Source organism: Salvelinus namaycush, chromosome 4 (genome assembly GCF_016432855.1).
Source record: "Salvelinus namaycush isolate Seneca chromosome 4, SaNama_1.0, whole genome shotgun sequence".
NCBI lineage: Eukaryota > Metazoa > Chordata > Actinopteri > Salmoniformes > Salmonidae > Salvelinus > Salvelinus namaycush.
This window is the reverse complement of record NC_052310.1, coordinates 16,280,061-16,424,239: the sequence shown is the minus strand read 5'-3', so window position 1 is coordinate 16,424,239 and position 144,179 is coordinate 16,280,061. Positions and strand designations below refer to the sequence as shown.

Below are 144,179 nucleotides of genomic sequence, written 5' to 3'. Positions count from 1 at the left end.
GTAGATTGCTGAGGATAATTTTTTATTTAATCCATTTTAGAATAAGGCTGTAAAGTAACAACATTTGGAAAAAGTCAAGGGGTCTGAATACTTTCCAGTCACTGTAGGCTACTAGTAATGTTACCAGGGCCACGTTCAGTTGAAAAACGTTCTTGAACGTTGCAGATAGAAATTCCAAGAATAGAGCCTACGTTATTTCTTATTTAACATGTCAGAGAGGCATGTTTGTTCTACAGAGCATATTTATATCTGAACGTTTCAAAACGTTGCGTCCTGCTGAACATTCCCCCAGGTTGTTAGCTTTAGCTAGCTAATGAGGTAACATGACTGAACAAGGTGTAGCCTAAACAAATAACGGTCCGGTCCGCAAGTAACCTAGTTTTAGAACGGCCTGCGATATCCTTTATGAATGTAAAATGCTGCCCGCCAATGCACGATATAAATATAAAAAACATAGCGCTGGTATTATGGGTAATGTCTTTTAAATGGTACCTTAAGGGCTTAAATCAAGCCGTTTTCTCGGAGGAAAAGAGGGACACTTGACTACAGAACATGTATATGAAATGCAGTGGGAAAAGTGGGAGGGTTGAACGAGACTACAAATTTAAAGACGGCCTACTTTTCTATAGCCTACTCAAGGAAGAGAAAAACATAGCTAGACTGTTGTTTTACTATTAAACACAATGCTGTTATTGTTTTTAATTTGGTAAAGCAGCTTGTATTTCTTAACCAGCAAAGAGTATTCTAGCTAACTAGAAGGCTGGTGGTGTTGACTGGTTAAGGTGAAGCAAGAGAGTCACCTGGGTGATTATTTTATTCACTATTTTTGTTGACGAAATTAACAATGACTCCATGATGGCCCAGTCCTCTACACAAGCCGAACCAGATACTTTACAGTACAATGTCACGTCAGTGACGAAAGTGTTCAATTTAAATAAGATGTACCACTATACAGTATTTCAGGCCCTGAGTTTTCACTAACCGGGAACAACTCTAGGCCCTACCTGTATCACATAAATCCAAACTTTCCTCAAAAACGTAGATTAATCAGCATTGTTCTTTGGACGGACTGAATATGTATGTTCAGAGCTCTATATGAACCCCATGGAGGTGCAAGGGAATAGCAGACATAGCCTGGTTCCAGATCTATTTGTGCTGCCTATAGGTGTTGGCAAGACAGCACTAACAAATCTGGGACCAGGCTGTAGCAGAAGTGCTGTGGGATTAAATGGAATTCTCAATTGTGCAAGTCGCATCCATGTTAGGGTCTTGGTAACGGGAGTTGGACGTAACCTGGACTTGGGAGTAAGGGGGTGAGACTGGGGGCAGTGGCGGATACCAGACAGATGGAAGGTCATCTGACACCACCACTGCTGAGTAGACGGGTGGTATGTCCTCTATCACCGCTCGGTAGGAAGGTGGAACATCCTCTGGGTCCTTTGGGTCAAACTGCAATGGAGAGGAGTCAGGTTCATGTTAGTGCCAAGTTGAAAGGTTATAGTCACTGATACCTCTGTCTGTGTGTAGTTTCTGTTTCTTCAAGAGGAGTAGATCACTTAAAAACTCAATGTGAAGTGATCATATGTTTCTAGTAGTTCGGTCACTAGACTGCTTAGAAGATTGCACTGCCCGTGTTTTTAAAAGCAAGTTCTTTTTTCTAGCCTGATTCAAGTGAAACATAATGAGCACAGCATTCAGTCTGGTTTTGCAAGGCTGATGTTTCCTCCCTAAATTACAAAATGGGGGAAAGTGTTGACAGCCGCTGAAAGTCTTTACAATCAAGATGTCTGTTGACAGTTTGAGGAGGTCAACCTAGCAGTGGAGGGATGTCGTACCGGAGTGTATGGCGGTGCAGGGTTGATGAGATCCACTGAGCTATACGGCGGCAGTTCTCTATAGGGAGGTCTGTAGACAGTCGTGGGTAACGGTGGAGGGGTTGGGGCCCTTGAGGGCCGAGGAGGTCTACTGGGGGGACTTGGCTCCTCTCTTCGTCCTTCTGTCCTCTCTTCTTCATGCATAGGGATGACATAGATAGAGGAGTCATCTGACTCTTCTTCCTGAGTGCATGGCCATTTTCTACAGCAACACAGCAGGTACAGTGCTATGCACATCAAAGGCGTGATTAAGAACCTGGGAATTGTAGTTTGAGGAATGTAAGATTTAGTCAGGAGTCAGTCTACTACAGCCAGAACTACAATATATATTACACTTAGGTTTGATGATGACTGATGACCATGGAAGTGACAAGGATTGCCACTTAGTTTTGCTCTTGGACATCTTCGTAAAACTATTCTCTGTACTGTACAGTTGAAGTCGGAAGTTTAAATACAGTTAGGTTGGAGTCATTAAAAGTCGTTTTTCAACCACTCCACAAATAACTTAGTCGGTTAGGACATCTACTTTGTGCATGACACAACTAATTTTTCCAACAATTGTTTAAAGACAGATTATTTCACTTATAATTCACTGTATCACAATTCCAGTGGTTCAGAAGTTTACATACACTAAGTTGACTGTGCCTTTAAACAGCTTGGAAAATTCCAGAAAATTATGTCATGGCTTTAGAAGCTTCTGATAGGCTAATTGACATAATTTGAGTCAATTGGAGGTGTACCTGTGGATGTATTTCAAGGTCTACCTTCAAACTCAGTGCCTCTTTGCTTGACATCATGGGAAAATCAAAAGAAATCAGCCAAGACCTCAGAAAGAAAACTGTAGACCACCACAAGTCTGGTTCATCCTTGGGAGCAATTTTCAAATGCCTGAAGGTACCACGTTCATCTGTACAAACAATAGTACACAAGTTTAAACACCATGGGACTACGCAGCCGTCATACCGCTCAGGAAGGAGACGCGTTCTGTCTCCTAGAGATGAACTTAATTTGGTGAGAAAAGTGCAAATCAATCCCAGAACAACAGCAAAGGACCTTGTGAAGATGCTGCAGGAAACAGGTACAAAAGTATCTATACCCACAGTAAAACGAGTCGTATATCAACATAACCTGAAAGGCCGCTCAGCAAGGAAGAAGCCACTGCTCCAAAACCACCATAAAAAAGCCAGACTACAGTTGCAACTGCACATGAGGACAAAGATCGTACTTTTTGGAGAAATGTCCTCTGGTCTGATGAAACAAATATAGAACTGTTTGGCCATAATGCCCATCGTTATGTTTGGAGGAAAAAGGGGGATGCTTGCAAGCCGAAGAACACCATCCCAACCGTGAATTACAGGGGTGGCAGCATCATGTTGTCGGGGTGCTTTGCTGCACCAGTCCGGTGCACTTCAGAAAATAGATGGCATCATGAGGAGGACAATTTGGTGGATATATTGAAGCAACATCTCAAGACATCAATCAGGAAGTTAAAGCTTGGTCGCAAATGGGTCTTCCAATTGGACAATGATCCCAAACATACTTCCAAAGTTGTGGCAAAATGGCTTAAGGACAACAAAGTCAAGGTATTGGAGTGGCCATCACAAAGCCCTGACCTCAATCCTATAGAAAATTTGTGGGCAGAACTGAAAAAGCGTGTGCGAGCAAGGAGGCCTACAAACCTGACTCAAGGTACACCAGCTCTGTCAGGAGGAATGGGCCAACATTCACCCAACTTATTGTGGGAAGCTTGTGGAAGGCTACCTGAAACGTTTGACCCAAATTAAGCAATTTAAAGGCAATGCTACCAAATACTAATTGAGTGTATGTAAACTTCTGACCCACTGGGAATGTGATGAAAGAAATAAAAACTGAAATAAATCATTCTCTCTACTGTTATTCTGACATTTCACATTCTTAAAATAAAGTGGTGATCCTAACTGATCTAAGACAGGGAATTTATACTAGGATTAAATGTCAGGAATTGTGAAAAACTTTTAAAAATTATTAACTGGTTTGAGACCTGAATGCTGATTTGCTGAAAGCTTTGGTATATCAGACCGTGGGTAGTACCATGGGTAGGACAAAACATTTGTAATACGTTTATATTTATTTTTTAAAATAAATTTTATCCCCTTTTCTCCCCAATTTTCGTGGTATCCAATCGCTAGTAATTACTATCTTGTCTCATCGCTACAACTCCCGTACGGGCTCGGGAGAGACGAAGGTCGAAAGCCATGCGTCCTCCGAAGCACAACCCAACCAAGCCGCACTGCTTCTTAACACAGCGCGCCTCCAACCCGGAAGCCAGCCGCACCAATGCGTCGGAGGAAACACCGTGCACCTGGCCCCCTTGGTTAGCGCGCACTGCGCCCGGCCCGCCACAGGAGTCGCTGGAGCGCGATGAGACAAGGATATCCTTACCAAACCCTCCCTAACCCGGACGACGCTAGGCCAATTGTGCGTCGCCCCACGGACCCCCCGGTCGCGGGGACCCCCGGTCGCGACAGAGCCTGGGCGCGAACCCAGAGACTCTGGTGGCGCAGCTAGCACTGCGATGCAGTGCCCTAGACCACTGCGCCACCCGGGAGGCCCTTGTAATCAGTTTATAATAGCAAAAAGGCACCTCTGGGGTTTGTGGTATATGGCCACTAAGAACAGCCCTTAGCCGTGGTATATTGGCCATATACCACACCCCCTCGTGCCTTATTGCTTAATATAACCTCATGTTATTGCACACATACTGTTGTAATGTGTAGTATATAGTACATCCACATCTGTGTGTTAATTGGAACATCAGTATGTTTGTTTCCATTTGGTAGAGGTGGAGATCACAAAAAAATATGAAAAAGAGAAAGACTTACTTTATCATATCAAGTAACCAACTTTCATTCTGCATGATGCGCAGTCTGTTGTTGTGACAGGCCTCTGTCTCCATGTGGAGAACACACAAAAGAGAATTCTAAGGTACAGTTCATGGAAATTCCTTACATTTCTATTCAGCAGCCTCATCATTATTAGAACTTTCAAAAGCTCTATGTGAATCAACAGTAAGCGCTAGTCAATCGATCATGTTCAGTTCCTATTCAATGTCAGACTCAGCTTCATGACCCAGAAATAACCCATCTCAACCCCTTTTTGTGACCGGTTCAGAACCACTTACATAGTACGTTCTCAGAAGTAATTTTATTTTCTAGGTGCCCCAGATTACATAAAATGTAGGTAAGAATTACACAAGTCTATCTAAAGTCTGCATCCTTTACATTTGTTCTAAAGGCCAAACGGAGCAGACTTTGAGCAGGCCACTGACCACTGATCAGCAGAGAGATGTGATCAGGGGTGTATTTATTACGGAAACTTTTTACCGTTTAAGAATCAATCGGAAGCAAACAGAGCAAACAAAACGTTTTGCAGCAGAATCGGAGTAGTGATTTATACCCCTGAAGTCACAGACAACCGAATAAGCTACATTTAATTGTACAAGTTTGACCTCTTTTACAAATTAAAACAAGTAAACTGGAGCATAAACCTTTGACCCTTTTGTCCATAAATGCCCAATGACAAGAGTGATCATTACAAAGCCCCTGTCAACAACCATTTAATACCATGCTACAATCCAATAGGAAAGTGGTGCTAAAAAGCACGCTTTATACACTGTTAGAAAGAGGGAGAGGCGTAGTTGTTATGGTGCCTCCCTCTACCCAACCATGACCATGTTAAAATAATTGAACTGGGTTGAATGAATTTGGACCTTGTATGATGTACTTATGTTTCATTCAGACTTGAAAGTCTAAATGAAAATCAGTTGGATTTGGAGTAAGACAACAGTCATACAATATCCTGTCACCAATGATTATTACATTATTACTGCATTTTGTATTAATAGATGTATTCAAAATGCACCTTACCTTAACAACCAAGACCTCTGAATGTACAGCAACCTGTATGTCGACATGTGAGTTTCTTTCATACTCTGTCACAGGAAGTACGCAAAGACGAAAACTTTTACAGCCTTATTGACCTGTTCAAAGACCCTAAGCATGTTTACTGTCAGGTACTATCAGGTACTATCAGTGACGCACAACACTTTGAAGCTACGCCAACGTCCCAAATAGCACCCTATTCTCTATTTAGTGCACACTATATATAGGGAATAGGGTGCTATTTGTGACACAGCCTACATCAGCCAATTGCTTTGAGGCACATGGAATGGAGACTCAAATGGAGATATTAATAAACATACTGTATAAGAGATATGATATAGATGTGTAAGACTATTAGAGGGAGGGAAATGAAGAATATAAGGCTAATGAGAAAAACAAGGGGTCCACGTTAAGGCATGTCACTGAGGAATGCAGTCTGGGCATTGTTGGGACACGTCGGGGTAGTTTGGATGAGTGAGACCCACAGCTGCTTTACATTGGTAGGAATGTGCACTTTTGGAGGGATTTTGTGAGAGAGATGTAGGCTATAGTAGCCTGGTCCCAGATCTGTTTGTGTTGTATGGTCTTCGTAGTGGTGTGGCGTTGTCAAATGCATAACAGAGTGGTGTGGCGTTGTCAAATACATAACAGAGTAAGTATATAACTGTAAAACGGAATAACTGTATAACTGTATAACCGAATGGAGAACCATAACATAACACTGGTGGACATAGAGGTAGTTTCTGCAAAACACAACAAAGCAAAATATAGATTTAAAAACTTCCTTTAATGCAGAATCCTGTCATCAATATACTTTCAAATTGAAATAAATCACATTTGTTTAACACATATTCATAAAAACTCAATCATGATCACACACTGTATTCATGCTACATACCATATTCAGTTCAATTCATTGCTGTGCCATGTAATCCCTACATAGCAGAAGGTAGATAGGGAAGACACGTAACAATATAAGTTATGGAAGAGGAGGAGGTGGGGGTGGTGGAGGAGGTGGGGGCACCTTAGTGGAGGTACCAGGGAGCGGAGGAGGAGGTGGTGGAGGAGGAGCATTACCCATTGAACCAGGTGGAGGAGGAGGAGGAGGAGGAGGGGGGAAGCTATTTGATGAGCTGGGAGGAGGTGGAGGAGGAGGAGGGGGGAAGCTATTTGATGAGCTGGGAGGAGGTGGAGGTGGCGGAGGAGGTGGAACATTACCCATTGAACCAGGTGTAGGAGGAGGAGGGAGGAAGCTATTTGATGAGCTGGGAGGAGGATGAGGAGAAGTATTACCCATTGAACCATGTGGAGGTGGAGGAGGGAGTAAGCTATTTGATGAGCTGGGGAGAGGTGGAGGTGGCGGAGGAGGTGGAGCATTACCCATTGAACCAGGTGGAGGAGGAGGAGGAGGAGGGGGGAAGCTATTTGATGAGCTGGCAGGAGGTGGAGGAGGGGGTGGCGGAGAGGGAACATTAGGGGATGCATTCGGTGTAGGAGGAGGGAGGTTATTTGATGAGGTCATGGAGGGTGTAGGAGGAGGAGGACCAGTGCCCATGGAGCCAGGTGGTGGAGGAGGAGGAGGTGGGATGTTGGAGTCAAACGTGGATCCAGGAGGGGGTTGTGGGCAGTTTTGGGTGAGGTTTGAGGAGACTGGCAAGGTGGGCACCGATGGTAGGGCCACATTAATGCCAAGATTGGACCTGGGAGGGTAGAATGAGAAGGTTCCATTCAATGAATATATCACTTTATCTTTGAGACAGTTAAAGCCATGTAATACTAACAGATGGTACTGGTTTTAAGGGCATGATTTCATGATGAGCTTAACTACAGTATGCTAATTGGTCCTATCCCATCACCACTCACCACCCTAACTAGCGCTGTGCTTACCTATAGAAATCCTTATTGACACTGGCTGAGGAGGGTTCCCCAGGCTGGGTAGCAGGAGCAACGGGACACTCCACAGGGCCACAGCTCCCTGTACTCCGCACGCTCTCTGTGGTCACTGTTCTTTTCCGAGGCTGCAACTCATTGAGCTGGGGAAGACAATAAATTGAGAAAAACACCACAACCATATTACTGCTCTAAAGTCTAGATGGCCCAATAACATTGCTCTGGCGGGATTGAATTACAAAGTAGGTGCTAATAAGTAACTAAGTGCTAGTAATTGTAATTACAATAATGTTGACTGCTATTTACTAGCTATGGAGGGTCAATAAATATCATATTACAGAAAGACATAAAAACAATGCTAAGTCTAATGGGATAAATGTATCCATAAGGGAAACATTCTCCCAGCTGTCCTCACGTTAAAGCTGTGGCCCAGTGTGTCCAGTTCGGTGAAGGATATGGGTCTTCTGATGTAGCAACCCTCGGGCTCACGGCCAGCTTTGGGAGGGCTCATTAATTTGGCGCAAGCCAACTTCGTTACTGTGGTGAAAATTCCCATCTCTCTCCGAGACACCTTCTCCTGATGGATAGCTACAGCCTGGGAGATATCACAGGTATTACAACACTGAGTTTAGGTCCCAAATGGCACCCTGTTACCTATATAGTGAGGTAGTGCACTATATATGGAATAGGGTGCCATGTGGGACGCAATACTGTACTGTACTTCATCTATTGAGCAAAAGCCCCATACTGTAGTGTAGCCTCATGAGCTAACTGACCCATAAAGTGGCAGTGTTTCTCACCAGAGAGAGGAGGTTGAGGGAGTTCTCCATGTCCTTCAGCTGCATGGCCTGGGTGTCCAGCAGTCTCAGGACAGAAGTGGCTAGGCTGTTGATCTGGTAGGCCACACTGGCCAAAGCCTGAGTGGTCAAAGCCTTGGTCTCCTCCAAACCCCTCCATGTGTCCTCATCCTTAATCATGTTTCAAGCATTATTTTCTTGGCAAAGGTATGGTATATCAAAACTTACAGTGTTCCTATACTTTTCGACACAATCAGAATACTATGATAAACAGAAAAGTGCACAACTTGCCCTTTCATATGCCTCAATGTTCCCTCAAAATGGGTAGGCCTAAGGCTTTAAATTAAAATGTTTTATAACTACGTTATAAAGAAGGCATCGTACCGTTTTTGTTTCAAAGACAGAAAGAGAAAGATCACAGCAAGCAAGTAAAAGTAATTCACAATTTCCCAAAAATATATTCAATAAACAAATAAATGGACTAAGCCTATTAGAATAATTCAGTTAGTTAATTCTGTTATCATTGTCAAAAAATACTCACCTGTAGGCCTAAATAATTGTTTTCACAGTAATCGGCCACTTTGTGAAGGTTGTTATAGTTGTCAATAAGCGCTTTTCTCGACGCGGGAGCATCTTTTAATATTTGCGTAGCAAGTTCTGAACAATTCTTTTGCTCCGTCATTTTAGACTTAGTTCGGTCCGGAAAGAATGTGCAATAGTTAACTACAAAGTAAAGGTGTGTCAAACTCTGTGGGTGTGTTCTTATATCAATAGTCGAGGAGGACGAACGAAAGCGTCCCGCCAGCGAGCTAGACTAAAAGGGTGCATTCATTACTCCGATTCCGTTGAAAAAAGTTTGAAGTTTTGCAAAACTTTTTCTAACGGAAACCGTTTAATCCAAACGGAAAACGTTTTGCTACGAAAACGATCGTTTCTATTAGACAAATAAAGGTAGGTCCCTCCCTGGTTCGTTCAGTTTGCTCTGTTTGGTTCACTTTGATTCCTAGAGTAAACTCTAAACGGGTTCTGTTGCAAAACGTTTTGCAATAGACCACACGTTTTGCAACGGAATCCGACTATGAATACACTCCAGGTGAAGTGACAGGCGAGGCATGCTGCTGCAAGGAGTTGCTGCTGAATGCGGAACAACCGCAAGGTATGAGTTTTGACTCCAACTAGGCTACGGTGTTAATATTACAGGCTAAACTTAAAAACCAGCCATACGATTTAGCACGGTTGATAATCATATAATAAGGTAGCCTAAAGCTAGGCTACTTGAATAATCACGATTTTATACATTGAAATTATTTAATTTATAGGCCTACGTTTTAAATGTCAGCACCCAAATATCGATTTAATTTATTTAAATAACAACATTGCTTAGACTCGCCTTTTTGGTTATTTTTCTAACATAGTCTTTATTTCAAAGACCCCAATGAAAGGAAAGGTGCAAGGTCCATAAATACATTAACAGGATAAAGCTTCTCTACTGAACCTCCACTAGAGGTCAGTCTTATAATGCATTTTCTACAATGGCCTCAGCAGTTCAAATAGGTCCCTTCTCATTAGCTACCTACCTACCTACCTGCCTGCCTATCTGTCTGGGCTATGTGGCTACCTCTATCTATATATCCATCGAAATCAATACCCTACTCTATCTCCATAATGGCATAAAATTATGATAATATGTCAAATCATGCATCCATCCGTATATTTGCTGCATTGTAAGTTACTTTACTTCTTGCCATGATCCATTGATAGGCTCCTAACAAAAGAGCCTGCCGCGAAGATTGTAAAGACTATACAGCCTTTGATCCACATTGAATGAAGTTAATCAATAAGTGAAGTGCTGCCATGTATCAATGTTTAGGGGCGGACTGGCCATCTGGCATTTTGGGTATATGCCAGATGAGCGGGCCCATTTTAAGCCCAGTCCGCCCCTGTACAATGTCCCTGATAATGTTCTGACGCTGCTATGATTGCTTATCAATAAGCCAATAAAAAAATACCTGATAATGTGTCGAAAGCCATTTTGAACAAACGTGCGGTGCGTCAGGTATCTTGTCCACATCACATTGTTTATGGCTCATATAGAGGGCTGACCATATTATTGCCACACAGGCGGTCACGAGTCATGAAGGCAGTCAAATTCCATGTGACCGTTTAGTTATGGTGATGCTGCTGATGGTCATTAGTAGCCTACCAAAATTGCTAACTGCCTGGTATTCAGCACTATTGTCCCTCTAATCACTCTGACATCAATGCAAATGTGATCGAAACTCTAATCAAACACTTAATGAGAGCCCATGAGCTCATGTTGCGCAACATTTCTGTAGGCTATACAACTGAGCGAGAAAACAGAATGATGGCCTCTATTAAAAATAGGAGGAGCCCATCAGCTTTCTATAGGCTAGGCCTACTATATTTATTTATCAACTTTCCTAATATTAAGCACATTGCTTATCTTTACCACAAGAGTATAGCCTATCTGGCTGGCATGAAAATGAACCAAGGGAAAAGCGGTCCTCCATTCGCTATTGAGATAGGTGCATGATAATGGTCCAATCTCAATCAAAACAAATTTCACACATATATTATTTAGTATATGTAAAGACAAGATTAAATCAAGAATTAGTCTGATGGGTGACAATATTAGCCTATCACTTGTGAATTATATATTATCACTTGTGAATGATGCCCAGCGTAAGGCAAGAGACAATGTTTTTTTTTTTGGGCAACTCGAATCATAGTCGCACACCTATAGGCTAGCCCATAGGCCTATATGTTTTGATAAGGTTTGTATCTAACTAAAGTGGCCAAATAATTTCTTAAAATTAAGCACATTACTCCGCTTTACAAGGGGGGTAGAACCTGACATACATAAGCAGAGTTTCTGTGCCACTAGAGGTCCTGGTTCGAGTCCAGGCTCTGTCGCAGCTGGCCGTGACCGGGAGACCCATGGGGCGGCGCACAATTGGCCCAGTGTCGTCCGGGTTAGGGGAGGGTTTGGCCGGCAGGGATGTCCTTGTCCCATCGCTCTAGCGACTCCTGTGGCGGGCCCGGGCGCAGTGCACGCTGACACGGTAGCCAGGTGTACAGCATTTCCTCTGACACATTGGTGTGGCTGGCTTCTGGGTTAAGCGGGCATTGTGTCAAGAAGCAGTGTGTCTTGGTTGGGTTGTGTTTCGGAGGACGCACGGCTCTTGAGCTTCGCCTCTCCTGAGTCTGGAGTTGCAGCGATGAGAGAAGACTAACTACCAATTGGATACCATGAAATTGGGGAGAAAAAAGGGTTAATTTTTTTTATTTTTAAATCCATGTTTTTTTTATGCTGGTGGTTGTATTAATTTGGGATCTATTGCATCCCACAACTGTCCCAGACTATGTTAGGAATATTTATTTCTCGCACAGAATAGGTCAACTTTTGTACTATGGGGGATAGTAGATTGACATAGGCTAGTGCTTTTGCTGTTCGTTAGGCATACTCATCTTGTTGGCTGACGAAAAATACATGTGGACAGTTCTTCTAATATCTCCAATATGCACCACGGAATTGAATAAGGACGAGCGTAGTTGCGTCCTCAATTTGTCTGTCTTCACTTGTAGCCTGTTAGAAAGACCCGATCATGTGATGGAGAGCCATGTGACTGAGAGGCGCTCGCCATGTGAGTGAGAGGTGTACTCAGGTAGAAGGGCACAACGCAGCACTCTGCAAAAGGCATGCATTTTTTTAGGGTGTATTGCAGCCACACAAATTCGAGGCAATATCAAGTGCTTGTCAAATTGTGAATGAGAGACTGATGAAATGTGTACAGCCCTCGCAAAAAAGATGTTCCAAAGGTCTGCATCAGTGGCTTGTAGGCTATGTTTGGAAGCGAGGAGATGCTAAATGTGTTTATGTTCATTAACGGTCAAATACCATGAGACCGACAGTTATTTGCTTGACAATAAACCGGCTAACAAAATTTAGTGACCGCCACAGCCCTACTCATATACACTGAGTATACAAAAATGTAACTATTTCCATGCCATAGACTGATCAGGTGAATCCAGGTGAAAGCTAGGATCCCTTATTGATGTCACTTGTTAAATCCATTTCAATCAGTGTAGGTGAAGGGGAGGAGACAGGTTAAAGAATGATTTTTAAGCCTTGAGACATGGATTGTGTATGTGTGCCAGCTTTCGACACCTTGTAGAGTCCATGCCCTGACGAATTGAGACTGTTCTGAGGGCGAAAGGAGGGGGCGGGTGCAACTTAATATTAGGAAGGTGTTCCTAATGTTTGGTATACTCAGTGTACATCTTTGGCGATGAAATGAACTATAGATTGTTTACCTCATTGAATGGGGTTTTAGCTGAGAAATTGTGAACAATAATAATAATGAAGTCTCCGATCATTGTTCAAAGAGAATTACAATTGATTTGCAGACAAATATTATACGTTTCATATTCTGTAGTTCCACTCTGACAGACTATTGAGAGGTAGATACAAAGAAAAGTGTCAGGGTCCTTTCCTTGTTCAACATTAAGCAGTAAAACTATACTTTGCTGCATACTGTGCAGTATCTCCCTGAGGATGCATTCATTTGTATAAGAATACTCCCGTTTCTTCCTAATGGAGTGTTTTGTGCAGCACTAAGCGTTCCCCACAGTCTGACATTGACTAATGTCTGTTATTTCATAGCAAGTGTTTGTTCTTCTGCTTCGTTTAACAAGCCTTGCAATGGATACCCACAGAGAGCTTGTTACAATACGATAACACTGACTACATTTAGAATAAATTAAGCAATTATTAATATTGTGAATGATGAATTGTGATGAAATATGAATGCTTAAACACTCATTATAATACCAAGCCCTTGTTGTTATGCCTGGGACAGTCTATAGAGAGACCACACTGATGTACCATGGAGAATGAAGTGAGACCTCAAGGTTGCTCTCTTCAATGTTCCCCTCATTGTGTTCCCATTGACCTCCAGTCATTACATTAGTAGCTCTCTGAGCTTGATGAGTGCAGAGCGGGCCTTTTGGAACCATTTAATGCCCTGTTTTATGATTACGCTGAACACTGATTGCTTTGCTATGACGAAGCACTTTCTAGCTGCCATGTTACGAAAGATTGCTTTTAAGATCGCATACAGTAGTTCTGTGTGTTACTGAAGGTTCCACGTGTTATGGTAAGATCATCTCTTGGCTTGTGAATAAGGTGCAGTTTCACATTTGATTTGACAAAAATTGTTAGGCTTATATCGAGGCCAGAGTGAAGTTAAATAGTACCGAGACATTGCTATGTTGAGTAACGCCATAGCCACCACAAGGCAACCAATTATTTTTCTCCAGAATCTGTTTCACAGCAGTGTCCCATGCATGTGTTTTTTCTACAGCCAAGAGGCTAGGATATAATATTACTCATTGGGTATAGTCATTATAGAACCTATACGCCATGTACATTCCATCTAAATTCAGCCATCCATGGACATTTATTTGGGTTAAACCTTAAATGCAAACAAAGTGCATCACAAAATATCCCCAAGAGATTAAACTTCCTCAACACATTTGATAATTATTTTATGACGAGGGCCAGGGAGCCTGAAACTTCTGTTAAGGAATTGATCACAGTATCCTTACTGAAGTGAGTTGCACTTCTATTTTCTATCATCTATGGTACTACTATACTATAACCATACCAAAAGACACCGATGGTATTTGGATGTTTTCTAAGATGACACTGTCAGAAAAGAATTTCAACGTTGTGTGCACGCACCATTGTGTGATCACAATCCACCGGAACAATGAAGATAGCGAATTGATTGAAAAAAATGTAGGGGACCATGACAAACACAGTGACAACATCTCTGTTTACTCCAATCCCTGCTATAGCCTCACAATATGGGCAGAGAAACGAGACACAATCCACAACAGAGTCGATGAGTGAACCATGTACACTGGGTTCTCGGACCCCCCCCCCACACACACAGTCCATATCCAATAACCTTATGCCTCTTTTATTTGTAGTGATTGGATGCCCAGGGCTATCACGGCTTCGCCACGCTTCACAGAGTTCCATTACAGCTTCTCAATTCAATTATAGTCCTGAGTCTGGAGGAAGGATTGACTGGGGTTGCCTTGCATGGACGGTAGTAAACAGACACTATCATTACAGCCAGCTTGCTGTCTGACACTATTGGCCCAGGACAGTTTTTTTGTCCCCAGTAACATTGACCTTAGATCCAATTCTGATGGATTATCCAGAATTAGACGTTCATCCATGTTTTTCAAATGTCAAATTTCTAAATTATTGCAAACATAACATTTTAAAGTGTTTAAGGTTAAGTTTAGGTATGAACTCCCCTATCCCCTACCCCACGTTGAAACCTACTTAAAGATAACGCTCACTGTTGCCCCTAGTGGCCGGTTTCCACATCATCTCCCGACGTCCTCAGACATGGATGGACGCCCAATACTGGCTTGTATCAGGGGTGAACTGGCTGGGATTATCAGCTTCAAATTTACAGTACTGATTTCTCAAGACCTCAAAGCTTCTTTTTCTCCACTCAGTTTAGTAAAAAATAACTGTTGTTGATCAGCTTGGGGTGTGTACCCTTATAACAACAAAAAAATAGCTGTTTTCCCATGTTGAGTTTAAAGGTGCTACACATAGGATTTCAAAAAATTATTTTGGAATTGGAATTTCAGAAAATGTCCAGTAATAGTGGAGTAAGTGTTTACTATCTCTTTTTTATTTTTTTATTTTACCCCCTTTTTCTCCCCAATTTCATGGTATCCAATTGTTAGTAGTTACTATCTTGTCTCATCGCTACAACTCCCGTACGGGCTCGGGAGAGACGAAGGTCAAAAGCCATGGGTCCTCCGAAACACAACCCAACCTAGCTGCACTGCTTCTTAACACAGCGCGCATCCAACCTGGAAGCCAGCCGCACCAATGTGTTGGAGGAAACACCGTGCACCTGGCGACCTTGGTTAGCGTGCACTGCGCCCGGCTCGCCACAGGAGTCGCTGGTGCGCGATGAGACAAAGATATCCCTACCGGCCAAACCCTCCCTAACCCAGACGACGCTAGGCCAATTGTGCGTCGCCCCAAGGACCTCCCGGTCGCGACCGGCTGCGACAGAGCCTGGGCGCGAACCCAGAGTCTCTGGTGGCACAGCTAGCGCTGCGATGCAGTGCCCTAGACCACTGCGCCACCCGGGAGGCTCTATCTGCAGTAATAGTAAATGAAAGTTTCACAGTATTACTTACCCACCAGTGTTGTGATTGGCTGTGATATTCGCCTATTGATATCTCCTGATGGAGCGGCATCTGTTGTCAAAGTTGTTCTGACTGTGGCTGTGCTGTCATGTGAATATCGCTCTGTCATTATGACTGAAAATAACTTTTGGACAACAGAACAGCGATTACTCACCACGAACTGGCAGAAGCTTTTTTTTCCTTTAACGAGTCCGACGAGCCCGATGTGAAGGACATACTGCTTTCCCGGGAACAGGCCCAAATCCTTGTCATGAAGAGAAGACAGGGAAAAAGAGGGCGGAGGTTGGGCTGCCTTCTGAGAATTCGTAGGCAATTGAATAAACCCCCACTGCCTTCCGTTCTACTAGCTAACATGCAATCATTGGAAAATAAAATTGACGACCTACGAGGAAGATTAAACTACCAACGGGACATTAAAAACTAATATCTTATGCTTCACGGAGTCGTGGCTGAACGACATTATCAACATACAGCTGGCTGGTTATACGCTGTATCGGCAGGATAGAACAGCAGCGTCTGGTAAGACATGGGGTGGCGGACTATGTATATTTGTAAACAATAGCTGGTGCACGATATCTAAGGAAGTCTCAACGTTTTGCTTGCCTGAGGTAGAGTATCTCATGATAAGCTGTAGACCACACTATCTACCTAGTGAGATTTCACCTGTATTTTTCGTAGCTGTCTACATACCACCACAGACCGATGCTGGCACTAAGACCGCACTCAATGAGCTATATTCCACCATAAGCAAACAGGAAAACGCTCATCCAGAGGCGGCGCTCCTAGTGGCCGGGGACTTTAATGCAGGGAAACTTAAATCTGTTTTACCAAATTTCTATCAGCATGTTAAATGTGCAACCAGAGGGGAAAAAAACTCTAGATCACCTTTACTCCACACACAGAGACGCGTACAAAGCTCTCCCTTGCCCAAATCTGACCATAATTCTATCCTCCTGATTCCCGCTTACAAGCAAAAATTAAAGCGCCAGTGACTCGGTCAATAAAAAAGTGGTCAGATGAAGCAGAAGCTAAGCTACAGGACTGTTTTGCTATAAAAGACTGTCACGGCCGTCAAAGGAAGTAGACCAAAGCGCAGCGTGGTGAGCGTACATATTCCTTTTATTAAAAATGACGCCGACAAAAACAATAAACAATACAAAACAACCGTGAAGCTTAAGGGCTATGTGCCACAAACAAAGTTAACTTCCCACACAGAAAGGAGGGAAAAGGGCTACCTAAGTATGGTTCCCAATCAGCGACAACGATAGACAGCTGTCCCTGATTGAGAACCATACCCGGCCAAAACATAGAAATACAAAATCATAGAAATAATCATAGAAATCATAGAAATTCCGATGGCATTGAGGAGTACACCACATCAGTCATTGGCTTCATCAATAAGTGCATCGATGACGTTGTCCCCACAGTGACCGTATGTACATACCCCAACCAGAAGCCATGGATTACAGGCAACATCCGCACTGAGCTAAAGGCTAGGGCTGCCGCTTTCAAGGAGCGGGACTCTAACCCGGAATCTTATAAGAAATCTCACTATGCCCTCCGACGAACCATCAAACAGGTAAAGCATCAATACAGGACTAAGATCGAATTGTACTACACCGGCTCCGTCGCTCGTCAAATGTGTCAGGGCTTGCAAACCATTACAGACTACAAAAGGAAAGTAGCACATCCGAGAGCTGCCCAGTGACACGAGCCTACCAGACGAGCTAAACAACTTCTATGCTCGCTCGAGGCAAATAACACGGAAACATGTATGAGAGCACCAGCTGTTCTGGACGACTGTGTGATCACGCTCTCAGCAGCCGATGCGAGTAAGACTTTTAACTTCTCTAGGATAGGGGGCAGCATTTTCACGTTTGGATGAAAAGCATACCCAAATTCAACTGCCAGCTACTCATCCCCAGAAGATAAGATATGCATATTAGAATATAGATTTGGATAGAAAACACTCTGAAGTTTCCAAAACTGTTTGAATCATGTCTGTGAGTATAACAGAACTTATTTAGCAGGCGAAACCCCGAGGACAAACCATTCAGATTTTTTTATTTTGAGGTCACTCTCTTTTCAATGAGTTTTCATTGGGAATCCAGAATTTTAATTGACCTTCTTGCAGTTCCTCCCGCTTCCACTGGATGTCAACAGTCTTTAGAAATTGGTTGAGGGTTTTTCCTTTATGTAATGAAGAAAGTAGCCCTGTTCAGAACGAGGGTCGAGTGAAGTGTACTGTTTGTTAGAGGCGCGTAACCAGAAAGAATGCTACAGTTTGTTTTAATCCTGTATTGAACACAGATCATCCCGTCTTCAATTTTATCGATTATTTACGTAAAAAAATACCTAAAGTTGTATTACAAAAGTAGTTTGAAATGTTTTGGCAAAGTTTACAGGTAACCTTTGAGATATTTTGTAGCCACGTTGAGCAAGTCGGAACCGGTGTTTTTCTGGATCAAACGCGCCAAATAAATTGACATTTTGGATATATATAGACGGAATTAATCGAACAAAGGACCATTTGTGATGTTTATGGGACATATTGGAGTGCCAACAACAGAAGCTCGTCAAAGGCAATAATTTTATTTTTATTTCTGCGTTTGTGTCGCGCCTGCAGGGTTGAAATATGCTTCTCTTTCTTTGTTTACTCTGTTGCTATCCTCAGATAATAGCATCTTTTGCTTTCACCGAAAAGCCTATTTGAATTCTGACATGTTGGCTGGATTCACAACCAGTGTAGCTTTAATTTGGTATCTTTCATGTGTGATTTAATGAAAGTTAGATTTTTATAGTAATTTATGCATTTTCTCTGGCTTTTGGCCAAGTGAGACAGTAACGTCCCGCCTAAACTCATATTTTTGGATATAAATATGAACTTTACCGAACAAAACATACATGTATTGTGTAACATGAAGTCCTATGAGTGTCATCTGATGAAGATCATCAAAGGTTAGTGATTAATTTTAACTCTATTTCTGCTTTTTGTTACTCCTCTCTTTGGCTGGAAAAATGGCTGTGTTTTTCTGTGGCTATGTACTGACCTAACATAATCGCAAGGTGTGCTTTCTCCGTAAATCCTTTTTGAAATCAGACACTGTGGCTGGATTAACGAGAAGTTTATCTTTAAAATGGTGTATAATACTTGTATGTTTGAGGAATTTTTATTATGAGATTTCTGTTTTGAATTTGGCGCTCTGCAATTTCACTGGCTGTTGGGTTGGTGGGACTCTACCGTCCCACATATCCCAGAGAAGTTAAACAGGTCAACATTCACAAGGCCGCAGGGCCAGACGGATTACCAGGACGTGTACTGCGAGCATGCGCTGACCAACTGGCAAGTGTCTTCACTGACATTTTCAACCTCTCCCTTTCCGAGTCTGTAATACCAACATGTTTTAAGCAGACCACCATAGTCCTTGTGCCCAAGAACACTAAGGTAACCTGCCTAAATGACTACTAACCCGTAGCACTCCCGTATGTAGCCATGAAGTGCTTTGAAAGGTTGGTCATGGCTCACATCAACACCATTATCCCAGCGGTCCAAGAGGCTTCTAAACAGCTTCTACCACCAAGCCATAAGACTCCTGAACATCTAATCAAATGGCTACTCAGAGTATTTGCATTGCCGCTGCTACTCTGTTATTATCTATGCATAGTCACTTTAATAACTATACCTACATGTACATATTACCTCAATTACCTCGATTAACTGGTGACTCTGTACCGGTACCCCCTGTATATAGTCTCACTATTGTTATTTTACTGCTGCTCATTAATTACTTGTTCATTTTATTTCTTATTCGTATTTTTTAAACTGCGTTGTTGGTTAGGGGCTTGTAAGTAAGCATTTCACTGTAAGGTCTACTACACCTGTTGTAATCGGCGCATGTGACTAATACAATTTTATTTGGTTGCTAAAATTCTACACTGCTCGCTCAATTTCAGTTAATGTGACAAAAAAAGCACTGAAAAGTGTAGGGAGTCATTGTAACATCTAAAATCGAGGTGAAATATCTTTTCACTAACAAAAAGCTGGTGGACCAAAACCGAAAGGCTCAAGCACGAGTCTCCCCATGTTACGGGAAAGGGTGTGCAAGGGAGGGGGAGATTTGTTTTGAACGCAGCCTATAATGCTGTTGCAATTCACCTAGCACTAGGCTGCATTAAAAACAAATCTCCCTGTGAAACAAAATCATTCCACTATTACAGCAGATATATTTCTGAAATTACAATGCAAAAATCAAAAATATATCCTGTGTGTAGCACCTTTAAATTTGACAAGTGAAACAATATTTTCACATGTATTACATTTATTGCCTTTTCACATGTAAGGAGAATAACATGTTTTAGCCTCACATGTGAATTGCAGTTTCACGTGTATAAATCGGATATGCAGTTTTACATGTGAAAAACATTCACATGAAAATCTCACTTTCACATGTGGAATAATTGTTATTCTCCTCACATGTGAAAAGATGGTGTTGACATGTTGCAGTAGCAATGTTTTCACCAGCGGAATTAGGGTGACCACATCTAAAAAGCCCAATGATTTCGTGGGACATTCGCAGAACAGTGGACAGAATCATTTTTGGGTGGCGGCAGGCTAATGGATCACGTTCAAATGTTGACATAGTTATTCTGCTGAAACAGGTCGCTGCCTGTTAAAGGGGCAATCCTTAGTTGCTACATCAATTTTTTAACTTATAAATGAATGTACCCATTGATTCTTGAAGAATATAACGTAAATGCCTCATGAGCTTAGTTCAACTGTCGTACCCCATCAGAACCCCAAATATAAGCTTGGTTTACTCCAATGTTAGTAAACAAAGTAAATGTAAACAAACACTGTATAGTCTCAAAACATGGTAAAAACTATAATTTGATATCATGGCTAGTCAGTTCTTGCATCCATAGTGAAGTCTATGGATTTGAGAGTGGATGCATTTCTCCAGTCCTATCCCTCAGCTTTTTACTGAAACTGTGGCCCGGAGGTCACTTTGTTAATGTTTCAATTAAGGATTGCTGCTTTAACACATATAGTGCCATAATCTAGTGAGTGAGTTACTGTTGTGCCATTAATATCAAACAAAACTTCTGAAGTCGAGAACACAATTCTTAGTATTGTAAACAAAAAGAATGATGTTGAAAGCAAAACATAAACACAAAAGTATTGATAGAAAAACAAAATAATTGCAAGGAAATCATTTCAAAATGCGCGGAACAAATTAATTGCAAATGGATGAAAAAAAATAGTTTGTGAAAAATGTTTTATGATAATGCGATTAAATAAAATGCCTCTTTCCTGCAATTTTCCCTATCTTTGGTTATGGTACTCTCATCATGTGGGCTATACGTACAGAGAGCGCTGTTGGCTAGAGCGCACGTGCCAGTACACGAGAGGCACACTCGCTATATAATGCACATTACTGATGGTTTTCACACAAAACAGAGTTGAAAATACAATGGAAACCCATTTAACTTGTATTTTTTTTCAGGTACATGGGAATTTAACCGCAAAAGGAATTTTTATGTGCACTACGTCATCACGCACAACATTTGCTGGCAAGCAAAGTTAGCTAACTAGCTAGCTACCAAACGTTAGTTGGCTAACGTTAGCTACCCAACGTTGGTGGAAGAATAGATAGTTTGGTAGCTAGCTACCTAATGTTAGCTACCTAAAGTTAGCTAACCAAGCCTGGTAAAATACAACAAAGGAGACAAGCGGCAATATTGACTGTTTATTTTTTTTATTGATACAATAGGTTTGTGGAACCCGAGGGCCTGCCATGATTATTTTAGTGCGAGGGAACGATGCATCACCAAACGAGGGCATGGATTTCCAACAACTCATGGCCAGTCTGATTTAGATGCCGGACTACAACACAGTGGCTGATATGAACGGAAGGCTGATGACACAAGTAGCTCAACTTTTCCAACAACAATAGCAGCAGCTACAGCAGAGCACTCCTCCAGCGACTGCACCAGAAAGGGGCGTTCGTCGAGCAAGACAGAATGAGCTATCCATAAGTTTAATGTTTACTTTTACAACTTGCACATTGGTGGTAGCTAACGTTGAATATTTGAGTCCTGTTAATTTGGTAATGTAATGATGGTCTTTTCTGTTTTAATAGTGGGCAGCTGCACGAAAAGTGAGTCCAAATTTGTTTTGGGGGGGAAAAGTCCAACCAAGCAATCAGGGTTGTTTGTTGTTGTAAGATGGTTCTTAGCATTCTGAAATATGTTACATGAAATAGTTGTGCGAATATCATGCATAAATGTAATTTAATGTTTGTTCTTCGTCATGTCTCAGGAAGAAGAGACTGCACAACACCCGTGTACTGGGTCTACTGGTCAGTCGGCTGAGATTAAGGTACACAGACAGATGGAGAGTGAAGCATGGCAGATTTTGAAGGTGAATTGTTTCATAAAGACATGGACTGACTTTGCTACAGATTGTAACACCAGATAATGTAATTTAACCCCCCCGAAATGGTATCCATTATACTGGTAGTTACAGGTTAGGTACTGTTAGGTGTAGTACAGATAAACAGGAGTCTCATAAAATGTCCTTACAGGGGTCAGTTTGAATGTAGAAAATGCTTTGTTATTAAAATAAAATATTTTTTGCTCCATGAAGTAATCCAACAATGTGTACACCACCATCTTGTCTATTTCTTCTCTCATTGATTGGGGCTGTGAGAAAGGGAGAGGTGAGGGGGGCGGGATGTAACAATTGTGAGGTGTGAGTGTCAGGATAACTTAATGGCATGTCTCAGGCTGGACACACTGGCAGTCAGGATCTCTAGTCTCCACCGAGTGTTGTTAACACCCCATGGTTTCCCTTATCCAACAGGTGGAGAAACCAACTTTTGAGGGTTCAGAGATGAAACACCTAAGTTCTTCCGACTGGCATGGAAGTGGTTAGAGTCTTCAGAGGTGTAAGGATAATTAGGAGTTATTTGGTGCAGTGAAAGTCATGCAGGGGGTTAAGTATCCCAAGTGCAGGGGGTTTGCAAATGTTCATGCTATAACAATACATTTTTCAGAGTCACGCCACCTTCAAGAAAAATCTAAAGGTGGTTGAGGCTGACTAGTTGCAGACACTTGTCATCTTACAATAATTCAGAAAGGAAACACCACGTAGAAATGTTTAACCATTTATTAACAAATGAATAATTCAAGTCTTGTGATATAGGCTCTGCTCCTTCAGGGTAGCTCACTGTCCAAGCAAAGCATCAATACATACAATTGCATACAAGCAGTGAGAGCGGTAAGCTACATATATGTATACCAATCCCTCAAACAGAACCTGTTTGGATTAACCCTGGATTGTAAACTATCATGGTCGAAACAAATTGATGCAACAGTAGCTAAGATGGGATGACGTCTGTCCACAATAAAGCGCTGCTCTACCTTCTTAAGAACGCTATGAACAAGGCAGATCCTACAGGCAGGTCCTTAGTTTTGTCGCACTTGGACTACTGTCAAGTCGTGTGATCAGGTGTCACAAAGAGGGATTTAGGAATATTACAATTGTCTCAGAACAGGGCAGCACAGCTGGCCCTTAAATGTACACAGAGTTAATATTCATAATATACATGTCTATCTATCCTGGCTCAAAGTAGAGGAGAAATTGACTTCCTCCCTACTTGTATTTGTGGGAAGTATTGCCATGTTGAATGCACCAAGCTGTCTGCTTAAACTACTAGCACACAGCCCAGACACCCATGCATACTCCACAAGACATGCCACCAGAGGTCTCTCCACAGTATGCCAAATCCAGAACAGACTATGGGAGGTACACAGTACTTCATAGAGCAATGACTACATGGAACTCTATTCCACATCAAGTAACTCATGCCAGCAGTAAAATTAAATACATTTAAAAATCAGATAAATACACCTTATCAAACAGCTGGGACTGTGAAGAATCACACACACACACACGATAACATCCGAGTAGTAGCCTGAGGGAACACACTTAATTTGTTGTGAAATGTAATATGTTTTTAATTGTAAATAACTGCCTTCATTTTGCTAGACCCCAGGAAGAGTAGCTGGTTTCAGAAAGGAAACACCACATAGAAATAGGTTTAACCATTTATTAAGAAATTAATAATAAATCTTGGTGATATACAGTGCATTTGGAAAGTATTCAGACCCTTTGCTATGTGACTTGAAATTGAACTCAGGTGCATCCTGTTTCCATGAGGTCGAAGGAATTGTCTGTAGAGCTCCGAGACAGAATTATGTTGAGGAACAGACCCTGGGAAGGGTAGCAAAACATTTCTGCAGCTTTGAAGGTCCCCAAGAACACAGTGGCCTCCATCATTCTTAAATGGAAGAGTCTTCCTAGAGCTGGCCGCCTGGCCAAACTGAGCAATCGGGGGAGATTGGCCTTGATCAGGGAGGTGACCAAGAACCCGATAGTCACTCTGATAGAGCTCTAGAGTTCCTCTGTGGAGATGGGAGAACCATCCAGAAGGACAACCATCGCTGCAGCACTCCACCAATCAGGCCTTTATAGTAGAGTGGCCAGACGGAATCCACTTGTCAGTAAAAGGCACCACAGCCCGTTCGGAGTTTGCCTAAAGAACTCTCAGACCATGAGAAACAAGATTCTCTGGTCTGATGAAACCAAGATTGAACTCTTTGGCCTGAATGCCAAGCGTCACGTCTGGAAGAAACCTGGCAACATACCAACGGTGAAGCATTGTGGTGAAAGCATCATGCTGTGGGGATGTTTTTCAGCAGCAGGGACACGAGCGTGCACAGTGAGAGTGACATGATAATCTCAAACCTAGGCCTACAATATAGAGTCTACCTATACTATATGATGGTAAGCCATGAGAGAAGATAGATGATGACCTGCTATCAAGAAGAAATAGACCCCATAGATACTGAAATATGCCTGCATATTAGTGTCTGAAATCAGCTCACAAGAGGTTTCCATTAAGGGCGATTAACTCTTGATCGCCATTGCCATGTGGGTGTGTAACAAGCCCATGGCATGCTAGGTAAATGGTAGTATCAACAGCCAATCCAACACAGCTGGAAGCAATAGTGAGCCTTGATTGGTCATCACACTGCGATACAGCGCCAGCTTTCCAAGGTGATAATCAAAATCGGAGAAAAAAAGATGGGGTTGGTAGTAGTAATCATTTTAAAATGAGATGTACTTCTGGGAAATATGTGCTAAAACGATGAAAGACCAGGGAATGTTTAGCCGGCAACAGACTAACACACTCCCGAGTATCACAAAATATCATGCTGCTCGACTGCTGGACAGAGCATGTAGCAGCCCACATCATTTGGGCCAGCACGATGGTGGTAGATATGAGGCACGCTCAGCTACAGAAATGACTGTAGCAGAGTGAGCTGCATCAGGGTATAAGATGTCTGCATACGGACGATGAACAAGCATGCACGATGACTCGCATGAGTGGCTACGACTATCCTAAAAATAGTATACTCCTAAAATATGCCTAACTTGTTGCTTCATGAGCACTACAGCGAGAATGAAGATGACAGAAGTAATTAATTGACAACTGAAAGAAAGCCTGTTGATCCTGTAAGGGGGCAATATGGGATCAACCAGACAATAAAATTGATTGCACCAACCAATGCATAAATCACAATGATGCACCATAAATACACAATACATTAACTCTTAAAGCAGAATATATATACTAGTGAATGTGCATGTATCACCACAGCATTAAGAGTTGCAGTATAACATGATAGAACCAGTGTGACAGACATAACACAATGCAACAGAAGATGAATTAATAACAGGTGCCAAAACATGATACTTGAATGAAGCGATCACTACAATTAGCATACAGTACAATAGCACATAGTAGAATAGTTGTCACTATGCTGTCACTGAAAACTACAAGACGGACCGACATGGAGGGACTACCTATGTGTAATACATGACATATGATTTAACATGGCTAATAAATACAGGGCCTAAACCTACTGCAGCAGATGAGATGACTAGTGACTGAACGATAACATTAACATGTATGCCAATAGTCTGACTCCTTGCAACAGCATGCACTAATGAGCTTGCAATACTCTGGTTAGGTCAGAGCAGAACAGCAAGTGTAGCTATACAAGCGCACTACTCCAGACCAGTCTGTACGTTAAATTGAATGCGTTCCTAGCTAAACGTGTAATGGAAGGTTCCAGAATCTTGTGAACTGCATGACACACAATAGCTACTATCAATATTGATTGCTCCACTAAACGAATTAGAGGCCGCATCAGACCAAATGCTATCAAATCGCAGTGATAAGCACCATCTCCTTGCTCATGTCATGAAGAAAACATCAGTACTCACTGTATATCGATGCATAGAGGTTTGCCTAGCTACTTCCTCCTATATGGGGAGGGATGATTTTCTGTGAAAAGCTTATTTCTCTCAAATGTTGTGCACAAATTTGTTTACATCCATGTTAGTGAGCATTTCTCCTTTGCCAAGATAATACATCCACCTGACAGGTGTGGCATATCAAGAAGCTGATTAAACAGCATGATCATTACACAGGTAATGATCATGCTTGTGCTGGGGACAATAAGACCACTCTAAAATGTGCAGTTTTGTCACACAACACAATGCCACAGATGTCAAGTTTTGAGGGCGTGAGTAATTGGCATGCTGACTGCAGGAATGTCCACCACAGCTGTTGCCAGAGAATGTAATGTAAATTTTTCTACCATAAGCCGCCTCCAACAACATTTTAGAGAATCTGGCAGTATGTCCAACCGGCTTCACAACCGCAGACCACGTGTAACCACGCCAGCCCAGGACCTCCACACCTGGCTTCTTCACCTGCGGGATTGTCTGAAACCAGCCACCCGGACAGCTGATGAAACTGTGGGTTTGCACAACCAAAGAATGTTTCTGACAGTTTGTGCAGACAGTCTCAGGGAAGCTCATCTGCGTGCTCGTCGACCTCGCCAGGGTCTTGACCTGACTACAGTTAAGCGTCGTAACAGTCTTCAGTGGGAAATGCTCACCTTCAATGGCCACTGGCACGCTGGAGAAGTGTGCTCTTCACAGATGAATCCTGGTTTCAACTGTACCGAGCAGATGGCAGACATTGTGTGGGCGAGCGGTTTGCTGATGTCAACGTTGTGAACAGAGTGCCCCATGGTGGCGATGGGGTTATGGTATGGGCAGGCAGGCATAAGCTACGGACAACAAACACAATCCATTTTATCGATGGATATTTGAATGCACAGAGATACCGTGACGAGATCCTGAGGACCATTGTCGTGTCATTCATCCGCTGCCATCACGTCAAGTTTCATTCAGCATAATAATGCACATCCCCGTGTCGCAAGGATCTGTACATAATTCCTGGAAGCTGAAAATGTCCCAGTTCTTCCATGGCCTGCATACTCACCAGACATTGAGCATCTCTGGATTGACTTGTACGACAGCTTCCTGCCAATTCCTGCCAATATCCAGCAGCTTCGCACAGCCATTGAAGCGGAATGGGACAACATTCCACTACAGGCCACAATCAACAGCCGGATCAAGAAGGAGATGTGTTGCATTACATGAGGCAAATGGTGGTCACACCAGATACTGACTGGTTTTCTGATCCACGCCCCTACCTTTTTATTAAGGTACCCGGGACCAACAGAGGCATACCTGTATTTCCAGTCATGTGAAATCCATAGATTAAGGCCTAATGAATTGATTTAAATTGACTGATTTCCTTATATGAACTGTAACTCAGTAAAATCTTTGGAATTGTTGCATGTTGTGTGTATATTTTTGTTCAGTGTACGTTCAACAATATATTGAACATTTAGCCAAATCAAAAATTTTATATTTTCATAATTATTTAAGATATGCAGTAAAGCTTTACATGACACCATTGTTTGCTTTGTAGCACCTACAGATGAAACATTAAGTAGTCTTAAAGGAGGCCTGGGTAAGGTCAAAATGTCATAAATATGCCAACTTTGATAAATTATTTCTCAATGATATTTTAAGATACAAATGTGAAATATACAGTGTCAACAATCCTTCCTCCAAAGGACCATTCTATGGATGACATTTCGTGAAAATCCCCCAAATCGTGGTATATTTTTGTCTGGGTTTCTCTCGTCTGGGTTTCCCCCTTCTCTCTTCCAGTGGAGGTCGGTGCCGTTTAAAATAATGGAGGACGATTCTTTTTTTATGAGCATGGCCTTATTTCTATTACAGCATATTGGATGACTGTCATTCATATTCCATTCACCCAGCTCAATGTAATATCGATAGGTTTAGGCTACTACATGATACTCTAATGTTCCCTATACCCATCATGAGGTTGCTACAACCTAGCCTATGAATGAAAGTTTACAACATAGGTGCACAGGTTGAGAGAAATTTGAGTAATCAAGGTGACATACATTGATACATTCAATACTGCCTTGCACACTCTTGCCTGCATTTAGTTGATATAGGGTTTAATCATTAGTCCAACAGTTGCAAACGAGAGTTTCTATTTGACAAATTCAGGTATGTTTATCCCTGTTCCGTTTGCTTCCATTTAAGAAATGTTTTTCAACAGAAACGGCGGAATGAAACACAGTTTGCTTTCATATAGCGTGTGCCGAGTAGTCGAACAAAACGAGTATCGTAACGGATATTGGCAATTCTCTGGATATGATCGGAGTATTTTTTGTAATTATCCGTGATTGGGGGAAAAAGTTTTTTTGGGAGTCAGCAAGCATCTTTCTCATGTCAGTCAGTCACAGAGTTGTTAAAGCATACTGTACTGTCTTTGAGTCAGTCATGTGCGGTATAAATAACTCAACTGTACATTGATCCTGTTGTTTTGATTGGATAGAGTGAAGCTGTATTTATCTGTCCACTCGCTTCATAATTTCACCTGATCCCTTTTCTTCGCATGTTTTTGGTCTGATCACTTAGATTGCTGCTGCCTGCTTCTATGATAAATCACATGGCAAGGACATTGCTATCAATGTCGCAATTCAACGGCTCAGGCACGAGACGTATGTGGCAGGGTCTACAGGCAATCACAGACTACAAAAAGAAAACCAGCCACGTCATGGACACCGACGTCTTGCTTCCAGACAAATTAAACACCTTCTTTGCCTGCTTTGAGGATAATACACTGCCACCGACGCGGCCCGCTACCAAGGACTGCGGGCTCTCCCACTCCTTCTCCGTGGCCGATGTGAGTAAGACATTTAAACGTGTTAAGCCTCGCAAGGGTGCCGGCCCAGACGCCATCCCTAGCCACGTCCTCAGAGCATGCGCAGACCAGCTGGCTGGTGTCTTTACGGACATATTCAATCTCTCCCTATCCCAGTCTGCTGTCCCCACATGCTTCAAGATGGCCACCATTGTTCATCTGGACAAGAGGAATACCTATGTAAGAATGCTGTTCATTGACTACAGCTCAGCATTCAACACCATAGTACCCTCCAAGCTCATCATTAAGCTTGAGGCCCTGGGTCTCAACCCCGCCCTGTGCAATTGGGACCTGGACTTCCTGACGTTGCCGCCCCCAGGTGGTGAAGGTAGGAAACATAATCTCCACTTCGCTGATCCTCAACACTGGGGCCCCACAAGGGTGCATGCTCAGCCCCCTCCTGTACTCCCTGTTCACCCATGACTGCATGGCCATGCACACCTCCAACTTAATCATCAAGTTTGCAGATGACACAACAGTAGTAGGCTTGATCACCAACAACGACAAGACAGCCTATAGGGAGGAGATGAGGGCACTCGGAGTGTGGTGTCAGGAAAACAATTTCTCACTTAATGTCAACAAAACAAAGGAGATGATCGTGGACTTCAGGGAACAGCAGAGGGAGCACCCCCCTATCCACATAGATGGGACAGCAGTGGAGAAGGTGGAAAGTTTTAAGTTCCTCGGCTTACACATCACGGGCAAACTGAAATGGTCCACCCACATAGACAGTGTGGTGAAGGCGCAACTTTTACAGATGCACAATTAAGAGCATCCTGTCGGGCTGTATCACTGCCTGGTACAGCAACTGCACCGCCCACAACCGCAGGGCTCTCCAGAGGGTGTTGCGATCTGCACAACGCATCACAAAGGGCAAACTACCTGCCCTCCAGGACATCTACAGCACCCGTTGTCACAGGAAGGCCAAAAAGATCATCAAGGACAACATCCACCCGAGCCACTGCCTGTTCACCCCGATACCATCCAGAAGTCCAGGTCACATGCATCAAAGCTGGGACCGAGAGACTGAAAAATAGCTTCTATCTCAAGGCCATCAGACTGTTAAACAGTCGTAACTAATACAGAGAGGCTGCTGCCTACATAGACTTGAAATCATTGGCCACTTGAAAAAATAGGTCACTAGTTACTTTAATAATGTTTACATATCTTGCATTACTCATCTCATATGTATATACTGTATTTTTATACCATCTATTGCATCTTGCCTATGCCACTCGGTCATCGCTCATCCATATATTTATACATTATTATTCCATCCCTTTACTTAGATTTTTGTGTATTAGGTAGTTGTTGTGGAATTGTTAGATTACTTGTTAGATATTACTGCACTGTTCGAACTAGAAGCACAAGCGTTTCGCTACACTCGCAATACCATCTGCGAACCATGTGTATGTGACCAATACAATTTGATTTGATGTATCAAGCTAACAATGTGCATAATATCTAACAAGTGAAGCAAGGGTAGGGAAAGTTGAGGAAACACAGACACAGAGCAGCGCACACACACCCCCACCCCTTGGCACTTCTCCTAATCTGCATCTTTTTTTGCAGTGAGAACATGCAGGGAGGTATTTTGCCAACATCTATTTAAGTCTGTTAAAACGCTTCAGTTTTTTCTGATCATGAGTATCATCCGATCCGACTATCAACTGCCAATTTATGGATACGAGTATGAATAGGAGTATGGCCATATCTCCACACTCCTACTTTCCTAGCAGCCACATACAAACAGCAGGACCCCTTTGATCGGATCGTTGGATAATTCCGTCTTGCATCTATGCTCTCTCTTCCTCTCACCTTTTCCCTTCACTTGTGGAGTTCAGTGCACAACATCAGCTGTCTGAGACCAGGCGAAAAAACCTTTCAAAGCCAAATCTTCATATCATAACCACTACACAAAGCCTACAAGTTTGTCACCGTATTAGCTAATGTCAAGTCAATATAGCTACTAGAACTAACACGTTAGTAAACCCACTACAATCATGCAGTGCACTGTACAGTTAGGAAGCAGTTTAGCAGTTACACCGACGGGCCTTGTTGGCAATGAATTAATCAAACCAAAAGCTCCAGTGTTGGATAGCCATAGGCAGCTAGGTAATATACCATCCCTCTCTGTTTTGAGTAGGCTAAACTAGCTAGATGCATTTGCTAGCTAAGTAAGTGAAAGTGAAATACAAAATATAGCTCTCTTGCTTCTCCTTAATTTTTGAAGAAATTAATTTGTTCAAAACTGTTAAACTATTGTCTTTCTCTCACTTTGAGTCAACTACTCACCACAATTTATGCACTGCAGTGCTAGCTAGCTGTAGCTTATGCTTTCAGTACTAGATTCATTCTCTGATTCTTTGTTTGGGTGGATAACATGTCAGTCATGCTGCAAGAGCTCTGCTAGGTTAGAGGACGTCCTCCGGAAGTTGTCATAATTACTGTGTAAGTCTATGGAAGAGGGTGAGAACCATGAGCCTCCTAAGTTTTGTATTGAAGTCAATGTACCCAGAGGAGGACGGAAACTAGCTGTCCTCCGGCTACACCATGGTGCTTCCTTACACCGTGCTGTTGAGGCTACTGTAGACCCCTTCCTCCTCTCAAGAGCCTCCACTGCTTTCTTTCCCCCTCCTCTGCCCCCTCTCTTCTCTCTTTCCCCATCCCCAGCTTACTGTAGAGAGAAAGAGGAAGCAGAAGAGAGAGAGAAAAAGAGAGAGAGAAGTGTGTGGAGTGCCTTACAGACCCCAAGCTCGCTGTGCAGTGGGTTATTGAGCTATCTGCAACAGCAGTGGTGCAGGTTTTGGCAAAGGAGCGAGTGCTTGCCATTCCAATCATTACTATTGCTGTCCAACCAGGAAGCATTGAAGAAAGAAAGAGAGAGACAGAAAGAAGGTTGGGAGGGAGAGAAGAAGAGGGGGGTGGAAAGGGATAGATAAACCTAAAAAGAGATGGGGAGAGTGGGGTATGTTGAGCCATTATTTTACATTCAGCAACACTACGTCAAGGGAGATATAGTATTCGTTTTAACAGTGTTGAGGAGTAGTGAACTTCATGTAGTTTAACTAGTAATTTAATTACATTTTGCTGTAGCTTGGTGGAAGTTTAAAGTCAAATCTTGGTTGTGTTTTCAGTAGTGAACAACGTTTTTGCCATGTAGTGGTATAGCTAACTACTGGAATTACACACTATTTTTGCAAAATGAAACTAAAATATGGGTAAAGTAGGCAAGAATTTCCTTTATTTTTTGGTATCAGGCCTGTCTAATTCTCACTTGAAACATACAGTGCATTCGGAAAGTATTCAGACCCCTTGACTTTTTACACATTTTGTTACGTTTTATTCTAAAATGGATTAAATCGTTTTTTTCTCCTCGATCTACACACAATACCCCATAATGACAAAGCAAAAACAGGTTTTTAGAATTCTTTGCAAATGTATTGTAACGACCCGGTATTGTGTTCTGTGTTTGTGGGTGTGTTATGGTTCTCATGGCTACTAGCAGGGGTTAAATATGTCAGGACAGATGGAAAGGTTGGGGGGGGTATGATGGGTAATCCCGCGGGGTTTGGAAATGCATAAATAGGGATTACTGTCTCATCTCTCTCTCTTCTGTTCGGGGCCTTGATCTGTTCCTATGAGAGTGACCCTTAACTCGACATGGTATAATTGTGTACGTTCGGCATTTAGCGGCGTGGGCTGTGGCCTGAACAATAGCCCAGTTTAGGAATAAACCTGTGTTCTGACCTGCACACCTAGAGTCCGTCTCTTTTCCTTTTATGACCCAGCCGGGTCATTACATTGGCGTCAGAAGTGCTTTCGAACTACGGGATCGAGACTAGGCGAGTTAGCTGTTCAGTATAGGCCGGGTTGGCTTTAGCGTGACTCGCATCTACGGTCATGATGCCTGGGGCGAGGCGGAAAATTAAGGAAGAGTCGGACAAAGTGTCCGTGGTGGGCTCGGGGGTACCCGTTCGGGAGGGTCAGGCGGCGACTGCCGTAGAAGAGCTGGAGAGCCACATGGCGGAAGTTAAATTGTCAGTCAGCAAGATGGCAGAACTGGCGGGTTTTCCTTCACACCGCTCGAGAGCAGACGTCACGGCGACGGGGATATCGACGTCACCGGGTGCGGAAATGGCTGGGCCCGCTTATGTAAACAGAGATGGCAGCGGCCTATTGCCATTAGCCACGGTAGCGGCTAAACTACCAAAGTTCAATGGACAAGGTAAATGGGAAGTTTTTTTCACTCAATTCGAGTTGTTGGCTAGAGCCGGGAGGTGGTCTGACGAGACGAAAGCGTTACAGCTTGCCCTGAGCCTGGCAGAGGAGGCGTCGGAATGCCTGTTAACGCTAGCCCCGGACGAGAGGGGCGACTACGGTGCGCTAGTGGAGGCATTGGGGGGCCGTTTCGGCAGCGACGCGCAGCCCAACATGCTGCGGATTGAACTGAGTAACAAAAAGAGACTTCAGGGGGAATCATTAAAGGCGTTGGCAAGTGGTATTCTGAGCCTGACCAGGCGGGCTTATGCAACTATACCGATTGGGGTGCAAGACGAGCTGGCACGGGACAGTTTTATTAGAGCGCTCTCTTCCACCGAACTGGGTAAGCATGTTCAGATGGCGGACCCACCATCTCTGCGGGCTGCAGTGGAGATAGCCAGGAAGAGGGAGCTGATCTGGGGTGAGGGAGTGAGAGTGGAAGTCGCCAGTCAACCAGAGGTGAGAGCAGCGGTGGCTGGGGTGCCAGGGGTCACAAAACCAGAGTGGGTTGACGAGTTGGGCGGGCTAGTCAAGACTGCTTCGCTTGTCATGGAGAGGGGCTCCAGGCAACGTCGCAGTGTCAGCTCGACTCCTATTGTCTGCTGGGGTTGTGGCCAGCCTGGCCACATTCAGCGGGAGTGTGGCAGATTCTCCCGTCACCAGGGAAACGACAGCGGGTTCTCGCGCAGGGGGGCAGCGCGGGCCCACCCCCCCGCCCCCGAACCCACTGTGAGCAAAAGAGGTACCCAGCAGCGCAGACAAGAGGGTGGGGACCTGCTCCCCCAGGGTGTAGCTGCCGCCGTGTTTCCTAGTCCGGTAGTTGTGGTGGGACGTACCACCGTTGGGGACTTCTGCAATGTCATCGTCAAGGTAGAGGGGGTGGAATGTTTGGCCCTGGTCGACACAGGCTCTACAGTAACCCTGGTGAGACCAGACATACTACCTGTTGGGGTGCGGGTGGAGCCGACCCTTGTCCAGCTACGGACTGTCACGGGGGAGCTAGCCCCCATGTTAGGGAAGTGTCAGCTATCTGTGACTGTGGGGGGGAGAACTGTGGGGTGTCCGGTGTGGGTAGCAGCGGTGCAGGACCCCTGTATACTGGGAATGGACTTTTTGAAAAACTGTGGGGCTCAGTTGGACTTAGCGTCGGGCACTTTGAGGCTGTCGGGGGGGCCCACAGTGGGAATGTCGCCTTCGGGAGGGCCAGCAGGGGGCAGGGCTGTCCCTCCGTCTTCCTCCAAGCTTGCAGAAACTCCACCGGTCATCCCGGCTGCTCCCTTGGTCGTTGTGCCATCCCAGCAGCTGTTTCCGGCGGCGACGGCCTTCACTCCCCATCATGGTGCAAGCACAGGCAGCCCAGTAGGCCAAAACACACTGGCTCCTTCACCCCATCAGCCCGACGGGGGGAAGGAGGAAGCTATCGACGCTGAGGAACTGTCAGGGTCTGGATGAGAGACAACAGAGACAGTTAAAGCAGCTGCTGTTGGACTTTAAAGATAGCTTCGCTTGGGGGGAAGATGAGGTAGGACAAACGCACCTAGTTCAGCACGAAATAGACACTGGGGACGCCCGACCCATTAAAATTCGGCCCCGTCGTAATCCCCTTGCCAGGAGGGAAGCAGCAGACACAGCTATTGTTGACATGTTGCGGGCTGATTTCATTGAGCCATCAGATAGCCCATGGTCCGCGCCGGTCGTCATGGTGCCTAAGAAAGGGGGTAAACTTAGGTTTTGTGTTGACTACAGGGGCCTAAATTCTGTCACCACTAAAGACTCTTATCCCCTACCGAGGATTGATGAGTCGCTAGACCACGTGAGAGGGTCCTCGTGGTTCTCCTCCCTTGATCTGCGCAGTGGCTACTGGCAGGTGCCCCTCTCGCCAGGGGCACGTGAAAAAACGGCCTTCTCCACAGATAGGGGCCATTGGCAGTTCAAGGTGCTGTGCTTCGGGCTCTGTAATGCTCCTGCCACCTTTGAGAGGCTCATGGACAGAGTGCTGGCGGGGGTTCCGAGAGACGAGTGTGTTGTGTACCTAGACGACATATTGGTGCACGGCACATCGTTTGAGGGGGCACTGGGGGCAATTAGGCGAGTGTTGGAGAGGATCTCGGGGGCGGGGCTAAAATTACATCCGGGAAAGTGCCATTTCATGCAAAGGGAGGTGGCGTTCCTGGGGCATCAGCTGGGTGGTGAGGGCATCAGCACGATGCCAGACAAAGTAGAGGCTGTGAGGGGGTGGCCAGTTCCAGGGGGGGAAAACGAGGTTAAGAGCTTCCTGGGGCTGGCATCCTACTATCGTAGGTTTGTGAAGGGGTTTGCGGGGGTAGCGGCTCCTTTGAACCACCTTCTCAAGGAGGACACTGTTTTTCAGTGGACCGAAGAGCACCAGCGGGCGTTTGAGGCCCTCAAACGTGCCCTGATGGAGGCCCCTGTCCTGGCCTCACCAGACCCGAACCGTCCGTTCATCCTGGACACCGACGCAAGCAATGAGGGTTTGGGGGCTGTGCTGGCTCAGCGTGGTCCTGATTGGGAACACGTAGTAGCTTATTACAGCAGAACTTTTGATAAGGCTGAAAAACGCTACTGCGTGACAAGGAGAGAGCTTTTGGCTGTCGTGGCAGCAGTACGCCATTTCAAGTACTACCTGGGGGGCCTGCCGTTTGTGGTCCGGACGGATCACTCCGCCCTGCAGTGGCTTCTCTCCTTCAAGGAGCCAGAGGGTCAGATTGCCCGCTGGCTGGAGGAGCTGCAACCCTACGACTTCCAGGTGGAGCACAGAGCCGGCCTTCGCCACAGCAATGCAGACGCCTTGTCCCGCCGCCCGTGTGCTGAGGATGGCTGTGGGTACTGCGCCAAACGGGTGGAGCGAGAGAGAGAACTGTGCAGGGAGGAGGGAGTCACCGCCACAGTGAGTCAGCTGAGTGTGACAGAGTGCCGGGAGCTTGAGGCTGTGGACGTTGGGGAGTGGAGGCGTCGCCAGGAGGAGGACGCAGAGCTGCGTCCTGTGCTGCGGTGGGTGGAAGAGAGAAGACGACCGCCGTGGGGGGAAGTAGCCCCTCTATCACCAGTCACCAAAGGACTGTGGGCTAAATTCACAGTCCTTAGAGTGGCTGAGGGAGTGCTCCAGAGGGGGTGGAAAAAGCCAGCGACTGGAGAAATTACGTGGCAGGTAGTGGTGCCCAAAAGGCTGCAGGGGAGCGTGTTACAGCAGTTTCATGGGGGAGTAGGCGCAGGGCATTTTGGGGTCTCCAAAACGTTAAAGCGCGTGCGTAAAGGCTTCTATTGGGCCAGGCACAGGAGGGATGTTGAGGACTTTTGTAGGCAGTGCGACGAGTGTGCTGCTAAAAAAGGACCTCCAGGTCAGTCACACGCCCTCCTACAACAATTCCCAGTAGGGGAGCCCATGGAGAGACTGGGGGTAGACATAGTAGGGCCGTTTCCAACCACAGACAGCGGTAACAGGTGGATTCTAACCGCTATGGACTACTTCACCAAGTGGCCGGAGGCTTACGCTCTCCCAGACCAGGAGGCAGAGACAGTAGCTGATGCGTTGGTGGGGGGAATAATCAGTCGGTTTGGGGTGCCACAGTCTATTCACAGCGACCAGGGGAGAAACTTCGAGTCACGGGTGTTCTCAGAGTTGTGTAGACGGTTAGGCGCGGAGAAGACGCGCACTACTCTGCTTCACCCCCAGAGTGATGGGCTGGTGGAAAGATTTAACAGAACATTAGCACAGCAGCTGGCCATCGTTACCTCAAAACACCAGAGAGATTGGGACACCCACTTACCGTTTATTCTTATGGCGTGTAGGTCGGCTGTTCAAGAATCGACTGCGTGCTCCCCAGCACTACTAATGTTAGGTCGTGAGTTGCGCACCCCAGCCGAACTGACGTTTGGCCACCCTCCTGATAATGACGACGGGGTTTTGCCTGGCCCGAACTATGTGTGTCGTCTGCAGAACCGGTTAGAAGCGGCTCACACCTTCGCAAGAGAGCAACTCGAGAACGCAGGGGTGCGCCAAAAGCGCCACTACGACTCGCGCACTAGGGGGAGGCACTTTGGAGCGGGAGAATGTGTGTGGCTTCACAACCCCACGCGCAAGAAGGGGCGGTGCCCAAAGCTGGACAGTGCATGGGTGGGGCCGTGTCTGGTGATAGAGAGAGTGGGGGAGGTGACGTACCGGGTGGAGGTCCCCCCACGGAGCAGGAAGGTGGTGGTCCACCGGGATCGATTGGCACCCTACAGAGGGAGGAAAACGGTAGGGAATGGGAGTGAGGTCTCTGATGTGAGCCCACGGGAACAGTCTAACGAGGAGACTCTAGCGCAACCTGAGCCTGGGGAGGGGCTGCTTCTTCGGAGGGCGCTGGAAATGACATTGGGGCAGAGGAGTGTTCTGGGGGTTCACCGGTGAGAGTCACGGGGAGGCCCAAGAGACTGATGCGACCTCCGGGTCGTTTTAGGGATTTTGTTGTGTAACCCTAGGGGCTAGGGTTTAGAAAGGGGGGGGCTATGTAACGACCCGGTATTGTGTTCTGTGTTTGTGGGTGTGTTATGGTTCTCATGGCTACTAGCAGGGGTTAAATATGTCAGGACCGATGGAAAGGTTGGGGGGGTATGATGGGTAATCCCGCGGGGTTTGGAAATGCATAAATAGGGATTACTGTCTCATCTCTCTCTCTTCTGTTCGGGGCCTTGATCTGTTCCTATGAGAGTGACCCTTAACTCGACATGGTATAATTGTGTACGTTCGGCATTTAGCGGCGTGGGCTGTGGCCTGAACAATAGCCCAGTTTAGGAATAAACCTGTGTTCTGACCTGCACACCTAGAGTCCGTCTCTTTTCCTTTTATGACCCAGCCGGGTCATTACAGTATAAACAATTTAAACTGAGATATCACATTTGCATACAGTAAGTATTTAGACTCTTTGCTCAGTACTTTGTTGAAGCACCTTGGCAGCGATTACAGCCTTGAGTCTTGTTGGGTATGACGCTACAAGCTTGGCACACCTGTATTTGGGGAGTTTCTCCTATTCTTCTCTGCAGATACTTTCAAGCTCTGTCAGGTTGGATGGGGAGCGTTGCTACACAGTTATTTTCAGGTCTCCAGAGATGTTCAAGTCTGGGCCCTGGCTGGGCCACTCAAGAATAGTCAGAGACTTGTCCCGAAGCCACTCCTGCGTTGTCTTGGTTGTGTGCTTAGGGTCATTGTCCTGTTGGAAGGTGAACATTCGCCCCAGTCTGAGGTCTTGAGCAGATTTTAATCAAGGATCTCTCTATGCTCTGTTCATCTTTCCCTCAATCCTGACTAGTCTTCCAGTCCCTGCCGCTGAAAAACATCCCCACAGCATCATGCTGCCATCACCATGCTTCACTGTAGGGATGGTGCCAGGTTTCCTCCAGACGTGACGCTTGGCATTTAGACCAAAGAGTTCAATCTTGTTTTCATCAGACCAGATAATCATGTTTCTCATGGTCTGAGAGTCCTTTAGGTGCCTTTTGGCAAACTCCAAGCGGGCTGTCATTTACCTTTTACTGAGGAGTGGCTTCTACCATAAAGGCCTGATTGGTGGAGTGCTACAGAGATGGTTTTCCTTCTGGATGGTTCTCCAATCTCCACAGAGAAACTCTGGAGCTCTGTCAGAGTGACCATCGGGTTCTTGGTCACCTCCCTATACACCTTCAGTGTATTTCATGCTATTGTGTATCCCTGGAAATAAATCAGTAAAATCTGAAAACATTGCCCACCGGGTATGGAGTAAATTGAGCATAGGGACAGAGTAAGTTAGCTTGCCTGGCTACCCAGATTCCTTGCTCTGGCCAAACGCTACGCCACGCCCACAGACGTTAGTTTCTTCTCCATAATAAGTCTGGATCTGAGTATCTCTGGAACATGAATACATTCGGGCCGTCTGATTGGTCCAGAAACCAATGTTTTGGGCCAGAGTGGGAACACACATGGGTAAATTGGCAGTTCAAAAATGAATCATTGGCTTTGATTCTTCGATTGCTTAGAGATGATCCAATTACTGATGACTTTCTTTTTTACAACACCCCTAGTGACCACAAACTAGTTCAATTATGGCACTCTCAGACTTCAGTATGGAGCAAATGAAAGAGCAGCGGAAGAATTTACTGGGAGTCGTCAGGCTAAAGTTACGCCACCTTGGGGTAAGTGGGTGATGGTGCTGGTAGGTCAAAGTTGAATTCATGGAATGGGGATGTGGTATATTGTACATCTTAAATGTATGCTTACCTTCAGATATAGAGCTCTCTGTTCAATTTCCATTTCTTGACCAGTTGTCTGGGACAGGGATGTTGTTTCCATGTGCCAATTCGTAAGTTCTCAGCATTTGAGGCTACGCAAGATACTGGTTTGCAAGATTCTTGATATGTTCAGCAAGCTCAGACTCCCATGTCATCAGATAAGACCTTGTGTGCCTCTGCTACTCTATCATAGCTTCTTTCACACAGGCACATTGGTTCTTTTTTTGTCAATGTACCTCTTCAGTGTCATTCAGTCAAATTTTTTCATCCCTTGCTGCTGCTCAAATGGACTGCTTCCTCTCAAGAAGCTAAAGGGGGGCTAGATCCCTGCTTGTTTGACTTTTCTATAGAAGGGGCATGATGTAACAAAAAAAAGTACTACATTGAGTTCATATGCAGAAATCTAAAAATACTATGCATAAAACTGACAAAATGTACTCATCATTTGTATGGGGTATGGTGGCCATTGGCTCAACCCCAATGCAAACATTGACTATATTAGCCCACACAGCCACAAGGATACACTTTCACCCTAGGTTTAGGACCTCATATTGTAGCTTATAGAGACCCCCAACATGTATAAAACAATCTATATACTTTGGTTTAGATACAAGCATCATGAAACCTATAACAACATTTTCCATGTGGTTTCTTCCTTCACAGACTCCATGACATGACCTCTTCCTAAATATCACATGAAAACATTGTGTATGGCATCCGCTCTCCTTATCAAAACCCATTGGGTGAGAGCACCAGAGGTCCCTTCCCTCTGACCTTCTCCTCCAATGGGTTTTGAGAAGGAGATGAGGCGAGAGCATGCGAGGAGTATGTGATTGAGATCTTCCCAAGGGGTGGCTCAACTAACCCTTTGGCCTAACTTACCCCACTCTCCCCTACTGTTCGTAAGTGTGCAGGCAAGCAGTGCTGGAAAGTGGAAAGGGGAAGGCTGCAGAAAAGTGTGGGCTGGGTTAGACTGCTAGCCACTTAAAAAGGAGCCGACTGTGGCGGCTCAGCATTTGAGGAACCGACAGAGGCAGTAGGAGAAGAGAAGCAGGAGGGAGACTTGGATGAGAAAAACCCAGGGAAGGTGTTAGTTACTCTACTCTCACAGCAACAAGTGTATTTTTAGCCTTCTCCACTTATCTCTAGGGCCAGAATGGCCAGAATGCTTTGGGGAGCGGTGGTGGTGCTATTGCCACTCTTGGGACTCTGTCAATTTGTCCTGCCACCCGAGTGGGTGCCAGGGACCTTCCCTGCCACAGAGGCCGGGGCCAAAGACTTTGTCACTGCCTACAATACCGCCGCTGAGCTGGTCATCTACCAAAACCAAGAGGCCAGCTGGACATACCAGACCAACATTACGCCCCACAATGCCGAGAAAAAGGTAGGACCCCTCCTCCACTCAGCACACAGAGGTGTTTGAATTAAATGTTGACAGTTGTTTAATTACTTAGTTGTTGGCCTCTTCAGTCCAAAGCTAACCACTATGGACACGTTTGTTGTGAGTAACTGTGAGAAAGCTAACTGTGCTTCCTCACTAGTCACATTACACAGTATACATGTTGTTCTAATTGCTTGGTCACCTCACCAAACATTCATTTTGGTTGAGTAGGTTATACCTATGTAATCTAAACTAAATCGTTCCTGAACATTGAAGATAAATAACAGTAGGGGAGAGTGGGGTAAGTTGAGCCATTTTTTTGCATTCAGCATTTCTCAGTCAAGGGAAATATTATTATTTCTAACGAAGATATCTACATATTTTAGGATGTTTGTATCCCTGGAAATAATCAGAATTAATGTAAACATTAGTTTTGAAAACATAGCTTGTCCAAAAAGTGGTCTCTTGGCACAATTTTCCCCGGGTTTGGGGTAAGTCAAGCCGCCTACAAAATGTCTGTACTAAAATAAATACTACCACTACCTTTTTAAAACCATGTACACTCATAACCGCGTTTGTATTTGAATCATGTTTTAAGACAGGCTTAACACAACACTTTGTACTTTTTAAAACACTTTTAACATAGACCAGGCACTGTTACCTCATATCCCAGTAATAATGCCTTGCATTATGCCTAGGAAGAAAACACTTTAATTTGCTTAACTTACCCCATGGCTCAACCCTAGTCAAAAAATCCTATAGAAAATGCTATCAGATTTATATCAGATTATAATTATTGGAATCCTATAAAATACAATTCTATAGGTTAGAATCCCATAGGAGTCCAATAGGACTGGATCCAAAATCTGATAGGATTTCTTGGTGGGTCACACTGCAAATGAACTTGCAGCCTTGAATCACTCCAATATTATATTACGATGGTGTGTGAGAACCTCAGGGAACTATCACTGGAGTGAGTAGGCAAATATATGGAGATTGTGCTCTGGATACACAGGAGAGAGGCTGTTCTTCAGTTTGCTGCTCTTTAATCTTGATTACAGTTGACCATAAATGTGCAGGTGTCTGTGCAATATTTAGCTGTGAGATTGTCCAATAAAGCTGTATTTATCCAATTGTGGTCTGAAATAACAATGAATAGAATACTATCGATGCTATGGCTTGATGGGTTCTAATAAAGTAGGCAGGGCGAATGAACAGACTTGCTGCACGGTCACTATGGTTAAAATTGTGCATAAGAGTATGTTTTAACTCTGGTTAAACTAGTGAGAAATGTGTGTACACAATCAGCCTAAATTGAAATGTTGATTTATTTGGACAGTACGTGTTACGTTACAGAACCTCATGTTTTGACCACATCCTTTTAACCTCTGGTTAGTGACGTTAGTATGAACGTTTATAGTGATCACAATGACACAAAATCGATTGCTTAAAACAGATCAACATCATTGGGTTTGTACCTTTGATTTTGTCATACATGCTGGTGGTCTTACGGCGTTGTAGAATGCTGGTTGTCTTCAGCATGTTGTCCTCTAACGAGTGATACACAATATTTCCACTTCCATGTCGTTTTTGAATTGTTAGATTCAACAGCGCATACAACTTGATTTCTGCCCTAATCAATATGAGCGGCGCATATGCAGATTAAGGTGCTCGTAAAAATAAATGATATGATTACTATTGTGGCACATGTATGTAGTACATTTTATGTTTTCAAGATATCACAAACGGATTATTGATTTGGACACTTCACAACGGTGTTTTGACACTGGGCTATTTATTAAAAGTTATTGTCAATGGGAAGCAGCAACAGCATCATTTAACTTACAGTATGTTTTAGGAATAGAAATAGAACTTTCAACATTCATTTCCAATAGTATTCTACTTAGTTAAAAAAAAGATGAAAAGAAACTGCTTAAAACTGCTGAATGAGTCCAAAAACATGTGATTTATTTTGATGAGCTACCAGAAATCATGAAAACGGGGTTGACTTGCCTATAATAACAAGGCACATCTACTTTATTTAGCAATAACAAGAAAACATTTATCCTCTGCGATAACAATCCAGTGACTCAAAAAATACATACACATGGCTACAACTAGTCTGATGACAGGCAAAATGTGGCTAACAGTAGTTTCTTAGTTAGCATAAAATTCTGTACAATGATGAAAATATGACTAAAACATTGACAACTTCGTCTTAGGAAACAAATGATGTACTCACAGTTCTTGCATTCACACACAGTAAAGGATAAAACTGGTAGAATAATAATGTTAGCAAACCACATATTCTCTGCATAGCCACAGGTGGCAAACTGAATTTGGGAGTAAGGCTAATTAACACTGCTAGCTGTGACATCAGCCACTCTTAAAGGGACAGGCTTTCTTTCAAGTGAATAAAATAGAAAGGAATATAACTTAAAAAAAATGTTTTATTATTATTATTAACCCATCCACCACTGGATGGGTTAAACTATTGTTTCCAGTGGCTGGAGAGTATAAATGCTCAGGTGTAGAGCTTTATGAGAGATTGAATTCAAAATGTCCCTCTGTCTCTGCTGTGAGTCCTAGGGCTAGTCACGACTGATCGATTTTCAGTCTTTATCTTCTTTTGACTAGTTTCTATCAGTTTCATTACTTTACTTTGAGCCTGGTCCAGCATCTTGTTGGATGAGTACCTTTTGTAAATACCTGCACTTGCTCCAAGAGCCTTAAAGAGATAGTTCACCCAAATTACATATTGGCTTCCTTACCCTGTAAGCAGTCTATGGACAAGGTATGACCGAAAACCATGATTTGGTCTAGTTTCCCTGGCATTGTTTCCAAATGCTAACGTTTTAGCATTTGTGGCACAAATCCCATTCAAGTAATCAGACTGATATTTAAATTTTCCGTGCATCATGTCCAAATCATCCGAAATTATCTCCAATATATTGTGAAGCTTACCAATGTCACTTATAGATTATTTGAACATTATGCGTGAAAAATCCTAATATCAGTCCCATGGCTTGAATGGGATTTGTGCCACAGTTCCAGCCACTGCCAGGGAAACTAAACCAATGGATGGATTGCTGTCATACCTTGTACATAGACTGCTTACAGGGTAAGGAAACCAACGAGTCATTTTGTAATTTGGGTGAATTATCCCCTTAAAATAAAAACCATGCACTGGATATTCTACTTCCTGCCTCTCCTTGCTAACCAACACCAGCCAGACAGCCTGAACCATTCAGGGCAAGTAAGGAGCCTACCATCCACCCTTACAGTAACACTTTACTGTATCGTCCCTTATGTAGGCATTCATAAAAGGCTTTGTGAATGTTGTATAGCTGGTAAAAAAAAGGCTTTATGGGGGTACTGTAAAGTGTTACTGAGTTGTGTTTGCCAGGGCCGGACTGGTTCCTTGTATGACAACAGCACCCATAGAGGGATGTTTGTTGGGTTGAGCCCCGCACGGCTTTACAACCAACACTATTCATCCTCATCCAAAATTATATGCTCAGTTCCTCCCATTTCTGCCAACTCGGCTTGTGTTTCTTCTGAAATCATCAAAAGGACCTAAACACATGTGGTTCGAGCGTCTCCGAGTCTTGAATGAAGCCCGAGGGGGGTGTGGAGAGGGGAGAATTGGCCAACTTATTTTTATTAAGTTCAGAAGCCTGCTTCTTTTCCAAGCATTGTACAAAATGCAATTTCACAGGTTGATGCACTTGACATTTTATAACATGGATTTCCTAAGATAAACAATAAAAGACTAGTGCGGTTTAAATGGGACTTTTCAGAGTGGAGTAATGAGACATTTGCATGCTACTGCCACCAGCTTATTTTTTACTGCTCCTCCCGTCTCACCATATGCTAGCAGGAGAACATTTGCATAATCGTATGGGCTGGTTATGTTCGCTGGAGACTGAAAAATGAGAAAAAGTAGAGCCACCCAGGCATTTTGAAGGGATCAATGAAACTGCAGAGGTGTGAGGCAGTATTCTGTAGCTCTGAGAGATAAAAGCACACACAAAACACCAGGCATTGAGCGTCTATGCCTCAAGAGTTATTCTCCCTAGCCAGACGGCTGTCTCAACAGGGTTTTCCTCTACTAGCCAGGCTTAGAATGGAACGATGGCTCCACCACATGTTGGTCACAACAGGTGTAACCTCTCCGGAACCCAGCCCGTGTCACCGGGGTCAACTTACACAATGCCCGCTGCTTTCCTCTATCCAACAGTGAGCCGAGGATGTGAGGTGAAAGAAAAGCAAGCTCTGGCCTGACTGGTAGGTTGCCAGTTATGAGCGCTATTATTCCTTACACATCAAAGATGGGATCAAAGGGAATCAGGGGCTTTGCATTCTATAAGATCTGGCAGGCAGAGGGGAGCCTGCCAGGTCTCTCTCCGAGTCTCCTCCCCACAGGCCCCGACACTGAATTGGCATGACCGTCACATTGACTGGCGGGGGATGTACTGAAGAGTTAACCCCAACATTCCATTCAACTTGGGCTGGGATTACCACGTCACTGAGTTCATCTTTGTCTCAGTCCTTGTCTCAGACATGAGCTTTGTCCTCGTGGATTAGGCTGATGTGCAGAATCTGAGGCGAAATGTACTCTTATAGTGTTCCATAGTAAAGCATGGTAGGTAGTTGAATTAGGTTAGATATATCCCGCCCCCCACCCCCCCACCCCCCGCATCTCTATGTAGACACACGTAGGGACGCACGCATGCACACACACCTATGATAACCTCGCGGTCTCAGAACACATTATTTCATCTCAGTGCAAATTAGCCCATGCCGAGGAGAGCAAAGGATCAAACAGCAGATATATTAACCCTCCGGACAAATCTCAATTAGGCTCTGAAAATTAAACTCTCAAAGAGCACCGCTGGTTTTGGGCAACCATCAGTTACTTTGAAACGCCGATGGAATATCAACTACCCCAAAAAGTACATGAAACGTGTGCGCCCACGGCTGTCAAAGCAGGTCCAAATCCATGGTGTTCTGCTTTCAAAAGAGGCTTCTTTAACGTTCATAGAGCACGTTTGAATGCAGCATTCGTTCTCCTCAGAAAATCTGAAATCATACAGAGTGAGGATGCAGATTTTCTGAGAAAAATGAATACTTAATTTAGCCAAACACTGAGAGTGCCACTTGAAATTGACTGCGGTTCCTAGTTTTTCTGAATCCCGATCTAAAATTGGATGGGAACATTTGACTGACGCGTGAAAGGAAATAGTTCCCTCCCCATATACCGCTTTACAAATGAACTTTATATTGACGAGAGGCTAAACAAGAGTGAACCCTTGGGCCCTTTGTGCAACGACACTACCCTGCAAACAATAATGAGTAGTTAGGATGTCCCCGGGACGTCACAAAATGGTTTTGTCTAGTTCCCTGTCTGTTCTGGCGACGTCCCCGAGGACATTTTTTAGGACGATCTTGGGTTGTGTCAAGGTCCCAAACAGTGCTTTTCCCCCCCAAAAAAATTAAACTTACATATTTGACCAAATTGACATAAATTACATTGTTTATTCCTACAGTAGTTATTATTTAACATGTCCTCACAACCTCTTGGCTGCTACGCCACCATGTCTGTATCAATGACTGATTTCACCTATAGGCCAATTCCTACACTTTGCACTTCAAAGTAAATCTCAACTCTGTTAAAAATACATGGAATACAAAACTATTATATTTACATAGTGATTCAGGAGTAACATTAAAACAGAATAATATGGCCCACCATCATTAGACAAGTATACTAAAACTCAAATTGTTGAAATAAGTAAATTAAATCAACGAGAGAATAGTCAGATTCACTGATCATTTAAATAGCAGTGCAGAAGGCATTATTTTGTTAAGTGCAGATATTTATTATAGGTAGGACTTTGTGGCGCAGCAGAAAGATCAGCATACCCTAAATCATATTGGGGTACATGGTCAGTACTAAGTGATTATTTCAAATGTAATCATATTGTCATTGATTCAATATCTTTACACTATTTTAGCTGAACAGCGTAATACCTTACAACCCTGATACCATTTCATTTCATTACTTTACTTATAATGGTTTGGTAAACTCCGGGACAATCAATGGGGGGGTTCACGGGACAATAACACAACGTAACAAGAATGTCCTAAAAACATCCTTGTGGACGTCCAAGGGACCAACAGGGAACTAGACAAAACCTCCAGAGGACCATGATACAATGTCCCAAGAACGTCCTAAAAACGTCTTTGGGGATGTCCCCGGGACAAACCGGGAACTAGAAAAAGGTCCCCCAGAGAACGTTCCCAACTTCACGCGACGTCCTAAGGACTAGTAAAATGTAAACTTCCTGAAAATGTCCTACAAAAAGGTCCTGACACAGTCCTCTATGACGTCCTGGGAACTTACAGGGAACTAGACAAAGATCCCTTTCATAACGTTTCCTTGGAACCATTATGCAATGCTCTTAAAACGTTCTCAGAATGTCAGAGGGATAACGTAGTGCCAAAACCGTTAAGGTACCTGGTGGAAACGTCGCCGAATGGCCTCAGGACATCCCCTCGGGCCTTCGAATTAGAGGCAAACTTTCATAAGCGAGTGAACACATTCAACGGCCTTGAGAGAGAGAGGAGGGCAGTCAACAGTTTTTCACCTTGTCTTTATTATCCTTTCGAAAAAATAGAAATATAGTTGGGTGTGGGACAGCAAAACCGAGGTTAAGAGAGAAAGAGGGAGGAGAAAGGTCAGAGTTAAGGCCTCAACACTGTTACCAGTTTTCCGTTCAGCCCATTGTTAATCAGTGGTGTTAGATACACATCAGATAAGCTGGACCTCAATGAAAACATCACTGTAACAGAAGCTACTTTCCTGACAGGATGTCTATGTCCTGTGCTGTGACTCCAGACAGCCCCAGTGTAGTCAGTGTCCTGACAGTGACTCTTTGCTCTGTGGCTAAGATAACACAATTACTGGACTGGAGCTTCTTCAACCTCTAACACAGTGGATGTAGACGGATTCCCTGTAGGAAAACACAACGTGAGAAAGGCAGCTTGGGCACTAGTAGGTTTTCAATAGGTGATTTATTTTTTAATAGCACAAAAAAGGGTACTCAAATGGGTTAAATTTAACAATGCATTGAGAGCGCCCAAAAGTACACAAAGGCCAGTCTACTCAGTTTAGGAACAAACACTCAGGAGGGAAAGGAGTTGCTTTGTGTTCTCCCCAAATGTGATAATAGAGTATTCAGAAACCACAAACTACTGTAGCTGGTGGCTTGAGGTTAGCATACAGCTGGTGAGAAGTTCACTATACTGTAAAAACACCCTAAACTGATAATAAAAACAACTCTATCTAATATGTTTGTGACAGTCTAGTTTTTGGCAGTATTGGTATAACATCAGCTGTCAGAAGCAGGAAGATAAGGTGAACTGAGGCGGCTTAGCTAGAGCTTCTCAACCCTTTGATGCATCTTCAATGTGCTTCGGTCAGTGTCAGAACTGAAAGGATAACATGTTATGTACTGTGTGTGATGTTCTGAGCGGCCTTGCCTTCCAGTGTCACCCATGTATCACCGTTATAATACAGTAGTAAGAGCAAAAGAACAATATAATGTCTGTATGCCATCCTTGAACTGTGAGCGACGGTGCTTTCCCAGTTCAGTAGTCGTCGTCTCCACTTCTTATGTATTAGGCACTGTTTTTTTTTATCCGGCAGTCAGAGTTCTCTAGCTTTGTACTCCCACTCAACCCCTGTGCTTTAACTGTTGCCACAAAGAGGGCCTTCTGGCCCCACAGCTAATTGTCATGATCCCCATTAGCATTCAATATGCTGTGGGCCTTTGCCTGTGATTGGTGCAATCAGTCTAACAACACTAGACCAGAAGTAGGGAATAAGAAAAAAATACAGTAGGAAAATGATTGTGTGAGTGGCCATTATATGAAAAGGGTAACTACAGTTAAATGGGTTCCTTAGTAGGGTTGTGTGTGTAAAATGTAGATCAGTCACACAAAGTCTCAATTGAATCCATGTAGGGTTATTAATCATTTTCTGAACAAAATATATCAATGTTCCAAATGATTGGATGTCAATGGTACCTGTGTGTACTATTTTCACCTTGGACTGTGACTACTAGTTACGTGTGCTACTTTGCCCAAAATACGGGATGCTGTGAAGCGAGGGCTGTTGGGCAGCTAGATTATATAACCTGATCACCGGTCTGTGTCTACAGGTGGAATCTGATGGGATGAAGCAGGACTTCACAGAAGCCTGGGGGAAGAAGGCCAAAGATAACTTCTCTCCTACTGTGTTGGCCACCTTCAACACTACTCTGCAGAGGCGTCTCAAGAAGATCAACATCCTGGGAGCGGCTAACCTACCTGCAAGAGAAAGAAATGAGGTCAGTCTCCTATTGTCTACATATTATCAGATGAGTCAGACTCAAATGTGGTGTATAATGTGATACTGAAATGTCAGAATATCTGTAGCAGATGTTATAAAACATAATACGTTTATTTCAGCTGTTGAAGGACGGCATCAGCAAGGTCTGAATGAAGTCACAGAGGAATTGAGTCTTTTCACAATCTCCTTATTTCCCCAGTACAACGTCATACTAAGCAAGATGTCTGAAATATACTCTACCGCCAAAGTGTGTCCAAAGACTAATGAATGCTGGTCTATTGAGCCAGGTGAGTGGCTGTCTTCATGTAATTACAGTTAAAGACATGCTCTGATACTTTGGCGACTAAAAAACCTCCCGCTTTGGGCTGAATGTGTCCATGTGTAGTTCTTACATGCATAATCTATCAGCAGAATTACTGTCTTACCTCAATTAGCAATGACTTGCATGAGACATCATAGAACAGACAGACACAGAGCGACAGAGACAGACTATACTTTTGGCTAGTGAGTGCTGCTTTCAGAACTACAAAAGTACCAGAGAATCTCTAAGACAAAAAGTAAAACTTTTTTTTTTAAAGTAGGGGAACATTTTAACAAGTATTAACAAAGAGGGGTATAGTTGTCCAAAAAAAGAAAGACAAGAGAAGCGGTAAATATTATATAAAGTTATATAAAGATGAGGGCAATTACTTTGAAGAGGTCTCTGGAGGAAGTGGTTCAATTTCAGCTCTTTAGGAACGTTGAAACGTCCTGCTACTGGTCATCAGACTACAGTCCAGAGCACGTCGACTTCATCAGTCATTCCCAATGATCTACGTGTTGGTTTAAACCCTGGCCTGTGCTTTGTGTGCTGTGCCCGCCCAAAAACTAATTGTGAACTATCATGATTGCCAAAAGACAGTAGATGTGTGAGAAGATTGTGTGAGAGCAATTTCCAATGCAAAATTCCGTAATGCACCCAAACAATCACTTTTGTACTTATTGTAAGTCATTTACCAATGTTATACAGTGTAATGGACGTAAATCAAACGTCAACAAAAACGCTCTTACAGGCCTGCTACACTGTGTACATTTTGACGCCCTAATATACATTTCAAACCAGTTCATGGAAATGGTTTCTGCTAATGTGTTTACACTCCAAAATGAGAATCCACTTCCGCCCCAGATGATTCCTCATTTCACAATCTACTAAAGTAAACATTGGGTGGTCCAGGGTAACTAAAGAATCTGACCGGTGTTGCGTGTCGCAAAACAACACTTTGGGTTGTATTATAATAACAAACAGGGACCCCAGCCATTGGATCATTGCTTTTTCCCCCCACCAAACTCACTTTGTTCAGTGGCCTTCAACTTTCCTCACCTTCACTTCCTATGCTCAGCCTGTAAAATACAGTGCCTTCAGAAAGTATTCACACCCTTTGACTTCTTCCACATTTTGTGCTACAAAGTGGGATGAAAATGGATTTAATTGTATCTTTTGGTCAACGATCTACAGTACACAAAATATTTTAATGTCAAAGCGGAAGAAAACGTCTAACATTTATAAAAAAGTAAAACACTAATATATGATTAGATAAGTATTCACCCCCTGAGACAATACATGTTAGAAACACCTTTTGGGTAAGTCACTAAGAGCTTTGCACACCTGGATTGTACAATATTTGCCCATTTATTCATTTTACAATTCTTCAAGCTCTGTCAAGTTTGTTGTTGATCATTGCTAGAAAGCCATTTTCAAGCCTTGCCATAGATTTTCAAGAAGATTTCAAGTCAAAACTGTAACTTGGCCACTCCGAAACATGCAATGTCATCTTGGTAAGCAACTCCAGTGTAGATTTGGCCTTGAGATTTTAGATTATTGTCCTGCTGAAAGGTGAATTTGTTTCCCAGTGTCTGTTGGAAAGCAGACTGAACCAGGTTTTCCTCTAGGATTTAGTCTGTGCTTAGCTGTATTCAGTTTATTTTGATCCTAAAAATCTCCCTTGCCGAGGACAAGCATACCCATAACATGATGCAGCCACCACCATGCTTGAAAATATGAAAAGTGGTACTCAGTGATTTGCCCCAAACATAACGCTTTGAATTCAGGACAAAAAGTTAATTTCTTTGCCACATTACTTAAGTGCCTTGTTGCAAAACAGATGCATGTTATGGAATATTTTCTATTCTGTACAGGCTTCCTTCTTTCCACTTTGTCATTTAGGTTAGTATTGTGGAGTAATTACAATGTCGTTGATCCATCCTCAGTTCTCATATCAGAATCATTAAACTCTTTAACTGTTTTAAAATCACCATTGGCCTCATGGTGAAATCCCTGAGCAGTTTCCTTCCTCTCCGGCAACTGAGTTAGAAAGGATGCCTGTATCTTTGTAGTGACTGGGTGTATTGATACACAATCCAAAACCTACTTAATATCTTCACAATGCTCAAAGGGATATTCAATGTCTACTTTTTAAAATATATTTTTTTACCCATCTACCAATCGTTGCCCTTCTTTGGAAGGCATTGAAAAACCTCCCTGGTCGATTGAGAGACCTTACAGATAATTGTATGTGTGGGGTACAGAGATGGGGCATTCAAAAAGTATGTTAACCACTATTATTGAACACAGAGTGAGTCCATGCAACTTATGTGAATTGTTAAGCACATTTTTACTACTGAACAAAGGGGTTGAATACTTAATTTTTGAAATACTTATGAATACTTCCACATTGACATTATGGGGTTGTGTGTGTAAAATGTAGATCAGTCACACAAAGTCTCAATTGAATCCATGTTTAACTTCAGGCTGTAACACAATAAAATGTGCAAAAAGTGTGTGAATACTTTCTGAAGGCATATGTGTTGTTTTTTGGCCACTCCGCCGCTGTTGCATCATCATAACTCAAGGCTAATCTCTTAGAAGATGTATCTGTAACGCACCTGTCACACGGAGAGGAGATCAGGAAGTCATCTGAACACTTAAATGCCTCATTGTTTTAGGAAAGTTAAAACTATTGTTCTCTTTCGTTGGCAACGTTTGGAAAACCAGTAGTCCCCTATGTGCTCTAGCAGTTTCTGTATTCTGTAACTGAGGGTGTCTGACTTTGGCTCCACAGAGCTGACAGAGATCATGGCCAACTCACGGAGCTACAAGACACTGCTGTATGCTTGGGAGGGTTGGCACAATGCATCGGGTGTGCCACTCAAGGCAGAGTATCCAAAGTTTGTGGAGCTTAGCAACAAGGCCTATAAAACTGATGGTAAGAATGTTACGTTCACCTTACGTGTGTGTCACTGTGAATGTCACTATTTCTAACATACAGTATTTCGCAGGTATTGTAAGTTATGACCATAGCTGTAGTGAAAGAGAGAGGAGAGGTGGACGAGTGAAATGTCATTGTTGATAAACATTATGGTTTTGTCCTCTATAGGTTTCGATGACACGGGAGCATACTGGCGTTCGTGGTACGAGTCAAAGACTTTTGAGAATGACCTGGAGGCTATTTACAAACAGGTGCAGCCGCTCTACCAGAATCTTCACGCCTTTGTGCGCCGCAAGCTCTACGACCATTACGGACCGAAATACATCAATCTTAAAGGACCTATCCCTGCTCACCTGCTAGGTGAGTTTACCTTTACATGTCTGTGTTAACTTATAGCCAATGCACGATGTCCAGTCACTGATTTCTCAGCCATATTTCAAACTTTAACTCAGTCCATCGTAGCTTAGTATTAGCTTTAGCTAGGGCCCTGAGTTTTTCATTATTACTTGACCCTGACCTGGGCCCTATAATAGACGTTACTGTCAGCCACTCAGTAGGTTAGAATGGGCTCCGAGGTTTCCTGATCAAGTGACGGTGTCAGGAAAGCAGGTTGGCATTTATTGTCATGAATCTTGCCCTGGAGGCAGCTCTGCAGAGTGGTCACTAGCTGGCACAGCCACAAAGTCATAAAATCTGATTTTAAACCTAACCTTAACCACACTGCTAGTGCTAACCCTAACCTAAAATGAAGACCAAAAAGCATTTTTTTTCATGAATTTTTACGATATTGACAATTTTTACTTTGCAGCTGGCCCATCTAGCGGAAATCTCTCAGTTCTGCCTCCAGGGCAAGATTCATGACAATAAACATAAACATGCGCCAGGAACCCCCCCGCTGCTAGCTATAATGCAATAGCGGTATTTGCTCAGTGTCTGTGAATAGGAAGGCTCAACCTGTAGATTTATCAAGCCTCTGGCTAATGCTAAGTGCCTGGGCTTCATTTCCTCAGGAAACATGTGGTCGCAAACCTGGAACAACATCTATGACATGATGATCCCCTTCCCCGGCAAACCCAATGTGGACGTGACCGATGAAATGGTGGCCAAAGTAAGCTGGTGAAATTTGAGATTTTGTTATTACTGTAGATCAGTTTACATGTAGAACAGTGAGAAATTGTGAGTTGAAAGTTAAGGAATTACATTACTGTATATCAAAAAACTACATCCAAAAACTCAGTGTTTGTTAAAAATAAAAGCCCAAACTTATCTCGCCTAGTTGAAATCACTTTTACCAAATTATTCCTAATCACTTTTTAACTCAGGTAAAAGTCAAAGTTCGTCCATTGGAAGTCTGTTAACATTAGCTTGGCCGTATATACCTGAAATACAACGATTTTCCTCATAGAACTGGAATGCTACTCACATGTTCCGGGTGGCTGAGGAGTTCTTCACCTCCCTCGGCCTCATCAAAATGCCCCAAGAGTTCTGGGACAAGTCTATGTTGGAGAAGCCAGAAGGTCGCGAGGTGGTGTGTCATGCATCTGCCTGGGACTTCTACAATAGAAAGGACTTCAGGTGAGCAAGTGGAAATGTAGTTATGGAAATGAACTCAAGGAGTGGAGAAAAGAGAGGGAGGGGATGCGAAAGAAGGTTCCGGTGTCTTCATATGTGATGTTTCCTCACATTCAGGATCAAACAGTGCACAGCAGTCAACATGCAGCAGCTTTTCACAGTGCACCACGAGATGGGCCATGTTGAATATTACCTGCAGTACAAGGAACAACCGATAAGCTTCCGCCGCGGTGCTAACCCAGGCTTCCACGAGGCCATTGGTGATGTCATGTCCCTCTCTGTGTCCACACCTAAGCATCTGGCCAGCATCGGCCTACTGTCTAACGCGACCAACGACAACGGTATGCTCCAATTTATTTCCTACCTTGTTTGCTAAGTATATACAATTCATAAAACAATTTCTTTTTGTGGTTCGTAAGTACAGTGTTTCCAAGTAAGTAAGTAAATTTGTCACAAATTCTAATTAATAATGAGGAGCGACAAGGGCAATCACCTATCAGGATATTACTTCATTCAAAACGTATTAATAAGAAGCAGGTCACACGTGAATGAAGTGAATGCTCTGCAATAATGAGGCTGGTCGACCCAACAGAGGAATCCTGACAGAGGAGCCTGACCTTACAGAGGAATCCTGGTTCTTATACACCCAGATTAGCTGCAGGGAGCTAGAGTGGAGACCATAAAAACACAGCATTAGTAGAACAGAAATGTCTTACTATCCGTTAACTATTAATATCAAACAAATCAGGTAAATACGTAATTTCTCTCACATTAGGAGAGTAAGAAAGTTCATGAGTAAGAAAGTAAGTAGTCTAAGTAAGTTATTACGTAACTGAGTAAGTTAGTTACTTACTTACATGCTGACCACACCGCTCGTGTTGCAAAATAAATGTACACATACATGTTATTCAATCATTGCACCCACACTGCTAGCGAGCGTCTGGATGGTCAGGCGGTAAAATAGAAATTGGTTCTATTTGTGACGCTCAATGCGCTGCAAGTCCGGCCTCTCCCATCTCCTCATTGGTTTTTAGGAGCATATACCCACGTGGGTGATTGGAAGAGGAATTTAGGTCCACACTCCGGTCGGTTGTAATGCGGTGAAGTTGGTTGCCAACCGCCATATAAAGTCCAAAGAAAAAAAAGCCTGAAGGAAGGAGAGATGACGAGAAACTAATTCGGTTTACTGTTTTATCTGTGGATTAATTGTCAGAGGAAAAAAAAACAAGTGTCAACCTTGTGCATTTCAGGTAAAATATCAACCCAATGTTTATATACCGGGACAAATTAGCTAGCTAAATTGCCATACATGTTTAATGGTTTTTGACCTGTCCCCAAATGAATATAATTGGTTCAGAGTTTGTTTTGATATTTCAACCTGAGTGTCCTGAATGCTTCTGGTGTGGGTGAACAAAATCAACGTGCACGCACATCCGGTTTTGTCAGCGTGTTAGTGACTAAGGTACTTAGTTACTTATTGTTGTGCTTATTCTTTTGTGTGTGATTTTAATTGGCTTGTTTATTGTAGAGAGTGACATCAACTACCTGCTGAAGATGGCTCTGGAGAAGATGGCCTTCCTTCCCTTTGGTTATCTCATTGACCAGTGGAGATGGAGTGTGTTTAGTGGGCACACCCCCCCAGAGCGATACAACGCAGACTGGTGGCACCTCAGGTGAGTGGCACGAAAATATTTAACACAAGGAAAGTTTGTGGAGGGAAATTGTTTATATCCAAAATAATAGTTTCATTATATAAAATGCACTGTTTCAGAAAACTGTCAGTTTGCCTTCCCTTGTTCACTTTTCAAGGACAAAATACCAGGGTATATGTCCTCCCACCAAACGCACAGAGGAGCACATGGACGCTGGAGCGAAATATCACATTCCAGGAAACACCCCATACATCAGGTAGAATTCTCTTTCCAACCATCTCACTTTTTTCCTCAGATCCATATACAGCAGTATTATTATGGACGATGGATAGTCATTTCTCAACATACACTTTAAGAATAAAGACCACTGAGGGAATATTAATATTACAAATACACATTAATACAAAATCGATCCTCAAACGCCATCAAAATCTGTTTGACAACATGTTTGATTAACTGTGTCGTTTTCTCTCCGGCAGGTACTTTGTGAGCTTCATTCTGCAGTTCCAGTTCCACAAGAAGCTGTGTCAGGCAGCCAATCAGACAGGACCCCTGCACACATGTGACATCTACCAGTCCAAGGAGGCGGGAAAACTTTTAGAGTATGTATACTGTTACAGCCACATACACTATGGTGTTACCTGATCAAGTGAGGAGATGAGACGCAAAAGATGGCCATTGAATCTCTTAATGACCCTAAGAAATAGGTTCATCGTTTTTCACATTTTAGACTGTAATTTCAACTGTGTGATATTTTCCCCCTACTTGAATCAATCATAAAGCATTGTCCATAGACCTGCTAATGCTAAACCATACAAAGTTATAGTAAATTAAGCATGACACATTTCCCTTGGTGCCTCTGTTGACTTTTACAGGGCAGTCCTTAAATCTGGAGAATCCAAGCCCTGGGAACAGGTGCTCCAGGAAGCCGTCGGGACAAACAAGATTGACGCCAGCTCCCTGATGGAATACTTTGGTCCCATCATCACATGGTTGAAGGAACAGAATGCAGCAATGAATGAGACCTTGGGCTGGCCTGACTTTAACTGGGTTCCACCCATACCAGAGGGCTACCCCGAGGATATTGGTGAGCCAGTAAACAGGTTTAACCGAAGGAGGATGATATTTCAATAAAATAATGGATATTTCAATAATAATTTTCAACATGGTAATTTTGCATTGAAAGTCTGTCCCCCTACTTTTGGCAAATGGATAAAAATTTTTTTATCCACTTTAAACAAGAAAATATCCAATTCAGCTTAGGACAAATTCAGTAAAACCCGTCTTAAATCTAATGAATTTTTGTTCTGTTTGTACATTAATCTTTAGTTTATTTATACTTATTTATGAATTAATTTTGTTGAATTTTTCATTAAATGTTCCTTTTGTGACTAATTATGGTGTTACAAAAATCTATATCATGATATGAACACTTAATTGTTGGTCATGAATGTCTTTGTTGATTGAATCCACTTAAATTTGATGAAATTGTAAACTGCAATTCTTATTGTGATTGTTGTAATCGTTATTATTAATGATCATGATGATTATTGATGGGTATTTTTTCCCTTGTTTGGACATTACATTTAGAACTCTCATTGTTACAATGTGCATTGAAACATGGGAAAATCAATACAAATATATGTACTTCTCTCTTAAATTGTGTATGGTGACATTGAAAGATGAACTTGCATACAAATTCAAGCTATACTCGCTTAAGTTAGAATCGGGCCACGGTCACATAGCCATGTAGCTTGAGCTACGAAAGCCATTCTACTTTACTTGTACCCTTCTCTCTATACCCAGACATGATTACAGATGAGGTGCAGGCAAAGAATTTCCTGGAGGAGTACAACAGCACTACGGAAGTGGTCTGGAATGCCTACACTGAGGCATCGTGGGCCTACAACACTGATATCAATGAGAAGAACAGGCAGAACATGGTAACAGTTGTCTGTGGTGTCTGAATGGAGCATCTCTCTCATTTATACTGTACACATAGGCAACTAACCCACAAATTGCTCTCAGTATTTCTGAAACATGGTTCGGAGGAGCTACAGGGTGAGCAGGCTTTTGTTCTAGCCCACCACTAACACACTTGATTCAACCTGCATCTTTTCTGGCACATTTCTTGCACTTGGACAAACCAATTTTGACGAGTGTGTTGTTTACTCTGTCTCCAGCTGCAGAAGAATTTGGACATGTCTAACCACACACTGACCTACGGAAAGGAGGCCCGCAAGTATGACACCACAGACTTCCAGGATGCGGCCGTGAAGCGTATCTTGAATAAACTCGGTGACATTGAAAGGGCCGGACTTCCCAACGAGGAACTGAAAGAGGTAAGAATTAGCTGAATGCTTTTATTGACCCAAGACCTTCAAATGATCCCCTATTCACACACTAAATCAAGAGCAAAAATCACACATTATATTGACCTTTTAATTAAATTATTCTAAAGCGATTTCATAAGTAGGCCTATAAGTAGGCCTTGAATCCGCATTGGGCAGGTGCAAGTTCTTATGCCGTTGGTCATTGTTTTTCGCTTAGTACAACAATTTGCTGGCCAACATGGAGACCAAGTACAGTGTGGCTGAGGTGTGCAGAGCCAATGGGACCTGCCATCCACTGGACCCAGGTAAGATCCCACAATATATTTGCCCAATCCCATGCCTGGTTCAGGGCCCTAAAGCACTTACCTAATTGAAAGGTCCATCTGTTGTCGATTTCTATAACTGGTTTGTATTATTAGTCCATGTGATATATATATATATTTTTTTTACATCCAATATAAAAAAAATACTATCTGGAGAATTTTTTTTACAAAAGAGGTGACATGACTAACTCATAAGGAATTCCACTTTCCCAGGGGATTTGAATCAGAGATGGAGTCTTGATCTTGCGGTCTTGGTCTGGGTCCCAATACACTGGGTCTTGGTCTCAGACAAAACCATAGATTCTATAGTCTTATAACTCATGTAGTCGAGATACATACCAATCATTAGGAACGCCTTCCTAATATTGAGTTGCAGCCCCCTCTTTTGCCCGTCAGAACAGCCTCAATTTGTCGGTGCATGGACTCTACAAGGGGTCGAAAGCATTCCACAGGGATGCTGGCCCATATTGACTCCAATGCTTCTAACAGTTGTGTGAAGTTGGCTGGATGTCCTTTGGGTGGTGGACCATTCTTGATACACACAGGAAACTGTTGTGCGTGAAAAACCAAGCAGCGTTTCAGTACTTGACACAAACCGGTGCACCTGTCACCTACTACCATACCCCGTTCAAAGTCACATGTTTTGCCTTGCCCATTCACCCTCTGAATGGCACACATACACAATCCATGTCTCAATTGTCTCAAGACTTAGAAATCCTTCTTTAACCTGTCTCCTCCCCTTCATCTACACTGATTTGAAGTGGATTTAACAAGTGACATCAATAAGGGATAATGGCTTTCCCCTGGTCAGTCATGTTCTTAATGTTTTGTATACACAGTGTATAATGCAGTCATCTGTTTTTATTTGAAGCATAATTGTATTCTTCACTTGTTTGTAACAATCGCAAAGACATTGGCAACTTTGTATTTGTAGTCAACTTCGTTCTGAAGTTATCGGCGGTCACAGAGACAGAAAAACAACTTGATTTTATTTTTAATGGAGATCTTCTGTATCTAATGTATCTAATGACGCTGTTCTACAAGTGTTTAAGTGCAAGTGTAATAACGAGGGTTTTGGGAAACAGCTCTGAGATTTAATGATGCTCCTATGAAGGTTCTTACGATAAACTTAGTCTTAAGATGCTTTTGGGAAACCGGGCCCTGGTCTTGACTCCATCTCTGGTTTCTCTCGTTTCAGACCTCCAGAAGATCATGGCTGAGTCCAGAGACTACAATGAGCTGTTGTTCGCCTGGCAGGGCTGGAGAAATGCCTCTGGCAGAGAACTGCGACAGGACTACAAGAGATATGTGCAACTGGCCAACAAAGCTGCCGCTCTTAACGGTAAGGTCTTCAAAAATAACAGACCCATTCCTAAAGACATTTCAACTTCCCAACTGCCAGCATCTGTCTTCTAATTGGTGCAGGCAGGTTAAGTGCTAACACAAATAAAATAGGTGATGGGGGAAGCCTTGTCAGTTTCCGCAAATTACTTGTGTGCTATTCTGGCACTGAATTCCCCTCACCCTAATGCTGTCTGTTCACACTGTAGGACATTCTGACAATGGGGCGTTCTGGCGCTCCCTGTACGAGACCCACTCCTTTGAAGAGGATCTGGAGCATCTGTGGAAGGAGCTGGAGCCCCTCTATCTCAATGTGCACGCCTACGTGCGCAGGTCTCTCTACAGGAAGTATGGAGGCAAACACATCAACCTGAAGGGACCCATCCCTGCCCATCTTCTAGGTGAGACTGTCAGAATCCAGCATGGATTTCAGCACCAAAGGCAAAAACTCATTTTACGTTATGCATGACCACTGCACATTGATGTTCTGCTGTTTTGTGGATGTTTTTTGGGGAATCAGCTGGATTTCGTTTACTTTCGGAAGCATTGCACGGGACAGTGACAGGCTAGGGATTGACCTGGCTTTGAATCTAAATCCACTGGTTTGAGCTCCGTCGGTGGTGCAAGGCTGGAATATACAGTAGCTTATCTCTTTAACATTTCGTTTAGTCATGGATAAAACAGCTCAGCCATGTTTCTCTTGTCCTATCAGGCAACATGTGGGCGCAGACCTGGTCTGGCATCATGGACTTGGCCATTCCGTACCCCGATGCCACTCAAGTAGATGCGACACCAGCCATGATAGCCAAGGTAAGAAGACAGTCACCACTGCAGGTTTTTTTGTTTAAGAGCTGTATGTTATTGAGTTTCCATGTGACCGGACCAGGAAAACCTTTTGGGGTTTTTCTCCACAGGGCTGGAATGCCACCAGGATGTTCCAAGAGTCAGACAACTTCTTCACTTCTCTGGGGCTATTGCCCATGCCTCCAGAGTTCTGGGTCAAGTCCATGCTAGAGAAACCCAATGATGGACGCAACGTGGTATGCCATGCCTCCGCCTGGGACTTCTACAACCGCAAAGACGTCAGGTACTTTGGAGGGACGTAGGTTCTGTAGCTTCCTTAGAACATTACAACGCCAGAAACTTTGTCAAGGGCTTTGGAACTATTGGTCTAATAACTTGGCTATTGGAACTGACATGTACTTGGTTGCAGGTTTGAGTCCCAACCAAGCTACCCCCCCACCCATAGTCTTTGTTTTTTACCTTTCAAGATGTGTTTGCATTCCCCATGAAAAACAAAGATGACAGCCCCTTTTGGCCATTAAAATTATGAATTCTTATCCTTCATTTCCAGGATCAAACAGTGCACCGTGATAACCATGGATGACCTCATCACCGTGCACCATGAGATGGGTCATGTGCAGTACTTCCTGCAGTACAAGGACCAACCTACTTCCTTCCGCGACGGCGCCAACCCAGGCTTCCACGAGGCCATTGGGGATGTGCTGGCCCTGTCCGTCGCCACTCCCAAGCATCTAAAGGAGATTGGTTTACTGGATGTGGTGGAGGACAACCCAGGTGAGTGCATACTAATTAATCGTTTTGACTCTGGACGGATTTTTTCCGCTCTCATAAATGAGGAAAATAACTAAACATTTTTTGACAATTTTCAATTCACTACTAAGACCTTCTGCCAAACAGAAAAAAAGGGTTATGTGGTGACAGTGCAGCTTCAGCCATAGCATTAACAAAACATTTTTATTTTAAAGCAAGCTGTGTGGTGAACATAAATAAACTAGCTATATGCTGTGATTGCACTATACCACTCTAAACATGAATGTATCTGTTCATTTCCAGAGAGTATGATCAATTACCTCATGAGCATCGCCCTGGACAAAATTGCCTTCCTGCCCTTCGGCTACTTGATGGACCAGTGGAGGTGGAAAGTGTTTGATGGACGCATCTCTCAGGAGGAGTACAACAAGGAATGGTGGAACATGAGGTAAAGTACATTTAGGTAAAACATTTAGAAAAATACTTTTAGGGGAGGATGGAGAAGGGGGTTATTCACCATCTATGTAAAACAAAAATACAATTTCTTTATACTGTCTGTCCCTTCCAGAATGAAGTACCAGGGCTTGTGTCCACCTGTGGCCCGCACTGAGCAGGACTTTGACCCAGGTGCAAAGTTCCACATCCCTGCTAATGTGCCCTATGTCAGGTGCGTTGTCTGACGTTTATTACTCTTTAACTAGGATAAATCTCTTAGCTTCCTCCCTAAAGGAACGTTTGATGAAGTCAGTGACGCAACGCACTTGCAGAAAACAGTGAACCAAACATTCAACTGTAAACCACCTAACTTTCATTTGATCACTTTTCTGTCTTGTTCATAAAAACACAAGTGGGCCTACATTGCGTTTACTGATACTCTTACCGTGTCGATCAATAGATTTAGTTGGCATTCATAAAAACAGAGCGTTTTGTATGTGGGATGCAGTGGGCACGTCATGTGACGGAGTGTCTTCCTATCAGGTACTTCGTGAGCTTCATCATCCAGTTCCAGTTTCATCAGGCTCTGTGTAACGCCGCCGGGCATGTAGGCCCTCTCCACCAATGTGATATCTACCGCTCCAAAGAGGCAGGGAAGCTTCTAGGGTCAGTAATGTACACCCTCAAAACAAGTAGCATTCTATCACCATGACAAGCACTGTCAATCTTTTCATGTGATAATGTCGTTGACGTAAATGTGTTCGAAGTTGTCGTTCAGATATGTGGAAGTGTATATAAACTGTTGCATCTGAAGCATTTGTTTGACTGTAGAAAAATAGGCGGTCTTTCTGATAAACTTTTGGAATGACCGTTTCATCCATTTCCTGTGTTTTGCAGTGACGTGATGAAGCTGGGTTTTAGTAAGCCCTGGCCTGAAGCGATGGCTATGGTCACTGGAGAGCCTACCATGTCCGCCAAGCCACTGGTACAGTACTTCAAACCTCTCACTGATTGGCTGGAGGCAGAAAACAACAAGAATGGCGAGGTCAGAGGCTGGCCTGAATATGACTGGAAACCAGCAAGTAAGTCTGATAACCAGGCCCAGTGTTTTGGGCGGGCTTAGGGGGCCGTGCCCTCCCTACCGTACCTCCTTTATCCAAATAAAATGGTTAAATAAAATTTGGCATGACTGAATTTGTTGTTACTATGACACTTAAGCTATGTATTTTTAGCCCATTTAAAAACAAGTTTAAATTACCCCCCAAAAATATGAAATACAGCTCGTAATTATGACGAACGGTTTTAGACCTATCATGAAGTGCACGTCTCGTTTTACCCACCCTCAGCGGGGCCGGGCCAAAACGGATGCATCACGTTTTCTGGGGAAATGGAAAGAGCTTGTAATGTGACTTCTGCTTTTGGACTTTAACAAGGCGACACTCCATCTTAACTCCTCCTCCACATTTACTGGATTGGTTGAACAGTGCAGAAAAGAATCTCTCTCAAAAAAAATCCCCCAACACTTTCAGGTGTTTCCTTCGTACCTGCTACGTTAGGTCACTTTTTACTGATTCAAATGAATAGTGAGTGGAGCGTTAGGTAAAGTGTGCGATTGTTTGGAATGTCAAGTTCGTCGTAATTTGTCTCACACAATCAATTGTGTTAAGGACCATCCACAGCAAGGACGATAAACTATACACGTTGGCGAGCATTCACACTAGAGAAAGGTTCTACAGTACACCTGCCAATCAGCTGATCAACGCATCAGTAAAAATATTAATTGGGGGGGTGTACTAAGCTAACACATGGAATTGTTTTAAGATGGTCATGCCTTGAATCATTTGGTATTTGATTTACAATTTTAGGTATCCCCCCCAAAAAATGTATATGGCCAGATAAGAAAGTTCAGGAAATATTTTGATTTGACACATTTCACCCCTTATTTTTGTTGGCACAACTACCTCCATACTTCCATTAATGTGTATGGGTTACCCTCAGAGGAGTCCCGTGACGTGTTGGAGTCATCGTTCCATGGAGTGGTCATATTAGTTTGTAGGCCAAACCATTTGGACGCTGCAGACGTTTTCGTGAGAAGACCGATTTTCAGGATGTCTCATGGTCTGACAACCACTGCTATAGCTATGTCACCTTCCACCACAGATGCAGAAGGCTGACAGAGATTATTTTTTTCATGGTGCATCCGCCTATTTTAAACTGACAGATTGAGGGGGGTTGTTTTATGTTACTTAGATTGACAGACGAGTGAATCAGACTCTTAAGGATTACATTTAGTGTTGATAGGCACGTTAAGGAGTGCACACACCGTGGGTGTTGAAGTTCAGTCACCTGCCGACATGGCAGTCACGTTTGCAATCTAGCAAATCACCTAAATTTACCCTGTTGCTTCCTCGTTATTGGATTGTACTTTCATGTCACGTACAGAATACTGGCAACGAAGTGGATACGGACTAGAATTGAAGAAGATTCATGCGTAAAATGCCAAAGTGGAGTTTCCTCTTTCATCGCGATCATGGCGGAGTTTGTTGATGAAAAGGATAGCTCCTGGGAGGAGTACATTGAAAGGCTGGAATGTTTTGACGCTAATGAAATTGATAATGGTGAAAATAAATGAGCTGTGCTGCTGAGTGCAGACCTACCTACTGCAAAGAGTTATGATGATGCCCACCTGTGTGACAGAGCTGGTCATATCCCGTGCACATCAAGATGTTAAAATAATAACTGGACTGATGAAGATTGTCAGAATTGAATAAATATTTTAAGGGTTATAAAACAGATGGGTTTAAAGAGGTTAAAACACAGGCCATGCTAAAAGCTGAATTAAAATAACAAAAACCTTTCCTGCAGAGTATATAGCATGTCTACCTCTTCCAAGCATTTATTTTCCCACTGTTCAAACAGACCACCTTTCAAGACATCAACTAATTAAGATCAGGTATGGCCAATTACTAGCAATTGCCAACACACCTGAACACTCTGAAATTGACAAGACAAACTACTGACTGTTGAGGATGAAGTTGATGGTAATGTATACATCACAGGAGGCTGCTGAGGAGAGGAAAGCTCACAATAATGGCTGGAATGGAGTAAATGGAATGGTATCAAACATGGAAACCATGTGTTTGAGTTCAAAACCATTCAATTTACTCTGTTCCAGCCGTTACTATGAGCCCATCCTCCCCAATTAAGCTGCCACCAACCTCCTGTGGTATACATATATGGAATGGTTTGAATAATGACACTGTTTTGGACCCAAATAAAATACAAGTAACAATCACATTTGAAAAAGGTATAAGCAAAGACGCATTGAATGCAATAAAATGCCACCTTCACAGTCTACTTCACCCTGAAGGCCCGGTCCTTCTCCAACTGTGTCTGGAGCATGTAATGGAGGACTGACCCAGGCTCTAGATGTTCACTGATTAGTGAGGAAACATACCATGCATTGTGGCCTGATGAGCCACACGAGCTTTTGCAAGACAATGAAGTGTTACGGCAATGATCACAGGTCCAGTTAGAGGTGGGGGGTAGGATTTTTGTTGTTGTGAGCTATCGAGGCAACCACTGAAGGCTACTCCTGTTCGTCATCCATGTCTCAGGTGCCAGTTTACTGGACCCTGACTGGTTTGAGCCTTTGGCCATCGAGGTCACAGGGGTTTATCACGTGCAAAACACTTTGGATTTGATTAGAAAGGAGAAATAAGAAGCTTTCCAGGGGCATGGGGTTTGCAGGGGGCCCCTGTGTCCATAGCCATCGACCCTAAGGTGCCACCTAAGTTTTTTTTTAAATATACCCAGTACCCTTCACTCTCCAGCTGAAGATCGATGGGGCTCTGGATAAACTGGTGGCTCAGGGGGTTTACCAACCAGTGGAGTACTCTAAGGCTGCGTTTAGACAGGCAGCCCAATTCTCATCTTTTTTCACTAAAAATCTAGATTGGGCTGCCTGTGTGAACACAGCCTTGGTGGCCTATACAAATTGTGCCTGTGGCCAAGAAGGATGGTAGCCTTAAGATATGTGCGGACTTTCGAGGCACAGTGAATTCCACAGTATTCTTAACTCTTGGCTGATGCGCAGCTGGGTAAAGAGGCCCATGCAAAAAAGAAAAATCTGTCCAGAAGTTCCATAAGTGTTTGGCAGGTCGCCATTCTGTGGTCTGTACTGACCATAACCCTTGAATGAGTAGGGTTTTTCTTTATTTTGACTATTTTCTACATTGTAGAATAATAGTGAAAACATCAAAACTATGAAAATAACACATATGGAATCATGTAGTAAACAAAAAAGTTTTAAACAAATCAAAATATATTTTAGATTGTTCAAAGTAGCCACCCTTTGCCTTGATGACAGCTTTGCAAACTCTTGGCATTCTCTTAATCAGCTTCATGAGGAATGCTTTTCCAACAGTCTTGAAGGAGTTCCCACATATGCTGAGCACTTGTTGGCTGCTTTTCCTTCACTCTGCGGTCCAACTCACCCAAACCATCTCAGTGGGGTTGAGGTCAGGTGATTGTGGAGGCCAGGTATTCTGATGCAGCACTCCATCACTCTCCTTGGTCAAATGGCCCTTACACAGCCTGAAGGTGTGTTTTGGGTCATTGTCCTGTTGAAAAACAAATGATAGTCCCACTAAGCACAAACCAGATGGGATGGCGTTTCGCTGCAGAATGCTGTGGTAGCCATGCTGGTTAAGTGTGCCTTGAATTCTAAATACATCACTGACAGTGTCATGAGCACCATCACACCTCCTCCTCCATGCTTCACGGTGGGAACCACACGTGGAAATCATCCGTTCACCTACTTTGCGTCTCACAAAGACACGGCGATTGTAACCAAGAAAATGGTTTCTTTGCAGCAAGTCGACCATGAAGGCCTGATTCACACAGTCTCCTCTGAACAGTTGATGTTGAGATGGGTCTGTTACTTGAACTCTGTGAAGCATTTATTTGGGCTGCAATCTGAGGTGCAGTTAACTCTAATGAACTTATCCTCTGCAGCAGAGGTAACTCTGGGTCTTCCTTTCCTGTGGGGGTCCTCATGAGAGCCAGTTCCACCTGGCCGTGCTGCTGCTCCAGTTTCAACTGTTCTGCCTGCGGCTATGGAACCCTGACCTGTTCACCGGACGTGCTACCTGTCCCAGACCTGCTGTTTTCAACTCTCTAGAGACCGCAGGAGCGGTAGAGATACTCTTAATGATCGGCTATGAAAAGCCAACTGACATTTACTCCTGAGGTGCTGACTTGCTGCACCCTCGACAACTACTGTGATTATTATTATTTGACCATGCTTTGACCATGGTCATTTATGAACATTTGAACATCTTGGCCATGTTCTGTTATAATCTCCACCCGGCATAGCCAGAAGAGGACTGGCCACCCCTCATAGCCTGGTTCCTCTCTAGGTTTCTGCCTTTCTAGGGAGTTTTTCCTAGCCACCGTGCTTCTACACCTGCATTGCTTGCTGTTTGGGGTTTTAGGCTGGGTTTCTGTACAGCACTTTGAGATATCAGCTGATGTACGAAGGGCTATATAAATAAATACATTTGATTTGATCATAATGCTTGATGGCGACTGCACTTGAAGAAACTTTCAAAGTTCAAGAAATGTTCCGTATTGACTGACCTTCATTTCTTAAAATAATGGACTGTCATTTAACAAGGCACGCTGGTTAATAGAAATGCATTCCAGGTGACTACCTCATGAAGCTGGTTGAGAAAATGCCAAGAGAGTGCAAAGCTGTCAAGGCAAAGGGTGGCTACTTTGAAGAAACCGGGCCTTCAGGGTGAAGTTTAACACTTTTTTTGGTATTTCATAGTTTTGATGTCTTCACTATTATTCTACAATGTAGAAAATAGTAAAAATAAAGAAAAACCCTGGAATGAGTGTAAGGTTCTGTATTTATTTTCCTAGTCAACCTTGTGTTCTGTTTCGTTGTGTTCTTGAACATAGCCCTGTTTCTTTGTGTTCTTGAACATAGCCCCATCTTTCATTTTTTGTTCATTGATTTCACCTGTGTTAGTTACTCACCTGGTCTCATCAGCTCCTTATATAGTTCAGTTCATTCTGTTTGTGTCTTTGTGAAGTATTGTTAGTTTTGACTCTACTAAGCCTTTGCCTAGCTCGTTTGTGAAACCAGTTATAAATGTGAATCTACACATTTTTCTCCCTGAGTATTGATTTCAATGAACAAAAATGAAAGACAGGGCTACGTTCGATAACACAAGGTTGACTAAGAAAATAAATACAGAACCTTACAATGAGTAGGTGTGTCCAAACTTTTGACTGGTACTGTATACACACATATGCATACTGTACATACATACAGTACATATATAAATATACATACAGGAGTGTTGTGTAATAGGTATAGTGGTGATGGGCATGTTAAGCGCACTCCCTTATATAGCATGCGCACACTGTGGGTGTTGAAGTTCAAAGTCACCTACTGATATGTTTTCTACCTACACAATCTAGTAAATAGCCTAAACTTACCATGCTGCCTCCTCGTGTTCTTGTTATTGGAAAATACTTTCATCATGTCATAATACTGCCCACCGGAAATTAACTGCTCGGTAACACAGACCATTCAGTGCTTTCAGGGTGAGTGCATTTTCATAGTGATAAGTGAAAATAATAGGCTACTTCCATGTGGCCTAGATGTACTGAAAAATAATATACATAGAAACGTATATTTAAATGCAACAATTCAACAACAAACGCCTGCAGTTTAGCATGCGCATATTTTACAGCATGCCACTGCTTGCCTCATTGCTCAAGTGGTTTGCAAGTGATTACCATTTTTCTTATGGTTGTGAATTCATTTGGATCTTCTTTTTCACTGTGCTCATCTCTATGGCTGTCCGGGGCAACCATTTGTAATGCGTCAGTGCCACAATGTTATCATCACCGCCAAACGCCGAAGTGATCAAACAAACGCGCTCTCTATCCTCAACTTTCCCCGACAGTTCATTTGGCCTATGCTTACGTGGCCTATAGCCTATTGAACACAGGAACAGCTGGAAGAGAGAGGATAGAGATGTGTGGCCAAAATATCAAGATAAATATTAGCTAGATATTAGGCCATTCATTAGCTAAATATTAGGGCTATCAATATTTCACCTGTCAAAGAGCAAGAAACAAAAGTTAACAGATTATGAAATCTGCATTCCTCCATGGTGATCTCTGCTGTCCCCGGGCACGCAAAGCTCTTCTATTGATTTAGTCCTACATTTTTAGACAATAACATTTATTGTACTTAGGCTACAACATTGTTGTCAAGTGAGTACATTTATTGTCTAGACTGTAAACTGCCGTGATGTACTAGGCTAATTTGAATAACCGCTCGAACGCCCTCTTTTTGAATGCATGTTTCGTGCGGAGACGGCATACAGCCTAGGTCTGATTATGCAACCATTTGGATCAGTTGCGTGTCTATTCTCGACAGTTCACGAGATCATCAGTCTCCCAAGTCGTCCTATAGTAAATGCTGCCACCAATATGCTCACATGTGGCATGTCCAGTTATTCAGGAAAGCTCACTGTGCGTTCTGCCTACTCATCACTCCCACACTACTGGAATCTCTCCTGGATAGGCTAGTAGTAGTAAATAAAATGCTTGAAGTGTACAACAAGCTATTGTAGTCTAGCTTTTCCTGAGGTTCCAATAGCTAACAGGAATATCTGTAGCTGAGAGGCAAACTTTTGTTCTTATAGTGGCTGCCACGCCCCCCCAAGGGCCATAACTGGGGTTGGTCCATATCTATATATTTTCAGGGTACATACATCTATAGTTGAAGTCTGAAGTTTACATTCACCTTAGCCAAATACATTTAAACTCCTGACATTTAATGCTAGTAAAAATTCCCTGTCTTAGGTCAGTTAAGATCACCACTTTATTTTAAGAATGTGAAATGTCAGAATAATAGAAGAGAAAAGTATTTACTTCAGCTTTTATTTATTTAATCACATTCCCAGTGGGTCAGAAGTTTACATACACTCAATTAGTATTTGGTAGCATTGCCTTTAAATTGTTTTACTTGGGTCAAACGTTTCGGGTAGCCTTCCACAAGCTTCCCACAATAAGTTGGGTTAATTTTGGCCCATTCCTCCTGACAGAGCTGGTGTAACTGAGTCAGGTTTGTAGGCCTCCTTGCGCGCACACGCTTTTTCAGTTCTGCCCACAAATTTTCTATAGGATTGAGGTCAGGGCTTTGTGATGGCCACTCCAATACCTTGACTTTGTTGTCCTTAAGCCATTTTGCCACAACTTTGGAAGTATGCTTGGGAGTCATTGTCCACTTGGAAGACCCATTTGCGACCAAGCTTTAACTTCCTGACTGATGTCTTGAGATGTTGCTTCAATATATCCACATAATTTTCCTCATGAGGCCATCTATTTTGTGAAGTGCACCAGTCCCTCCTGCAGCAAAGCACCCCCACAACATGATGCTGCCACCCATGTGCTTCACGGTTGGGATGGTGTTCTTCGGCTTGCAAGCCTCCCCCTTTTCCCTCCAAACATAACGATGGTCATTATGGCCAAACAGTTCTATTTTTATTTCATTAGACCAGAGGACATTTCTCCAAAAAGTATGATCTTTGTACCTTCAGGAGTTTGGAAATTGCTCCCAAGGATAAACCAGACTTGTGGAGGTCTACATTTTTTTCTGAGGTCTTGGCTGATTTCTTTTGATTTTCCCATGATATCAAGCAAAGAGTCACTGAGTTTGAAGGCAGGCCTTGAAATACATCCACAGGTACACCTCCAATTGACTCAAATGATGTCAATTAGCCTATCAGAAGCTTCTAAAGCCATGACAGAATTTTCTGTAATTTTCCAAGCTGTTTAAAGGCACAGTCAACTTAGTGTATGTAAACTTCTGACCCACTGGAATTGTGATACAGTGAAATAATCTGACTGTAAACAATTGTTGGAAAAATGACTCGTGTCATGACTTGCCAAAACTATAGTTTGTTAACAAGACATTTGTGGAGTTGTTGAAAAACAACTTTTAATGATTCCAACCTAAGTGTATGTAAACTTCCGACTTCAACTGTACCTTGTGCCAAATTTTGTACAGTTGACTATTGATTCCACATTTTCAGCACATTTTCATACTAGCGTGCACCAATAGTATACTAAAGAGAGATTATACAGTGCATCAATCTACACACAATAACCCATTATGACAAAGCAAAAACAGGTTTTTAGAAATGTTTGGAAATGTATTAAAAATACAAAACTGAAATATATTTATGTAAGTATTCAGACCCTTTTCTCAGTACTTTGTTGACGCACCTTTGGCAGCAATTACAAACTTGAGTCTTCTTGGGAATGATAATGATATTTTACTCATAGCCGAAGATATTAACATTTTATATTCAACTGATGTGTCACGACTTCCGCCGAAGTCGGTCCCCATGATGTCTGCCGTGTTTTTGGAAAATGTGATGACATCATCGCTGCTCATGCTAACCTCCAGTGCACACTAAGTGCTAGTGCGCAAGCGTTATGGGCTCTGTAAAGCAGATGGCGGCCACCACGAAACGGTGTATGCGAATTTGAGTAGATTACGTTGAAAACAACAGTCAGCCATCTTTGACGCTGTCTCCAGTTCTTTTATAGGTCAATGATTAGAGCCACTAAAATTCCAATGTACTTAAGCTGAAACCAATCCCTCTGCAGAGAAACAACTGTTGTCAGGGCTGAAGCATTGTTTTTAGTGGGTTTAGAGGCTCCTAGCAATGAAATCAATACCTCCAATCCTTCATGATGAGTTCCTGCTGAAAGGAGGAGTTTGAGATTAGATAGAGCGAGGAGACAGGACTTCGAAGGAGAGAAATCCTGTAAGTGGAGAAAACAATGGAGAGAGATGGACTGGGAGGTCGAAAAGACAGGGGGAAAGAACACGATAGAGGGGAAAATGGAATGTCGGAGAAGAGGGGGAGCGCAGAAGAGGCCTCTGTTCTCTGACCACACTGACTGAACAAAGATGAAATGGCGGAAAAGACAAGAAACTCTTTCCTTTCTAATTATGCATTAAACACCCTTTTCTGAGATTAAGACCTGGTCTCAATGTTCTCAGTTTTGACACAAGCAATCTTGAAAAGTAATGCACACTGAACAAAAATATAACGTGTTGGCCCCATGTTTTATGAGCTGAAATAAAACATCCCAGAATTTTCCATATGTACAAAAAGCTTATTTCTCTCAAATTTTGTGCACAAATTTGTTTACATCCCTGTTAGTAAGCATTTGTCCTTTGCCAAGATAATCCATACACCTGACAGGTGTGAAATATCAAGAAGCTTAAACGGCATGATCATTACACAGGTGCACCTTGTGCTGGGGCCAATAAAAGGCCACTCTAAAATGTGCAGTTTTGTTACACAACACAATGCCACAGATGTCTCAAGTTTTGAGGGAGTGTGCAATTTGCATGCTGCCTGCAGGTATATCCACCAGAGCTGTTGCCAGAGAATTGAATGTTCATTTCTCTACCATAAGCCGCCTCCGATGTCCAACCGGCCTCACAACTGCAAACCACGTGTATGGCGTCATGTGGGCGAGCGGTTTGCTGATGTTAACGTTGTGAATCGAGTGCCCCATGGTGGAGGTGGGGTTATGGTATAGGCAGGCATAAGCTACAAACAAAGACCATAATTGCATTTTATTGGTGGCAGTTTGAATGCACAGAGATACCGTGACGAGATCCTGAGGCCCATTGTTGTGCCATTCATCCGCCACTATCACCTCGTTTCAGTATGATGCCCCATGTCGCAAGGATCTGTACACAATTCCTGGACTCCTTCTCCCAGACGGCTACCTGTCATCAGTAAACTATTTAATAAAATGTCATATTGCATTCCGTCTCTTGTTCGCTCATTTAAGCCTAGTACTATATTGAAACAGGATAAGAGTACGTCTTCTGATTCGCATCACTCACCTCTGTGTGTGTTTCCAGGTGACGGCTCAGAAACATCCCCCACAGCCGCAACCCCAACCCCAACCCCAGTTCGAGATAATGGTAAAGTGAACTTTCTGGGCATGAGTCTGGATGGTGCAGCGGCTGCAGCAGGCCAGTGGGTCCTACTGGTCCTGGGCCTGGTGCTCCTAGTGGCCACCATCCTCCTGGGCTACAAGCACAAGAAATCAAAACGAAGAGATCTGTCCTCATCTGAGCTGGAGCTGAAGTAAGGCTGCACGTACTACTCTAATGGGAAGATCATCTTCCCCCGGTAACAGCAGTGTCATCATCAGTGTTTGTTTGTACCATGCATCCTGATTGGTTTTGTTTATTATTTTGGTCTGCTTCTCCCCTATGTTGGATGTCTTGTATATTTATTGTATAAATTTGGAATCAAAATAATTTTTACTATGCAAAGAACAAAGAATCTAACAGTTTTGTAATTTATTTGTAATAGTTGAAACACTGAGCCTGGGGAACAAATGTTTCAACTGATTGTTTGTAAAGTCATTAATTGTGTATGCATTGTTTTTGGAAATATTCGATTTTATCATTCAATACTTTGCCTTTCGAGAATAAAGAGAGAGAAATGTCCATTTGCTCTGTATTCATTGGTCAATGAGGGTCTGTGTGGCAAGATAAGATGGATAAAACAATTAATAACAATGTGTTTAATCGTGCAGGTAATAACAAGTGATATATTCAATCAAATAATGGCTATTAATAACGGGTAAAAACTGTTTAATTACAGTACATTGACACAGCATGGTATAAAATAACACCACTATACAGTGGCGACCCATCTTTCAGGCAGAGCCCCATCTGTTTTTAGCCCAACATTTTAAGCAAAAAATAATAATATATATATATATATATATATATATAATTTGTTTTGGACTTGCCTGTTTTGCATGTTATTTTGGCATTAATACGTATCACATATCAGTTTGCAAACACTGTAAAAATATATCATTGTTTTAATAAAGCTGCATGCAAACATGGTCTCTTTTGTTTTCTTGAGTAAGGCAGCTCCAAAATGCAGGTGTTTCAGCCTAGCCCAGTGCTTTCTGTGGTGGTGGGGCAAGCCAGCAGAAAATACGGCGCGCTGCGCCGTGAATGGCTCAGTGTTCTGTCACTCATGGGGACACTACGTCACCTCCAAGTCTAAGGGTAGAGCAAGAAAAATCAAGCTATTTATTGCATTACTTTTGACCAGGGCCCATAAGCAGTGATGGAAAAAGTACCTAATTGTCATTCTTGATTAAAGGTAAAGATACCTTAATAAAATGACTTAAGTAAAAGTGAAAGTCATCCAGTAAAGTAGTACTTGAGTAAAAGTCTAAAAGTGTTTGGTTTTCAATATAATTTAGTATCAAAAGTAACTGTAATCGCAAAAATGTACCTAAGTATCAAAAGTAAAAGTATAAATCATTTCAAATTCCTTATATTAAGCAAACCAGACGGCACCATTTTCTTGTTTTTAAAATCTACGGATAGCCAGGGGCACACTCCAACATTTAGACATAATTTACAAACGAAGCATGTGTGCTTAATGAGTCTGCCAGATCAGAGGCAGTAGGGAACACCAGGGATGTTCTGTTGATAAGTGCGGGAATTGGACCATTATCCTGTGCTGCTAAGCATTCAAAATGTAACAAGTAATTTTGGGTGTCAGGGAAAATGTATAGAGTAAAAAGTAAAATATTTTCTTTAGGAATGTAGAGAAGTAAAAGTAGTCAAAAAATATAAAAAGTAAAGTAAAGTAAGGATACCCCAAAAATATACTTAAGTAGTACTTTAAAGTATTTTTACTTTAGTACTTTACACCACTGCCCATAAGGTCTGCTCAAAATTCAGTGATGGAAAAAGTACCCAAATGTCATACTTGAGTAAAAGTCACCCAGTAAAATACTACTTGAGTAAAAGTCTAAAAGTATTTGGTTTTAAACATACTTAAGTATCAAAAGTAAATGTAATTGCTAAAATATACTTAAGTATCAACAGTAAAAGTATGAATTATTAAAAAATTCCTTATATTAAGCAAACCAGACGGCACAGTTTTTTAAATTTTTGTTTTATTTACTGATAGCCAGGGGGACACTCAAACACTCAGACATCATTTACAAATGAAGCATTTTTGTTTAGTGAGTCCACCAGATCAGAGGCAGTAGGGATGACCAGGGATGTTCTCTTGATAAGTGAGTGAATTGGACCATATTCCTGTCCTGCTAAGCATTCAAAATGTAACGAGTACTTTTGGGTGTCAGGGAAAATTTATGGAATAAAAAGTACATTATTTTCATTATGAATGTAGTGAAATAAAAGTAAAAGTTGTAAAAAAAAATATAAACAGTAAAGTACAGATACCCCCAAAAAAGACTTAAGTAATACTTTAAAGTATTTTTAATTAAGTACTTTCCACCACTGTCAAAAGTAGTGCACTACGTAGGGAATAGGGTGCCATTTGGTGTGCTGACAGACAGTTGTGTAACCACTCCAGTAGCTGTCTACTCTCTGTTGACTGAGAAATGCTCTGTGGGCATTAGTTATGCAGGTTGACCACAACAAGAAATGCTCTGCCGCCTACCAAACATTCCACATAACTTCACAATATGAAGCACAGTAATGAACGATGGAAGAAACTACACAAGTAAAATGTTACAATGTAAATGATTCAGGAGAACTGCAGTCATTCAAACAGTCAGTCATTCCATTTGAGCAGTCATAGGGTAATTTACTACGAGAATATGAATACATCAAATCCCGTTGTTCACGCTCACAATCTACAGTACACTGTGTGGTACAGCGTTTACCGTGAATGCAGTCTCCGCTAACGCGGGAGCGTTGCCTTTAAATTCAAATCACGCTGTAACGCTGAATTTCCACAATACGGATTGAATATGGCCCTAAGTGTAGTGTCTGTAGCCCGCTGACATTGCTGTCATGTACAGTAATCAGGCCAAAGACCTATACATTAAGTTCAGTGTTACGACTCCCTCTATATGATTACAACAAGAACAACCGCACTGGCGCTCTACTGTCGTAAACCACACAGTTCAGTGAAATAAATCCTCATTTAGAGAAGTGTTCATCTCTCGTCGGCCATTCACAATTCAAGTGCACTACAACCATTCCATCCCACCACCGAATATTGGCTTGTTTCAAAGATGGAGCATAAAAACAAACAAGGCACTAGGCTATTCTATGTCTTGCTGGAGTGCTTAGGGGCCATTGTGAGAAGCAGATATGCAGGGGATGGATGGGGCTAGTAGGATCACATACAGTATGTACTGCCATTTCATACCGCAGGTAAACGTTTACTGTCCTGAGTCTTATCCTGGAGGCAGCTACAAAGTCGAAATTTGCTATATTGTAAAAAATAATGAAAACAAAAATTAGCTTTTTGGTCTTAATTTAAGGTTAGGGTTAGGCATTATGGTTAACAGTGTGGTTAAGGTTTGGGTTAAGGTTAAGTTTAAATTCCGATTTTATGACTTTGTGGCTGTGCCAGCTAGTGACCACTCTGCAGAGCAGCCTCCAGAACAAGATTCATGACGAAAAACACTAATCTGCTTTCATACAACTTATTTTTATTGTTTCCCTTCTGTAATGTGCTTTCCGTCCATCCAAGATCTACTGGAAACAACGGGGACTTTAAACTCTAACTTTAAACCCTGAAAATATGCTCTGTCTAAAGCTGTGCAGATACAATTTTCCTGTGTGCAATGCACCAATATTATACTGCTTGATCTTGCACTGGAGAGTACTGCATGCAATCCACAGACATACAGCGCCTTCAGAAAGTATTCACACCCCTTGACTTTTTCCACATTTTGTTGTGTTACAGCTTGAATTTAAAATTGACTAAATGTAGATTTTGTGTCACTGTCCTACACACAATACCACATCATGTAAAAGTGGAATTATGTTTTAAGACATGTAAAGCGGACATTTCTTGAGTCAATAAGTATTCAACCCCTTTGTTATGGCACTCTAAATAAGTTGAGGAGTAAACATTTGCTTAACAAGTCACATAATAAGTTGCATGGACTCACTCCGTGTGCCATAATAGTGTTTAATGTGAAGATTTTTGAATGACTACCTCATCTCTGTACCCCACACATACAATTATCTGTAAGGTCCCTCAGTCGAGCAGTGAATTTCAAACACAGATTCAACCACAAAGATCAGGGAGGTTTTCCAATGCCTAGCAAAGGGCACCTATTAGTAGATGGGTAAACATTTAAAGAAGCAGACATTGAATATCCCTTTGAGCATGGTGAAGGTAATTATTTACACATTGAATGGTGTACCAATACACCCAGTCACTACAAAGATACAGGCGTACTTCATAACTCAGTTTGCCCGGAGAGGAAGAAAACTGCTCAGAGATTTCACCATGACGCCAATGGTGACTTTAAAACAGTTACAGAGTTAAATGGCTGTGATAGGAGAAAACTGAGGATGGATCAACAACATTGTGGTTACTCCACAATACTAACCTAAATGACAGAGTGAAAAAGAAGGAAGCCTGTACAGAATAAAAAAATATTCCAAAACATGCATTGTGCTTGCAACAAGGCACTAAAGTAAAACTGCAGAAAAATTGCCAAAGAAATGAAATGTATGTCCCGAATACAAAGCGTTATGTTTCGGGCAAACGAACACAACACATCACTGAGTACCACATACTATTCAAGCATGGTGGTTGCTGCATCATGTTATGGGTATGCTTGTCATCGGCAAGGACTAGGGAGTTTTTTTTAGGATTAAAAGAAACGGAATAGAGCTAAGCACATGACCTAAGACACAATACACTGGAGTTGCTTACCAAGATGACATTGAATGTTCCTGAGTGGCCTAGTTACAGTTTTGACTTAAATCGGCTTGAAAATCTATGGCAATACTAGAAAATGGCTGTCCAGCAGTGATCAACAACCAACTTGACAGAGCTTGAAGAATTAAACAAATAATTATGTGCAAATATTGTAAAATCCAAGTGTGCAAAGCTCTTAGAGACTTACCCAGAAAGACGTACAGCTGTGATCGCTGCCAAAGTTGATTCCAACATGTATTGACCCAGGGGTGGGAATACTTATGTAAATGAGATATTTCTGTATTTAATTTTCAATATATTAGCAAACATTTCTAAAAACATGTTTCCCCATTGTCATAATGGGGTTTTGTGAGTCGATGGGTGAGACTTTTTATTTATTTAATCCATTTTGATTTCAAGCATGTAACACAACAACATTTGGAATCAGTCAAGGGGTATGAATACTTCCTGAAGGCACTGTAAAGTGTCATCACTGAATCCATCTCTTTTAAGGCACTGTTATTGTTCTGTCATAACAAAGTCATCCTGATGATTAATAAAGCTCTGCACAGTTCAAAATAATCTCCCAAACTACTGTTGTAGTGATGTCATCGCTAAACCACTGACAATCAGTGACATTCTAAAACAAAGAGACATGAAAGGAACAGTACATTCACTAAGAATTTTTACAGACTCTCTACAGACTCATTCACCTGATTAAAAAAAAGAAACAGTGACGACAAAAAAACGACTTTGCTCAGGAACTTGCAGATAGATCGTATGGACGAAAAATATACATGCAAAGTTTTTTTTTTTCTTCAGTACTTAAATATGCAGTGGTAGGAAAATAAATGAAATTTACAACCAAACTGGGATTTTTAAACACTCTTTCAATGTACAACACTGATTTCATCAAAATACTTTAAACATTGCAATTTCTGAAACAGAATATTTGGCATATTGCACAAAAAAAGAACAAAAAAATATTTTGATGAAATCTACAGAGACTTATACACAGTGGAGAAAGGTTCCAGAATCAATGTGGTCAGTATTCACAATTGGTCTGTGTGCTGTGCCCTCCAAGTTGTGTGACATCCCAAAAACCCTTGTGTCCTTCCGTCACAATGCTCCTGAACACGGGCAGAGGTCAAGAGTTCAGAGTTCAGGGTCATAGGTCAGGGTTTCAGTAGTAGTAACGTTGCATCTCTGTCCAGTTGGTGATCCAGTACTTCTTGTCTGGATCCTCTGGCTGGAAGCCCATGTTAAACTGGTAGCGTTCTTCCTTACGGATTTTCACTCCATGGTACTTTGGCATAATCCGGTAGTAGATGGCCCGCTTGAAGAAGCCAAGCTGTTGAGAAGACAGACAGGTAGACAACACAGCATTAGGGAAAGCCATATTCAAATAGTGTTGAACTGTTTATTTTATGTAAGAATTGGAATATCTGGAGGCTAAACTCAGGAATTAGACAAAGTTAGACAATTTATGTTGGAAATGTATTTTCCCATAGAGTAAAAAAGCGATTGAAGAAGAAAGAGAGTAAAGTCATTCATCAGAAGAGTGAGAGATGCTGCAGAATAGATACTTAGTAAATACGGTAGAAAAGACAAGTAGAAAATGTTAGGTACAGTACACTATCAGCCTGAAAAAGAAGGGAGACACAAACGCTAGTTAGAATTGACAATGAAGAAGTGTTAGCATGGAAGAAATCCAAATTCCCCTTCGACACATTACTAGCCAACAACCAACTTCATCCCACAATCTACAAGGCGTTACATCTAGTGTGCTAGACGCTGCCCGCGGCGGAGGCCGGAGGACTGCATTACCCAGGCGCCCTAGTGGAGTGTAGCATGGCCCCTCATTGGGGGCCTCTCCTGTCTCAGTAGTCCTCAGTCAGCCTCTCCGTCTCTGAGGGCTGGCTCTTCATCTCAGCCTTCTGGCCTTTGGCCTCGTACATCTCCCTCCTGCTGGCCCTCCTGAAGAAGCCACACTGGGGGACCACGCGGTACAGTTAGACTGGAGCTACATGGAGAAGCTAACGGCTACAGTAGCTAGCGGTTGCGAGCTAGTGCTATTGGGTTTAATGGGGCAGGACTTATACATACTGTAGGCTAGTCGCTAGCAGTAGCATGCTAAAACTAGCGCAGTGGAGTATTACTGATAGGTACAGTATAACATACTTGATACAAACACAGTCAATATAAAAAGGCAGTCACAAATGTAGGCTACATAGAATAATTTATTTTATTGGTGCATTGGAGTAAATGGGATACTATTGCAAGCAAGCAGTGTACAACAGGCATGTCATAACAGGTTTACATTCAAACATGATAGCCACAAATATAGTTATTAATCAGAAAGTCCTTAGGGTTCTCACCTTCCATAGTATGATGCTGATGACTCCTAACAGCAGGATTCCTGCTACCACGGCAACGATGATGATCCACAGGGGAACCTCATAAGGTGTTTCCACCCCAAGGACTGGGTCAATGTCCACTATGAACTGGAGGATGGAAAAGAAAGAAAGAGAGAAAGAAAGAAAGAAAGAGAGGAATATCATAATCAATATCCATATCATCCATAACATACTAAGAATACCATTTGTCTAAATCATCATCACCATCATCATTATGACACTAACCTCTCTGGTCTCATTTTCCATCTTGATGGTGGGGTTGTCCGTCACAAGTTTCAGTGTGGCCTGACCTCTAACCTTAATCCTCAAAGCATTTTTATAGTCCTGCCAAACACACACAACCCAAAAAGGTATGGTCATGACCCTATTCGGATTTGGCAATTTGACCCTTTTGGTCCAAGAGTCTTGCTGTATCGTCTGACCTCTCACCTCTAGCATAGTGCTGTTCCACACCCGTGACCTCACAATGATCTTGGCAGAGGTAGACATGTTGATCAAGGGACAGGTGAACGTCACACAGCGGGCCGTCCACTTCGAACAATCCTTCACAACAAAAACATGGCCAGAATTAGGACCGGACACGAGACACTAGGCTCATCAATGGTGCTTCTAGAGCCCTTAAATTACAGTAAGTGTCTGGATGAGCTTTCAGGATCACAGCATCAGAATTGGTAGATCATGGACATAATTAAATTGTCTAATGGCCTGTCCTCACCAGTAGGTAGGTCTCTTTACGAGGAGTCAGCACGGTAAGGACCGCCTGCGGCTCGATGATGCGAGGGTGTTCGCCCTCCACCGCTCGCTTGGGACGTTTGCTCCTGTTCTTGGACAACTGGGGAGAGAGAGACGGACAGGAGAGGAGGAGGAGGAGGAGAAAGAGAGAAAAGGTAGAAGAGGAAGAGACAAAGAAGGAGAGGCGACAGACAAAGAGGCACATTACGTCACGTTACAACAGTAATTACTGGAATGGAAATAAAGACAACTCCTGCTGACTTCTCAAAATATCATTGGCCTTTTCAGTCTATCTTTGTGCAGACATAGGGCTCTCTTCAATCTGTATTGCTGAAGCGTTACAGATTCCAAGACAGAAATGTAAAGGTCATTTCCAATTGAGCCGACATATGCGGCGTTTACCGTGAATGCAGTCTCCGCTAAAGTGGGAACATTGCCTCTACATTTCAATCATGGTGTAAAGCTGAACTTCCGCGGTGCGGATGGGCTCAATTCAATCAGATCTGCTTTACCCGACATCTGCATAGCGATTGTTTTGGTGGTGTCGGAGGTCAAATCCAAAAGCATCTCCTGGCATTATACCGAAAGCAGACATTGGCTGCTTCGGAGTCGAATTAAGAGAAACCCAATGCAGCCTTGTTTAGAAGTAGGAACACTGGAATGTGAGATGTAATCTTCATCTCTATTAGGATGATAGAAACCCTCATTATTTTGTTTATGACAACTTTAACCTCATTATTTCTATATAGCCTACACTTCACTTTCTTGTTCTGAACTTTTAACGCAAGTGGGACAGGTGTGGCACGGGTGTGGCTTCGTGACAATGATCAAGACCCAGCTAACAATTTTAGGGAGTGAGAACATGTTTGTTATGTTACCCGTAATGTTCTCTTGATGTTTGAGTGTCCAGTTTTCTGTTAGTTTATGTTAGCGAAGACCTTCTGAGAACCTTTTTAGCACGTTTTTTGTGTGTTAAAGTTAGGAGAACATTCCCTTAATGTCACACAGAACTTATCTAGAACGTGATTACAAAGTTCTCAGAACACACACCACTAATGTTCTAGACACGTTTCATGAGAATGTTGCAAAAACATTACGAGAATATTCCATCAATGATCCACTAAACACACACAGCACATTCTCCGAATGTAAGATATTGACGTTCTAAACAAGTTTCATGGGAACGTTGCAAGAACATTTATTTGCTTCAGTTGTCAGGACGTGGTCCCAAAGAAATATTCTCCCCCTCAAAAAAAAAAGTCAATTAACATCACACCTTGTTACTGTTGAAACATAGATCTATTCACAGTTATTTTTGTCAGTTGGCAAGGGATACCTACACACACACACACACAGCGCTACTAACATAGTGTTCTCAACATACATATTTAGAACACATGATTACATTGTGCATGTTCATTTACACAGTAATTATTATTCAACATGTCCTCACCTGGGATTTGTACTCACAACCTCTTGGTTCACGTCTTTCAGCTCTTCCTGTTACGCCACCATTTCTGTCTCAGTTATCAATTCATTTGACTGTTCTCTTATCATTGATTTGATTGCCTTATTACAACATGTTCTGCATTTCTGCTTAGTTGTCTCATGTTGGTGGGGCATATTAACCTGTTTTAACGCCTGTGATCAATACACTTCTTTCTTCAGTGTACTTTTAACAGAGCTGAGATTTACTTCAAAGTGCATTCGCCCTTTTGCCTACGCCTATCAAGTTGTTTCAGATCCACACAATTGCCTAAGGAGGAGGGCTTAGGGTTTCTTCTGGACGGGCCCTAACTATCCCGGCACAATAAGCACATGCTATTGAGATATCTCTTATTGGGACAGTGACTTGGTTGTTCGTCATTGATGGTGGCCTGGATTTTAGACCCGCTAGTGGAGTCACCCGACTCGAACTTCCTGAGCAATAGATGTTCACGTATTCATTTGGCAACAGTTACAACACAGCTATCTGATCTAATTCAAATGAGTTTGTCTTTGAAAGATGGGAACTGGTAGAATTCTAGAGAACTCTAGACTGTATTTGTTAAATCCACACAACATATATACTGTGTAGAACAACATGCATCTCTGATAAGGAATCCCATCAGCCTCTCGTCACTGGATTTCGATCTGTAACACCCCTAGTTGGCTGCTGTAAGGTGGCTCAGGAGGTAGTGTTGCTTCTGAGACAAACATACCTAGAACATGGTTGCCATGTTGTCAGAATATCAGAAATGTGTATATTTACAGTAGCATGTCTGTACTTTCTCACATTTGAAATTCAAGCAATGACAAATTCAAGCAAATACCAACAACAATACACAACACAGAGTTCCATCTCCAAGTTTTAATGTGGAAAACAATAGACAAATTGCAACAGAATCACTTGAGACCAATGTTGGGGGTAATATATTACTTACAGTTGTATTACTTTTATTTGTAGGACTGATATAACGACTTCATGTCTTCAAATACTGTATTGTTATTACAGTTACTTTTTCAAGTAAGCCATATATTACTTTCAGAAACATATCTCTACCGGCGTGTTATATATATTTTTAAAGCTTTGTCTCATACTAACAGAATTCATGCTGTAGGCTAACACGTTTCCGATAGGCTATCGTAAAGCTGAAAATCAAAGAAAGATGGCAGCTGTGTTCTTACCCCGCTTAACCTTTTCCTTGTTGAAATGCTCCCATTATTTTGAGTTAATCGAGGTGAAAGAGAACAACATTTAAGTAAAATGCAAACTCTGTGGCCTCCTGAGTGGTGCAGTGGTCTAAGGCACTGCATTGCTAGCTGTGCCACTAGAGGTCCTGGGTTAGAGTCCGGGAGACCCATGGGGCGGCGCACAATTGGCCCAGTATTGTCCAGGTTAGGGGAGGGTTTGGCCGGCAGGGATGTCCTTGTCCCATTGCGCACTAGCGACTCCTGTGGCGGGCCGGGCTCAGTGCACGCTGACACGGTCGCCAGGTGTATGGTGTTTCCTCCGACACATTGGTGCGGCTGGCTTCCAGGTTAAGTAGGCGTTGTTTCAAGAAGCAGTGCGACCTTCGCCTCTCCCGAGTCCGTACGGGAGTTGCAGCGATGAGACAAGACTGTAACTACCAATTGAGTACCATGAAATTGGGGTGAAAAAAGAGGATGCAAACTCTGAAGGCAGCATTGATCTCTTCGTCCAGAAACATTAAACCTGAAAACACATCAGGAGGTCGTGCACAGAGACACAAAACTGGTAGCCAAAGTTCCAGAAATGTGTGAAAGAGGAGATATCTATGCACATTATAGTAATAAACAAAGACACATGAATAATATTTCCATATAAACAATCCAAACGTCTGATAAATGCAAATCAAAATGCCAATAATGACATTAATGGCTAGAATGTGAGAGTAGGGTGACTCCTCTAGTAGGTCTCAAGCCCAGGCAACCAGCACCAATGACGAACGCCCTAACCACGGTCCCAATAAGGGATATCTGTCACGGGTCCCCCCCGGTACTGCTGCTCATTCCGTTCACACTGAACTGGATTCATTACCACTGTCTTGTCTCATTACGCACACCTGGTTCCCATTTCCCCCTGATTAGTATGTGTATATATGTTCCCCATTGTCCTTGTCGATTATTGTCCCAAGTCTGTTGGTCTTGTGAGTACGTGTGCTCTGTTGTATTGGCTTTCATGCTGCGTGTTATTGTGCACTTGTGTTGACGGGTCTCGTCCCCTGTATTGACGGGTCTCGTCCCCCGAGGTTTACACCTCGCTCTTTTGTTTTGGTGTCATCCCTGTGTTATATAAATACGTGTTTGTTTGGTTACATCCCTGTGTTATATAAATACCTGTTTGTTTTGGTTACATCCCTGTGTTATATAAATATGTCTTTGTTTTGGTTACATCCCTGTGTTATATAAATATGTCTTTGTTTTGGTTACATCCCTGTGTTATATAAATATGTCTTTGTTTTGGTTACATCCCTGTGTTATATAAATATATCTTTGTTTTGGTTACATCCCTGTGTTATATAAATATGTCTTTGTTTTGGTTACATCCCTGTGTTATATAAATATATCTTTGTTTTGGTTACATCCCTGTGTTATATAAATATATCTTTGTTTTGGTTACATCCCTGTGTTATATAAATATATCTTTGTTTTGGTTACATCCCTGTGTTATATAAATATGTCTTTGTTTTGGTTACATCCCTGTGTTATATATATACACGTGTTTGTTGTTGGGCTTCGTCCCCGTCATTTTCATGACGTACCTTATTTTGGGTGGAGAAATAAAACCCCCTATTACGTATTCCTGCGCCTGTCTCCTATCATTATACAGCATGACAATATCTATAGGGAATGTGCTTATTGGGCCAGTATAGTTCGGCCCTGATCAGAAGAAACCATAACCCCTCCTCCCTAGGCAATTGTGATCTGATTGGCTCAACAACAGTAACAAGATGTGATGTGTAATGACATTTTTGGGGGAAACATGAATGTTCTTGCAACGCTCCCATGAAACGTGTCTCGAACATTAATATCTTATATTCTGAGAACATGGCAATCACGTTCTGGGTAACTTCTATTTGACATTAAGGCAATGGTCTCTTGGAAACATTCCTTGCACATCATGGAAACGTTCTCATGAAAATGTTAGTTCATGACCTAATGAGACTATTTCTGGAACGTTCTCTAAAGTTGTAGAAACCTTTGTTGTTAGCTGGGGAGCAGCTGCTCACCGATTTGACAGCTCCAACATAGTTACACCTGCGACACCGCCAAAACATCAGCTATGCGGGTGTCGGCTATCACTGGTTAACGGTTGAACTGATTGAATCTAGGCCATAATGAATATTTAGCCTCTTTTAGACTTGTGAGTCAGGTTCAAGTCTGGTTTAATTGGGTGTTTTGTTCCAAACAGTACTCCCTATTGCAAATATTACTGATTAACTGTGGGTGTAAACAGAGATTGAGGAGTCCTACTTTAATCATATTTTTGTAACACACTGGTCCCAGTTGGCCATAGAGATACAATATAATTCGGTGGCCTGTATAGAGCCTCAGAAAGACTCTGGTAACTCACTGTGAGGTTGAGAAGATTGACGATGTCCCCTGGAGGGACACAGTGGGTCTCAGTTGTCCCCTTGGTGACGATCTCAGTCAGGTAGAGAAGCCACTTCCCACTGGTCACCTCGAAGGGCCACTCAAACTCTACGGCCAGGGTCCCCAGCGCCCCCAGAGGCTCTCCTTCTACTGACACCTGGTGGTAGCAGGGTGGTATCAAAGTCACCACAGGACAGACACATGGCAACAGGGCAGATATCGATATAGAAATACAATGTATACAGAGCTGACAGGATTCCTCATTCTGTGACAGCCAAGCATGTCTGTTCTACGTAAAGAATTGGCAAAGTCTTTCCATCCACATATTACCTCACAAAACTGTTACGCCTACAAGTACAGGTCAGAATGTAAGGGAAACATTACTCACTAGCCCACAACATGGCTGGCGTTAGCTAAGTGTTGGTGTCTCACCTTGAAGGTGTATTCCACAAGACTGCCCACGTCACTGGTGGTGTTCATAGCTGATTCTCCCATCACCTCCCCGCTGAAGTAGGTCTGGACCAGGGGATTGTCTCTGTTTAGAGAGGGGGAGGAGAGGAAGAAGAAGAGGAGAGAAGAAGAAGGATAAGGGAAGGGGCCAACAGAAGTTAGTTGGCTACAGTGTTATACCTCCTTATCCATTTTGAATGCCTCCAGGCACACCACATGGCATCAGGACAACATGGAACATGTGTCTAAAGTTCCACTTACATGGAGAAGGAGGTCTGGATGGAGGTCTCTATCAACAGGACCACAGACACAGGGTACAGGTCATTCTGCTCACTCAACCTGGGGAAACAACACCGACACAAGTGTTTATTCAGCTAGCTTATCCACTTAACCCTATTCATATTTCAACCTTGGACATAAAGACTGACCGTTGCCAATCTGATAATGAGTTCACGATATAGAGCGACGACAAATGTCTCCCGTTACTTACGTGGACAACAGCAACTGAGACTCAATCTCCCTGGTTTGGAGGTTGATCCCGGTTGTTTCAAAGATGAGCTGCAGAGAGACCTGCGAAACCCCGGGATGGTCATAAGATTTTAACTACCGCCAATCAATATTCCAATAGGTTCAAATCAATGATGTAATACACTGTATACATTATACGTGGAATAACACTGTGGCCTTACCTTCTCATTGCTCCTCAGTGGATTCCCCAGCTCACACATAACATTCTCTCCAGCACGGCATTCTACACCAGTATCCTGCACATAATATAGGTATGGTACTACTATCTGCATGTACAGGACATACTGCAGTTAACGGAGCAATTTCAAGTCAACAGCCAGAGTTCCCCTAACCCTCTGTCACCCTCTGGTGGACTTACATGGGAGCGCACGCCAGAGTAACGGAGCGTGGAGGGGGTGGAGATGTTGAGCATGGCCTGGTGGGCGTCCTCAGCTACCTTCCCAGGACCTGGCACGTTAGTTATCTCCACAAGTAGCACCACCTTTTTCACGTTATTGCTGTACTGCAGCAATTGGCGGTTCCCCTGACTGCGTACAAACAGAGAGCAAGCATCACAGTTCATGCATTATTTATTTAGCCTTTATTTAACTAGGCAAGTCAGTTAAGAACAAATTCTTATTTACAATGACGGCCTGCCCCGGCCGACACTGGGCCAGTTGTGTGCCGCCCTATGGGGGCTCCCGATCACGGCCGTTGTGATACAGCCCGGGATTGAACCCGGGTCTGTAGTGACGCCTGCGCTACTCGGTCCCTTAAATTGTTAGGGGCCATGTACAAAATATTGCACCAGAGAGAGATCATGTTGAATCTGAAGCACTGTGGTCCACGCCGTTTTTCTTGGAGGTCTACCGGGGATCACACTATATTTGGATAGTCCATCTGTAGACGCTCTACAGATGGTCATACTATCAACAAACTATCTGTTGATGAGCAACTGACTATCTGTTGATAAGCAACTGCTTCCTGAAGTTAGGTTAGGGTTATAGGGTAAGTTTTAGAATACGGGTAGGGTTTAGGTTAGAGTTAGGGTTAGGATAATGGTTAAGGTTAGTAGATAGATAGTCTGTAGAGTGTCTACACGTGGACTATGCAAAGAAATTGTCATCATCTATTCTACATGATTGGGGCTTGATCAAGTCTCGATTAATTCAATTCCAACTTACAGTTATTAGAGTAAACTTACTTTTCAACGTATTCAGATTTTCACCCCATGTTTTACATATCTTCCTCTGTGTTTTCCACATACCTGGGGTAAGGCTTCAGTAACTCGTTAGCAAACGTAGCTGTTAGCTGCAGGTTACTGGTGCACCTGTTGTCTGAGCCACACTCCTTCTGGAAGTTGATCTGCAAAGGAGGAGAAAGAGTTCCAAAACGTACTCATCACTACATACTCAATGGAATTATTCCTAAGTCAGTAACCATACCTCTTTCCTCTCAGTCACTTTCTGTTTGTGGCTCAGTACAGGGTAGGAGTCCAGGTTCTGCAGGGCCTTTCTAACTTTGGGTTTCTGCTCATCCAGGGACACGTTGAGGGAGAAAACCACCGGCTCCAGTTTGTCCCTCACAGGATCCTGGAGAGGATGATACAGATGAGTGTGTGTGTGTGTGGTCATATATATGTGTGTGTGCCTGTGTGAGCAGTCATATACAGTGCACTTGGAAAGTATTCCGTTTTGGTACCCTTTCCCAGATCTGTGCCTCGGCACAATCCTGTCTCGTAGCTTTACAGACAATTCCTTCGACCTCATGGCTTGGTTTTCGCTCTGACATGCACTGTCAACAAATTTACCACAGGTGGACTCCAATCAAGTTGTAGAAACATCTCAAGGATGATCAATGGAAACAGGATGCACCTGAGCTCAATTTCGAGTCTCATAGCAAAGGGTCTGAATACTTATGTAAATAAGTAAATCTGCTAAAATTCAAGAAAACTGTTTTTCGCTTTGTCATTATGGGGTATTGTGTGTAGATTGATGAGGGGGAAAAAAGATTTAATACATTTTAGAACAAGGCTGTAACGTAACAAAATCTGTAAAAAGTCAAGGGGTCTGAATACTTCGCGAATGCACAGTATGTATGTGTGTGTGTGTGTGTGTGTGTGTGTGTGTGTGTGTGTGTGTGTGTGTGTGTGTGTGTGTGTGTGTGTGTGTGTGTGTGTGTGTGTGTGTGTGCAGTATTTACCTCTAGTCTGAGCTCCAGCACCTGACACTCGGTCTTGGGAGATGGCATGGTAAGGAGGCCTGTGTAGGTGGCAAGCTTATTGACAAGGAAGAGAACTCGCGGGCTCCGGCGATGCATGTCGGCTTCCACTGTGTACTTCACCACTGCAAAGGGAGGAAAAACACAAGTAGTTAGATGTACAGCCATACATACAGTACATACAGTACATTCCCCTCCATACTGTATGTATTTAGATAGTGTAGCTTTTTTTTTTTTTTTCGGCTCTATACTCCAGTTTCATATTAGGGGACATTATAGCATGTCAGCTTTTAGTTGAGGGTATTTTCATACATAAAGTGTATCTGTTTTACAGTTTAGAAATGAAAGCACTTCGTGTTTCAAGTCCTCCCCATTTAAAGAAGTCATAAGTACATTTTTATATTTTAGCAGATCTTATCCAGAGCAACTAGGGTTAAGTGCCTTGCTCAAGGGCACATCGACAGACTTTTCACCTACCCGGCTCAGGGATTCAAACAAGCAACCTTTCAGTTACTGAACCAACGTTCTGAACCGCTAGGTTAAATTCACTTCTAATGTATTCAAAAGCATATTATTGGGTCCCATATTGCTTGCATGCAATGAATAAATCAAGCTTGTGACTCTACAAACTTGTTGGATACATTTGCCCAGTAGGAACACAATGGTGAATACTGTCTTGTGCCATTTTCAAGTCACCTTTATTTTAAGTAAGAACAGAATATTTTTTGGGACACTTTATTTACAGAGTAGAGTGGGAGATGAAGTTGGAAGGGAGCACACTGGGATTGTACTCTGGTCTCCAGCTGGGAGTCACATAACTGCATGAAGTTGGGACCACAGCTCCACACTAGTAGAGGGTTCTGAACATTTCTACATTCATGTGAATGCTACCATGATTATGGATAATCCTAAATGAATCGTGAATAATGATATGTGAGAAAGTTAGATCGTACCCCAAAATGCTAACCTCCCCTTTGTTGGTAACGGTGAGGGTGAAGTAATGTTATTTTGAAGCCTCTGAACAGCATCTGACTAATCATTATTATTAATGACTTTTTAAAATCATGGCATTACCAGTTTCAAATTTTTACCCCTTTTTTAAAAAGTTACAGTCTTGTCTCATCACTGCAACTCCGGTACGGACTCCAGAGAGACAAAGGTTGAGAGCCATGCATCACACAACCAAGCCACACTGCCCACTTAACCCAGAAGCCAGCCACAACAATGTTTCAGAGGAAACACCAAACACCTGGCGACCAAGTCAGCGTGCATGCGCCCGGCCTGCCACAGGAGTCGCTAGAGCGCAATTGGACAAGGACATCCCTGCCGGCCAAACCTTCCCCCAATCCAGACGAATTGTGCACCAGACGCGGCCGGCTGCGACAGAGCCTGGACTCGAACCAGGATCGAGTCCAGTAAGATGCAGTGCCTTAGACCACTGCACCACTCAGGAGGCCCCAATTTCAATTTAAGAGTTCAGAAACATCTTATCTAAACACTTAGAAAGAAAATTACTCCAGTCATCATTCACCATTCAGTTACTATTGGGCAAATTATAACCAAAAACCCAACCAAAACCCAACCAAAACAAACAATAAATGCATCCAAAGAGTTTGTAGAGTCACAAGCGTGATGTAGTCATGGGACCAAATGCTACTTTATTACACTGTAAGTGAATTTGTCCAAGTACTCATGACTTATTCACACGGGGAGACTAGAAACATAAAGTGAGTTCATTTTTTTTTTTTAAATGTACACCCCTTTTTTCTCAATTGATAGTAGTTACAGTCTTGTCTCATCGCTGCAACTCCCATACAGACTCGGGAGAGGCGAAGGTCGAGAGCCATGCGTCCTCCGAAACACAACCCAACCAAGTCGCACTGCTTCTTGACACAACGCACATCCAACCCAGAAGCCAGCCGCACCAATGTGTCGGAGGAAACGCCATACACCTGGCGACCTGGTCAGCGTGCACTGCACCCAGCCTGACACAGGAGTCGCTAGTGCGCGATGAGACAAGGATATCCCTGCCAACCAAACCCTCCCCAACCCGGACGAGGCTGGGCCAAATGTGCGCCGTCCCATGGGCCTCCCGGTCACGGACGGCTGGAACAGAGCCTGGGCTCAAACCTAGAATCTCTGGTGGCTCAACTAGCACTGTGATGCAGTGCCTTAGACCACTGCGCCACCCGGGAGGCAGGTCTTTCATTTTTAAACGGTAAAACAGATAAGTATGAAAATACCCTCAAATAAAAAGTAACATTCTGTACTGTCACCTCATATGAAACGTTTGATCTCAAATCCAAAATGCTGGGGTATAGAGCCAACTTTAAAACATTAGCTTCACTATCCAACACAGGAGGTTGGTGGCAACTTAATTGGGGAGGACGGGCTCGTGGTAATGGCTGGAGCAGAATAGGTGGAATGTGGTTTCCATGTGTTTGATGCCATTTCATTCGCTCTGTTCCGGCCCTTATTATGAGCCGACCTCCCCTCACCAGCCTCCTGTGCTGTCCAAATACATATAAAGGCGAGTGCATTTGTCCGTATTAGAAAGGGAATGCCACTCACTGATGTTTTTCTTGAAATCTTTGTTTCCATTGCTGAGTGTGTAGGAGAAACACACTGTCACAGTCACACTGTAGAAGACAGAAGAGACATTAGTCAAATAACAACTGACATGAATTTACTTCATACAGTGTGATCTGAGAGGAACCTTTCTCACCAGGATTTGTTTCCACGGGGACAAAGGTTAGGGTCCACAATCTTTGGCAGCACGGTGAAGTTCTTAGAGAGATGGATAACTGGACGAGCCCTGGAAATGAACCGTGTCAAAAGATTACTCAAAGAATGAGAATACATAGACAACAATAAAGATATTACTACCAAGAGAAGACGTGCTGGAGAGACAGATGAAATAAAGTGAGACACAAACAAGATCCTGGATGAATATATCCAAGTTTGTAATGGCAGTTTTAGCTGATTCAATTCAATTCAATACATACTTTATTCATTGTCCACAACTTACCTGAGCAGAGCGATGCGGTCATCCAGAGAACCAACCAGGAGGTCAGGGTAACTGTTCTCATCCATGTCCATACCTCCACTGATGGAATAGCCAAAGGTCTGGAACCCACCACTACCCACTGACTTCCCCTCAATAACCTATAGGGGGCAACACGGACACGTTACAAAACTACATAGATCACGATACAGTATCTTTCCCCCATTTCCCTGCATTCAACTCTGTTCTCCCCGTCCTTTTGGCTTCATAGCAGATAATGTATTGTGCATTACTGGGGGAATATTAATGAACTATGAACTATTCATCTATAAAATGAATCAAACCAGTCTAATGTACCTGTTTTCATCTGATTGTCAAACAAATCACTTCAAAAAGTAGGTTACCTTCGCACGTTCATTCAAAATAATTCCAGCATCCGAACAGTGCACTGTGCACCCGCCAACTTTCCTTCAATTTACAAATGGCTGAAACTATCTCATTGGAGAAAGCATTGGAGCGAGCGAAACAGCGCCCCTCTGTCTTACTATACGTAGCCCATGTATCTGATGCTGTCTGGCCAAAAAGAGTATGACATGCCATACTCTTTTTGTCTAGAGTGCATCAGATACATGGCCTACACATACATGTCCTCTGCCTCAACGATGAGGGCAGTATTATCAGCAGCACCTGTGTTTTTACTAAATAAATGCATATCGTATCCTCCTAGAGAGTCTAAGGGCCCGAGGCTAGGTTTCTACTAAGCTATATGGAATTGCTTTAAGATGGTCATAGCAAGGATCATTTAGCTATTTGATTTAGAATTTTAGGAGCCCTGCAGGTATCCCAAAAAAGATCTAAAAACATTATTTGACCTTGTTGCTATTAGCCCATAGAAACGCAGTGAATAACAGATTCATCCATGGAAAAAAAGATAGTCAAAAATGTAATCAAAAGGAAGTATGTTTTGTAATGTCTGTCCTATAATGTCTGTCCTATAGATATATAGGACGGCCAAAATAAATCAGGAAAATAAATGAATCAGGAAAATAAATAAATCATTTTTACCCGTATACTTTTTAAGTGGAAATGCCCTATTCACTTCCATTCAACTTCCGTGACACTTGTGGGGGTCATAGAGCAAAACGGACACCACCAACGTGTTCGTGAGAATCTCATATTTCCATAGAGGGGTAGCCCAAACCGCGTGTAGCCCAAACCATTCGGACTCTACCAATGTTTTTGTAAGAAGACCGATTTTTAAGGATGTCGCCTGGTCTGACAAACACCGCTGTAGCTCTGCCACCTTCGGAAGGCCGACATTGAGACGCGGACCATGCAAAAAAACAGATATCTCTAGTTTAAAAAGGCGGATTATTTATTATATATACAGTTATATACCTTTTTTTTAATGCCCAGCTCACGAGGCCCCATGATGATGTGAGGCCTGAGGCAATTGCCTCTTCTGCCTGATGCTAAGTATGCCAGTGTGTACCTGACTAGGCTCCTCAGAGATTCCCTTCTTGCTTCCCATCCAGATGTAGACATTCCCAGTCTCATGGAATGGGGCTCCTACTGCAAAGTCTATAGAGGAAATATAGGCATTGGAAATACATGACCATACATTTTGATAATGACCAATTAAGTTTGCTCAAACAATTAATAATCTGCATATTTGATGCATGTAATACATGAAGTAAGTAGTGTGTAGAATACCATCTCTGATAGGCAGAGAGCAGAGCGAGAGCAGAGAGGAAGAGGCAAAGCGTTTCTATGGGCTTATTTTGGACCTAAGCTTGTCGCCTGCCTTCCGCCTTTTGGAAAACGACTCCCATTGTTAGGGCTGAGACATGAGCATCTCATCATTATTTACAGATCTCTGCCTATAGTTCCAGTGTAAGCCCTTGTGCTGGCTGTATTTCGCCACTAGGTGACAGCATCATGACAGTAGAAATGATTTTAATGGCCTGCAAAGCCATTTGTGACGTTCCTTGCTATCTGGAATCCTTGGGATGTCCAACTCTGACGTCACCCCATTGAAGTTGACATTTAAAATGGTTTAGGTAAGGGTTAAGGTTAGGGTTAGGTAAGGGTTACGGTTAAGGTTAGGGTTAAGATAGGGACATCCCAAGGATCCCGGATAACCCATTTGTGACCTGTCTGATTACACCAATGCTATTTCCCTCTATGATATCGGTGAGACTGTAACATTTAACAATGCACATCCAACAATAACAGTCTGAGCTTGGATCAGGAAGTTAACCATGATCCTCTTCCTCTTCTACGTCCTCATTGCGGTACCGTTCAAATTCTTTAAAAGTGCATCTTTCCTCCTCCCCTCTTTGTAGAAATCACTGATTAGAATTGACCGGACAGGTGAAAACCACGTGGTGGAGCCCTTATGTTCACCTGTCCAATCATGTGAAATCAGTGATTACTTCAAGTAAAGGAGGAAGGAATTATGCCCTTTTAAGGAATTTGAACAAGGCCCAAAAGGTTACCCGTTATGGTAGGCCTACCTTGGAATCCATCTTGGTTGACGTCGCCAATGGCTGCCACGGCGAATCCAAAACCAGATGCCGTAGGACCCTTCAGTACCATGCTAGGTGTCTTCTGGAAAGAGCCGTTCTCATTCATGAAGACGTACACCGCTCCTCCCTCCTCCTTCTGACGGTCAAAGTAGAAAGGGGCACCTATGATCAGGTCATTCCAGCTAGGATGGTGAAAATAAAAAATTGCCCAGACAAATATTAACACACAACCGTACACATTCTGTATCATTGTAGCATATAGCACATGGATCATAGTCATTATATGGTATACCAACCATTTAACCCACCTAATTCTTCATTCTTATTGGCTTTTAGAGAGGGCAACATAGCCTATGACATGCTTTATATCTTTTGACTTGTCTTTTGTACAGCCCAAATATTTTTGTGTTATTCTGTGTTATTGTGTTATTCAGTATAATCTTTTTCTCGGACACGCTGACAGACCATGAACACAAATGCTCAAGGTTTTATTCATGTATTATGAGAAAGAGAGAGCACACATGCCTCAGCCATAATGTCATGTCAGATACCGTATCAGAGGTGGTGAAACGACGAGGACAGCCTCTCCAATTCAACCACTACAGTACAGTATTCTCTGCATCACTGGTCAGGTAGAGCGTGTATTCCAAATAGTAGAGGGAAAAGCTACAGATGACGGGCTATCGGTAAATTTGCATTTTATTGAGTGATATAATTCAAACTCAATCAGTCCTGTATCAAAAGAATAACAAACTGTTCTCAATACTATTCTCAAAAGATTAGCATATGCTATTCTTTTGCCTCCGAGTTTGCTATTGTTTTGTTCTAGATAATCAAGCTTTTGGCATATGGCACACTGAGAGACGCACTAAAGCTGGGGATTTCCTATGGACAGTGATGACATACTTGTCATTGTTGAGGTCGGCGACAGCTAGGCTGTTCCCAAAGTACGAGCCCACTTGTTCTCCTGGGATGATGAACTCGGTCACCAGCGCTGTGTTGCCCTTCTTAGCCAGCATCACTGAGCCCTTGGATTCATCTCTGGGAGACCCCGTCACTACCGTGAAGTAGTCTTGACTCAGCAGCTTCTTGTCCTCATTGACAGAGTAACCTGTGGTGTTAAAACAACATTAAAACAATGTTGTAACAATGTTACAGTACCATTTATGGTAGGTAGGGCTAATCATTGCCATTAAATCATTCTACACAAAGGTCAAAGGTAACTTCCTGTGATACAGTTGCCACTATGCTAAACGGAGCGCCGCCATCTAGATAGCATCGGTAATGCCTCTTTCTAGTTCTCTTTCAATTCATACGTTCAAAGAGATGTTTATCTTTCTGAATGGGGGAGCGGCTATGTTTGAGAGCGTTTTGAAATGGAAGAGCACGAGACACTCCCTTACAGTAGGCTTCCTAGTCTACCCTGTTGATCCAGAAATGGCTCTACTAGCCAGGTCACTGATATACCCATGTAGCTGTATCGTCTGTTCAGTTGCCCAAAGTCTTTGTCACTTGAGTCCCACGAGTTTCCTGGATCAGGGTCTCTCCACGTTACATGAACGTTGCCTAGGTAACAAAGACAAAAGAGAACAGAGAATAAAGAGAATACAGTTTCACATGAACGTTTAAGCCATGACCTTCCAGAAAAGCTTCCAGAAGAAGCCTTGTTTACTATGTTACGTCTAGTCCATGAGACCAGGCTGTACAGAAGAAGTCTTGAGGCTGTGACTCCTTTTGGTGCCCACCTTGCCACACGTAGCTGCCCACAGAGCCGATGTAGACGTCCGTGTCGGTCATGCCCCCCGAGATGCCCATGTTGCACAAGCCCTCCAGCTCCATGTCGAAGTTGGGGTTGCACACCTCGTAGCTGTAGGCCTGCCACTCGTCGTTGGGGTCGAAGGTCAGGTCATTGCCCCTGACGTAGCACTTCCCCACCATCCGCCGCTGCTCCTCCGCGCCCCCCTGCACCACCTTCACGTAGCGGTGCCCGCAAGCCTGGACACGAATTAGACATTACAACACAGGAGTGCTATTTTGATCTAGTAAGTGGTATAATTGAGTAAATTTGTACATTTTTTACAGTAGCAGGTATAATAAGATGAGTTTGCTGTAAAACCTTAGTGCCTATGTCAAATGTAGGGTAGGGCTGCTCATTTGAATTTCCTGTCTTTATATGTCAATTAAAACATCGTTTTTGTATTTAATATTATGTCTTTATTGACTAAACAACAACCTTTTCTTCCCATACTGTTGCATTGTGGCCATATCACTGCAGTGAATCCTGAACTGTTAGTGCAGCTGAACACTGGGACACAGAACATATGCAAACCAAATACATGGTCAAACAGCAGGCCAGAGACTCTGAATATGTGACCTACAGTATGTACTAACTTACCCGTGTTTTTCATACTGCATGTATATAGTGTATTGTGTTTGTGTATTTGTATGTAGATTTCACAATGGACAATAAAATATATCGTATCGTATATTGTATCGTATCTAGTGTCTAAGCCTATGCTTTATCTATGGTCTTAAATTGACCTTATCTTACCCTCACATGGCTAGCCTTATCAGGAACAAACTTGATGTCCATAACTCAAACTTTGGCATAAATCATGAACTGATGTCACTGTCAAAGACAGATCTGTGCGAAATGTTTTGTTAGAAGCATCTAGTATCTCAAGATAGGAGACGGTCCACTTTCAGTGAGGAAAGAGAACCAGAGGGTGTTGTCCCACTCTCACCAGCACTCGACCCCCTGGCAGGTCTCTCTGGCTGGCCACAGTCACTCCCAGCCACATCCCCTCCACCATCTCAGACGAGTCCGCTGTGGGAGACACACATCACACTCATTGCTTTAAAGGGCATGCTTTATCTTAAATAGAAACATAAAGCTGTGAACTGTTGTCTTCTGCGACTGTTAATTGTCATGACCGTATAGTCACATCAGAAGTGATCAATACAAAGTTACTGGTTACCTCAATGACAAAGAATGAATAATGTATTTGATGTAATTAAAAGATTATAAAGCTTCCATATTTACTTTTTTACACTTCCATGAAAAGTGGCAACAGAGCAGACATGTACATACGACAATGTCTGACTCTTATTTGATACTTAACGTTTCCAACTGAACAAACCCCAAAATATAACAACAGGATGTTCATCATGAAAGTAAGACACCTAGCAACAAAAACAGCAGCAGTCTCATCCAATGTGGATCAAGCCTGAACAAGTGTAAACCACAAAATTTTTACAGAGACTGACTAACATCAAAAGTGCATTATCATTCTTACTTTCAGCCTCTGAGGCTATAATTGCCTCCTAGGTGAGTCAGTCTACCATAACCTTTAATTAAGACTAATTCAATATGTTCCTACTTGGAGCATGTCTTTCAGAGATGTCAGAGGTTCATACTTGCTGGCTGGGCTTAGCAAATCAGGGCAGGTAGGGTAAGGGTTTGGGAAGCGGGGGAATTTGTCTCATTTGATAGTTTGATGAGTCTACCTTTGGGAGCAGGAGGTATTCTGCTTGGTCTGGAATAAGTATGAGATAGCTAGACCTTGATATCAAATACAGGCTATCCTACAGTGTTTTTTGTATTTATTATTTTAGATACAGAGCAGTGTCAGAAAATGTCAGTAAATGCTTTGGCAAGTTTGTATGGATTGTTTTTGCAATTTTGAAAATTCCACATTGAAAATTCCACTCAAGGGTGAATCCCCACTCAGGTGAGTGAACCCAGTCTCCACAGTAACAAATGACATACAAAGCATAATTCAGTGGTTCTAACAAACACATCCTTATCTAACCACCTAAAGAACCTCCCAACCAAGCCCCATGTCACCCATTCACTCAGGAGAACCCTTTCATATAGAGAGGACAGTGCAATGACAGTGAGAGTGCCAGTACTTACTGGAGCTGACCAAGTCCATCCTTTCACAGTCGTTAAGCTCTGTGGTGACAGGACAGGAGTAGATGGCGCCCGTCTCATTGACGTTCCTCAGAGCCAGGGCTTTCTCCTTGGGTGCTCCTGACAGGAGACTGAGTACAGACAGACAGACAGACAGACAGACAGACAGACAGACAGACAGACAGACAGACAGACAGACAGACAGACAGACAGACAGACAGACAGACAGACAGACAGACAGACAGACAGACAGACAGACAGACAGACAGACAGACAGACAGACAGACAGACAGACAGACAGACAGACAGACATAACAGAGCCATAAAGTCTGTCAGGTTTATAACATAGCCTACTGTATATCAACATAGGGAACATAGGCATTCATGACAGGAACTATAATTCATGGATATTCACGATTAGGAACTATCACTCTAGGAAGTCGGAACTATTTGATTCAGAAACTATTTGATACAGCAAAACTGTTATTGTTCATCTTGTACAACAACTTGGAACACGTAGCTAGAGATGTTTGACTTCTCTTAATGATTTGGTCAGCCTTCTCTAGCCCACCCCGACCATGTCTTCCCCACAACCACCCACAAAGCCTCTGGGCTGGGAGAGAGCAACCACATGATATTTAACATTTCTCAGAGGGAGGAGATCAGAGTGTGGGGGAGCCAAAGCGTCAACCATGGTACAAGTCTGGACGCAACAGACAGCAGCTTAGGGAGCCAACCTTGTCTCTTTCTCCACTCACCCGGACAGCCACAACATTAGCACCAGGGTAAAAAAGCTGTGAAGCAGCCAGCGTTATCTACAAGGGAACTGACCCTGTGGCTAGCCGCAGCATTCACAGTCAGCACACGATTTATCAAACCTAATTTGTATAAATTAAGTAAGTATGTAAGCATGAGATACATTTGTATGAAATATGGTTAGCGATTAGCTAAGATGCTAACAATGAATCAATGTTGTCAATGAGGAAATAAAGCACTGAGGGGGACTATGGTCTGTTGTGAACAGTCCCAGCTCAATGGTCAAAATACTACTCCATTGCTCAATTTTATTTTAAATTGTTCATTTTCCAAAATCAACCTTCACAAAGTGTTTACCGTATGACTGTGACATTGGGTCGTGTTATTGGCACAACTCGCTGACGTCAACAGGAAGTGGGTTGAGTGTTTTTGGTGTCTTGAGTTAAAACTCAAGTCTCACACCCATGTAAATATCAGGGTTCATACCTCACTGGGAAGTAAAAGTAAACACATTGCACTGAGTGGAGAGATAGGAGCCGTCCAAGAAGAAACACAGCCTACATTCAAGGAGAGTGCTCTATGTTGAGAAATACAAAGAGAGTTTCAAAGTAAATGTCTTAAGCTTTTGAGGGGAGTGGCAGGATTTAATTTGAGGTATAGGCATTTGAAGGGAGGATGAGATAGTCCAGGTGAATATTTCAAAGATGTCCAGACGTGATAAAAATGACTCAGATAACATACAGTTCACCTTGTGAGTCACACTGTGCGTCTTACTGGTGAAAACATTAAGGGGTGGTTTGTGTGTATAAAGTGGAGATTGTGGACCGTGTGCCTGGCACCACCAGTCCTACAAAGGCCTCAGTGTTTATTCACTTAACACGACACAGGATGGCTAGCCGACCTTCTCACACACCCATATCAGGCACCCTTACTGTTTATCAATAATAACATATGCCATTTCCCAGATGCTTTTATCCAAAGTAACTTACAGTCATGTGTGCACACATTTTACCTGTGGGTGGCCCTGGGAATTGAACCCAGACATTACAAGCACCATGCTTTACCAACTGAGCCATATAGGACCCCTTTAGAAAGGTGAACACTAACAGCAGTCTACACATAACAGAACTATACTATGTCATACACCGGCCAAGGTGTTTTTCCTGGTCATGTGACCTGAGCAGGGGAAACCTCCTGTCTCATGTCATACAGTGACAATGAACAGAAGTCTCCCACTACTAATTGGACCAAGGTAATTCAGCCCACATAAGACTATACAATAAACATGGCCCTGAAAGAGATATAAAGACAGATTACTGGTGCAAGGGTATCCTACGCCCAACCATTACAGGAAGTACTGGCATCCCCTCTCCCAAGAACATGGCTCTGACATACTCCAGCTACAACAGCAATCACTGCCTCATCTGAAACAGCGACGGGAGCCAATTATCCCTCCTTTCTCCCAATGTGCATTATCAGCCATTAATGAATTACCTTGCCTGGGTGATGACAACCAGGGCCAATGTGACCCAGGTCTGCACACTCTGCCTCTTACTGGGACTTACGACAAGTGTTCCCACACACTGTAGGCTCCTTAGGGAGGCAGAGAGACTTTGGCTCTGGGGGTCACTCAGTAGCCAGGCTGTATCTGAGATTCCAGTGACAGTCGCAGGACCGGGACCGGGACCAGACAGATATGCTGTAGTAGGACCCAGCACTAGGTTTAAAGGAAGGAGAGGAGAGGCCCACTATGCAGCAACAGGGTTGTGTGTGTGTCTGTGTGTGTGTGTGTGTGTGTGTGTGTGTGTGTGTGTGTGTGTGTGTGTGTGTGTGTGTGTGTGTGTGTGTGTGTGTGTGTGTGTGTGGGTGCGTGCGTGCGTGCGTGCGTGCGTGCGTGCGTGCGTGCGTGCGTGCGTGCGTGCGTGCGTGCGTGCGTGAAGAGTCAGACACCTGTGTGTGCCTTTGTGTGTGTGTCCACACACTGGAATGTGCAGTAGCTTGTTTGAATATATGTCTGGCTGCTAAATCTTGAGACAAGGCCACCCAAGGAGATATTCAATTGAAAAGTCACACCAAGGGTGAATACAAGGACTTATGGATAAAGTCTAAGTCCTTTATAAATGTCAAATATGGGGCTTGCTATTCCTGTGGGAAAACTCAACACCATTTACATGGATTAGCCGACCTCGACAATACCCGGGTGACAATAGAGTTATAAAACAGTAGGCAAAGTAGGAACCAGGCTGACCTTTGCTCATTGTGAGAAAGTAAACAAAGCAATACACAAAACATTGGATTCATTATTGTTGTCCAAAGCTGTGAGGAATTGGGGCACAGAGTTCACTAACCGCTAATCTGGGCAATGGGAAGCTAGGGCCAGTGAACTGCTGGAATAGCACACTACCGAACAAAACTGGATCAGTTTGACCTCATTCACAGACACGTCCCCACAAAACGGAATGTCCTCACTAGCCCTCATCTCCAGTACTGCAGCACGTGGGTCACCTTTTGTTTATTTTGGCAATTCAAACCTGCTGCTAGACAGACTTCTCACCCATAACAATTCTCACATGTAGACCACGAGAGGTTGGTGGCACCTTACTTGGGGAGGACAGGCTCGTGGTAACGGCTGGAGCGGATAGGCGAAATGGTATCAAACACATGGTTTCTATGTGTTTGATGCCATTCCAATCGCTCAGTTCCAGTCATTATTATGAGCCGTCCTCCCCTCAGTAGCCTCCACTGATGTAGTCATGTTTTTGAAAGTCCCCTTAGGCAACATAGAGAACATGTAAATAGAGTTACTAATCGGTTGCATTGAATTCAAGTTGCTTTGCAGATTAAAGCTGAAATCCATAGCGGGGAAACAGCCACGTCCTTTTAGCGATACTACAACAACAAAAACATTAGTTCAAACAACGAACACTGTTCCCCCCCCTCGGACATCATTGCACATGCGATAGAACAGCAGAGTTTGTATTACGATCCTTTTTTACTACGATGATGGATGCTCCTCTCATCTCCTCTGTTTCATAACCACTGGGCGACCGATGGCCCGGTTTCCCCTTCCATCTTTAAGGAATAGGCTACATTAAAGAAATGTGACACCCAGAAAAAATTGTTTGTAAAGAAAGTATAAAAATAGTCTCCTTATGAGCAGGTTGTGATATTATTGTAGCTATCCTTATCGATGATAGATTACACACAACCCTCAAAGTATCTCAATATAAAACACCCACTGTATTCTGTAAGCAGCTGAGCTCAAAAACAATGGCATGTTGTCTATTCTTGACCTTCACTCACTGATATTCTCTCGCTTATTCAAAATGAAACAATATGGCCACCCATATTTCCCACTCTGCTCATCACCTTTTAATAAACAGTCTCAACTCTCTCTCTGGATCAGGAACAAGGAGGTTGGAGCTGCATTCCAACTCAAGGAACATGTTGAAATGTGCCTCTCTGGCCTTCCTTAACCAAACATTTGCTGTAGATCACAAGGTGCGTCGCCCTCTGCATTCTTGAAATGTAGGGCTCTATTCAATCTGTGTTGCTGAAGTGTTACAGATTCTGTGATAGAAATGGTCATTTCAGATTGAGCCGACGTATGCAGCGTTTACCGTGATAGTCTCTGCTAAAGCGGGAACGCTGTCTTTACATGTCAATCACGCTGCGAAGCCGAACCTCCACGATGCAGATTGAACCCTTTAGAGTAAAAGAAGTTGGAAAGAGGAGGAGCGTCTGAATGAACCATATTCTTATCAAAACGGTTGAAATAATGCGATAACTTTTTCCACAAAGAGTTGCCGAGTCACAAATGACCATTCTATGCCAGACTTGCATGAGACAAGGTGTCATCTTAGAACAGAGGAGGGAGGAGGGAGAAAGGAGAGAGGGGTAGAGAAGAGAGGGGAGAGACAGAGAGAAAGAGAGAGGAGAAAGGTGAGAGAGAGAGAGGAGAGAGGGGGCGGGGGGAAAGGAGAGGAGGGGATGGGGGAAAATGAGAGGAGAGAGGAAGAGGAGAATAGAGGGGAAAGAGAACTGCATAGCCAGACAAAGGAGAAAGTGACACTACAAGCAAGGTGGAGGGTGTCTTGTTTTGGTAAACAGTCCTCTGTCTTCCAGACACCTAAGCCAACACACTTCCAGTCCCCCTACAACATGTTGGAATGGGGCAATATAATCTCATTCACTGCCGATTCTCTCCCAACTCAGCTTCAAATCAAACTTCTTATGGCCTTTGAATACCTGGGAGAAGACATCGTTCTGTGGAAGAAGATCCTACTACAACCACAAAAATAGTTTGAATTGCTGGGTCATTTCTCCTGTTCATCTGAATGCTGCAAAATACTTCAATGACAAGTCCAGGCTCCACACAGTGCCAAGGAGACAGGTCTACAAAGGAGCATAGTTCCTGTCAGGGTGCATCCATCTCTCTCCAGTCTAAACAGCGGCGTGATAAGGTATGACACAGGTCTGGTGGAGATAGACGATAGCCATCGGCCCAGCTGGACTGGCACCCTGCCCGAAGAGCCTGGAAGTGTGAGTGGGTGTGTGTGTGTGTACGCATGATTGCATACGTGTGTGCTAATGCCTGTGCCTGTGCCTGTGCCTGTGTGTGTGTGTGTGTGTGTGTGTTTGCACACAGCGCATTGGAAGAATTGTAAATCCATTGTGAAAGGCTAGAGTTTGAGTTACGAATTATTCGGATGAAACGTGTCCATATATTAGTATTTTAGTGGCAGCTATCAGTTGTAACTGTGGACGCTACATTGGTCTATAGCTGAGCTGTTAAGCAGTGTGTCATTTTTTCGGATGACACAGCAAGACACAGCAAACAACACAACAACTAGATAGACAGTGTATACAAAGAACAAGGTGACAGTACCAGTGTGTGGGCCTTGAAGTATAAACCAATTACATTATAGATGAGCAGTACGACCAGATCGATTCCTGGAAAATGTTGTCATTTGACCCGCTAAACTAATAAATGGGGTAGTAATACTGAATTCAGCTCGACTCAATTATCAGATTCGATTTTGCATTAGAACAAGGGGAACAAGGTTTAAAATCTATTTGTCTCTTTGTAATGGTGTAATGACTGCTTTGAAAGAGCGGTAATGTTGAAATGCTAGCTACAGGAATACACAGTCCGACTCTACCCTAACTGGAAAGGGACATCTGCATCCTGTCCTCACTTGAGATGAAACGCTGTGTGTGTGTGTGTTTGTGGGTGGGTGGTTGAGAGAGAGAGAGAGAGAGAGAGAGAGAGAGAGAGAGGAATACGTATTTTCTATGTGGGGGGGGCTATTTGAACACAATATTCTCTGTAATTGATGTATTTTCAGCAAATACCTGTCTTTTCTTTGAACGGACACAAACCCACGAGGGTACACATTGCTAGCGGAATATTCACGGTGTGCACACCTAGCTGTTAGCACATTCTTTGTGCACACACACATAGCTTTTAGATGAGTCTTGACAAGGCAAACAGTTTAGTTGAAACAGGCTAGTTGAAACACCTGCTGCCTTTGGAACTGTGGTTAGTCGGCAGACAAACACGCCTACAACATTATTCACCTCCTATGATCCCCTAGGTATCAATGCTGACTTAGTTGACTCGTTCCTTCCAGATCGTAGTGAAGCAAAGGTCCTCAACCTCATTAATACATTGCAAATACACAAAAGAACTCACATGATTTAATTGAATGACCCTATGCAGATAAGAAACACTGAAATCATGCTACTTCCTCCAGATATGAAAGTGATGACATCATCAATGCACTCAGTAGTGACTTGCATTAACTTTGTGAATGATCCCTGGATGTTGAATGGTGTTTAGTTGTGAACCACCTACTATAAAATAGTCGTTGTTGTGGCAGCATGTGACTGAAATACAGTTTCTCATTCAAAAACTACAAGAGATAGCAGTGTATAGATAGTGTACAACTCTGTAACTATAACAGGATATAGTCAAAATAACATCATAATTTGTAGGTGAATGCTAGTTTTCTGGTGAATGCTAGTTTTCTTGCAACCAAAAACCAGCCAAAGATCTTTTTGAACTCGATAAACCCACGAAACAGGGGTCTAGATCAAATTTCAGCTAGATATCTCCAGGCTAGCTGACTGCCACTGATGCTAGGTTGCTGAGGGGAGAGTTGACCAAGCATTTTGTTGGCTTCCCCCTCTCACTTCTTCTCCAGTCTTCTCTTTCCAGAGGCACTTTTCACATCACTCCGCTTGTCAAACATCTCTCTTCACAATGGTGTCAGACATTTCAGACAACATTCCAGGAGACACTTGGATATGCATACAAGGCAATGGACACGTCCCAAATGGCACCCTATTCCCTATATAGTGCACTACATAGGCAATAGGATGCCATTTAGGATGCATCCAATGCGTCCAGTGAAAGCCGGGGATACAGGAAATTAATTAATGCATCATTGGGATCAATGTCAACAATGCCTTGAGGGGTCCATCTAATCGGACAGGAAATACACGTTAAGGATACGTGCGTTTTAATACGGTGCTGTACATCACAGGAGGAAATGACACACTATCCCCCTGACACGGAACAAAGACATGTTTGAGGAACAGTTCATGTTAGGCCTCGCATGACTGGAACATTGAATAGCCCCCTCTGGTTTCTCTTTCACACAGACACAGACCTACATACGCATGCACGTGCATAGGCCTACACAGACACAAACGCATGCACACACAAACACACACGCACGCACACACACGAACACACACACAGGGGTGTAAGCACGCACACACACACTGTTTTTTTCTGGTTCACTGAAAGTCAGTGAACTAAGTAGACCAGCCTTGGCTACTATTGCATTGATGTCTATGGGAGACCCACCCTGTTAAGTAGACCGGAACTGAATATTTTTTCACTTTTTTCATGCTGTGTAAGGGCCATTTGATCAAGAAGGAGAGTGATGGAGTGCTGCATCAGATGACCTGGCCTCCACAATCACCCGACCTCAAACCAATTGAGATGGTTTGGGATGAGTTGGACTGCAGAGTGAAGGAAAAGCAGCCTACAAGTGCTCAGCATATGTGGGAACTCCTTCAAGACTGTTGGGAAAGCATTCCTCATGAAGCTGGTTGAGAGAATGCCAAGCGTGTGCAAAGCTTTCATCAAGGCAAAGGGTGGCTACTTTGAAGAATCTCAAATACAAAATATATTTTGATTTGTTTAACACTTTTTTGGTTACTACATGATTCCATATGTGTTATTTCATAGTTTTGATGTCTTCACTATTATTCTACAATGTAGAAAATAGTAAAAATAAAGAAAAACACTTGAATGAGTAGGTGTATCCAAACTTTTGACTGGTACTGCATATTAATTTATCCGCCATCATTGGTGTCCCCTTCTTAAAGTCCAAAAGCGGATGCCGCGTCACAGTCTCTTTCCATTTCCTCTGAAAACCGCACGCATCCGGTTTATACCGGCCCGCTGAGCGTGTCATTGGTCAAACAGCGACAGGAGAGCAAACTCTCATTTGGAGCCTGTGAAATAAATAGAGTGTGGTTGTTCACTCTATCTTAATACACAACATACCCTTTACTGTAACAGTCAAATGTGACAATGGCCTCACAACAAGCACGGAATGTGGTTTAAGCAGGGACTGAATTCCATTGACATCAATGGTTTGGCCCTTAAAGCACTGGAACACCTCACTCCACTATGTCTCACACCTAAGTGCTTTACCAGACTGAGTGATGTCACAGGGTGACCATCAGGGGGTTCCCTCATCCCTACCCTACCACTATAGACGCATAACACTGATCTATTGACTTAGAATAGCTTTATTTTTCCCAAGGGAACCTCAGAAAAAAACGTTGTTTGAATCATACCCCCATAGCTGCAAGTCTTGAGTCTGGACATGTGTTTCTGGGTTGACCTGGGAGATCATTGGCCTCAAGGTCTCAAATCTTTACAAGGCCGCAAAATCAGTGGCCCGCGTTGAGCAAACCAGGAGCAGCCACTTCCACCTCACTCACTGCCCCCACAAAGCCATGAAGTTTCACATAGTGGAATTTCCAGCAAGTTAACCCTGAGTTGATCGAACCTGTCTTGACCACAGTGTTTAGCCATGATGGAGGGATACAGGTGGGACGGCTCAGGGGGTTATTTAAAGGCTGTTTGCACCTGGCTAACGCCATGTTAGCGCGTTTGGCTATTGAAAATGCTCGTTATGCTTTGAGTGTGCGGATAGAATGGATCGTTTCGGTGTGAACTTTGTATGATACTTGAAGACCGCAAAGTTTTTGTCACAGGTAACATGTAACGTAGCCTACTAACCTATCACACTAGTTACATTTGAAAGCTTCTCGAGATCCGTTCTCAACTAGCAAGAATAACCGCAGGAAAGCATTGAAATGAAGACGGCACGTAACCCTACTGATATTGTACGTTGTTTAACAGGAGACATATTGACACAGCTTGTTTGTGTTCATTAAAAGGGCCACCACCAGACCAGTCGTCTCATACATAGCCAAACTACAGTATCTCCCAACTGTACAACGTAGAGAGAGAGAGGTGCAGAGAGACATGCCAAGTGTAAACGGATCTCTCCATCCATATCACATTACCCTTCCTGAGATGAAGAATGACATGCAGAGTGAAAGACAGCATGTTGCTCCCTTGGCGACCATATATACCCCATTAGGGGCCTAAGGCACCGTTGGCAAGTTGTAACTCTATGCTTTTTTTAAACCTGTTTATACAACCAGAGAGGGGACAAAGGATGTGTTCCTGTGTTTGTAGGGTAGAAGCAGAGTCGTCTCTGTAGGTAGTCCCTAGTGAAAGCCCCTCTAGAGGGATTCTCCATGGTAGAGATACTGGGCGATAGTGGGGGGGCGGGACTAATGACCAGCTGGGGTTCATTCATTATAACATGTTATTAGAATGTCATTCATTCTAATGCTCCACACACTGAGGGATGCCATGCTATCTCTAAGCAATTTGATACGGATCGTAAATGCCATTATGATTATTGTTCATTGCAATGGATAGTCATAATACATTCAGAAATCCAATGAAATACCAAGGAAATGAAAGTAAATAGGCCTACAGCAAATTTGACCCAGCATAAACAGAGACAATTTTTGTTCCATTATGAGATACTGTCTAAACTAATCACAGTGTACAGATGTAGGATCTTAATTTGAATCTTGTAGTGTATTTGAGGTTTAATTTTTTTAAATTTTTTAATAAAAATGTAGCAACCCCTACAAAAATATCCATTAATTATAATCCACATAATAATGAATATTTCCTGTTGTTGCACCCCTGACTCATAATACTTCAGACACATGACACATCCTTTGTCGACAGGTATACACTTAGAAAAAAGGGTTCCAAAAGGGTTCTTCGGCTGTCCCCATAGGAGAACCCTTTTTAATTCCAGGTAGAACCCTTTTTAGATCCAGGTAGAACTCTTTTGGGTCCAATGTAGAACCCTCTGTGTAATGTGTTCTACATAGAACTCAAAAGGGTTCTACCTAGAACCAAAAGGTTTGAACCCAATGATGTACTGTATATAAACCCTGGATTGATGATGTTATGTATTGAGAGGCTTTGAAGCCACCGGTCGGCCATATTGGCACTCCCTAGTAGGAGCAGTCCTCCATAGGAATGAATGGAATTCTACAGTATTTCAATTAAATGTATTTAAGTATTTTTTGGGGGGTGTAGTGGGGACAGTAACATTAGTTATCTCAAAAAATTATACTTTAAGGAATGTTCTTAAAAAGATACAGTACCAGTCAAAAGTTTGGAAACATCTACTCATTGCAGGGATTTCAAATCAAATCAAAACAAATGTTATTTGTCACATGCGCCGAATACAACAAGTGTAGACCTTACCGTGAAATGCTCACTTACAAGCCCTTAACCAACAGTGCAGTTCAAGAAAAGTTAAGAAAATATTTACCAATAGACTCATGTAAAAAAAAAAAAAAAAGTAACACAATAAGAATAACAATAATGAGGCTATATACAGGGGGCACTGGTACCGAGTCAGTGTGCGGGGGTACAGGTTAGTTGAGGTGATTTGTGAAGTGACTATGCATAGATAATAAACAGCGAGTAGCAGCAGTGTACTAAAGGGAGGGGGCGGGGTCAATGTATATAGTCCGGTGGCGATTTGATTAATTGGCTTGGGGGGTAGAAGCTGTTGAGGAGCCTTTTGGTCCTAGACTTGGCGCTACGGTATCCATTGCCGTGCGCTAGCAGAGAAAAGTCTCTGACAATTCTATGGTTTTTCCTCTGACACCGCCTATTATATAGGTCCTGGATGGCAGGAAGCTTGGCCCCAGTGATGTACTGGGCTGTACGCACTACCCTCTGTAGCGCCTTACGGTCAGATGCCGAGCAGTTGCCATACCAGGCGGTGATGCAACTGGACAGGATGCTCTAGATGGTGCAGCCGTAGAACCATTTGAGGATCTGGGGACACATGCCAAATCTTTTCAGTCTCCTGAGGGGGAAAAGGTTTTGTCGTGCCCTCTTCACGACTGTCTTGGTATGATAGTTCGTTGGTGATGTTGACACCAAGGAACTTGAAACTCTCGACCCGCTCCACTACCGTCCCGTCGATGTTAATGGGAGCCTGTTCGGACCGACTTTTCCTGTAGTCCATCACCAGCTCCTTTGTCTTGCTCACATTGAGGGAGAGGTTGTTGTCCTGGCACCACACTGCCAATTCTCTGACCTCCTCCCTATAGGCTGTCTCATCGTTGTCGGTGATCTGGCCTACCACTGTTGTGTCGTCAGCAAACTTAATGATGGTGTTGGAGTCGAGTTTGGCAACACGGTCGTGGGTGAACAGGGAGTACAGGTGGGGACTAAGTACACACCCGTGAGGGGCCCCAGTGTTAAGGATCAGCGTGGCAGACTTGTTGTTGCCTACTCTTACCACCTGGGGGCGGCCTGTCAGGAAATCCAGGATCCAGTTGCAGAGGGAGGTGTTTAGTCCCAAAGTCCTTAGCTTAGTGATGAGCTTCGTGGGCTCTATGGTGTTGAACGCTGAGCTGTAGTCAATGAACAGCATTCTCACATAGGTGTTCCTTTTGTCCAGGTGGGAAAGGGCAGTGTGGAGTGCGATTGAGATTGCGTGATCTGTGGATCTGTTGGGGCGGTATGCGAATTGGAGTGGGTCTAGGGTGTCCGAGAGGATGCTGTTGATGTGAGCCAAGACCAGCCTTTCAAAGCACTTCATGGCTACCGACGTGAGTGCTACGGGGCGGTAATCATTTAGGCAGGTTACCTTCGCTTCCTTAGCCACGGGGACTATGGTGGTCTGCTTGAAACATGTAGATATTACAGACTCGGTCAGGGAGAGGTTGTTTCTTTATTTTTAATATTATCTACATTGTAGAATAATAGTGAAGACATCAAAACTATGAAATAACACATATAGAATCATGTAGTAACCAATAAAGAGTTAAACAAATCAAAATATATTGAAAGTGGTAGCTCCTTTGAAGAATCTAAAATATGAAATGTATTTTGATTTGCTTAACACTTTTTTGGTTACTACATGATTCCATATGTGTTATTTCATAGTTTTGATGTTATTCTACAATGTAGAAAATAGTAAAACTAAAGAAAAACCCTTGAATGAGTATGTGTGTCCAAACTTTTGACTGGTACTCTATACATTTGCAATGTATTTACTTATATTTAGCTAACATAATATAATTTAAAAGTATTAAGGTGTCTGTAATATAATAAATGTGGCAAAATCAAATGTAGATATTAATAAATGCATTTCTATAGGTTCCAAAATATTTTGTACAATGGTAGGGAGTGCCAAGATGGAGGCACAGTGGCTTCAGCACAGCGCTCCCTATCAGTCATCTAGTGTACATATAAATCATTGGTTCTACCTGGAACCAAAAAGGATTCTTCAAAGGGTTCTCCTTATGGGGACAGCCCTTTTAGGTTCTAGAGAATTTTTTTCTAAGAGTGTAGGCTAATAATTACTGCTCATATTCTAAACTCTAAACTAATGAAAAATGATAAATCCTTCTGTCGATTCAATGCTACAAGTTCAAGTAGCTTCCATCCCATACATTTTCAGCATTACTGTGTTTTTTTAAAGATTTCTTGGAAATGGCATTGGCACTGACTTACGGATTTTGTCAATGTCCTAATGCACTACAACGTTAGACAACAGAGAGAGCCAAAGTTATAGAAGGCTAATGCGCTGACGACTACAACTATTGACATGAATAAATCACACTTCCCCTAAACTGCATCAAAGAATCATCATTTACACCTCACAGCTGCTGAGACTTCCAATTAAGGTCTTATTTCAAGAGATTACTTCATGGATAAAGACTAGGTTACAGTGACTCATTAAATATATTTGATGCAATTCTGATAAAAAAAAAAAAACTTGAGATGAGTTCCGTCACAAAGATTTAACAGCAAACATTATCTGAATAGAATATCATGTCATACATGTATGTGGGCCTAATGGACACATGCAGCACGTCACTTATCAGCCAGTCTTGTCACTGTGGCATGACGTTGGTGCTTTGAAAGGCCTACTTCTGAAGACAAAGCCTACAACCAGAACGCTGAGAAGAAATGTTGGAACCCAGCCAAGTCCAACAAACCCGTCTTCTTCGTTTGGCCACCATGTGGAAGGACATTTTTCTGCCCTAATTCTTTTGTTAGTCCATATTTTACAGTTCTCAGGCAGCAGAGAATTAATTGGAAGGAAAAAAGTAGGCCAGGCAGTTGTGTGTAATGTACAACAATTCATCCTCATATTGTTTTACATAGAGCCTAAGCACAGCGAGAGAGAGAGGTGACACACAGTGCCTTCAGAAAGTATTCATACCCTTTGACTTATTCCACATTTTGCATGAATTAAAAATGGATTGAATAGATTTTTTCTCTCTCGCCCATCTACACACAATAGCCTATCATGAAAACAAGGAAAACATGTCTTTAGAAATCTTTGCGAATTTACTGAAAATGAAATACAAAAATAGCAAATTTCCATAAGTATTCACACCCCTGAGTCAATACTTTGTAGAAGCACCATTGGCAGCGTTTACAACTGTGAGTCTTTCTGGGTACGTCTCTAAGAGCTTTCCACACCTGAACTGTTTAACATTTGCCCATTTATTATTTTCAAAATTCTTCAAGCTCTGTCAAATTAGTTGTTGATCATTGCTAGACAACCAATACCTTTGCAAACATTTCTAAAAACATGTCTTCACATTGTCATTATGGGGTATCGTGTGTAGATGGGTGAGAAAAAACATATATTTAAATCCATTTTGAATTCAGGCTTTAACACAACAAAATGTGGAATAAGTCAAGGGGTATGAATATTTTCATACCCCTGTATGTGTGGGGTACAGAGATGAGGTAGTCCTTAAAAAATGATGCTAAACACTATTGTTATGTGACTTATTATGTGACTTGTTAGGCAAATTGTTACTCCCGAACTTATGTAGGCTTGCCATAACAAAGGGGTTGAATACGTATTGACTCAAGATATTTCAGCTTTTGATTTTTTATTAATTTGTAAAAACAATTAAAAACATAATTCTACTTTGACATTATGGGGTATTGTGTGTAGGCCAGTGACCAAAAAATCTCAATTGAATCCATTTTAAATTCACGCTGTGACACAACAATGTGGATAAGGTCAAGGGGAGGGAAAACTTTCTGAAGGTACTGCAAGTGAACTGAACTGAACCGAAGCTCAATGCTTTTTCAAACATGGAAATCTGTTCGCGAACCTGCAGTTTGTCTATAAAAGGTCTGACAGCAATCTACAGTACTTTACACCTCAGTGAAGAGAGGAGAGAAATAGGGGAAGGCCCCATCAAATTAAAAGGCAGAGTTTTCATGGCCAGGGGCCACGGCCCTCAGACAGAGATGAGATGGCTAAACTGCACCTCTCCCCTCTGATTAAAAGCCTTGGAGACTTGAGGAATTATGACCATTGATTGGCCTATTTAGGAGTACAGTGGTTCATAAACTTAATCTAGGTTGAGAAGTGACAGACAAGCTTGTCGGTCTACTGTTGAAGGTTGAACAAGACAGAAGACACATCCAAGAGTTGCTGAATTGTGAATTCCCCCCAAACTCATTTCATCCATGTCCCAACCTGCAACCTGGCAAGTCGAGTGTACAGGGAAGGGTGAAACATTCCAGGCATACCAAGGGTCAGAGGCCTGAAAGGAGCCAATCAGAGACCAGCTGACAGCATTGCTATCTCCTCCCTCCTTGAAGTGGGTGGTGGATGTGAATGTGATGGGAAGGGAGGGGTGAGGGTGCAGGGAAGAGTGCCATATTTGGCTTCAGACAGGTACAGGTACTGTGTGAGGAACGTGCAACGCTATCCAGGCACCAGATCTTGTCTTGGGTTGGGGGGGGTCTGGGTTTTCTCTATCGCCATCAAGCTTCTCCACAATGGCCAGAAAAACTCTCAAATCTCGTTGCTTCACCTGAGTTTAAGTACTGTCCTGGAATCAGTCAAACTGGATGATGGCATTCACTTTAAACCAGTGGTCACCACATGGTCGAACGCGATCGACTGGCAACTCCAAGGCATTCCTAGTCGATCACGAAAAATGTATATAAAAACAACAGCGATAAAGCCTTGCATTCCTTCTTTTTTCTGTCTCGCACTGTTAGCAGTAGGTGCACTTGTTTCAGCTGCCCTGCACGCCGGGTAGGCGAAGTGTGCCCATTTTGAACCATTTCATGTGTCTGAAGATACAAATTCCGCCTACTCGGCGTGCCTGGAGAGCAAATCAAGTGCACCTACAGTATAGGCCTACCGCTAGCCAATCGGATTGCTCAGATCACCGTGTCTGCACTCCGCAGCTTCCTTCTAGCACACAGCAAATTAAGTTGATACTGTGATTACAAAACGTCTAAAACCATGACTAGAGAGAAACTGCCAACGAATACGGCAAAGAGCTGCTGTTTTATGAGTGAGTTTATGTTTAAGTATTCAGCACCGTCAACACTTTTTATTCAACACTGTTACGAAATGCGCTTCTCCACTCGCGCTGCAACCAGCACTGCAGCTTCAATGAATGAGTAGAAAAGTGTATTGATAGGCTTGGGTTGTTATTATTAGCGGCTGTGTGTATTTTTAATAGTGAGTAATATTTCACTTTCTCTGGTCATAGGAGTAACAACATGAATTTCTGCATGAGCCAGAAATAATGCGGTGTGACTCGAGTTTCGCCATCAGCTCGAAGACGGTTTCCCCTTTTTGTTCAGTATTAGCGAAGGGGGATGAGGTGAGGGATGGTCCAACGGTGAAAGGAGGACCCTCTGATGCTCTCCGCTGAGACTGAGTCGGTACTAGTTACCACAGCCACAAAGTCATAAACCCCGCCTATTTCTACAATTTATCTTTTTAAAATGAATGTGATTTTAAACCTAACCCTAACCTTAACTACACTGGATCTTGACCTGCATTTTGACTAAGAAAGTGATCCCAGCTCAGAAAAGTTTGGTGACCACTGCTTTAAACCATCTCAGCTCTTTTCTATTGCATGAGACAAATTGTCTCGAAACCCCTTAATCCTTGACCTGACATACATACACAAATGCCCACTTTAAATGTTATACATGTCGTGATTGGTTGCTTTATTAAGCCCTCACACATTTTTCACATATTCACACTCTCTCTCTAGTAATGGGGAAATGTCTGTAATGAACAACTTTGCACTCAGCCCTTACTGTGGTGACACTAGACAGACCCATACTGTAAAGACAACACAGAGATGGAACAGACAGGACATTGAAATCCCCCTAACTTAAACATTCTTGTGTCTCTTCAGAATTGTCCCAAAAGCATGCCAAATGAACTTATCCTACAGTAAATACAGTATACTATGTTACAAAAGCATGCTGGTTCAGATTATTTGCACGAATGGCATAGAATAAAGACTGATATTTCATCTAACATACTTACAGAACATATTTCTAGTTTATGTATGCATTGTTATAAATCTATCATGACTTCAGTGGGATGGGCTCTTTTGAAGGTAAGGAGTTAAGCTCAGAGTGTAAATAATGCTGTACTAAGGTGAAACCATTGATGACATTTTGGCTGAAGGGTCTTCCACTCCTTCTGATCCTCTATACTGATAAATCTGTTACAGCTCCAAACGGGGGCCTTGTCACCAAGTCCCACAGGCCTCCAGCCTCGTTACCATGGCCATGTGGTCCCCTTCTTATGTTGCAACTTCTGGACGATGACACCATCCCTCAGGGGACAGAGCAAAGACAGTGCATCGATCTAGTGTCAGCAGGACACAGCCATCCATTGCATTGACTGGCAAAGAACGAACTCTCAGTTTAACACATCAATCCACCACTTAGAGCACATGAAACAGATAGGCGGAGGCTTTAATCGGACGAAGGCTGGAGTCATCAATTCCCAATTCTGCGCTTCCACTGTTAGCTCACAGGAAGTGCAGGGCTTGGTTTACAATTCTCTTTCCTGCTTAGTGCACGCAAGAAATTACTAGCAATTACGACGAGCACAAAACAAAACTCGGAGATCAAAAGAACTAAACTTCCCGTGGATGGTGCAGCACGATATGGCCAGTTTAATTGGCAAGAGGAAGTCCTAAATACAACTGAGGTAGTCTAGGGTTCTTCAAAGAGCACACATAAGGACAACAGTGTTTGCTCTTTGGAGGGAGTTCTATTAGAGCCTCAAATAGGTAGCTGTTAGGAGAGAGCAAGTTAAACTTGCCTACAGAAGCAAGCAACCACCCATTCAAACAGGCAAAGAAATCCTCATGAAATGAATGAAAAAGGAACAGTCTGAAGGCTGATGCTATTTCAATTGCTAATTATTTCTTACTTTTTTTAATGTAAATTACTCCATACAAGCACTTCGGTAATAGCAACATACATGGATTGGTTACTGGCCAAGGCCAATGAACACTGTATTGCAAAACACAAACCAAGGTCTCAGTTGAGTGAAATGACCTGGGCACATGTGGAAAGTAATGTGTGTCGAACCCCTGTTTGCGTTCTATAATGACTGCAAGGTACAGTGCCTTCAGAAAGTATTCATACACTTACTTATTCCACATTTTGTTGTGTTACAGCCTGAATTTAAAACTGATTAAATAAATACAAATTCTCTCACCCATCTACACATTACGCAATAATGACCAAGTGAAAACAGGTTTTTAGAAATGTTAGGAAATGTGTTGAAAATTAAATTGAATTCTAATTTACTTAAGTATACTCACAACCCACATCAATACTTCTATAAAGTATTGATACTTTATAGAAGCACCTTCGGCAGCAATTACAGCTGTGAGTTTTTGTGGGTAAGTCTCTAAGAGCTTTCCACACCTGGATTGTGCAACATTTCCCCATTATTCTTTTCAAAATTATTCAAGCTTTGTTAAATTGGTTGTTGATCAGTGCTAGACAACCATTTTCAGGTCTTGCCAGGGATTTTCAAGTAGAATTAAGTCAAAATTGTAACTTGGCCACTCACGAACATTCACTGTCTTCTTGGTATGCAACTCCAGTGTTTATTTGGACTTGTGTTTTAGGTTTCCTGCTGAAAGGTGAATTCATCTCACCGTGTCTGATGGAAAGCAGACTGAACCAGGCTTTCCTTAGCTCCATTACATTTATTTTTTCTCCAGAAAAACTCCAATTACAATTACAAGCATATCCATAACATGATGCAGCCACCACTATGCTTGAAAATATGGAGAGTGATACTCAGTAATGTGTTGTATTGTATTTTCTCCAAACATAACACATAACACTAATTGCTTTGCCACATTTTTGCAGTATTACTTTAGTGCCTTGTTGCAAACAGGATGCATGTTTTGGAACATTTTTATTCTGTACAGGCTTCCTTCTTTTCACTCTATCAATTAGGTTAGTATTGTGGAGTAACTACAATATTGTTGATCCATCCTCCATTTTTCTCATATCTCAGCCATTTAACTGTTAAAGTCATCATTGGCCTCATGGTGAAATCCCTGAGTGGTTTCCTTCCCCTACGGCAACTGAGTTAGGAAGGACACCTGTATCTTTGTAGTGACTGGGTGTATTGATATCCCATCCAAAGTGTTATTAATAACTTCACCATGCTCAAAGGGATATTCAATGTTGCCTTTTTTTATTTGTACCCATCTACCAATAGGTGCCCTTCTTTGCGAGGCATTGGAAAACCTCCCTGGTCTGTGTGGTTGAATCTGTGTTTGAAATTCACTGCTTGACTGAGGGACCTTACAGATAAGTGTATGTGTGACGTACAGAGATGAGGTAGTCATTCAAAAATCATGTTAAACACTATTATTGCACATAGAGTGAGTCCATGCAACTAATTATGTGACTTGTTAAGCAAATCATGAACTTATTTAGGCTTCCCTTAACAAAGAGGTTGAATACTTATTGACTCAAGACATTTCAGCTTTTCATTTTCAATTAATTAGTAAAAATTTGTAGGCAAGACATTTCTAGAACTCTTTGACATTATGGGTGTCAACATTTTTAAGTCAGGCTGTAATACAACAAAATGTGGAAAAAGTAAAGGGGTGTGAATACTTTCTGAAGGCAATGTACATGTTCAAGACAGAGAAAATCCAATGCATATAAAGCATACTTAAGAGAATATAAGCAAAGGAACACTTTTGTGTGTGAGAGAAATGGCATGGTATTCCATTGCAAATCAATATTTACTTTTCCTTTTGCCATAATAAGTTAAACCCTTGAGGATACATTTTCTTCGGCATAGATGCCTTTTAGTACCTTTAGTGCACTCACCACACAGACATGCTGCAGGCTGTAACACAGCTCACCTGGCCACACCTGTTTCACCTGCAGCCAGGTGCGTCATGCACCACAAAAAATCTGAAGGGGCACAAAGTAATGGTGTGTAATGAGGCGCAAACAGATGCTGCACTTGACGCATTTATGAAATTGCTTATTCCAGTTACTAATAAGCATGCACCCATTCAGAAAATTACTGTAAAAACTGTTCAATACCTGTGGATTGATGAGGAATTGAATAATTGTATGGTTGAGAGGGATGAGGCAAAAGCAATGGCATATAAGTCTGGATCCACAACCGATTGGCAAACGTATTGCAAATTGAGAAATCATGTGAATAAACTGAATAAAAAGAAGAAGAAACTACACTATAAAACAAAGATAAATGACATAAAGAATGATAGTAAAAATCTTTGGGGCACCGTAAATGAAATTTTGGGGAAAAAGGCAAACTCAGCTCCATCATTCATTGAATCAGATGGTTCATTCATCAAAAAACCAACTGATATTGCCAACTACTTTAATTATTTTTTAATTGGCAAGATTAGCAAACTTAGGCATGACATGCCAACAACAAATGCTAACACTACGCATCCAAGTATATCTGACCAAATTATGAAAGACAAGCATTGTAATTTTGAATTCCGTAAAGTGAGGGTGGAAGAGGTGAAAAAAATAGTTGTTGTCTATCAACAATGACAAGCCAAAGTCTGACAACTTAGATAGAAAATTACTGAGGATAATAGCGGACGATATTGCCACTCCTATTTGCCAAATTTTCAACTTAAGCCTACTAGAAAGTATGTGCCCCCAGGCTCGGAGGGAAGCAAAAGTCATTCCGCTACCTAAGAATAGTAAAGCCCCCTTTACTGGCTCAAATAGCCGAACAATCAGCCTGTTATCAACCCTTAGAAAACTTTTGGGAAAAAATGTGTTTGCTGGAAAAACTTATTTGTGTTATGGCGTTACACCCCCTGCTATATTGTGGATAAAGAGTTACCTGTCTAACAGAACCCAGAGTGTGTTCTTTAATGGAAGCCTCTCCAACATAATCCAGGTAAAATCAGGAATTCCCCAGGGCAGCTGTCTAGGCCCCTTACTTTTTTCAATCTTTACTAATGACATGAGGAAAGCCAGTGTGTCTATGTACGCAGATGACTCAGCACTATACATGTCAGCTACTATTGCAACTGAAATGACTGGAACACTTAACAAAGAGCTGCAGTTAGTTTCAGAGTGGGTGGCAAGGAATAAGTTAGTCCTAAATATTTCTAAAACTAAAAGCATTGTATTGGGACAAATCATTCACTAAACCCTAAACCTTAACTAAACATTGTAATAAATTGACTACAAAAGGAAAACCAGCCATGTCGCAGACACTGACGTCTTGCTTCCGGACAAGCTTAACACCTTCTTCGCCCGCTTTGAGGATAACACAGTGCCACCGACCGACGCGGCCCGATACCAAGAACTGTGGGCTCTCCTTCTCCGTGGCCTACGTGAGTAAGACATTTAAGCGTGTTAACCCTCGCAAGGCTGCCGGCCCAGAAGGCATCCCTTGCCGCTTCCTCAGAGCATGCGCAGACCAGCTGGCTGGTGTGTTTACAGACATATTCAATCTCTACCTATCCCAGTCTGCTGTCCCCACATGCTTCAATATGGCCACCATTGTTCCCGTACCTAAGAAAGCAAAGATAACTGAACTAAATGACTATCGCCCCATAGCACTCACTTCTGTCATCATGAAGTGCTTTGAAAGACTAGTCAAGGATCATATCACCTCTACCTTACCTGTCACTCTAGACACACTTCAATTTGCTTACCACCCCAATAGATCCACAGATGATGCAATCGCCATCACACTGCACACTGCCCTATCCCATCTGGACAAGAGGAATACCTATGTAAGAATGCTGTTCATTGCCTATAGCTCAGCATTCAACACGATAGTACCCTACAAGCTCATCATTAAGCTCGAGGACCTGGGTCTGAACCCTGCACTGTGCAACCAGGTCCTGGACTTCCTGACGGGCCTCTCCCCATTTGGTGAAGGTAGGTAACAACACCTCCACTTCATTGATCCTCAACACTGGGGCCCCACAAGGGTGCATGCTCAGCCCTCTCCTGTACTCCCTGTTCACCCATGACTGCGTGACCAAGCACGCCTCCAACTCAATCATTAAGTTTGCAGACGACACAACAGTAGTAGGCTTGATTACCAACAATGACCAGACAGCCTACAGGGAGGAGGTGAGGGCTCTGTGAGTGTGGTGCTAGGAAAATAACCTCTCACTCAATGTCAACAAAACAAAAGAGAGGATCGTGGACTTCAGGAAACAGCAGAGGAAGCACCCCCATTCACATCGATGGGACTGCAGAGGAGAAGGTGGAAAGCTTCAAGTTCCTTGGCGTACACATCACTGACAAACTGAAATGGTCCACCCACACAGACAGTGTGGTGAAGAAGGCGCAACAGCGCCTCTTCAACCTCAGGAGGCTGAAGAAACTTGGCTTGGTACCTAAAACCTTCACAAACTTTTACAGATGCACAATTGAGAACATCCTGTCGGGCTGTATCACCGCCTGGTACGGCAACTGCACCGCCCGCAACCGCAGGGCTCTCCAGAGGGTAGTGCGGTCTGCCCAACGCATCACCGGGGGCAAACTACCTGCCCTTCAGGACACCTACAGCACCCGATGTCACAGGAAGACCAAAAAGATCATCAAGGACAACAACCACCCATGCTACTGCCTGTTCACCCCGCTATCATCCAGAAGGCGAGGTCAGTACCGGTGCATCAAAGCTGGGAACGAGAGACTGAAAAACAGCTTCTATCTCAAGGCCCTTAGACTGTTAAATAGCCATCACTAGCACATTAGAGGATGCTGCCTATATACATAGACTTGAAGTCACAGGCCACTTTAATAAATGGAACACTAGTCAATTTAATAATGTTTACATATCTGGCATTACTGATCTCATATGTATATACCGTATTCTTTGCTATTCTACTGTATCTTTAGTCTATGCCGCTCTGACATTGCTCGTCCATATATTTATATATTCTTAATTCCATTGCTTTACTTAGATTTGTGTGTATTGTTGTGGAATTGTTAGATATTACTTGTTAGATATTACTGCACTGTCGGAGCTAGAAACACAAGCATTTCGCTACACCCACAATAACATCTGCTAACCAATCAAATTTGATTTGATTTTAAATAATGTGCAAATTGAGCAAGTTGAAGCGCCAAACTGCTTGGAGAAACCGTGGATTGTAAACTGTCATGGTCAAAACATATTGATACAACAGTAGCTAAGATGGGGAGAAGTCTGTCCATAATAAAGCGCTGCTCTACCTTCTTAACAGCACTATCAACAAGGTAGGTCCTACATGCCCTAGTTTTGTCGCACCTAGACTACTGATCAGTCATGTGGTCAGGTGCCACAAAAAGGGACTTAGCAAAATTGCAATTGGCTCAGAACAGGACAGCACGACTGGCCCTTGGATGTACACAGAGACCTAATACTAATAATATGCATGTCAATCTCTCCTGGCTCAAAGTGGAGGAGAGATTGACTTCATCACTACTTTATGAGAGGTATTGACATGTTGAATGCACCGAGCTGTCTGTTTGAACTACTGGCGCACAGCTCGGACACCCATGCATACCCCACAAGACATGCCACAAGAGGTCTCTTCACAGTCCCAGAGTCCAGAACAGACTATGGAAGGCGCACAGTACTACATAGAGCCATGAATACACGGAACTCTATTCCACATCAAATAACCGATGCAAGCAGTAAAATTAGATTTAAAAAACGGATAAAAATGCACCGTATAGAACAGCGGGGACTGTGAAGCAACACAAACATATGCACAAACACATGCATACACACACACGGTAACATACTCACTATACACACACGTACACATGGATTTTGTACTGTAGATATGTGATAGTGGTGGAGTAGGGGCCTGAGGGCACACAGTGTGTTGTGAAATCTGTGAATGTATTGTAATGATGTTTTTAAAATTGTATAAACTTAATTTTGCTGGACCCCAGGAAGAGTAGCTGCTACCTTGTCCGTAAATTGGAGAATTTAGCATTTTTCAAACACCTGAAACAGCCATAATCACTGTGCTTAATTATTGGTTAATATATATATATATATATATATATATATATATATATATATATGTATATTTTTCTGCATATCTAAGCATACCTCTTGAGCTGTCTGTATCCTCCTGACTGGTAGTTCTTTTTTTAATGAAACTGGGTAAAAGATTGAAAGGAATGTGAGTCGTTTTCAGTACATTTAGTTATCGCTTGCTTTCAAGTCTGCCAACCTTGGCAGCAGGCCTACAAGCTAAGATAGTTAGACAAGCTAGCTACTGTAACTTGATTGATAGCCTGAAATGGCTTCTTGGTAACTAGTTATGAGGTTGGGAGATTGGGAACCTATCTGGGCTAGCTAAAGCCAACTTCATAAAATTGATAGGTGGCTAGTAGAATTACAGAGAAACAACCGATTAAAAAAATATATATGTGCCCCCTATGAGCGTGAAGTCTCTGCCTGCAGCTATAAAACACAGCCCACTCAATAAGTAACACGCATTTAAGTACTGATCTTATTCAACAGCTCTGCAGCTGTTTATAGTTTATAATTTCTTGTTCAGATCAGGGTACAAGAATCAGTGCCATGTTGATTATTATTAACATTTTACAGCGTTGTAATAACCATTGTGTAGAATGACGGGTATGGATTGTCATGACAGCCAACGAGGGACAACATCATCAATTTAAGACCATTCATATTATCATAATGGGACAAAGCCTTATTCGTTGAGCAGCACGTTCTGCTTTTAACCACAGGCACCGAACCCATTGTTTCTCTCACACGTACGAACCAGAGAGAACAATTTAACTGAAATTAAAGAAAGTTGAGGAAACGTGGAAAATAATGTGAGTGATCGTAATGTCGGCCTACACTATAAATGTAGGCTTCTTCTCCGGGGTTTTCATAAATATTTTCTGGATACAGGTATTGGCTACACTTTATCCGTACAAAAAAGTGTAGCGATATTGGCGGACCATATTTCATGAATTGCGTACACGCAAGCAAGGACAGCCTACAGTAGGCTACGGTCACTGAAGTCTATGTTATAGCCTATGTTTCTTTTAAACCTGTTATTTTAGATTATATGCTATGTATGTTTATATAAATTAAGCATTTTGTACGATTGACCAAATAAGAAGCTCTTGAATGAAAGTATAGGATCGCTGGTTCCAGAGTCCGGACAGGTGTCTGACATGTTGAAATTGCACTGAATTATGAGATTGCAGCCAGCAGAATATAAAACACGGCGCTAATACCCGTTTATTTTGGACAGGTGTTCCAGTGAACTTCATAAAGTGGGCTAATCTAAACAGGCTTTACATCAAAAACAATTGAAGTTTCAAATAACTTGGAACCTTTCCGACATTAAAGACTTGCACATGAAAGGAAGAAAAGTGTTTTAAAGAGCAAGAACAGATGAAACTTCTAAGTAGCTCGTTTTCATTGTATTTCGTTTCTAAACAAAGTATACCTATCCATATCGAATTATCAGTGGAACGCCACAATTTATGGCGCCTGAAGAGGATAGAACAGTTGCATAGGAGGTACACCGCGGACACTCACAGGTATTTCGTGGACCCTTCCGTCTGTTTGTGCAGGGCAACAGCAAATCCAAAGAAACTGCCCTTGGTTTTCCCTTCTTTGATAACTGGAAACCGTGAGTCTATATTAAATCCATTGCAGGTTAGAGTCACACAAAACACAGCCAAGGCCCCGTTGAGATATAGACTTGGGGCCATGTTTATTCCTTGCGCGCAATTATGCCTTCCCGCAGCTCCACGATCAACGCCGGATTGAAAAAATATTTATACCACGCTGAGGTCTCTGTACAGGCTATGGTTCAAAATACGCACTCCATTGAGAAACGTCTATCCCCTCTCGTCTTGTGGATATAACTGCCACTGCCTAGGTGTCGATGTCTGCCTCTCCTCCCTCCCCTCCCTCCCCTCCCTCTTGTCCGCTCCTCCACACAAATTTGAACAAGTAGCCTACACACACAGAATTCAAACCTGTCGCCTAAGCACTTTCACCAGTTCTTTCCGGTAGGTTGGAAGCATACAGTGAGTGGTCAGTGGAATTAATGATTGGCTTGATAGAATATGTTGGCACTGCAGTGCACAGCACTTTGATAATGGCAATTCACTTTATGCAATTAGTTGTGTAAATTCACAGCAGGGACTCTATCTTTCTCTCGCACATGCACGCAAGCACGCGCGCCACTCACACACACTCACACACACACACACACACACACAATACTTGATTCTCCATTACCATATGCATTTGTCTAACTTTCAAACATACCGAGCTCTGGACATATCAGTAAAGATGCTATTGATGTTCCTCGAATGTTTGGTAATTAGATGTCACACACGCAAAACAGCGCCCTTTTTATTTCTCTACACGGGTTGAATTAGATTCATTCCATGTTATAAACAAAGACGTGCAGCATAATCCCAGAAGAGTTTGGCCAGTCTATTTCCCATGACTCATTGCTCATTGTTGTGCTGGAGTAGCCTTATCTGAATGGAGGTCATTCTGAACTGAAAGAGCTCTCAACTGGTCTCTAATGAATGTTTGTGGGAGTCAGCCTCATAAGAGCTGGGCCTCCCTCCGGACTCTCCTCTTCCAGGCCAACTGATTGGCATCGCCTGACCTCACATGAATGCCCTGATAAGAGCCACCCTCCACATTCACTCCCCAGCCTGCTAACTTGTTTCCCCCAACCCCCCAATTCTTCTTCTTTTGACTCCCTTCTTGGACCCAAAGAGTACTGGAGGGAGTCAGGGAGACCACCCTGACCTGAGACCATACTCCATCACCCTCCCTGACGATTGTGTGATTGTGACCGCAAGGCAATATGTGATCCTTCAAGATATCTGCCGTGTTGTCGGATGACTCCTGGTTCAGATCTTGTATCACTGACCCCCTTAACTGCTGAATTCCACTTCTGCTTTCTGGCAGTTTTGTAGCTCTAGGTGAAACCCCTCTTTCCTCCTCAAATAAATAATGACTTTGGAGATAACAGTCCAGTTCACATTCCAATGTGAACTAATACATTGTTGTCACTTATACTGAACAAAAATATATACCCAACATACAATAATTTCAAAGATTGAACTGAGTTACAGTTCATATACTGAAATCCATCAATTAAAATAAATGATTTAGGCACTAATCTATGGATTTCACATGACTGGGAATACAGATAGGCATTTGTTGGTCACAGATACCTTAAAAAAAATGGTAAGTGTGTGGATCAGAAAGCCAGTCAGTATCTGGTGTGACCACCATTTGCCTCATGCAGCGCGACACATTTACTTCGTATAGAGTTGATCAGGCTGTTAATTGTGGCCTGTGGAATGTTTTCTTATTCCTCTTCAATGGCTGTGCAAATTTCTGGATATTGGAGGGAACTGGAATACGCTGTCGTACAAGTCGATCCAGAGCATCCCAAACATGCTCAATGGCTGACATGTCTGGTGAGTATGCAGACCATGGAAGAACTGGAACATTTTCAGCTTCCAGGAATTGTGTACAGATCCTTGCGACATGGGGCCATACATTATCATGCTGAAACATGAGGTGATGCGGCAGATGAATGACACGACTATGGGCCTCAGGATCGCGTCATGGTATCTCTGTGCATTCAAAGTGCCATCGATAAAATGCAATTGTGTTCATTGTCCGTATCTTATGCCTGCTCATACCATAACCCCACCGCCACCATGGGGCACTCTGTTCAAAACGTTGACATCAGCAAACCGCTAGCCCACACGACGCCATACACATGGTCTGCGGTTGTCAAATCAAATCAAACTAAAATGATTTGTCACATGCGCCGAATACAACAGGTGTAGACCTTACAGTGAAATGCTTACTTACAAGTCCTTAATCAACAATGTAGTTTTAAGAAAATCCCTAAAAAAGTAAGAGATAAGAATAACAAATGGTCGGTTGGACGGTTGGACATACTGTCAAATTCTCTAAAACAACGTTGCAAGCAGCTTTTGCTAGAGAAATTCATATTCAATTCTCTGTCAACAGCTCTGGTGAACATTCCTGCAGTCAGAATGCCAATTGCACGCTCTCTGAAAACTTGAGACATCTGTGGCATTGTGTTGTGTGACAAAACCGCACATTTTAGAGTGGCCTTTTATTGTCCCCAGCACAAGGTGCACCTGTGTAATGATCATGCTGTTTAATCAGCTTCTTGATATGCCACACCTGTCAGGTGGATGGATTATCTTGGCAAAGGAGAAATGCTCACTAACAGGGATGTAAAGAAATGTGTGCACAAAATTTGAGAGAAATAAGCCTTGTGTGTGTGCGTATGGCAAATTTCTGGGATCTTTTATTTCAGCTCACGAAACATGGGACCAACACTTTACATGTTGCGTTTTTATTTCTATTCAGATGTGCTGATATTATTGATCTCTCATATAACTTGTACTGTAGGTCCATAAATGGACGTGCCATTTGGTTGACAGTGGCACATTTATTTTATTTTATTTGTTTTATTTATTTAACCTTTATTTAACTAGGCAAGTCAGTTAAGAACAAATTATTATTTACAATGACGGCCTACACCGGCCAAACCCAAACGACGCTGGGCCGATTGTGCGCCGCCCTATGGGACTCCCAATCACGGCCGGTTGTGATACAGCCTGGATATACAGTATATAACATGGTTAACATGGTTAAAACATTGTCACATGCATTCTTTTCTTTAACATTTGTCTAAAATGTATTTTAGTAAAAATAGGCATAGATAGCTTTATTCATAGTGATCTCTCTACTTGTTCCCAAGTTATCTCACAAGGTCCAGTAAATAGTATTTAACCCAAAGGTGAGTGCATAACACACCTGTGTATAAAGTGTCAACAACCTGATGCTGCATTATCCCGAATGCATCTTGTACAGCAGTGATGTTGAACAGATCCATGCAATAATATAAACAAAGACTACAACTCTTGACCTCTCTGACTCGCTTCAAGACAGACGTCTGTGTGAGACCTGAGTTGATCTCTTAAAAGGAATTTGAGATAACTAAACGAAACTAGACAAGCTACATGAATACATCACAATGAATGCCGACCCCATTATTTCCAGAGAGAATTTACATCGGTTTGTATCACAGCTCTGTACATTCCCCCCCAGGCCAACACCACGCTGCCACTCAAGGACTTGCTCAGGACATTATACAAACTGGAGACCGCATATCCTGATGCTGCATCTAATGTGGCTGGGGACTTTAACAAAGGATATATGAGAAAAATGCTCCCGAAATTCCACCAACACATCTCCTGCCTCACTCGCGGGAAAAATACCCTGGATCATTGTTATTCTCCATTCCGAGATGAATACAAAGCCCCCCCCCCTTCGATAAATCAGACCACGCCTCCATCCTGCTTCTACCAGCTTACATGCAAAAATTAAAGCAGGAAGTACCCGTAATAAGATCTTTTCAGTAAGATACCAACCGTGGGTAAATAGCAACATCCGCGAAAAACTGAGCATGTGGACCAATGCATTTAAATCCGGTGAGAATTCTGGGGATATGGATGAATACAAAAAGATCAGCTACGACCCCCAGAAATCAATCAAAGACACAAAAATACAGTACAGGATACAAAGTGGAATCGCATTTCAATGGCTCCAATTCGAGACACGTGGCAAGGACGACAAACCATAACGGACTACAAAGGGAAAACCAGCTGTGCAGCGAAAACTGATGCCTCTCTCCCAGAGGAGCGAAACACTTTCTATGCTCGCTTTGAGGTAATCAACACCAATCCTCCTACGAGGGCCTCCTCTGCTCTAGAGAACTGTGAGCTCTCGATCTCTGTGGCCAACGTGAATACTCGCAAAGCAGCCGGCCCAGACTGTATCCTCAGCCGCGTCCTCAGAGTATGTGCACACCAGCTGGCTGGAGTGTCCAAGGACATATTCAACCTCTCCGTGATTCAAGATCACCAACATTGTCCTGGAACCAAGCAAACTAAGGTAACTGGTCTAAATGACTATCGCCCTGTACCACTCACTTTTGTTGAAGTGCTTCAAGAGGCTGGTCAAGGACCACACAAGCTCCACCTTATCTGACACCCTGGACACACTCCTCCGCCATGCTGACCTCAACACGGGGGCTCCCCAGAGGTGTGTGCTCAGCCCCCTCCTGTACACTAGAGGCCTTCACAGGTCAACTCAATATACCCGAGATCCGACCCAGGCCCTATCGGGTTCAGGTCTGAAATGCTAACTTGTCCCTCGGGTCCGGGTCGGGTCCTGTTTGATTGTCATCGGGTCTATGTAACTACAGCTGATAAACCCATATGGACCCGACCACGGCTCAGCATAGCCTACACACACACACACGCACACGCACACGCACACGCACACGCACACGCACACGCACACGCACACACAACCAACACATTTATCTCCCAGTTTTCTGTTTTCCCTCCATTCCCATATTCCGGAAAAACATTAACTCGTCTTCCATCTTATTATTTCTCTGTTTTACCTCTTGGTTGTAATATCTGTCTAATTGAATAGGTTAAATCTATATATTTTCCCACTTTCGTTTCGAATTTGGTTTGTGGTTGTCTCAGTCCCAGTCCCAAATGACTGCACAAAGTCTTCTCTGGGAGACATACAGTACTTTCAAAGGGAGTGGAGGGTGGATGGGTGGGTGGGATGGTATCAGGACTTCCTGATTGTGAACATGCGATAGCAGGAATTAATATAGTAAGTGTATCTGGTAAGCGTATCTGTCCAGCCCACTCATTGGGACTGTAGTGCTTTAGCCAACTCTGCTTCCCCGACAGATCTGGAACCAGACGTCACCCTCTCGTAGCCAGCTTTACCTTTTTGCCCTGCCCTCAACTTCCGGACTTGTCTCAGTGCTGTTGTGCTGTTTGTAACTCTTTGGCTATCTGCCAAACTTTTCGGTTTTTACTTATTAATACATTTACCAATGTCTTAGGTTTTTCCTCACTCAACTTTTTTCATTCAACTATTTCACCCCAGATGCTTTATCTGGACATGGTTCTACAGGACCTCCACCAGCCGAAGCTAAGTAGTAACAGTAACACTATGCCATCTAATTGCAGTCGCTGTACTCATCATATACAGGAGAACTATCGCCTTACGGTGAGGATAGCCGTGTTGCAAGCACAGCTTCAGATGCAATCGTTAGGAAAGGGCAATTTCAGTGTAGGAAAGGATGAAACAGCGTCTGTGCCACCAGTAAGTACAGATAGTAGTATAAATCCCCCCCGGCACAGTCCCCGCAGCAGAACAATTTTCTCAAGGCTTCTGGAAAGAAATGCTGTCTGCATACTCAACCGGTCGCTCATTCAGCCGACAGAAACTTTCAACTGGTTATCCCCATGAAGCAACGAGTCGGAGTCAGAGGCTGAGTCTTCTCAGGTCTCTCCTCTACACATTACGGGGTCTGAGCCGCTGAAGCTTTCCACCATTAGCTCTGACAAATTGAAAACCCTAGTCATTGGCGACTCAATTACCCGCAATATTAGACTTAAAAAGAATCGTCCAGCGATCATACACTGTTTACCAGGGGGTAGGGCTACCGACGTTAAGGTTAATTTGAAGATGTTGATGGCTAAGGCTAAAACTGGCGAGTGTAGAGAGTGTAGGGATATTGTTATTCACGTCGGCACCAATGAAGTTAGGATGAAACAGTCAGAACTCACAAAGCGCAACACAGCTTCAGCGTGTAAATCAGCTAGAAAGGTGTGTCTGCATTGAGTAATTGTCTATGGCCCCCTCTCCATTAGGGGGAGTGATGAGATCTACAGCAGTCTCACAACTCAATCCCTGGTTGAAAACTGTTTTCTGCCCCTCCCAAAAGATAGAATTTGTAGATAATTGGCCCTCTTTTTGGGACTCACCCACAAACAGGACCAAGCCTGGCCTGCTGAGGAGTGACGGACTCCATCCATGCTGGAGGGGTGCTCTCATCTTATCTACAAACATAGACAGGGCTCTAATTCCTCAAGCTCCACAATGAGATACGGTGCAGGCCAGGCAGCAGGCTGTTAGCCAGCCTGCCAGCTTAGTGGAGTCTGCAACTAGTACAGTCAGTGTAGTCAGCTCAGCTGTCCCCATTGAGACCATGTCTGTGACTCGATCTAGGTTGAGCAAAACAAAACATGGCGGTGTTCGCCTTAGCAATCTCACTGGAATAATGACCTCCTCTATTCCTGTCATTATTGAAAGATATTGTGATATCTCACATCTCAAAATAGGGTTACTTAATGTTAGATCCCTCACTTCCAAGGCAGTCATAGTCAATTAACGAATCACTGATCATAATCTTGATGTGATTGGCCTGACTGAAACATGGATCAAGCCTGATGAATTTACTGTGTTAAATGAGGCCTCTCCTCCTGGTTACACTAGTGACCATATTCTCCACGCATCCCGCAAAGGCGGAGGTGTTGCTAACATTTCTGACAGCAAATTTATTTAAAAATACATTAAAAAGTGACTGTTTTTGTATTTTGAGCTTCTAGTCATGAAATCTATGCAGCCTACTCAATCACTTTTTATAGCTACTGTTTACAGGACTCCGGGGCAGTATACAGCGTTCCTCATTGAGTTTCCTGAATTCCTATCGGACCGTGTAGTCATAGCAGATAATATTCACATTTTTGGTGACTTTAATATTCACATGGAGAAGTCCACAGTCCCACTCCAAAAGGCTTTCGGAGCCATCATCAACTCAGTTGGTTTTGTCTAACATGTCTCCGGACCTACTCATTGCCACAGTCATACCCTGGATCTAGTTTTGTCCCGTGGATTAAAAATTGTGGATCTAAATGTTTTTCCTCATAATCTTATCGGACCACCATTATATTACTTTTGCAATCGCAACAAACAATCTGCTCAGACCCCAACCAAGGATCATCAAAAGCCGTGCTATAAATTCTCGAACAACCCAAAAATTCCTAGATGCTCTTCCAGACTCCCTCCACCTACCCATGGACAAAAATCGGTTAACCACCTAACTGAGGATCTTAATTGAACCTTGCGTAATACCCTAGATGCAGTCGCACTCCTAAAAACTAAAAACATTTGTCACAAGAAACTAGCTCCCTGGTATACAGAAAATAGCCAAGCCTTGAAGCAAGCTTCCAGAAAATTGTAAAAGAAATGGCGCGCCACCAAACTGGAAGTCTTCCGACTAGCTTGGAAAGACAGTACTGTGCAGTATCGAAGAGCCCTCACTGCTGCTCGATCATCCTATTTTTCCAACCTAATTGAGGAGAATAAGAACATTTATTTTTGATACTGTCACAAAGCTAACTAAAAAGCCGCCTTCAACAAGAGAGGATAGCTTTCACTTCAGCAGTGATAAATTCATGAACTTCTTTGATGAAAAGATTATGATCATTAGAAAGCAAATTATGGACTCCACTTTGAATCTGCATATTTCTCCAAAGCTCAGTTGTCCTGAGTCTGCTCAGAACTACCAGGACCTAGGATCAATGGAGACACTCAAGTTTTTTAATCCTGAATCTCTTGACACGCTCATGAAAATAGTCATGGCCTCTAAACTGTCAAACTGAATATTGGACCCTATTCCAACTAAACTACTGAAAGAGCTACTCCCTGTGCTTGGCCCTCCTATGTTGAACATAATAAATGACTCCCTATCCACCGGATGTGTACCAAACTCACTAAAAGTGGCAGTAATAAAGCCTCTCTTGAAAAAGCCAAACATTGACCCGGAAAACTTAAAACAACTATTGGCCTATATCGAATCTTCCATTCCTGTCACGCCTGCTCCTACTCTCCCTCTGGTGCTCAAGGGCGCCAGGCTGCCCTTCATTACGCAAACCTGTCACCAACATTACGCGCAGCAGCGCTCATTGGACTCACCTGAACTCTTTACCCTTGGTTGATTGCCCCGTCTATAACTGTCTGCTCCCCCGTTTGTTCCCTGTGTCAGCATTAATGTCGTTATGTGTTCATGTCCAGACGCTGTCCTGTCCTGTTCCATGTTCATATTTCATTAACTATTCACTCCCTGTACTTGCTTCTTGTCTCCAGCGTCGATCCTTACAATTCCTCTCAAAAAAATGTAAAAGCTGTTGCCCAGCAACTCACTGCCTTCCTGAAGACAAATAATGTATACAAAATGCTTCAGTCTGGTTTTAGACCCCATCATAGTACAGAGGCTGCACTCGTGAAGGTGGTAAATGACCTTTTAATGGCATCAGACCAAGGCTCTGCATCGATCACCACATTCTTTTGGAGAGATTAGACACACTAATTGGTCTACAAGTTCTTGCCTGTTTTAGATCTTATCTGTCGGAAAGATATCAGTTCGTCTCTGTGGATGGTTTGTCCCCTGACAAATCAATTGTAAGTTTTGGAGTTCCTCAAGGTTCCGTTTTAGGACTATATATTCTATATATTCCACCTCTTGGTGATGTCATTCGGAAACACAATGTCAATGTCAACACAATGTCAACTTTCACTGCTATTCGGACGACACAGCTGTACATTTCAATGAAACATGGTGAAGCCCCAAAATTGCCTACCCTGGAAGCCTGTGTTTCAGACATAAGGAAGTGGATGGCGACAAATGTTTTACTTTTAAACTCGAACAAAACAGAGATGCTAGTTCTAGGTCCCAAGAAACAAAGAGATCTGCTGTTGGATCTGACAATTCATCTTGATGGTTGTGCAGTCGTCTCAAATAAAACTGTGAAAGACCTCAGCGTCACTCTGGACCCTGATCTCTCTTTTGAAGAACATATCAAGAATATTTTAAGGACAGTTTTGTTCCATCTTCGTAACATTGCAAAAATCAGAAACTTTTGGTCCAAAAATGATGCAGAAAATATCATTTGTGCTTTTGTCACTTCTAGATTAGACTACTGCAATGCTCTACTCTCCGGCTACTCGGATAAAGCACTAAATAAACTTCAGTTAGTGCTAAACACGACTGCTAGAATCCTGACTAGACCCAAAACATTTGATCATATTACTTCAGTGCTAGCCTCTCTACATTGGCTTCCTGTTAAGGCTAGGGCTGATTTCAAGGTTTTACTGCTAACCTACAAAGCATTACATGGGCTTGCTCCTACCTATCTCTCCGATGTGGTCCTGCCGTACATACCTACACGTACACTACATTCACAAGACGCAAGCCTCCTTATTATCTCGACCTTTAAGTCTTTACTGAAGACTCATCTCTTCAGGAGGTCCTATGATTGAATGTAGTCTGGCCCAGGGGTGCAAAGGTGAATGGCAATGCAAATAGTCTGGGTGGCCATTTGATTAAATGTTCAGGAGTCTTATGGCTTGGGGGTAGAAGCTGTTAAGAAGCCTCTTGGACCTAGACTTGGTGCTCCGGTACCGCTTGCAGTGCGGTAGCAGAGAGAACAGTCTATGACTAGGGTGGCTGGAGTCTATGACAAATTTTAGGGCCTTCCTCTGACATCGCCTGGTATAGAGGTCCTAGATGGCAGGAAGCTTGGCCCCAGTGATGTATTGGGCCGTACGCACTACCCTCTGTAGTGCCTTGCGGTCGGAGGCCGAGCAGTTGCCATAACAGGCAGTGATGCAACCAGTCAGGATGCTCTCGATGGTGCAGCTGTAGAACCTTTTGAGGATCTGAGGACCCATGCCAAATCTTTTCAGTCTCCTGAGGGGGAATAGGTTTTGTCATGCCCTCTTCACGACTGTCTTGGTGTGCTTGGACCATGTTAGTTTGTTGGTGATGTGGACAGCTCTCAACCTGCTCCACTACAGCCCCGTCGATGAGAATGGAGACGTGCTTGGCCCTCTTTTTCCTGTAGTCCACAATCATCTCCTTTGTCTTGATCACGTTGAGGGAGAGGTTGTTGCCCTGGCACCACATGGCCAGGTCTCTGACCTCCTCCTTATAGGTTGTCTCGTTGTTGTCGGTGATCAGGCCTACAACTGTTGTGTCTTTGGCAAACTTAATGATGGTGTTGGAGTCATGCCTGGTCGTGCAGTCATGAGTGGACAGGGAGTACAGGAGGGGACTGAGCACGCACCCCTGAGGGGCCCCTGTGTTGAGGATCAGTGTGGTGGATGTGTTGTTACCTACCCTTACCACCTGGGGCCGGCCCATCAGGAAGTCCAGGATCCAGTTGCAGAGGGAGATGTTTAGTCCCAGGGTCCTTAGCTTGTTGATGAGCTTTGAGGGCACTATGGTGTTGAACGCTGAGCTGTAGTCAATGAATAGCATTCTCACATAGGTGTTCCTTTTGTCCAGGTGGGAAAGGGCAGTGTGGAGTGCAATAGAGATTGTATCATCTGTGGATCTGTTAGGGTGGTATGCAAATTGGAGTGGGTCTAGGGTTTCTGGGATAATGGTGTTGATGTGAGCCATGACCAGCCTTTCAAAGCACTTCATGGCTACAGATGAGAGTGCTACGGATTGGTAGTCATTTAGACAGGTTACCTTAGTGTTCTTGGACACTAAGGTAACCTGGCCTAATGTCACGCCAGGTTATATTTGTTATATTTATATTTGTTTTCTTTGTTTTTTGGTTAGGTCAGGGTGTGACAAGGGTGGTTTGTTTAGTTTTTGTCTTGTCTAGGGTTTTTGTTTATCTATGGGGATTTTGTAAGGTCTAGGGGTATGTAGGTTTATGGTGGCCTGAATTGGTTCCTAAATAGGCTCCCCAATCAGAGACAACGAGAAACAGCTGTCTCTGATTGGGGAGCTTATTTAGGTTGCCATTTTCCATGTTGGTTTTGTGGGTAGTTGTTTTCTGTCTTTGTCTCTGTACCAGACAGGACTGTTTCGTTTCATTCTCTTTGTTTTTTTGTTTAGTGTTCTGTTTTTAATAAATTAACATGAACACTTACCACGCTGCGCTTTGGTCCGACTACTCTTCATCTGACGATGAAAATCGCGACACCTAGTAGTGCTCTTTCATGCCGTCCCAAGGAGGGTGCGTCACTTGAGTGGGTTGAGTCACAGAGGTGATCTTCATGTCCGGTTTTGCACCGCTCATGCAGTGGAGGAGATCTTCGTGGGCTATACTCAGCCTTTTCTCAGGGTAGTAAGTTGGTGGTCTGTTGATATCCCTCTAGTGGTGTGGGGGCTGTGCTTTGGCAAAGTGGGTGGGGTTATATCCTGCCTGATTGGCCCTGTCCGGGTGTATTGTCGGACGGGGCCACAGTGTCCCCCGACCCACCCATGTCTCAGTCTCCAGTATCTCTCCTGCAATAGTCTATGTGCCGGGGGTCAGTCTGTTAAATCTGGTGTAATTCTCCTGTCTTTTCCTGTGTGAATTTAAGTATGCTCCCTCTAATTCTTTCTCTCTTCCTCTCTCCCTCCCCTCCTGAAGGACCTGAGACCTAGGATCATCCTCAGGACTTTTGGCCTGATGACTCCTGGCTGTCCCCAGTCCACCTGGTCATGCTGCTGCTTCAGTTTCAATTGTTCCGCCTGAGGCTAGGCAGAACAGTTCACCGGACATGCTACCTTGTCCCGGACCTGCTGTTTTCAACTCTCTCTCTCTACCGCACCTGCTGTCTCGACCTCTAAATGCTCGCCTATGAAAAGCCAACTGACATTTACTCCTGAGGTACTAACCTGTTGCACCCTCTACAACCACTGTGATTATTATTTGACCCTGCTGGTCATCTATGAACGTTTGAAAATCTTGAAAATCTTGAAGAACAATCTGGCCTTAGATGGCTACGTACTCTTATAATCTTCACTCAGCACAGCAAGAAGAAGACTGGCCACCCCTCAGAGCCTGGTTCCTGCCTTTCTAGAGAGCTTTTCCTAGCCACCGTGCTTCCACATCTGCATTGCTTGCTGTTTGGGGTTTTAGACTGGGTTTCTGTATAGCACTTTGTGACATCTGCTGATGTTAAAAGGGCTTTATAAATACATTTGATTGATTAAAGACCAAAATTGGTCAAAGAAAATTGTGATAAATAAAAGTGTACCAGTTTCATTTAAGGAACAGAAAATGTACAACTGTGCCATATACAGTGGGGAGAACAAGTATTTGATACACTGATGATTTTTTTAGGTTTTCCTACTTACAAAGCATGTAGAGGTCTGTAATTTTTATCATAGGTACACTTCAACTGTGAGAGACGGAATCTAAAACAAAAATCCAGAAAATCACATTGTATGATTTTTAAGTAATTCATTTGCATTTTATTGCATGACATAAGTATTTGATACATCAGAAAAGCAGAACTTAATATTTGGTACAGAAACCTTTGTTTGCAATTACAGAGATCATACGTTTCCTGTAGTTCTTGACCAGGTTTGCACACACTGCAGCAGGGATTTTGGCCCACTCCTCCATACAGACCTTCTCCAGATCCTTCAGGTTTCGGGGCTGTCGCTGGGCAATACGGACTTTCAGCTCCCTCCAAAGATTTTCTATTGGGTTCAGGTCTGGAGACTGGCTAGGCCACTCCAGGACCTTGAGATGCTTCTTACGGAGCCACTCCTTAGTTGCCCTGGCTGTGTGTTTCGGGTCGTTGTCATGCTGGAAGACCCAGCCACGACCCATCTTCAATGCTCTTACTGAGGGAAGGAGGTTGTTGGCCAAGATCTCGCGATACATGGCCCCATCCATCCTCCCCTCAATACGGTGCAGTCGTCCTGGGTCCTTTGCAGAAAAGCCTCCCCAAAGAATGATGTTTCCACCTCCATGCTTCACGGTTGGGATGGTGTTCTTGGGTTTGTACTCATCCTTCTTCTTCCTCCAAACACGGCGAGTGGAGTTTAGACCAAAAAGCTCTATTTTTGTCTCATCAGACCACATGACCTTCTCCCATTCCTCCTCTGGATCATCCAGATGGTCATTGGCAAAGTTCAGACGGGCCTGGACATGCGCTGGCTTGAGCAGGGGGACCTTGCGTGCGCTGCAGGATTTTAATCCATGACGGCGTAGTGTGTTACTAATGGTTTTCTTTGAGACTGTGGTCCCAGCTCTCTTCAGGTCATTGACCAGGTCCTGCCCTGTAGTTCTGGGCTGATCCCTCACCTTCCTCATGATCATTGATGCCCCACGAGGTGAGATCTTGCATGGAGCCCCAGACCGAGTGTGATTGACCGTCATCTTGAACTTCTTCCATTTTCTAATAATTGCGCCAACAGTTGTTGCCTTCTCACCAAGCTGCTTGCCTATTATCCTGTAGCCCATCCCAGCCTTGTGCAGGTCTACAATTTTATCCCTGATGTCCTTACACAGCTCTCTGGTCTTGGCCATTGTGGAGAGGTTGGAGTCTGTTTGATTGAGTGTGTGGACAGGTGTCTTTTATACAGGTAACGAGTTCAAACAGGTGCAGTTAATACAAGTAATGAGTGGAGAACAGGAGGGCTTCTTAAAGAAAAACGAACAGGTCTGTGAGAGCCGGAATTCTTACTGGTTGGTAGGTGATCAAATACTTATGTCATGCAATAAAATGCAAATTAATTACTTAAAAATCATACAATGTGATTTTCTGGATTTTTGTTTTAGATTCCGTCTCTCACAGTTGAAGTGTACCTATGATAAAAAAATTACAGACCTCTACATGCTTTGTAAGTAGGAAAACCTGCAAAATCGGCAGTGTATCAAATACTTGTTCTCCCCACTGTAGATGGCAAAATAGTTGGGAAGAGATTTTCGATGTACCGATTCCATGGCACATGGTTTATGAGCTGATACACAAAACGATGCCAGATTCAAAACTTAGAATTTTCCAATGATATTATTATACAAAATTATTATAACCAATAGAAGGTTATATATATGGGGGATACAACCATCCCAGCACTGTAGATTTTGCTGTGAAGAGATCATTTGTTTTGGTACTGTTCATATGTAGCTTGTTTTTGGTCACAGGTTCAGAAATGGCTGAATAATTGCAATATTTACTTGGAGCTAACTCTGCAAATAGCACTGCTGGGTGATTTGAAAAGGCATAGTCAGTCGATCAATAATACAATAATACTTTTAGAAAAATGTTTTATCTTTAATCTACAATCTGTAGAAACTATAAGAATAGAAAGGTTCAGAACTTTTGTGAAATATCACAGCACAGTCGAAAATATATGGCACATAGAAACTGGAGGGTGTTAAGAGATAGATGGGAGGGGTTGAGTGGAGATGAAAGTTGGGACTAAAAACAACAATATAACTCATGTAAAATATACTGGGTCTGTAAAATGTATATAGGCGAGGAACTTTTGTGAAACAGCCCAGTTAAAAATATATGGCAAATAGAAATCAAAACTGGATGGTCTTCAGAGATAGTTGGGAGGAGTTTAGGGTAGCTGAAGGATGCAATTAATAACAAAAAAAGATAACTATATTGTAAAATACATTGTGTCCGTAAAATGTACATAAAGAAACGTCCTCTCACTGTCAACTGCGTTTATTTTCAGCAAACTTAACATTTGTATGAACATAACAAGATTCAACAACTGAGACATAAACTGAACAAGTTCCACAGACATGTGACTAGCAGAAATTGAATAATGTGTCCCTGAACAAAGGGGGGTCAAAATCAAAAGTAACAGTCAGTATCTGGTGTGGCTACCAGCTGCATTAAGTACTGCAGTGCATCTCCTCCTCATTGACTGCACCAGATTTGCCGGTTCTTGCTGTGAGATGTTACCCCACTCTTCCACTAAGGCACCTGCAAGTTCCTGGACATTTCTGGGGGGAATGGCCCTAGCCCTCACCCTCCGATCCAACAGGTCCCAGACGTGCTCAATGGGATTGAGATCCAGGCTCTTTGCTGGCCATGGCAGAACACTGACAGTCATGTCTTGCAGGAAATCACGCACAGTACGAGCAGTATGGCTGGTGGCATTGTCATGCTGGAGGGTCATGTCAGGATGAGCCTGCAGGAAGGATACCACATGAGGGAGGAGGATGTCTTCCCTGTAACGCACAGCTTTGAGATTGCCTGCAATGACAACAAGCTCAGTCCGATGTTGGTGTGACACACCGCCCCAGACCATGATGGACCCTCCACCTCCAAATCGATCCCGCTCCAGAGTACAGGCCTCTGTGTAACGCTCATTCCTTCGACGATAAACGCGAATCCAACCGACTCATCAGTGAAGAGCACTTTTTGCCAGTCCTGTCTGGTCCAGCGACGGTGGGTTTGTGCCCATAGGCGACGTTGTTGCCGGTGACGTCTGGTGAAGACCTGCCTTACAACAAGCCTACAAGCCCTCAGTCCTGCCTCTCTCAGCCTATTGCGGACAGTCTGAGCACTGATGGAGGGATTGTGCATTCCTGGTGTAACTCGGGCAGTTGTTGTTGCCATCCTGTATCTATCCCGCAGGTGTGATGTTCGGATGTACCGATCCTGTGCAGGTGTTGTTATATGTGGTCTGCCACTGCAAGGATGATCAGCTGTTCGTCTTGTCTCCCTGTAGAGCTGTCTTAGGCGTCTCACAGTACGGACATTGCAATTTATTACCCTGGCCACATCTGCAGTCCTCATACCTCCTTGCAGCATGCCTAAATCACGTTTACACAGATGGGCATCTTTCTATTGGTATTTTTCAGAGTCAGTAGAAAGGCCTCTTTAGTGTCCTAAGTTTTCATAACTGTGACCTTAATTGCCTACCGTCTGTAAACTGTTAGTGTCTTAACAACCGTTCTACAGGTGCAGGTTCATCAATTGTTTATGGTTTATTGAACAAGCATGGGAAACAGTGTTTAAACCCTTTACAATGAAGATCTTTGAAGTTATTTGGATATTTACGAATTATCTTTGAAAGACAGGGTCCTGAAAAAGGGACGTTTCTTTTTTTGCTAAGTTTAGTATGTATAAGCTGGAAGTAGAAGCCTAAGTGGTGTTGTCCATTACTTTACTTCAATTAGGGGAGGAGTGGTAAGGTTAGGGGAACATAAAGGAAAATATATTTTAAATATGTACAGGTGAAGTTGGAAGTTTACATACACTTTAGCCAAATACATTTAAACTCAGTTTTTCACAATTCTGAACATTTAATCCTTGTAGAAATTCCCTGTCTTAGGTCAATTAGGATCACCACTTTATTTTAAGTGAAATGTCAGAATAATAGTAGAGAAAATGATGCATTTAACCTTTTATTTCTTTCATCACATTCCCAGTGGGTCAGAAGTTGACATACACTCAATTAGTATTTGGTAGCATTGCCTTTAAATTGTTTAACTTGCAGTCCCTCCTGCAGCAAAGCACCTCCACAACATGATGCTGCCACCCCCGTGCTTCACGGTTGGGATGGTGTTCTTCGGGCTTGCAAGCCTCCCCCTTTTTCCTCCAAACATAACGATGGTCATTATGGCCAAACAGTTCTATTCTTGTTTCATCAGACCAGAGGACATTTCTCCAAAAAGTACGATCTTTGTCCCCATGTGCAGTTGCAAACCGTAGTCTGGCTTTTTTATTGCGGTTTTGGAGCAGTGACTTCTTCCTTGCTGAGCGGCCTTTCAGGTTATATCAATATAGGACTCCTTTTACTGTGGATATAGATACTTTTGTACCTGTTTCCTCCAGCATCTTCACAAGGACCTTTGCTGTTGTTCTGGGATTGATTTGCACTTTTCACACCAAAGTACATTCATCTCTAGGAGACAGAACGCGTCTCCTTCCTGAGCGGTATGATGGCTGCGTGGTCCCATGGTGATTAGGCTTGCGTACTACTGCTTGTACTATTGTTTGTACAGATGAACGTGTTACCTTCAGGCGTTTGGAAATTGCTCCCAAGGATGAACCAGACTTGTGAAGGTTTACAAATCTTTTTCTGAGGTCTTGGCTGTTTTCTTTAGATTTTCCCATGATGTCAAGCAAAGAGTCACTGATTTTGAAGGTAGGCCTTGAAATACATCCACAGGTACACCTCCAATTGACTCAAATGATGTCAATTAGCCTATCAGAAGCTTCTAAAGCCATGACATCATTTTCTAGAATTTTCCAAGCTGTTTAAAGGCACAGCCAATTTAGTGTATGTAAACTTCTGACCCATCGAAATTGTGATACAATGAATTACAAGTGAAATAATCTGTCTGTAAACAATTGTTGGAAAAATTACTTGTGTCATGCACAAAGTAGATGTCCTAACCGACTTGCCTAAACTATAGTTTGTTAACCAGAAATTTGTGGAGTGGTTGAAAAATGAGTTTTAATGGCTCCAACCTATGTGTATGTAAACTTTCGACTTCAACTGTATATACAGTACCAGTCTGGACACACCTACTCATTCAAGGGTTTTTCTTTATTTTTTACTATATTCTACATTGTAGAATAATAGTGAAGACATCAAAACTTCGAAATAACATATATGAAATCATGTAGTAACCAAAAAAGTGATTCTTCAAAGTAGCCACCATTTGCCTTGATGACAGCTTTGCACACTCTTGACATTCTCTCAACCAGCTTCACCTGGAATGCTTTTCCAACAGTCTTGAAGGAGTTCCAACATATGCTGAGCACTTGTTGGCTGCTTTTCCTTCACTCTGCGATCCAACTCATCCCAAACCATCTCAATTGGGTTGAAGGCGGGTGATTGTGGAGGCCAGGTCATCTGATGCAGCACTCGATCTGTCACATCCGGATCTGTTTCACCTGTCCTTGTTATTGTCTCCACCCCCTCCAGGTGTCGCTTGTTTTCCCCAGTGTATTTATCCCTGTGTTTCCTGTCTCTCTGTGCCAGTTCGTCTTGTATGTTTCCAAGTCAACCAGAATTTTTCCCGTGTTCTCCTGCATTTGCTATTCTCCTTTTTCTAGTCTTCCCGGTTTTGACCCTTGCCTGTTTCTGGACTCTGTACCCGCCTGCCTGACTATTCTGCCTGCCTTGACCTTGAGCCTGCCTGCCACTCTGTACCTCCTGGACTCTGAACTGGTTTTGTCCTTTTGCCTGTCCATGACCATTCTCTTGCCTACTCCTTTTGGATTATTAAACATCTTAAACTCCAACCATCTGCCTCCTGTGTCTGCATCTGGGTCTCGCCTTGTGTCATGATACGATCACTCTCCTTGGTCAAATAGCCTTTACACAGTCTGGAGGTATGTAAGGATGTTCTGATGAAAAACAAATGAATGCTGTGGTAGCCATGCTGGTTAAGTATGCCTTGACTTCTAAATAAATCACTGACAGTGTCACCAGAAAAGCACCCCCACACCATCACACCTCCTCTTCCATGTGTCACGATGGGAACCACACATGCAGTGATCATCCGTTCACCTACTCTGCGTCTCACAAAGACACAGCGGTTGGAACCAAAAATCTCAAATTTGGACTCATCAGACCAAAGGATAGATTTTCTCTGGTCTAATGTCCATTGTTCGTGTTTCTTGGCCCAGTCAAGTCTCTTCTTATTATTGGTGTCCTTTAGTAGTGGTTTCTTTGCAGCAATTCGACCATGAAGGCCTGATTCACGCAGTCTCCTCTGAACAGTTGAGGTTGAGATGTGTCTGTTACTTGAACTCTGTGAAATATTTATTTGGTCTGCAATTTCTGAGGCTGGTAACTCTAATGAACTTATCCTCTGCAGCAGAGGTAACTGTGGGTTTTCCATTCCTGTGGCGGTCCTCATGACAGCCAATTTCATCATAGCACTTGATGGTTTTTGCTACTGCACTTGAATATCTTTCAAAGTTCTTGAAATGTTCCGTATTGACTGACCTTCATGTCTTAAAGTAATGATGGACTGTCGTTTATCTTTGCTTTTTGAGCTGTTCTTGCCATAATATGGACTTGGTCTTTTACCAAATAGGGCTATCTTCTGTATACCACCCCTACCTTGTCACAACACAACTGATTGGCTCAAACACATTAAGAAGGACAGAAATTCTACAAATTAACTTTTAACAAGGCACACCTGTTAATTGAAATGCATTCCATGGGACTACCTCATGAAGCTGGTTGAGAGAATACCAAGAGTGTGCAATGCTGTCATCAAGGCAAAGGGCAGCTACTTTGAAGATTCTCAAATATAAAATATATTTTGATTTGTTTAATACTTAGTTGGTTACTACATGATTCCATGTGTTATTAAATAGTTTTGATGTCTTAACTATTATTCTACAATGTAGAAAATAGTAAAAATAAAGAAAAACCCTGTCTAAACTTTTGACTGGTACTGTATATATTAACAAAAAAATATATATGGGGATTGGAAATGATTACATTGATGGAAGCTACAATCTTTCTGCAATATTAAAGCTGATCTACCCTGTAAAATAAAGTGTATCTGGTAGTGGTTGGGCTGCGTCTAATGCAGAGGTGCACTTAGGAAAGAGGGAAGGCCTGTTCCATATATACTCCTCCTCACTTCCTTGGCTCCTGCCCTTCCTTTCAATTACGTCATGCCTGGGTCAATTGTAAATAGATTGGAGACCATGTAAATGGAAGCAAACAGATCAACCAAATGGCCTCGGAAATGAGAGGAAACCTCATAAAGAGGAAAACAAACAAAACAACCTCCTGAAAAAAACACAGTTATGATAGACTGTAGCTTACTGTGGCCTACAAAATGGCTACCTCAGACAATAACAGTAATGAGCTTGAGAACAATAATAAAAGCCTTTGGCTACATTGTACGTTATACTGTAAGTATGAATTCAGACCGACTTGAGGCACGAACACAGTGGTTAGTGGTCATTAGTGGAATAGGAAACACAGCACGCTCGCCAGCCAAGTTCTCTCAGCACCTCAGCGAGAGAGTAGCCGTTGCCATGGAGCTCTCAGTTGCTATGTGGCCAGTATGTTGTGTGCAGCAGCTGCATGGGGAGGAAGACACTGCCATCTATTTAAACTCCAGCCAAGTCTCTCACTGTGCTGATATGAAATACAGTATCTCATATTCTGAGATTTGTCCAGAAACCACCCCTGCGCCAGGCCTCAATATGCACATAAACATGCGTGAATCGCCATAGGAATCCATATCATGTAACAAAAAGCATTGATTACTTGCATTATATAAAGGATTTACGCATAGGCCAAGATGTGTTTGCATGCTATTCAGTCTGTGCAATTAGTTCATGAGATTTGGCATCAGGCACTTAAGCACTTGGCTAAAGTTCA

The 144,179-nt window shown here is 42.9% G+C and overlaps 3 protein-coding genes across 3 annotated transcripts; 1 reads left to right on the top strand and 2 right to left on the bottom strand.

Annotated features, from left to right (window-relative positions):
* Positions 1-6,773: 6,773 nt before the first annotated feature.
* On the bottom strand, positions 6,774-9,163 carry LOC120045382 (formin-like protein 20). The gene is made up of 5 exons (XM_038990255.1): positions 9,023-9,163; positions 8,485-8,646; positions 8,100-8,279; positions 7,682-7,827; positions 6,774-7,494 (listed from the first exon to the last, which is right to left on the bottom strand). The coding sequence occupies exons 1-5, from the start codon at positions 9,161-9,163 to the stop codon at positions 6,774-6,776; spliced, it is 1,350 nt and encodes a 449-aa protein (XP_038846183.1).
* Positions 9,164-40,674: 31,511 nt separating this feature from the next.
* LOC120045381 (angiotensin-converting enzyme-like) lies at positions 40,675-72,956 on the top strand. Its single transcript, XM_038990254.1, has 25 exons — positions 40,675-40,893; positions 49,116-49,283; positions 49,485-49,572; positions 52,384-52,527; positions 52,699-52,890; positions 53,541-53,638; positions 53,936-54,105; positions 54,220-54,443; positions 55,631-55,775; positions 55,912-56,010; positions 56,234-56,356; positions 56,630-56,841; positions 57,561-57,697; positions 57,938-58,096; positions 58,305-58,392; positions 59,609-59,752; positions 59,961-60,152; positions 60,464-60,561; positions 60,666-60,838; positions 61,106-61,329; positions 61,609-61,753; positions 61,874-61,972; positions 62,284-62,406; positions 62,638-62,846; positions 72,749-72,956. Exons 1-25 carry the CDS (start codon positions 40,675-40,677, stop codon positions 72,952-72,954), a joined length of 3,879 nt encoding a protein of 1,292 aa, XP_038846182.1. The 3' UTR covers positions 72,955-72,956.
* Positions 72,957-77,970: 5,014 nt separating this feature from the next.
* Positions 77,971-123,861, bottom strand: itga3b (integrin, alpha 3b). The gene is made up of 25 exons (XM_038990253.1): positions 123,686-123,861; positions 98,412-98,539; positions 97,240-97,322; positions 96,241-96,490; positions 95,963-96,061; positions 95,402-95,606; positions 94,484-94,677; positions 93,460-93,548; positions 91,992-92,128; positions 91,689-91,778; positions 91,535-91,602; positions 88,946-89,088; positions 88,189-88,335; positions 88,011-88,108; positions 87,123-87,291; positions 86,926-87,000; positions 86,727-86,806; positions 86,498-86,575; positions 86,219-86,321; positions 85,767-85,943; positions 80,673-80,789; positions 80,387-80,500; positions 80,183-80,281; positions 79,919-80,044; positions 77,971-78,891 (listed from the first exon to the last, which is right to left on the bottom strand). The coding sequence occupies exons 1-25, from the start codon at positions 123,859-123,861 to the stop codon at positions 78,724-78,726; spliced, it is 3,213 nt and encodes a 1,070-aa protein (XP_038846181.1). The 3' UTR covers positions 77,971-78,723.
* Between the last annotated feature and the right edge of the window lie 20,318 nt (positions 123,862-144,179).

What these genes read in the sequence shown, in the direction of transcription:
- LOC120045382 (XM_038990255.1), bottom strand. Translation starts at nt 9,163, where the DNA reads ATGACGGAGCAAAAGAATTGTTCAGAACTTGCTACGCAAATATTAAAA. An exon ending in CCCTCAACCTCCTCTCTCTG is followed by an intron (nt 8,280 to 8,484) that starts GTGAGAAACACT and finishes GATATCTCCCAG; the next exon opens with GCTGTAGCTATCCATCAGGA. An exon ending in CACTGGGCCACAGCTTTAAC is followed by an intron (nt 7,828 to 8,099) that starts GTGAGGACAGCT and finishes TGTCTTCCCCAG; the next exon opens with CTCAATGAGTTGCAGCCTCG.
- itga3b (XM_038990253.1), bottom strand. Translation starts at nt 123,861, where the DNA reads ATGGCCCCAAGTCTATATCTCAACGGGGCCTTGGCTGTGTTTTGTGTG. An exon ending in GCCGACCTCAACAATGACAA is followed by an intron (nt 94,678 to 95,401) that starts GTATGTCATCAC and finishes TCACCATCCTAG; the next exon opens with CTGGAATGACCTGATCATAG. An exon ending in TCTCTGAGGAGCCTAGTCAG is followed by an intron (nt 92,129 to 93,459) that starts GTACACACTGGC and finishes TGCCCCCTATAG; the next exon opens with GTTATTGAGGGGAAGTCAGT.
- LOC120045381 (XM_038990254.1), top strand. Translation starts at nt 40,675, where the DNA reads ATGCTTTGGGGAGCGGTGGTGGTGCTATTGCCACTCTTGGGACTCTGT. An exon ending in AGAAGAACAGGCAGAACATG is followed by an intron (nt 57,698 to 57,937) that starts GTAACAGTTGTC and finishes CTCTGTCTCCAG; the next exon opens with CTGCAGAAGAATTTGGACAT. An exon ending in CATCCCTGCCCATCTTCTAG is followed by an intron (nt 60,153 to 60,463) that starts GTGAGACTGTCA and finishes TTGTCCTATCAG; the next exon opens with GCAACATGTGGGCGCAGACC.